At 32.3% G+C, this 144179-nt stretch overlaps 4 protein-coding genes and 1 pseudogene across 5 annotated transcripts; 2 read left to right on the forward strand and 3 right to left on the reverse strand.

The window, feature by feature from the left end:
- Positions 1-358: 358 nt before the first annotated feature.
- Positions 359-22083, reverse strand: LOC127719857 (xyloside xylosyltransferase 1-like). The gene is made up of 2 exons (XM_052226197.1): positions 21645-22083; positions 359-3701 (listed from the first exon to the last, which is right to left on the reverse strand). The coding sequence occupies exons 1-2, from the start codon at positions 22071-22073 to the stop codon at positions 3012-3014; spliced, it is 1119 nt and encodes a 372-aa protein (XP_052082157.1). The 5' UTR covers positions 22074-22083; the 3' UTR covers positions 359-3011.
- An 11370-nt stretch (positions 22084-33453) lies between these two features.
- LOC127719848 (uncharacterized) lies at positions 33454-51591 on the forward strand. 2 transcript variants are annotated; one of them, XM_052226171.1, is made up of 6 exons: positions 33454-33498; positions 43592-44249; positions 45137-45525; positions 46524-46893; positions 47660-48081; positions 50490-51591. In XM_052226171.1, exons 2-6 carry the CDS (start codon positions 43614-43616, stop codon positions 51406-51408), a joined length of 2736 nt encoding a protein of 911 aa, XP_052082131.1. In that variant the 5' UTR covers positions 33454-33498; positions 43592-43613; the 3' UTR covers positions 51409-51591. The 2 variants fall into 2 exon arrangements, with proteins under 2 accessions (XP_052082131.1, XP_052082130.1); XM_052226170.1 differs by lacking the exon at positions 33454-33498 and adding an exon at positions 37398-37543.
- Positions 51592-53373: 1782 nt separating this feature from the next.
- On the reverse strand, positions 53374-62459 carry LOC127720854 (cytochrome P450 2C3-like; annotated as a pseudogene).
- A 17183-nt stretch (positions 62460-79642) lies between these two features.
- LOC127719861 (steroid 17-alpha-hydroxylase/17,20 lyase-like) lies at positions 79643-83454 on the forward strand. Its single transcript, XM_052226201.1, has 4 exons — positions 79643-79767; positions 80858-81123; positions 81602-81729; positions 83042-83454. The coding sequence occupies exons 1-4, from the start codon at positions 79674-79676 to the stop codon at positions 83250-83252; spliced, it is 699 nt and encodes a 232-aa protein (XP_052082161.1). The 5' UTR covers positions 79643-79673; the 3' UTR covers positions 83253-83454.
- A 42553-nt stretch (positions 83455-126007) lies between these two features.
- On the reverse strand, positions 126008-140762 carry LOC127720855 (cytochrome P450 2D15-like). The gene is made up of 5 exons (XM_052227602.1): positions 140259-140762; positions 133913-133991; positions 129078-129343; positions 127504-127631; positions 126008-126354 (listed from the first exon to the last, which is right to left on the reverse strand). The coding sequence occupies exons 1-5, from the start codon at positions 140760-140762 to the stop codon at positions 126144-126146; spliced, it is 1188 nt and encodes a 395-aa protein (XP_052083562.1). The 3' UTR covers positions 126008-126143.
- Between the last annotated feature and the right edge of the window lie 3417 nt (positions 140763-144179).

Below are 144179 nucleotides of genomic sequence, written 5' to 3' on the forward strand. Positions count from 1 at the left end.
ATGATGAGGATGCTGACTGAACAACAAAACAGAATTGTAATAGAGTAAAAATAACAATAGATTTTTTTCAAAATTTTTATTTCATTATTTGGATTTCCAATAACAGAGCACTGTATACATCTTGCCTCCAGGATTTCAATACTGGGCATAAACTTACATAATACTGAGACCTTAAAGGAAATTCAAGAGTGGCAGTGCAACTAAGTAGGCTATCAAGTTTTATTACAATTTAACATGAAGGGAAATTTGCTTAGAAAAAGCAATTACTTCAAATTCAATGTAAACTAAATTTCTGCAATTCAGAATTCATATATAAATGGATACATTGAATCCCCTTTTTTTTTGGGGGGGGGGGGGGGGGGGGGAGGGGGATATGAATAGAGGGCAGCATATTGTACTTCTGACATTGTAATATCATATGGATAAGACCAATCACATAAAATAAGTAATTATAGGTTAAAAAGTAGGAGGATAATTATTTACTAAAAAAAATGAGAAACAAAAAAAAGAAGAAAAGGGTGGTCCATAACCAAAGCCAGTGAAAATTCCTTGTACATGTACTGTGATTAAAAATATTTCTATGAATATACCACACATTATTTTATAAAGATAACTGAGTAGCAAATAAACAAGGATGAACATGCTTAAGTGCCTTGCTTGCATTATTCAATTTGACCAAATAATTAGGTCGCTCTGCCTTTTTGAGAAAATGTTTTATGTTTTGATTATTATTAGATCTTTCTAAGCTACCAATGAAACTTGATTATTATTGTACTCAGTATTTGGTTTTTTTATACCATCATTTTTTTATTTGACATTTTACTAATGCTGAGAACTGATTGATTCGGATAAACATAAATGAGGTCAGACGGATGTTGGTCCCTAGTGAACTATAAACAGCCCCTAAACTATTGGTCCTTGCATTCCACATTCTAGGTAAATTGCCCCTTAAAAAGTAAAATAATATAAAACTATGTTATGCCATATAGACCATCAGAAGAGCATACCAATGTCTTGGTCTCTTAAAAACAAGACAGAAATATTACCCTTAAATGCAAAATGTAACATAAAAATCAAATATAACAATATTTACGTAACAAATCTGTAGAAACAAAGAACAGTGCATTTGTGAGGGTCTGGATGAAAGTGTCTTCATATCTGTATTCTTTTTTTTTCAGGGCATTTTTTATCTTTTTATGATTTTTTTGGCGCATAATTATCCTTATTCTCTATTTTTTATATTTCAGCATCACATTATTATGTATTCTTTAGACTTTAGTACCCCATTATTGTCTTTTCTATAATTTTTTGGCCCATTTGACACTTCATATTTTTTTTTGTCCCATTATTTTTTATTCTATTAAGACTAAAGTATTAACCCCATCCATACCCTCATTTATAACAAAAATGCATTTTATGAATACTACATGTACTATAAAGGTATAGGTTTTTCAATAAGTCTCTCCAAATTTTATAGTCTTGCAAGAAATAAAAAACAAAGGTTCTGAACAAGTATATCATAGATTTTCATCTTCTTAATACAGATATAGCATAATATACATGATATATAGGGTAATTAAATCCAATAAAGTAGCAAAATGAAATAATAAACATTTAATGCTAGCCCTGTGGATGAAAAAACAGTCAAAAAATGCTTTTTAGATAAAGCACAGATGTTTTTCTGGAAAAAATAATACAAATTAGTAAAAGACTTTTATTGGTGACTTAACAAATATAAATGTTACCAACCAGATTTAGTATACAACCTCAAATTGATCCACAACTTTTGCTAATAAAAAATAAATTAATAAAAAAAATTCTCAAAACATCTCCAAATGTCTTTTCCCCTTTAAGGTTAATATGCATAAACATGTATATATAAAGATATTAAATGTAATAAGTTATAAAGCACATAGAAAACTGACACGTCACATGACATGGGAATATACATGTATGGCTATTTACCAGAATCAGTCACGGTGGGACTGAAAGGTGTCTAAATTATCTAAGACATCTCATCTTCAAACTGGTGTGATTTGGTTTTTGTTCTTCTAAATATTTTTTTTTCCTTAAAATGTATTCATATTACAACTGCATCACATCTATAGATATTTAATTTAATCCCAATGACCACAATAGAAAAGAAAGGATATGGATATTTTATGTCTGCATAATCATGATAATGAAAGTGACCCTCATAGTCGAAAAAAAAAAAATTGAAAAAAAAAAATCATTAAATGCTTAATACATGATGTAAACAGCACATGGCACATGAGACAGTATATATTATTAGAAAAAATATTCTAAAATCCTAAACAAAAAATTAAATCATCATTATAAAAATTGTAAGTAACTTAATTCAAATTGAAAAAAATATATATATATTCATATATACATATTTATTTATTACAACCTCTGTATCACAATGTAAAAAATAACTTGAAAAGAAATTCAAAGTAAAAAATTATTAACAACAACCAAATTATATAAAAACTAGCAATGGTTATACCATCTTATATGTTAACAAATTACAACGAATACATAAACTTGAACATTGATCAATTCATTTTCTTTGCTAAAGTTAAAGCACTGCATGTAAGTCATGTATAAGCAATGTGTAACATTACCTCTACTGTTACAGAATTAAAATATCAGAAATTAAGTACTATTCAAATTATCTCCCTTATCAAATATTAAAGCTACTTATTTAATATTAAAGCTACTTATAATTAGTAAAAGTAATGTTATCATAACATTTTTTACATTTAAAAATATTATTTTATCCATTTCAATATGTTTTGTCATGCAATTTTATATCATTTGCTTTAACATGTATAAGCAATTAAATGAATTGAATATAATTGCGGCCTTCCAAAAGATTAGAATGTCTTATATATGCATGACTCTTATCTAATTTTTCTTATTTCATATTCATCTGATGTTATCTCCTTTAAATACATTGGTACATAAAAAATCATAAACTACTAAAACGAACAAAGCAAATATAAAATCTATTTTTCCCAATCTAATTTTGGAATATCTGTGTTACCATTTCCATGGTAAATATTAATATGACCTTCACATTTAAAATAAAGGTCAAAAACAGACTCGTAACCTTTATCCCTCCACCAAACACAAAGCTGACGGTTCCATGTACAAGGCAAAACATAGAATAAATTTTCATGTTCTAATGATAACAAAGTGAAAAAGTCTTGATCACCTAAATGACCTTGGAATGAATATTTTTTTGTTAAATCTTTTACAACCTGCGGATTAATTAAGGAATTATATAACTCAGATTTTCTCATTTTGTCTAAGTTTAGAAGTAGAACACCACTATTAAATCCTGTGATTCCATTTGGTGGTGGATCACCAACTCTTGTACCTGGATTAGCACTACGATATACAGACAACACATGTCTATACACAGGTTGATTCTCCCTGGCTATACCCATGACATTTGTGTCAGAAAAGTTATCAAATAATTCAAAAAGCTCCTTGACATCGTTATTGAATTTCAAATCAGCATCCATCATTATGACTCTGTGTAATGTTTCTGGCATCACCCTGTGTATTGCAATAGAGAGAAAGAATAAGGAATGACTGTAATAAGCTCCAGGTTTGTAACTAAAATGCTGCTGCATCTCCTTTATAACTTCATGTAGTTTCTTTGCTAAATCATCAGTATCTAGCTTCACCAACTAAAATTAAAAAAAAAGATTTATTTTTAGACTATATTTTTACTATATAATGCATTTGGGACATGGAAGACCCTGACTATCCATAACATAATTTTTATTTATACGTGTAATTCTTAGAAAAATGCAACCACCCATATTTAATTAATTTGAGTGCCTCCCATGTCCCCCATGGGATAAATTTTGGAACTGCCCTATATAGATAGTGTACCAAAGTATGATCAATATCTGCAGGCATAATGTTAGCAAGTACAAAATGTACTAACAAGTACAATTTTCTTGAAAATTTCAAAGGTTGTAAAGTTAGTAATTCAGGGTAAAGTTATTCAACCCCAATAAAACTCAAACTTGATCAACAAATCATCATTTTACATTAATTAGCCAAAATTACGATCAATATCTACAGGCATACTTAAAAAGTCCTGAACCCTGTTTGATTTCAGAAGGACTGAACACCATTATGGCAGTTATATTGGTGAATAAAAAGGTGATATGTACATTATACAAGTTTGAACCCAATATCTGCTCAATCTGCTAAGAAGGCAGAAAACAATAACTATAGTTACATGTACTGTGTATTCAGAGTGATTAAAATCACCACAAAAAGTATGATATAGCACTATTGCATATATTTGCATTTATGCCATTCTTCAGAAAGATAAGAAATGTTTTCATTAGATAAAATGAGCTAAATGTGTCTATGTCAGAAGTTCACTAAGTTTGCAGAACAATGTCTTTTCTTTAACTGACTTTTTCTAATTGCAACTTAAAATAAATCAACTTATATTTTGAAAATACCCTATGGTCACAATAATATCTTGCATGCATTTTTTTAATTTGAAGTTGAAGTTCATATCTTTAACTGTTATATTGGCTTTATAAATAAGACTAATACCCAAACCACATTCTTAACATCAACTTTTATGGATCCAGTTTTCATTAATAATCATTCTATATTGAGGAACTCTACAGTGCTGCCAAATTTCTGTAGTGACCACTGTCCAATGCTCATAGAAAGAAACTTTTCTACAGCATGTTATAAGGCTTATTCAAAGACAGTCTATGACTTTGACAGGGGAGACTATGCTTCAGCCATGAGACACCTACAAGATATTGATTGGAATAGTAACTTTCAAAACTATAATGACACAAATGAGCTTAATTATATATTGAACAGTGAAGTTTACCATGTCATGGATAAATATATTCCAAAGAAAGTTGTATTAGTTAGACCCAGGGACAAGCCCTGGATCTCAACTGATATAAAAAGAAAAATACGTAAACGTAACCGTGCTCATAAGAAAGCCAAATCCCTAAACTTAGAATCTAATAGACAGCAAAGGGTTGGCATAAATGGCTACTTTTTGAACTGGAAGACAATTAATGCTGGTGTTCCACAAGGATTAATTTTAGGTCCTTTTAAGCTCACCTGGCCTAAAAGGCCAAATGAACTTTTCTCATCACTTAACGTCTGTCATCCGTTGTTAACTTTTACAAAAATCTTTTCCTCTGAAACTACTGGCCAAAATTTAACCAAACTTGGCCACAATCATCATTGGGGTATCTAGTTTAAAAAATGTGTCTGATGACCCCACCTGCCAACCAAGATGGCTGACATGGCTAAAAATAGAACATGGGGTTGTAAAATGCAAGTTTTGTCTATTATTTTGGAAACGATTATAAATAGAGAAAATCTGACATGGGCACAAATGTTCAGAATGATGAGCTCTACAAATTGTCCACATACGTCAAAACTTTCAGACGACTTCTTATAGGAATTATTTCCCTTAAATGAAAAATTTTACCATTTTTTTTTCATTTTTGCCTATTATTTTGAAAACTATAATAAATAGAGAGAAACTTTAAACTGCAAAAATGATCAGCATGACAAGTTCTACAAATAAGTCTGCATGGTCAAAATCGTCAGTCGACTTCTCATTAGAGTTATAGCCCTTTGATGATGATATTTATCAATATTTTTGAGTTTTTGCCTTATATCTTAAAAATTATAATAGATAGATAGAAATTTAAGTAAGCAAAAATGATCAGCAAGACAAGATCTATGATTAGGACAATTTGGAGGAAATTGTTCAATGACTCTTTATTGGAATTATTGCCCTTTGATGACAATTTTTACCATTTTTTTTTTTGCGTTTTGCCTTATATGTTTAAAATTATAATAGATAAATAGACACTTAAATCGCAAAAATGATCAACAAAGCAAGTTCTTCTAACAAGTCAAATTTTGCCGATATAGTTAGTAGACTGTCACTCTTTGTAGGAGTGATTGCCCTTAAATTAGGATTTTTTTTTACTCTCTTTTGTGTTTTGAGCAAAAACTAAAGAAGAAAAAAGGACACTATAAACAGATTTTTGTCATGAATTCTGTTCTCGTCTACAATGTTGGAAAGTGTCCCTTGTTGAATATGCACATAGACCAAGGTGAGCGACACAGGCTCTTTAGAGCCTCTAGTTTATTTCTTTTGTTTGTCAATGACATAATTGATGTTGTGACAAACAAGATCAAACTTTTTGCTGATGACACTTGCCTGTACTGTATTGTTGATGATGAGCTTTCTACAACTGAGTTCCTAAATGATGAATTCTGGAATCTTTGCACAACTGGTCTTCAGACAAGACCAAATCTTTATATTTTACCAGAAAAAATAATTCTGATGTCACATCACTGCATATGAATAACATTTCCTTAGAAAATATGTCTAAACATGAACACTTGGGCCTTACTTTTTCATCTAATGCCAAGTGGACTTTAATAGACCCATTTTGGAGTATGGGAACATTATTTGGGATAACTGTAACCAGGAAGAATCTGAGCTTATTGAGTCAGTTCAACAAAGATGCTGCTCGAATAATTACTGGTCTCAGAAAAACCTCAAGAAAAATATTATATAAAGAACTTGGATGGGATTCCCTCCAGGGTAGACGACAAAAAAATAAATTACTATATTTTCATCTGGAGAGATCCCAGAATATATAGCTGCAGAGATCACATCATTTACAAACAATTGTACACAATACAATTTACGACATCGGAGAGAATTTACAATCCCCCTATGTCGCACTTCATGTTATATTCCAAATATCTTGGATAAATGGAATTCTCTTGACAATGATACTAAATGCATTGCTAGCTTTGCCAAATTTGAGAGTGTGTTGAACGAGGATATCATCCACTGTCCACCATATTTTGACATTGGTAAACGAAAATACTATATTATACATTGTTAGCTTAGGAATGAAGCAAGTGCCTTGAATTGGCATCTTGCTACTGACCACTTGTCTGATAGCTCAAGGTGTGCTTGTGGAGACCCTACCGAAGATATCTTTAATTTTTTTTATGTTTGTCCACTCTGTACTAGACACAGATATGAACTTTTTGAAATTATTTGAAAGTTCCCAAATATTTATCTTGATGTCCTGCTCTATGGCAACCCAGATCTCAATATAGATGAAAATACGTAAATATTTACAAGTGTACAACAATATATTGAAAATACAAGAAGATTTCAATAATGTTAAAATGACAAGTCTAATTTTGATATTGCACCCTATGTACGTACCACTAAGGTTCTTCATTGCTCCAAATTAAGTTGACTTTGAATTACTTTTCTTATTTTGAACTAATAGATGAATTATATTGCTATAATTAGTTCATCATTTAAACACGCTCAATAAAAAAAAAAAATATATATATATCTATCAAATACAATATATATCAAAGTAAATGGCATGAATGTAGGTGGTATACATCAAATAGCTGTACTGAAATATATTGATATTGTGTGAACATGTATATAAGTTATAAAGATAGATCATTTTTGTCACAGTGAGTCTAATAATATGATCATGAAAAAACACTATATATTCCTCTTTAATAGAGTGCTACCTTTTATTTTTAGAAACATACATAATTTGATAAAATCTCTCTGAGAACATTCTATTCACTATAGTGTACCGACCCCAGATTACAGGTTTATGATTAATTATTACTTACTAAGATCAAAATGCTGGGTTACATGTATGTATTTAAACTGTAAGAATAACATATTAAATTGAAAAGTATTATTAATATTAACATGATTAAGGCATTAACATACACCCAAATGTTTCAAAAGAAAAACCAGTCAACAACATTATCAAAGAGGTTAATTGTTGTTTAAGGTAAATGTAAAGAAAAGCAAAGTAGAAAACTTTGAGTACAAATGTACTGCCCTTATGACATGTTGATTGTTCCTGTTGTTTTTGGTGTGCTGGTACTGTTTGGTACATAGACTCTTTATAGAATTGGAATGACCATTGGACTTAGAACTAGTGGCTGAAGAATTTGTATCACTTAATTGTCAATTTTCACTATACTTGATACAATGCAAAAAGCAAAAATGCTCATTAAAAATGTTATATCATCCATCAAGGGCAATAACTCCTATAAGGAATGGACCGATAATTTCAGGCATGTTGCTTGATTTGAAGATCTACAGTCATGCTGTTAATTTTTGTTATTTACAGTTTCTCTCCATCTATGCAAAAAAAAAAAAAAAAAATGAATGGCAACACTATAAGAAGTCAACTGACAGTTTGGGTAATGTTGACTTATTAGTAGATCTAGTACTGCTGGTTATTTTAGCAATGTACAGATTCTGTCAATCATCTAAAGTTTTCATTAAAAAACACAAAAATGGGTACAAAGTGTCTTTCAAGGGCAATAACTCCCATAAGGAGTCATCTAACCACACCTGCTATGAAAACATATTTGTAAATATTGTCCTGCCCATCATTTCTGCAGTTAACAGTTTCTCTTAGATTTTGCTAAAAATCACATAAACAGGTTAATATTGTCTTTCAAAGGCAATTACTCCTATAAAAGTCAACTAAAAATTTATCCCATTTAGACTAATAGTAGATCTTGTCCTGCTGGTCTTTTCTTCTATAAAAGTTCTTGTCTATCTACTATAGTTTCCATAAAATAAACTGTTATCACAGAGATATGTCTCACCTTTTTGTAATTTTGATAATGCAAATGTTGAAATTAAAATAGCAATACTTTAACATGTAAGTTATGCAAATATTCAAAGTCAATGAACCATGACTGAAGGTACATGGCTAAACAATCTCCATGGAATGAGATGTGCCAATGCTAATACAACTGCATACCAAATACCATTGACTTATTATAAGTCGTTCCCTTTAAACAAACCTAAACACAAACATTAACTTGTAAACTATGTAAAAGTTTCAAAGTCAATGAACCATGATCAGGGGTGGGGCTATATAATCTTCATGGAAATGATACTTGCAAATGCCAATAAATTTGCATTCCAAATATCATTGACTTAAGATTAGCAGTTCATCTTGAACTGACCTAATCACAAACTAATACATGTAAACTAAGCAAAAGTTTTAAAGTAAATAGACCATGACTGAGGGGGCGGGGCCAAATATTCTCCATGGAAATGAGATGTGTTAATGCTTACACAACTGAACACCAATTAACATTGGCCTACCACTAATGGTTCCCCTTGAACTGACCTAATCACAAACTAATACATGTTAACTTGGCAAAGTTTTCAAAGTCTATAGACCATGACTAAGGGGGCGGAGCCTAATAATCTCCATGGAAATGAGATATGCCAATGCTTATACAACTGCATACCATATATCATTGACCTACCACTAGTGGTTCCCCATAAATTGACCTAATCACAAACTAATACATTTAAACTATGAAAAGTTTCAAAGTCAATAGACCTTGACTGAGGGGGCAGGGCCAAATAATCTCTATGGTAATGAGATGTGCAAATGCTAATACAACTGCATACCAAATATCATTCACCTACCACTAGTGGTTCACCATGAACTAGACCTAATCACAAACTAATACATTGTTGACACCGTCGCCGCTGCCGCCTGAAACAGCATACCTATGTCTCGCTTTTTGACTCCTTACAAAAAAAAGGAAAAAATTTTGTTCAAGGGCAATAACTTCTATAAGGAGGCAACAGTTGATTTTGGGGCATGTTGATTTCCCCCCAGATTTTATCCACCTGACCATTTTTACTGTTTTCAGTTTCTATCAATCTACTATAGTTTTCACAAAAAATTGTAAAAAGCCTCTTTCAAGGGCAATAACTCCTTTAAAAAAGTACACTGAAGATTTCAGCTGTGTTCATTTACAAAATGTATTTTTAGTTCTTGTTCTGCTGATCATATCTGCCATTACAGCTTCCCTCTAACTATTATAGTTTTAAATATAATACCAAAATTTGCAAAACATTGGTAAAAATCATCATTTTAAGGACAATAACTCCCTTAAGGTGTTGTTGGATAGTTTTGGTCAAAGAGAAGTTAGGCAGATCTTGATTGGTGAGCAGTCTTGCCATGTTAGAATTTGTGAATTTTTAACAGTTTTAATAAGTGTCAAAATTTCATCAAAATTTTAGTTGTCCAGATTTTTCATCGTTTCATCTGCAGATATAGATCTGACTTCTGGTTGACTGACTTTTCATGATAAGGCTGCAGCCATCTTGTTTTGATCAAAGTGAGAGATTTTACCTACTTGTCAAAAGACAGATTTTTCAATGAAAGATTTCCAATTTGAAAAAATATTGTGAGGCTCCCACCAATATTCAGAAAAATTCAATACAAGAACTATCAGGGGCATTTCCAAATCTTCAAGAAAGGGGGCATAATCATAAGGACTTGTCTACAGGTTAGATTTATGTTGACAAGTCACGATGGGTACATGTATCAGGTTGTTCCAGCCACAAATTAATCAAGTCCCAAGTTGATCCGGCCTGAAGTCAATTCAACCCTAAGTCAATCCATGCCAAGTCGATTCGACCCAAGTTAATACTTGATGTAATAAAATACAAAATAGTATAAAAGTTGGGGAACAAACATTTCTCAATTTTGGTAATTTTTATAACTTAAAAAACTAGAGGCTCTCAAGCGCCTGTGTCGCTCACCTGTATCTACTGTGGTTTTGGAAATCATGTAAAATAAGGTTAAAATCATATAGATATATGTTACCTAATAATGATTGAGGCCAAGTTTGGTTTAATTTGGCCCAGTAGTTAAATTAAAAGCAGAAGATTTTTGAAAAGATTTACAAAAATTACCAATAAATTGCAGAAAATAACTTTAAAGGACAATAACTCCAATAAGATGTCAATTGCCAATTGGTCATGTTAAATTATTTGTAGATCTTTCTTTGCTTGATATTTTTGCTGTTTACAGTATATCTCAATCTATAATGATATTCAAGATAATTAACAAAAAATAAAAAATTTCCTTTCCTCCGCTCCAAAATTTTTTTTCACCCAGGTCCTGTATAATGCCGAAAAATGCAGAAAAATGTTTTTATGGAACACCCTTCAAAAAAAATTTGGGTCTGGGGGTATTCACCCAATATAAGTATGGTGAAAGAAAAGATATAATCATGATGATAATGGTTTATAGAAAACGTAACACTGAATAATTCTGAAAATGGAACATATCAAGGAGAAATTGTTAGCACCCCTCCCCCCCCCCTCTGAAAAAATTGCACCCCCTGGAAAAAAAATCGTCATCCCATTGTAGTCTTCCAATAGTTACTGAAGACCCCTTATTATTATTTAAATTAGTTTTCAAGTTGTGACCATTTGAAATTGATTTTTTACATTTTTCCCATAGACTTCTATAGTAAACCCCTATAGATGTTCTATTTTTACCAATGGGGACCATGTTAGTTGTAGGACAGGGTAATCCGATATATTTTTCAATCAAGATACTCTAACATGTCATGATAATTGTGGCTTAGTTTAATTCCATTTGGCCAAGTAGATTAAGAGGAGAAGATTTTTGTAAAAAGTTTCAGAGATATAAGCCAAGAACTGCATTTTACCTCTATGTTCAATTTTTAGCCATGGCGGACATCTTGGTAGGAGGGCTCAGTCATCGGATACATTTTTTAAAATTGATACCCTAAGGATGATTTAGGCTAAGTATGGTTTAACTTGGCCCAGTAATTTCAGGAGAAGATTTTTGTAAAAGATAACAAAAATTTACAAAAAATTGTGAAAAATTGACTTTAAAGGGCAAAACTCCTTGAGGGGTCAATTGAAAATTTTTATCATATTGACTTATTTGTAGATCTTACTTTGCTGAACACTTTTGCTGTTTACAGTTTATCTCTATCTATTATAATATTCAAGATAATAACCAAAAACTGCAAAATTTCCTTAAAATTGCCAATTCAAGGGCAGCAACCCAACAACGGGTTGTCTGATTTGTCTGAAAATTTCAAGGCAGATAGATCTTGAACTCATGAACATTTTTACCCGAGTCAGATTTGCTCTAAATGCTTTAGTTTCAGAGATATAAGCCAAAAACAGCATTTTACCCCTATGTTCTATGTTTAGCCATGGCAGCCATCTTGATTGGTGGGCGGGGTCATCGGATATATTTTTTAAACTAGATACCATAAGGATGATGGAGGCCAAGTTTGGTTTAATTTGGCCCAGTGGTTTCAGAGGATAAGATTTTTGTAAAAGTTAACCACGGACAACAAGTGATGAGAAAAGCTGGGTACAAGTCAAATCGGCACCTGGTCAAATCGGCACCCATAGAAAAAGTCAAATCTGCACCTGGTGAAATCGGCATCTAGTAAAATCGGCACCTATTTAAAGTCAATTCGGCATCCAATAAAATATGATTGATTGATTGTTGATTGTTGGTTGCTTAACGTCCAGTGGCAAATATATCATGCATATTCAGGACGAGAACAAATTTACAATAAATACAATAGGTAGGTTCTGTAATAGGCTGTAATTTAGACTGCCACGGCAAATGAGGGTATATTGAATAGGGACAGAAATGGACGCCCCACTTTAGCAAGGGTTTTACTGCCGGTCGAAAGAAGACCAATGGTGATCATACTTCTATTCCCCAGTCACCCTTGGGGGGAATATTATTTGATATAATATATATATATATAAATAATTCTAAAAATGTATAAATGATCTTTCTATCTATAATTATTTTTGGGGTTGGATTTTATCATTCATTACATCTTTAAAAATAAATTTATAAATTTATTGTTTAAAGTTTTCTCAACATTCTATGACTGATGTTTTGATAAGTTTTCTTTTCAATTAATTAATTAATAACTTTTATCAATTACATAATTAACATGTTTGTTGTTTTAACTCTATACAGGTAGTTATTGCTGTTTTTTCTTCAAAAACTTAATAATAAACAATGAAAGCCATTACCCAAGCTGTTGTTTAATTATGAGAAAATTAGATGCAATAAAAGGGAAAACTATGAGTTCCTTTCATTACTATCACTAATCAAACTTGCATGCAAAATAATTAGCAATTAAGGTGGTTTTTCAGGAAACTTTAAACAGCATTAAACATGTTAAACCAACAATCATGCAAAATGCTCAACTGGTTAAAACATGCATAAAAAATATCCAATACCTTAAATACACATTAATTTGAACGAAAAAAATACATACAGAAATCCCCCAAATATGTAAATAAGTTAATACTTGGATAACCCCTTCTTTATTTTAATCTTTTTGCTTAAAATACTATAAAAACATATATTAAACATAACTAACATGGGTGCCGAAATGACTTCATCGGGTGCCGATTTAACCAGGTGCCAAATTGACTAGGTGCTGATTTGACTATACCGGGTACCGATTTGACCAGGTGCCGATTTGACTATATCGGGTACCGATTTGACCAGGTGCCGATTTGACTATACCATGTACCGATTTGACCAGGAGCCGATTAAACCAGGTGCCGATTTGACTAGAATTCAGAAAAGCTCACTTGACCCTTTGGGTCAGGTGAGCTAAAAATGAATGTTTGTGTGCAACAGCTTAAGATCAGCTTGTGTACTGGTATTATAATAATTGGTCATAAAATTAGATGGACTCTAAGCGTTTGATTTATATTATCTGACATTTCGGGTCTGCCAAATTTTACTGAGTTCAATATTTTATACTTTCGGAAGTGACGTATCTTGGAAAATCATGGAAACCATTTTGAAATCAAAGTAAATCTTTGCACATCTCAACTATTGTATCTTACTTTATCATTTCTTTTGGATATTTCTGGAAATAATTTGCAACAATAAATATAAAAAAGAAGATGTGGTATGATTGCCAATGAGACAACTCTTCACAAGAGACCAAATGACACAGAAATTAACAACTATTGGTCACCTCACGGCCTTCAACAATGAGCAAAGCCCATACAGCACAGTCAGCTATAAAAGGCCCCGAAATGACAAATGTAAAACAATTCAAACAAGAAAACAGCCTAATTAATGTACAATAAAATGCTCCTGCTGGGGGGCAGCTTGATACGACAGCAGAGGTCAAACCCTGAACAGTTGGGGCAAGTATGGACACTACATTCAAGCTTGATACAGCACTGAATTTGGATTGTAATTAAATATTTGACACAGCATAGGTTTCTGACACAGAATGAATGTGGTCTAAGAACTTAATAATTTTTAATTTACCTATTCAAACCATATCATTATTATTTGCTTTTATATATAATCAGAAATAACCAATTTAAAATGGAAAATTTTAAAGAAAAAAAAGGGAAAAAAAATCCCCCCCCCCAAATTTTTTGAACCCCCTTATGATTCATCACCCCCAAACTCAATCCCAGCCTTCCCTTTGTGGTATGGTACCTTGCAGTACAATGTCAGAGAGATCCATACACTTGAACACAAGTTATTGTCTGGAAACTAGAAAAATGCTTGTTTTTTGGCCCCTTTTTGACCCCAAATTCCTAAACGTTTAGGGCAATTACCCCCAAACTCAAACCCAGCTTTTCTTTGTGATATGGAACCTTGTAGTACAATTTCATAAAGATCAATACACTTACACACAAGTTATTGTCCTGAAACTAAAAAAATGCTTGTTTTTTAGCCCCTTTAGAGCCCCTAATTCCTAAAATTTTGAGGCAATTACCCCCAAAATCAATCCCAGCCTTCCCTTTGTGGTATGGTACCTTGCAGTACAATATCAGAGAGATCCATACACTTGAACACAAGTAATTGTCTGGAAACTAGAAAAATGCTTGTTTTTACGGCCCCTTTTTGTCCCCTTATTCCTTAACGTTTTGGGCAATTACCCCCAAACTCAATTTCAGCTTTCCATTTGTGATATGGAACCTTGTAGTACCATTTCATAAAGATCCATACACTTACACACAAGTTATTGTCATGAAACTAGAAAAATGCTTGTTTTTTCCCCCTTTGTGGCCCCTAATTCCTAAAATTTGGAGGCAATTACTCCCAAAATCAATCCCAGCATTCCCTTTGTAATATGGAACCTTGTGGTACAATGTCATAAAGATCAATACACTTACACACAAGTTATTGTCCTGAAACTAAAAAAATGCTTGTTTTTTAGCCCCTTTAGAGCCCCTAATTCCTAAAATTTTGAGGCAATTACCCCCAAAATCAATCCCAGCCTTCCCTTTGTGGTATGGTACCTTGCAGTACAATTTCAGAGAGATCCATACACTTGAACACAAGTAATTGTCTGGAAACTAGAAAAATGCTTGTTTTTAGGCCCCTTTTTGTCCCCTTATTCCTAAACGTTTTGGGCAATTACCCCCAAACTCAATTTCAGCTTTCCATTTGTGATATGGAACCTTGTAGTACCATTTCATAAAGATCCATACACTTACACACAAGAAATTGTCATGAAACTAGAAAAATGCTTGTTTTTTTCCCCCTTTTTGGCCCCTAATTCTTAAAATTTGGAGGCAATTACCCCCAAAATCAATCGCAGCATTCCCTTTGTGATATGAAACCTTGTGGAACAATGTCAGAGAGATCCATACACTAACACACATGTTATGTCATGAAACTAGAAAAATGCTTGTGTTTTGCCCCTTTTTGGCCCCTAATTCCTTAACTGTTGGTACCATAACCCCCATAATCTATCCCCACCTTCCTTTTGTGGTATTGAACCTTATGGTAAAATTTCATAGAGATCCATTCACTTAAACTTAAGTTAGAGTGCTATAACCAATGTGTCTTCGGACGATGACTACGACGCCGGACGACGACAACGACATACCAATATACGACCGCAAAATTTTTTTGCGGTCATATAAAAAAATGAACAAAAAACAAATATGTAACACAGCAACAAACAACAACCACTGAATTACAGGCTCCTAACCTGGGACAGTGGTGTAACAGTACAACATAAGAACAAATTATAACAAGAGTGCACACGCTGAAATGTCTCGCCTTCTTTACTAATCACTGATATTAGGCCAAGTAAATTTAATTAGTAGATTTTCATCCAAATTTTTGAAAAAAATGGGGCGGGTGGGAGGATTTTGTTTTTTATTTTTTATTAGATATGAAACGCTCTTCATATATGCAAGTGTAATAATAAGGTTCTATCATGTATATACATGTATAACGAATTAAACATATAAAGAAATGCAAAAACCTAAATTTGAAACAGGAAGTTATTAATGAAACGAAACTATCGACAGTTACCATGGTTACCGGTAACGAAAATGAATAAAATCCGGAAATCGTAAATTTTTCAAAATAAAAAAAATTGGGGCGGAACGATTTCAGAGGGGCGGGCGGGGATGAAAATCTATCAATTAATTTTAATTGGCCTTATGTTGATAGTCCTAAATATAAAGCTTTATTACAACTGTCACATAAACTTAACATTAACCAAGAAAACTAAACATTGACCAATGAACCATGAAAATGAGGTCAAGGATAGATGAACCATGCCAGGCAGGCATGTACAGCTAACAATTCTTCCATACAACAAATATAGAACTTTGACCTATTGCTTATAGTTTAAGAAAATCAGACCAAAACACAAAAACTTAACACTGAGCAATGAACTGTGAAAATGAGGTCAAGGTCAAATAAAACCTGCACGACTGACAAATAGATCATTTCCATACACCAAATATAGTTGACCTATTGCATATAGTATTAGAAAAAAAGACCAGAACTCAAAATCTTAACTTTGACCACTTAACCATGAAAATGAGGTCAAGGTCAAATGACACCTGCCAGCTAGACATGTACACCTTACAATCATTCCATACACCAAATATAGTAGACCTATTGCATACAGTATAAGAAAAACAGACCAAAACACAAAAACTTAACTATAACCACTAAACCATGAAAATGAGGTCAAGGTCAGATGAAACCTGCCAGTTGGACATGTACACCTTACAGTCCTTCCATACACCGAATATACTTGACCTATTGCTTATAGTATCTGAGATATGGACTTGACCACCAAAACTTAACCTTGTTCACTGATCCATGAAATGAGGTCCAGGTCAAGTGAAAACTGTCTGACGGGCATGAGGACCTTGCAAGGTACACACATACCAAATATAGTTATCCTACTACTTACAATAAGAGAGAATTTAGCATTACAAAAAGTGTTAACTTTTTTTTCAAGTAGTCACTGAACCATGAAAATGAGGTCAAGGACATTGGACATGTGACTGACGGAAACTTCGTAACATGAGGCATCCACATACAAAGTATGAAGCATCTAGGTCTTCCATCTTCTAAAATATAAAGCTTTTAAGAAGTAAGCTAACGCCGCCGTAGCCGCTGCCGGATCACTATCCCTATGTTGAGCTTTCTGCGACAAAAGTCGCAGGCTCGACAAAAATCAGTTGAAAAAGGCTTAACTCATCAGATGCGGTACCTCAAATCACCAAATAACACCGTTATTAGCCAAATAACACTTGTAATCACCGAATAACACTTGAAATTTTAATATTAGCACATATTGGTGACATTTAAACATTGATTATTAAACAATATTGTATTATAAGTGTATTTTTTAACTTAAAAATGATTTATAGAAAGCAGGTAAGTTCATAAAGATCATTATAAATATTAGTGTGTACATCCAACATGTTACATGGCGACCAAGGAAAACACAATGGGAAGAATAAAAGAATGATTGCATATGCATACAAAGGGAAAAGCGATGAAAATAAAATATTAAATAATGTACTGTATATACAGAGTATTGTCCAATAATTGTTTTTCAGTAAGGTTTCGAAAAGTTAACAAGTACATTAAAGCCATGCAATTACTCCAATCACCAATTAGTTTTCTTAACGATTTACTCAATATTGAATGAAACGTAATTAAGAATTTTCACATATTTAATTTAAATTTAATAAAAAAATTAATTATACTTGATTGTTTTATAATAAAAACAAAGCAGCTGAATGGATGATTCGTATGTGTGTATTTTCTCAAAAAGAAAATTAAAGATTTCCATTGGCAAATATTAATGTTTTTACAAGTAACTAAAATTTGGTATAAAAACATATGAAGACATATGTGCTGTCTTCCATTTTTAAAATGGCTTTATATCCTTGTGTTCAATGTGATGAAGAATGTGTTGATTGCACAATTTAGTGCAGTAGTTGTGATCGTTGGGTTCACAGTGCTTGTGTCCCAATGAATGATTCAATGTTATCGTCCTGGTCAGATGTGTCTCTAAAGTTCCTATGTAAGGACTGCTGCTTTACAGACAACAAGTACGACATGGCCAAGTCCCTAGAAAGGTAAGTAATTTTATAAAGTATATTTTCAACATAATATTTATTAGAATGTATATGAAATATATAAAGAACAAATGTGAAATTGTACATATTTAATTTTAATGAAGACATTAATTTCACTAATTCGATTATATTTAACTTGTTTCTTATTTCATTTTCTTTGGCAATATACATTTGTATATTCAATTTACTTAATTTACTAAAAATTCAGAAATAAAAGTAAAGGAAAAAAAATAATATTCTTAGTATTGACGTTTAATTATTTTTTTATTGCTATGTTCATCCATTTTAATACATAATTCAGGAATAAAAGTAAAGGAAAAAAAAAAATAATATTCATAGTATAGAAGTTTAATTTTTTTTTATTGCTATGTTCATCCATTTTAATACATTAAATTAAGTTTAATAATAAAATATTTTTTGCCAATTAGATAATTTAATTGTGATAATGCCAAGTTCCCAATAATCAAAATATTTTATTACCTTACAATTCTATCATATTGTTAATTAGATTGTTGTTTACTGACACGTGCCCATTACATAATTAATCATTAAATGATAATGAAATTATATTACGGTATGGACACTCTGCATTAAACAGGCTTGTGACTGTCTTGGTATACCAAGGCTGCATTACCAAAACCAATAATAATAATTAAGAAAAAAGAACACAAATAAATATTTACAACTACATACAATATATGTACTTCCTAACTATATCTTCTGTAAAAGTGTAATAAGCTTTATTGTTTCACAAAGAATTTTTGATTATTCAGAAAATAAAAATAAATAAAAAAATTATTTAAACTTATTTGATATGAGTTTTTTTCTGTTTAATAAAATACTTTTTTTTTGCAAAATTCAAAAGACATTCGATGTTAAAAAGTTTTTCTTCTTCTTGAACAAAATACATTTCACGTGGAGTCAATGAGAAAATATTTCAGTTCATCGTACGAGAAAAAGGGAAGGCACCGTGCCTGATGGTAGGATGAATGTCATAAAGCCGAGGGCATTGGGCAAGAAAATCGGAGAACGTAAAAGAAAGATAAACGAGAGAACAACAACCTTCAAAAAGAAGAAGGACTGAACTGATTGTGTATTTAATACTATACATGCATTACATTATTATTACAGCAGTGGGTAAATAATGACTTGTTTTAAAAAAGTTTATTGTGTTATTTAATTGTATATTATTTTTATTGCACTTACTTTGTTGCTTACTTCATGTACTTCTTCTGTTTTATTGGTAAGTATATTGTATTGTTGATACTGTTTATTTGAATTGTGTTGAACTTTTTAACCATTGTATGTTTATAACTTACTTTTAACTGCTTACTTCTTCTGTTTCATTGGTAAGTATATTGTATGATGATTATGTATTGTTCATGCTGTTTATTTGTATTGTGTATACTTTTTCAAATTGTTCATGCTTTTTGTTTGTATTGTGTATATTTTTCTATATTGTTCATGCTGGTTTTTTTTTATTGTGTATTTTTTTTTTTACTGGTAGGTACATGTATATGTTCCAACCAATGTATGTTTATAATCTATTTTTAATTGCTTTCTCCTAATGTTTAAGTAAGTATATTGTATTGTTTATGCAGTTAATTTGTATTGTGTTTAATGCATTTTTCTTTTACTGTTCCCCATTGCTGTTTTATAGACAGACTGGATAAATAATGCATGTATAGTATTGTTGCAAATGTTTTCAGGTCCAACTGGAAGAAAATATTTTTTAACAATAAGTTCTAAATTAATTGTTTTCGCGGACTATGTCAGATAAGCCTGTGCCTTGTGCAGGATATCTTAGTAGTTTTAATTTTTTACAATAAATTCTAAATAAATTGTTTTCGCGGACTATGACAGATAAGCCCGTGCCTTGTGCAGGATATCTTAGTAGTTTAAATTTTTTACAATAAATTCTAAATAAATTGTTTTCACAGACTATGACAGATAAGCCCGTGCCTTGTGCAGGATATCTTAGTAGTTTTAATTTTTTACAATAAAATTCTAAATAAATTCTAAATAAAATGTTGTTTTCGTGGACTACGACAGATAAGCCAGTGCCTTGTGCAGGATATCTTAGTAGTTTTAATTTTTCAAAATAAAATTCTAAATAAATTGTTTTCACGGACTATGACAGACAAGCCTGTGCCTTGTGCAGGATATCTTAGTAGTTTTAATTTTTTACAATAAATTCTAAATAAATTGTTATCGCGGACTATGACAGATAAGCCCGTGCCTTGTGCAGGATATCTAAGTAGTTTTAAAAGGGCTTGGTTACTCTCCATTTTTAAATAAAAAAAAAAAAAATAATACACAGATATTTTATTTAAAAGTAGAAATTTTTGATTATAATATTATTTTTTTAAAAGCTTTAAAAAAAAAAATTATTATTGTAAACGATTCCATATTTTCTTTAAAAGGGGAGGCGCCCACCCTCACATTGTTCATTGCCTTGACGTGAGGGCTCCACTTTGGTGGTCTAAAATGAACACGTTGAGGGATTGTATGCAATCATTCTTTTATTCTTCCCATTGTGTTTTCTTTGGTCGCCATGTTGGATGTACACACTAATATTTAATGCGATCTTTATGAACTTACCTGCTTTCTATAAATCATTTTTAAGTTATAAAATACACTTATAATACAATATTATATACCGTAATTATCAATGTTTACATGTCACCAATATGTGCTAATATTAAAATTTCAAGTGATATTCGGTGATTACAAGTGTTATTTGGCTAATAACGGTGTTATTTGGTGATTCGTGTTACCCCATCAGATGGATACAAATAGAAATACATCTAACAAAAACACAGAGTGGACCTTGTCGGGTATTTGTACATCCCAACAACAAAAAGACACTAAGTACAGATCTTAGAGTACACAAAAGGTAAGACTTTGTACATATATCTATGCAAAAATTTCTTGCCTTCATCGAAGATTTCAAACCAATCTCAAAGTTCCGCTGAAAATTCTCTCAAATCCAGACGGAAAAAAAAGGCTTCAGCTTTATGACGTCGTAGTAAGGTACATCAACCATTTTGTCAACCCCCCTTACTTACTATTGAACATACACCTTATCGCTTTTTGTCTGCCATTTCTGGACATCACAAAGGTTGCCGTAAAATGTTGACGCCATAATACAAAATGTCTGACACCACAAATGAAAAGTGAATGTTATATTACGTTAAAAGTTCAAAAGGCGCAGATTCTGAGATCAAGCTGTGCAGATTTCCAAATAGCGATAAGGTCTTTTATGTTGTTCGACTGTACGCATAATAAAAATAAATATGTTTATTGATTATAATATTACCTTGTATTGTTTATTGTATTTACTGACAGCTTGTTTCAAGATTGCATCTGCCAAGACCTGACTATCTCTGTCACCAATTATGTAAATGTTGACAGGCAAAGTTGTCCATTTAAACATTGATAAAACAGTTGTTTGGAACTTTTGTTGTAAATTAGTGTTGTCTTTGGCATTTGTAAATGTAATCACAACATTAATTTCATGTATCGGTTCATTTTTCTGGGCCGTAGCTGTGCCAAGTGCCTGCGGTTCGTTTTCCAAAAAAACTTTCACATTGCCCACTCCTTTACCTAAAGGCACAGGGTCTGGCTGTGGTATTTTTGAGTCAATGTGATTGAAAATGGATGTTGTCAAAAGAATTTGGTAGCAAATAATAATTAGAACACATGTAATAAGGAAAGCAAGTATCTTCAGCACACCGGATGATCTCATATTCGGTTTTCAGCTGCATCGTTTGTATAGTTATTGTCAAAAATATGTATACAATCCCGGGAAGGTCTTAAACGCGGAAACGTAAAATTGACATATATTTCAAGTCATTTCTCTGGAACGGCTGTACATAAAATAAAAATTAAAACGATTTTTAAAAGCTTATGAATTATTCTACAGTTTTAAATATAATTACTTTGATTTTGAAATGTACTTTTACCAGAAAGTTGTCCGAAGCCCTGATCAGCGAGAATACCTCAGTTCCGATTTTGCCACTTTTAACTAAAATTCACGAAAAGTTCACAATTCGGTCAAACACTTTAATACTATTTCTTAAGAAAATTTACTAAAGAAGATATGGCTTGAAATACATTAAGTGAAAATGGAAAAAGCGTAGTCCTTTAATTGAAATGATGAAGTTTAATTTCTACCCATAAATGAGTAAAAAAAATCGTTTATAGTATAATATTTTTTTTTGAATTTTTTATTGCAGTCAATGCTATTTACTTATTGATGGGTATGTCTTTCATATTTTTCTTTTAATATTTTAAACTTTCCAGATTAATTAAATTAGTTTTTCCTTCACAACCTATCATGCCCTCTGTTGTGTTAATTTGGATAATGTGGGTTTTAGTTTTTTAAAGTTTTTGGGGATTTTTTCCTGAAATTATTTTTAGGAAAATTTGTGAGAATTTTTTTTCTTCAAAACAAGACATTAAGTGTTCTCTCATATATTTTTGATCTTACTTGACATGAGTGCCTCCCTTAAACCCTGACTGGCAAATTTCAAGAGCATTTGCAACTGTATAAATAAACCAATGTGAATGTTGATTTTTTTTTTGTCGTTGGTTTAAATGTTGCAATAGTAAACAGTTAAGTGAAAAAATGTTAAAACTTACCATTATTTATAGTGGTTACAGTATTTGGAACAGGTTATTTATATTGAATTACAAGAGTTATATTAAATAAATGATAGGATAGTTAAGGTTTATGAAATTATATACTGGGACCTTTGTTTAAGTCAATACTCATTGTAAGACTATTTTGTATGTTTTATGTTTTAAGTCGTCTTCCAACTTTACAACTGCTTTCTGGATATATGGAAACACATTTGTGCACAAATAATGGTGTTTGCAACACCTACAAATTGCAAATTTTTCTTGGAAAAAAGATGCAATATTTGACAAAAACATGTAAAAAGTAAAACAACAAAAATACCGAACTCCAAGGAAAATTCAAAACGGAATGTATCGCGCAACAAGACATATTTGACAGAATCGTTTATGAACTACAAAACCATTAATTCTAGAAATGACAATTGAAATTGATATGCTACCGTCGTGTTACATTGACAAAATTTGCCAGAAAATACGTAAAAGGTGTTCTCCCTTACTAGGATATGTATGAATCAGCTCCACGGTCGCCAGTGAAGAAATTTTAAATTGTACATGTCGTATATTTGACACCATACTTGTAAAACTATTGAAAAAAGATCAAGTGTGTACGTATCAATATTGATTACCACGTTAAAGTAAAATGTTGTCTAGCTGACCGTGGAAATGTTCTGTGATTGTCACACTTCATTTTGCATAGGACAAATACAGTTTTCGAAGACGATTCCTTTGAAATATCACAATTGGTGTCACTTAAGTCAATAAAAGAAAAAACTGAAATATTTTCATTCCTTAAGTGGTCAGTTAACATGCCATAAAAGTTTGTCGCTTTGAAGTGAAGAATTTTCAATTATAACAATCAACATTGAATAAGAAAATTTAAAGTTTTGTTTCTTATAATTTTTGTCGAAATCGTCCCACAATGTCGTAACCAACAGTATGCTGATGTTTTTATACAATTGTACCAAAAACGTAATTGTTTATCTTAAGCATAATCATTTATACGAGTAGATGCATTATGATTTACACCAATAAAACTAAAAGGGAACTATAATAATTAAGGACAATGAAATCGATACGATAGCCCGAAGAGGACATAGTTAGATCTGTGAATTTTTAAGTTACGTTTTCATATGTTGATTACTTTTCTTTTTGGAAGAAAGTTATAGAAGTGGAATGTTCACAATTTGGAATCTGAACTCATCCCTTTTGTCGTAAAGGTTTGTTTTCAACCGACCCTCATTGTCAATTAATTTCTAGATGTAAGTCGAGATATGAGGCAGATTTAACTACTTAAAAAGTTTTCATATTTAATTAAATGGTCTTTTGAAAAATCTCATTACAAATGTATTTGCTGTAACTCGTTTAAAGCCTTTTTCTGTAACGAAAAAGGAAAGTATGCTAGACACACTTACTGGAAATGTGAAAATATGATTGAAGCTTTAAATTTTCTCCTAGACAACATATATGTACGTTTCGGCAATAAAGTGTATCGACAGGTCGTAGGTATTCCTATGGGCACTAACTGCGCTCCTTTAATAGCAGATTTATTCATGTATTGCTATGAATCTCAGTTTATGACCAAACTCAGTAAAGACACGTCATTGTTACATTTGGTTGATACATTCAACAATACCTTCCGTTATCTAGATGATATTTTTTCGTTAAATAATCCAGAGTTCTCTAAATATACTACCGAAATTTACCCAATAGAACTTACTTTAACCAAATCTAACACAAACAGCAGTAGTTGTCCTTTTCTGGATTTGGACATTTCAATCTCTAAAGGAAAACTACATACGAAAATTTACGACAAAAGACGATTTTTCATTCCCTATTGTTAATTTTCCTTTTTTAGACGGCGATGTTCCTTTGGCTCCATCATACGGTGTTTATATATCCCAACTCGTTCGTTATGCCCGTGTGTGTAGTGATGTCATAGATTTTAACGAACGTAATCAATGCATCACTGGTAAATTATTAAGTCAGGGATTTCGTTACCATAAATTACGTAAAATTTTTGCTAAGTTCTTTCATAGATGCAAAGATTTGATTAGTAAATAAGGCTGTACCTGTAGAAAACTGATTTAAAAACGGTATTTCACATCCTAAATTTTACGGTAATATTGTACTTAAAGCGCGGAAATCACTATGTGATCCGTGTAAACTCATCGAACCTTTAAACAAACTTATTAGTAAAGGTTATCTTACCAATGTTGTAATTAGATCTTTGAATATAGTTTACATTGGCACTAATATCGATTTTGTCATCAGCAAATTAAAACATAACTAAATTTGTATTCTTTTCAAACGGGATGTATAAAGACACACCCACGTTCATTTTGGTCTACAAAGAGGTTAAACTCCTAACTATCCTACTGTCTGTCGATACATTTATTTTTGGCATTGCACAAGTCATGTCTTCTTTGACTGTCCATGACGTTAAAATACTAAATCCCTGGGATGTGTTTTAGTTGATTTTAGTCTCTGATGCATGATTTTTTTATTATTAATTGTTTTGGCTTTTAACTAGCTGTCAGTAACTGCGAGTACTCTCAAATCGTACTTTCTTGTTTATTTGACCTGTTGATACTAATTGTAATGCTTTTTTGTTATTTAATGTTATTCAGGGTTATATCTGGTCTATATACCAGCTTTGATAAGTGTTTGGTATTACTATAAATTTTTACTTCGTACTATGAACATCAAAATTATTTATTTTGTAAAAATATTTCCTGTCTCTATTGGAACTGTACACGTATACCTAACAACACAATTATTTTCATTTACCTGTGTTTAAAGTTATTGCAAATGGCTGATATTTTTGTTCGAGCATATTGTTTTTCTTAAATTGTTTAACATTTCATACCGATATAACATGTTACTTTTATTATTCTTCCCTTAGTTTATTTATTTTGTATTTACATTGTAGCATAGTTCAAATTTATTTGTTCAGTGTTTGTTCACTGGTGTTAATATGTCCTTTGATTGAGTTAAGCTATTTCAGTTGATATTTTATAGTGTGTGTCTTTCTATGTTGTGATGTTACACTATTGTTTCAGAAAAAGGGTGAAGGTTTGGTACCATTAAAACGTTTAAACCCGCTGCATTTGTTTGCACCTGTCCTAAGTCAGGAATCTGATGTTCAGTAGTTGTCATTTGTTGATGTGGTTCATAAGTGTTTCTCGTTTCTCGTTTTTTATATAGATTAGACCGTTGGTTTTCCCGTTTGAATGGTTTTACACTAGTAATTTTTTGGGACCCTTTATAGCTTACTGTTCGGTGTGAGCCAAGGCTCTGTGTTGAAGACCGTACTTTGACCTATAATGGTTTACTTTTATAAATTTTGACTTGGATGGGGAGTTGTCTCATTGGCACTCATACCACATCTTCTTATATCTATTAACTGTCTATGTTAGATGCGTTCAACATAGTCACCAAATGTTGAATTATTTAGTGAGAGAACATCATCTATACAGCGGAAAATGAAGTATAAGGACACTGCTAACATCTTTTCTTTCTTTCTAAGTAGTCCCTGTATGGAGTCAGCCTCATATGAATAAAGGGACAAGTCGGCAAGAAGAGGACAGTTGGTTCCCATGAGAATGCAGATTGTTTGTTGAAAAACACGTCCTACAAACGTAACAAATATGTTGTAAATCAAGAAATCAAGCATCTTGATATCATTTTTATAGAAGTTTTTGTTTGAATCAGATAGTTATCAAAGATACCAGGCTTATAATTTAATACGTCAGACGCGCGTTTTGTCTACATAAGACTCATCAGTGACGCTCAGATCAAAATAGTTATAAAGCCAAAGAAGTACAAAGTTGAAGAGCAGAGTGATGTTTAACAATGTACGATTTATCCCTCCTTAAGTCAAGATACTTATATCTACATAAGCCATTCTTTTTTCCTAAACAAAACAGGATCAACTCTTTCAATTTGTCTTTGAGTTTGGAATGGGGAATACTATGTAAAGTGTAGAACAGTCAAAAGTTTTAATTCTATTGTAAGATGAAAGAGTCTTCGATTGTATGTACTCTAAAAGATCTTTGGAATTGTTTAGTATCAACATCTGATTCACGCCACCTCTAGAATATGTAGATTCACAAAAACTTTGAAGCCCGGCTTTGATTGCTGATCAAATTGATGATAATAACTTAGAAAGAGTGATGCTAATAATTTAGAAAAAGGTTTCGTGGAGCACTTGGAAGACCCAGCAATATAACGTTGTTTGTAAGGACACGTGTGTAGTTTAGGTTTCCAATACAGTGAAGGAAGATCCAGTTCTTCATCTTTGGTTGAAATTCCAAAGGAACATAGAACAGACCTATGATTATCCAGGATTTCCTCCTTTGTACGTGTCGTGGGTATATGTTGACTTCACAAGTGAATTGTCAATACCGAATTCATTTATCAAGCAGTTTATTTAATGTGATTTACACACAAAAACGATGTTGTTTGGGGCTTTATCTGCGAGGACAACAACATATTTGTCTTTGAGGTAGGACAGGTGTTTTGCAACATTTCGGTCCTTAAAGATTGATGTAGCATGGGTATTCATAGACCCATTCAGTTTCTTAATTCTGATTTGAATCAACGACCTCAACATCCATCCCATCCTCAGTGACACCAGTCGCGTTAATGATCACACTTAAAGTTCGATTCAATTTTCCAAGATTGGTATTATGGCTACAATCAATGGGATATCGTCATTTTGGTGGGTTTTGATTTTGGTGGCGGTAGTGATAGTACTGGGAGTTCGTTAGCAATTTTTTTATATTTTGTCTTTTAACAAAGTACATTTCGTGTCTTCCTTCCTACTGCTTGAAATACTGGTGTCTCTGACTCCAAAATAAATAAGTTGTTTTTTGCTGTCTTGCAATTATTCTGTCTTGCAATCTATCTCAAAGGTGATCCCCCCTACTTCAGTTGTAACCAATCTAACGACTTCCTCAAGGTTGATCCTGATTATATCGAAGTTGCTGTTCGAGTTATATTTTATTGAGTGGCGCATTTCTACTCGTTATCACGTGCCTGTGTGCCAATTTCGCGTTAAGTACATATGAGGATATGGTAGTGTTGGAATCGCCTTGATGTAAAGACTGTAGCTGTTGATACAAAATTGATTTTTTTCTTGCTACTGATCAGCAATAAATGTATTCTTGTATTACAGTGGTTGCTCTCTTTAAAGAACTTTAAATAGATTGCACGCTTTTCGAAAACCCAAAGGATCCATGCGAGGATCTAAACTAATTCAGAAAAGTGTGTTATTGAGTTCCCATACGGTAAAAGGGTCGATACTATTCTTGAGTTTGTATTACGTGACATACCTTTTTAATTTAATTACAATGAAAATAATCAATAATATAGTAAATTTACGGACAATGTAGTCTTCTTCGTCATGGTTTCAAAGCATTTTGTTTGATTCTAAAAAATGTTTACGCAATGAGATTTCAAAAAGTGTTTTATGGAGTTCTATCTTAAACTATCTTAAAAGGAGAATCAGTCGAATTTTCGTCCACTTTTACTTGATGTAAAAACGGAAGTATAAAGGGGATCGTCTTTCACTTTTGGATTCATCATCCTTTAATCCACCAATGCTATCGATACATTACTAAAGGTTATAATTTGAACGCTACAAATATGTCGTGACATAGACATATTAAGTCAAGTATTTAAAGGTCAAAATAAAAATTCAAACCAATTACTGCCTATCCTTAACAATCAAACGTACTGATTTTGATGATTAAAATTTGTAGTTGGAATATAGATTTAATTGAGCATTGAATAGCTGTCAAAATATTGATCATTTGATTTCGTTTAAATCAACTTTGGAACCAACATTAACATTTTGAGTTGTCATTAACCATTATCATTGATCACGAAGTAATACATATGAACACTGTCAGTGCAATTTATCATTGAACCTTAAACTTTTTATGATCAATTAATATATGACGTGTTGATTTTATGTTGGCACTTTCTATTGTATAATATTTTAATATATACAATATATAAAAGAGTTAAATTATATTATTGAGTTTATATTTCAAAACAAATTTCTTACATTGAATTCAACAAGGTTTCGCTGTTAATTTTTTATATATTGGGTTTATTACTTACAAACAGATGTAAATTTTTCAATGCCTGTTAGTTTTTTAATGAAATATATTTACTGAAAATTATAAATCAGAAGACAAGATGAAATACTTTTGAAATAATACAATAAATAAAACAGAAGATTAAATTCGTAACCTACTGTTGCCTTGTATTTACCATTCCTGAAATAATATGATAACTTATACGGTATAGATGATGTGTAAACAATAAAGACTCTAATAAAATATAATGATAAAAGTTCGTTCATGTTTAAGTAAAGCAGTCATCAAATAGGTATGTCTTATGCGAACAAATATGCCTCTAGTTGTTAAAATGTTTTGATTATTCAGTATTTCAAACTTAAAAATTTTCTGACATTGATCTTTTTTGTTCTAGTGTTTGGGTAATGTCGTGATATTTAAACTGGCACCACAAATGAATATGGTTGCACTTAATTTTCTATAACAGTTTTCGTCACTAGAGAACATAATCTACATCAACAAATCAACGAGCCAACTTGTGTGAATCTAATGTCAAGATTGTAATAAGGTTCTAGAATTAGAAATTCATGTTTGTCAGTCGTTCTGTGTTAAAGAAAAAAAATCGTTTTCCATAAAAAAAATAAGTCTTAAGAAGTAGTGGTGAATGCATTTTGTTACTATATGTAATAATATCTGGAAAAATATTTAAGTCTATACTGTTAATATGTAAAATGTAATTCAAACTCATAAGTCGAAAATGAACTGACAACGACATGGCAAAACAAAAGACCAAAAGACAAACAACAGCATACAAAACATGTTATGTCTGGTGATAAGGGAACACCTGCCTTTTCAGACGACACATAGAACATATGCCATGTTGTCAGGTTTTATTTTTGACTAATGACTTGACTGTCCCTTTGGTATCTTTCGTCTCGATTCTATGAATTATGTCTCGTGACTAGTCGTCTCCATGCTGAATTTTAATAAACCAAAGATCAGTAAGTACAACACAAGGTGATATTTTCAAAAGTATGTCCTGTTCTTAAGAGGTATCTCGTGATTTGGCCGTTTCCTCCTTTGGTATAAAATGACCGGTGATTACTTAGTCTGATGTTGAATTAAGTTTCTGTTTCGCCAACACATTGCAGCTTGCAAGTTCCATTATTTTTGTGATTTTACATTTTTGTATAGATATACTTATATATATCTAGTTCTTTGGATATATTTTGATGTCAAAATTTTATACACAAAACCGTTGATATGTCGAAAATGCCGGGAGACTGATAAAACATTTTTGCATTGATTCCATCTAATTTCGTACTTTTACCACATTCTGTTTTTAATAGCAGTTTCAATTTCTTATTTAGTCTGTTGTTATCAAATTCGACTGTGTGAAGATCTTCAGTTCTTATGTTGTCTACTAAAGTTTTGAATTCACCAATTTGAAATTTCATAAATGTCAATTACTTTGGCAGCGAATCTCGATCTACGTTAAGGTGTAACCCTTTCCATAAAAATTCTCTACGAATCCCTTTCGATAACCTTATCTCCTGTCCTAGAATACCTTATTTCGTGTTTTCGCTTTCCTTTAAACTTTGTTATATTTGTTTCTTGCTGTCACAGACAACCGCCTTTTCGAATCGTTGAGTATCTCTAGAAACGGTTCCGTACTTGATGAAATTTACTTCTATGGAGATTACATCCGTCATTAAACCAGTCATTAACAGCAGGTTTGTGTTCACTAACTTACGATGTTATTAGCTATAAATGGAAATCATCCAGAAAAGAGTTTGGACGAGCCAAATTCATCAAGTGTTTTTTTTTCGTTATCTATCTCTCGGTCGATACCTCTGTTGATGGAATTCTAGTCTCAGTAGGTATCATCAGCTCAGTAGTCTGTTTCGGTACTGTCATTATTTATAAAAGAGAGGCGAAAGATACCAAAGGGACATTCAAACTCATAAGTCGAACATAAACTGACAACGCGATGGCTAAAAAAAAGACAAACATACAAACAACAGTACACAAAACACAACACAGAAAACTAAAGACTGAACAACACGAACCCCACCAAAAAACCGGGGGTGATTTCAGGTGCCCCAAAAGGGTGAGCAGATACTTCTCCACATGTGGCACCCGTCGTGATGCTCATGTTAGAACAAACCCGGTAATAAGTGTGATTCGGTAGGTCACATTCGGGGAAAAGAGGACATACCTTTAGTAAACTATTTATAAATACATCAAAAAACAAAAAGAAACTAATGTTTTAATTCCCTCAGGTTAAATGACCTTTCTTGGATTCGACTTTTCTTTTTAGGTCATTTTATGGTCCTATTATTCCTCAAGTATTTGAACATGCATGGCTTTCAAAATTTTCGGTTTGAGCGTTAGTCTTGAAGGTAAATCCAGAAACTAGCTTTGGATGCAACAAATTTACTGTGTCATTTTCATTTTGTAGTACTTGGTCGATACCTCTGCTGACGGACTGCTGTGTTTATCATTCCATCACGTCATTTAAACTCTGATGAGTTGACTCATTGACAATCATAACACATCTCATTATTTTTATATTAAATTCCCTTTGACTTTACTTAACACCAGTGGTTTATTAAAAAAGTCTACAAATATTTACCAAAATTGAAAGTATCACAGTCAAATATGTTTACCTTAAGGTTCTAACAATAGTTTGGTCTATTTCTAAAAAAAAAGTTATCAAGTTATGAACCCCTGAAAAATGTCCTAAATTTTAATTCTAAGAGATTTTGACATTTTTAGTTGTTGTATTTTTCATAAAATGTTTAAGAAGAACATCGTTAACCAAAACCGAAACTGTGTAGGGAGTAAAACTACGTGTTGTCCTAATACAGATTAATTCATTTGATCTTTTTGATGAACGATGATCTCCGATGCAATATTTGACAAAAACATGTAAAGAGTAAAACAACAAAAATGCCGAACTCCAAGGAAAATTCAAAACGGAAAGTCCCTTAACAATTGTCAAAATCAAAAGCTCAAACACATCAAACGAATGGAACACAACTGTCATGTTCCTGACTTGGTACAGGCATTTCCTGACGTAGAAAATGGTGGATAAAACCTGGTTTTAAAGCTAGCTAAACCTTTCACTTGTATGACAGTCGCATCAAATTCCATTATATTGACAACAACGTGTGAACAAATCAAACAGACACAGTATGTAAAAATGTCAAAAATAGGGGTACAGCAGTCAACATTGTGTTATAATCTCAATCACTATAAAAACAAACAAATATGTCAACGAGGAAAAACAAAATGGCATATAGACAAAGCACATACAAAAATGAAACACAAAAATACAATAAACGACCAAAGCACAACAACTCAAGGGCGGGATGTACATGTACCGAGCCACGCCTAAAGGATATTACCAAAAATGGACCAAACAGTAAACGTTAATAATTTACAAAGACAAATAATGAACACTATATCAAGTAATTAAGATGATAAACAACGTCAGTACCTAGAATCTATACATCAAGACCATCATGTATCATTTGTGAAATTGATACTGAATATACTGATAATAAAATATACCATAAGGTATCAAAAGGCCATCAACACCAACACATAGCGCTCCTTTTTTGATTTCAAGGAAATATGTAATATTGTGAAACAGTATTTCAAGTCTTTAATTCAAATTGTCTTTTATTCAATTTCCAGTAGGATTTAACAAATTTCAGATATTGACTCTGTGAATGAAACTAATACAATGGAAATTGGCCAAAGAAACTAAGGTTCCAAGTTCAAATTAAGTAGATTTTGCTATATTTTTAGGTCCCGTTTGTTCATATATATCTAATTAAGTTTTCACGTATTTATGTACCCTTGTCTTTCAAATTATTTAGTTTAAAAACCCTTACGGATGTCACTACCGAAGTGCTACGACAAACATTTTTACGAAAAACTTATTCTATTCATCTGAGAAAATGGGCGTGATTTTGAAAACGCACACACGAACATCCGTACCGGTGTTAAGGACGTAAAGAAATGAAATTTTGACTTTATTGACAACGAAATATACACATTTTAGATGAAAAGTGTATTGCTATTGTCAGTTTCATTGTCTCGGTGAACAGTTGTCACATAAGGAATATTACCACAATACTAATTTCATACAAACTGTATATCATTTTTTTCAGTTTTCTTTTAAAGAAAAACTACACCTGAATATCTATCTCAATGACGTAATACTATATCCTTTATCTTCTTTTATTCACATTTATCTACCAAAATATATACCATACCTATATATATCTATGTTAGATTACAACAATCGGGTTACAAATTATGTATCACACCAATATCTTTTACATTTTTTGTAAATATCTGGAAAATTGCCAAGTGATCAATAAAGCTTAAAATAAAATATACTCTTAATGAAATTCGTTAAACAATTTTGTAAGGCAGGTAAGAATATTTACTTTCAGTATCAAATTAAAATAAAATATACAATTCTCTTATTGTATTAAGTATATTTTGTAAATTATATTTTAACGTTATTCTTTAGATAAAACTAAACTTTTTTAAACTAAATAATGCTATAATATTTGATTTATAAGTAAACCTATTACGAGACGATTTTGATTTTGAAATTATAAACCCCCCACCTAAGCAGCAATATACCAACTTCATTCATCTTCATATGGGATACACATTTCCCAACTCATTCTGTATTCAAGAGCTTGCAGATGCTTCTCAGAGTTTATAAAACGTCACCAGTGTCTGAGCAGATAGTTGATGAACCAGGGTTAGGTCAAAGAACGTCTTATCCTTTTTCTAAAAAAGGTTCATTGGAAAATACCAAGACCTTGTTGATAGATATTCCGTATCAACTTCACACATAATACATGATGGTCTTGAAGTATAGATTCTAAGTACTGACGTTGTTTATCATCTTAATAACGTGTTAAAGTGTTCTTTTATCTGTCTTTGTATAATTTTAACCTTTACTGTTTAGTCCATTTTTGGTAATATACTTTTGACGTGGCTCGGTATTTATACATCCCACCATTGTGGTAATGTGCTGTGGTCATTTTTGTATTCTTGTCTTTTATTTTTGCTTATGTACTTTGTCTATTTAGTGTCTATATGCCATTTTGTTTTCTTTGTTGATATACTTATTTGTTTTTATAGTGATTAAGATTATAACACAATGTTAACTGTACCCCAATTTTTGACATATTTACATATTATGTCTGTTTGTTTTGTTCACACATTGTTGTCAATATAATGGAAATCTATGCGACTGTCATAAAAGTGAGAAGTTTAGCTAGCTATAAAACCAGGTTTAATCCACCAATTATTTACATAATGAAATGCCTGTACCAAGTCAAGAATATAACAATTGTTTTCCATTCGTTTGATCCGTTTTAGCTTTTGATTTTGCCATTTGATAAAGGACTTTTCGTATTGAGTTTTCCTTTGAGTTCGGCATTTTTTGTTATTTTACTTTTTAAACAATTGCTATTGTAACAATAAGAGTAAATAAATTGTAAAGACACAACATTTTTTATTTCTTGTTTTTCTGTAATATTCTGTATCTTTCAGGACATGCACTTTACCTAGACTCATCATTTCGTGAGTTCCGTTTCAAGTCCAGAATATGACAGTTGTTTTTCATTCGTTTGATGTGTTTGAGCTATTGATTTTGCCATTGATAAGGGACTTTTCGTTTTGAGTCCGGTATTTTTGTTATTTTTCATTTTTCCATCAGTTTTATTTCATTTACCCATTGCATGACCCTAAAAATAACATTTGGAACTTGCTTTGATTTTGATATTAGGAAGGTAGAATATAAATGTTATTTGAAACTTTGACAGTATCTAATGTTCCTGTGTGCTTTCAGCAAAGTATAAAATAAATATAGATACTACAATATCAAAACTATTTCTTTGAATAAAACAAAAGAATACACGAAAAATGGTTAAATGATCTATTTAAGTTTGCCTTAATGTTAACAATCTTATAAATGCATTTTGGTCTGTTACTCTGTTACCAACGTAAAGATATGTTGCTGAATTCGGTTCTATTTTTCAACTATTGTCCGTCATGCTCCTTTCAAAGATGTCGCGACATGTCATTTTCAGATTCTGAACACAAAATCTGTCAGATGTAAACTTATTAAAAACACGCACCAACATTGATTTCATTTTTCCTTACGGAGTTATTTGCACAAACACTTTGCATTTTGTAATAGGATGGTCTCAGAAAACGTGAGCGATAGAGAAAATTATCGTTAGTTTTCTATGTTGTGTCTTGCGTACTGTTTGTTGTTTGTCCTTTTTTTTTAGCCATGGCGTTGTCAGTTTATTTTTGACTTGTGAGTTTGAATATCCCTTTGGTATCTTTCGCCTCTTCTTTATAATAAAGGTATATATTTTTGAGGTCAAAACACTGATTTATTAGCTTTCATTTGAAAGAAATTTGAGATTTAAGGTAGATAGGGTGTCTTCCTCCATCTTGGATATTGTAATACCTGAAAACAATCGGTCTAGATCTTTAATAGAATGTGCAAATTTTTAGAGGAGAAGGTAATTCATGTGTAAGAATTTTCATTTCAATATAGAAAATGACATGTTTTATCATATTTATGGTTGTATTTTACAAAAAACAGAAAACTTTTGTCTGATTCAATTTTTTCCAACTTTGCCACATAAGGGGAGGCAACTCAAATGTAAGGGCAGATAATTCAGATAAAGGTACTTTTACAATAGAATGTGTTAGGAATTTACCTATTTTATTATGTAGCAAGAAAACGGGTCCGGTGACCCCATTTTTTCTTTTTCATATCTGAAAGCATACTATTAAAGCTATCTTCTCATATTTTATCTCAAAATTCTATGGTGTAATTTTCGTTTTATGGCAGAAAATTGGGTTTTCTATGCATAATCTATACAAAATCTGTTAATTTTGAACAACCTGTAGCGTGAAAATAAGCCCCGTGACCCATTCTTTTTATCATTTTTTTTTAAAAAGCTTGATATAAACTACATTTTGGCAAATTATTAAAAAATTCTATGGATTATAATTTAGACACCCCATCTACCTTAATAGGGGTATATTTTTCTTTGTAATTCGACACTTTTCGCTATTGTTTTTCTATGAACAAATAAGCATTCGGCAATATACCTTATTGAAATAGTTTAAGGTCAATGGAAACAGACAAAGTTGACCTTAGAACTTGAATCTAATTATTGCTATATCTTGAACATAGTTATGGACAGAAGTAGACACTAATTGGTTACAGTAATGTCATGTGGCCTTAATAAATCGAGGAAACACCTTTCAAACCGAAGGTAATCTATTCTTCAGAAAAGTATCTTGCAACCATATACATTAGGATTAAGGAGGGAACATGCTATCAATTGGTACAATTTTCATTTTGAAACAGCCTGTATATCACTCTAAAAATCAATTTTTGAAGAAATTCTGAAGAACATGTAAGAAATCTGATTTTTTTTCTTTATTGAAGGTCTTTTCAAACAACTTTCTTCTTAAATACAATACATCATGTATTATTTTACACATTTGGCATTTCAATATTGTACATTTATAAAACTAGACACTTTCATTATACCTTCTCTTTGTCTGGTATCCGAATTTGGATTCATAGACTCCGTGAAATTGTACTTAAAAACAACCTTCCTTAAAAAAATACAAAGATACCGAAATATCCCTTCAAAAGACAAATCAGTGATAAGCACATTTTCAGTTTTGATTAATTCTGCTTTCGTTTTTAAAAAGTCGACATCAAAAAGGGAAGAACAAAACAAATCAAATCATTATTCGTACTGAAAATGACCTTTTCACTAGAATGTTCGATTTTTTGGACATATTATCAAACAATATATAATTTTATGTATAAATACTTTTATACGACATTTGCTAGCTAAATCCTCTGGTTCCATTAGCAAATAACCCTACATTCAGGAATCTAGGCGTAATAATTGTAGTGCAAAAGGTATTGTTAATTTGTACGATAAACTATTTGAAGTACAAAAAGCTTTTATGTTGTGCAACAAAACAGGACACTTCCGCAATATTCTGAATACAAAAGAACTGTGTAAGAAACTATTTTTGAGACCATAAAGAAGTATTTATCATGTTTATATAAATATATATGCTTTACAAAAAGCTATTCTCATCACGAAAAAAACTGATGTTAAGATTTTATCTACTTTTACAAGATTTACCTCATTGCTAAAAAAGAGTTGTTTATTATAAAGTGTACGGGGATCGAGTTGAAATAACGATAAACCAGTGTTGTTATGTTCCAGATTGTGTTAATATATACCCTACGTATGTATTCGGATTGAATTACAGTGCGGTTACTTATACTTTTAATAGTTTTTTTTTAATATTTGAAAAATTGCCAAATGTTGTTATCAACGGATTAATAGAGCTTGGAATAAGATATATTTTGTGAAATTCGTTAGACAATTTTGTAAAGCAGGTAAGAATATATACATTACGTATTAAATTAAGATAAAAGATTCAATTCTCTTAATATATTAAATTAATTTTGTAAATTATATTCTAACTTATTCTTTAAAAAAACTGAACCATTTTTTAACTAAATAGTGCTATAATATTCGAATTTATAAGTAACTTTACCCTTTTTAAACAATGGCGATCGTAACAATAACAGTTATCAAAATAAAAAAAGTTTGTTAAGAAACACCAATTTTTGATATCTTGCTTTTCTGTAATATTCTGTATCTTTCATCAGGACATGCACTTTATCTACTTTTATTAGATGTACCTGATTGCTAAAGAGCTGTTTATTATAAAGTGTCCGGGGACCGAGTTGAAATAACGATAAACCAGTGTTGTTATGTTCCAGATTGTGTTAGTTAAAATAATTCGTGGATTTTTGTTAAAATCAATTGAATTTCAAATCTATTTTGGTGACAGTTATGCATAATTTCTTTGTCTGATCAAAATATTTATTTTTTTTATTTTATCATTGTTCAACGGACATTATCCTCTATCATGTAACATTCCAATTATATGCCCAATGACTCCTTGGCCTTGCAATAATTTTATTAACTACAGGCTTTAAAAGGGAAATTCTTCGGCATTGTGGACTAAAAATAATTCATGACAAAAATCCCTTTTTAATCTCATATTACTGATATATTTTTTTTCTGTTTACAGTTTCTCTCAATATTTTTGATTTTTTCCCCAAAACACAAAAAGGGTAAACAATATACAGTTAAGGGCAATCACTCATATAAAGTGTCTACTAGCGTTTTTGGTAAATTTATTTGTAGGTCTTGTCTTGCTGATCCATTTTGTTTTTGAAGTGTCTATCTATCTTTTGCTGTGTTCAAGATAATAAGCAAAAACGGCAACAAATTGGTAAAAATTGACATTTAAGAGGAATAACTCAATAAGGAGTCGCTTGAAAATTTCGGCCATTTAAAAAAGTTGTAGATCTTGAGTTGCTGAATTAAAGTTTCTATCTATCTATCTATTATAGTTTTTAAGATATCAAGCAAAAACGCAAAATATTGGTAAAAATCGTTCTTTAAGGTCAATAACTCCAATAAGGAATCGACTGACGATTTCGGCAATGTTGATTTATTTGTAGGGCTTGTCTAGCTGATCATTTTTGCTACATTACGTTTCCCTCCATCTATTATAGTTTTGAAAATATTAGGCAAACATGAAAAATAATGGTAAAATTGGTAATTTAAGGACAATACTCCTATAAGTCGTCTGTGAGTTTTGATGTAAATAAACAGTAGGTAGATCTGAACATTTTGTGAACATTTTTTACCATATAAGATTTTTCTATATTTATAGCAGTTTTCAAGATAATAGACATTTTTTCATAGGTTATATGTCAATGTCGGACATGTTGTTTGGAAGAAAGGATCGGTCGGACATATTTGTTTAACTAGATACTCCAATGACGATGATTGTGGCCAAGTATCGTTAAATTTGGCCCAGTAGTTTCAGAGGAGAGGTTTTTGGAAAAATTCAGTTTAGTGTGGCATCAAAGAAATGAAGTGTCTATCTCTCTAATTTCTAAAAGATACACATGCGGATGACCCCAAATTTATCCATGTAGAGCCCCAAAATAATAAACATAAATGTGTCTAGTAAAAAATAATATTATTGATTTTATTGCCTACGTCAGAACTTCATAACTTTTTTTCGAAACGACTTCTCATGAAAAATGCAAGACTAGTTTAGTTCATGTTTAAACCTGATCAAAGAGAAGCATGAGTGGTCTGTAGAAATGTGCACATACATATCTGTATCACTTCCAAATAAAAGATTAAAATGAAAAGTTTATCAACATATAAATAAACATAAATACAATATCAAATTTATTACCGTTTATGCTTTTGATAAAATAACAGGAAAAAAAAATGAGTGAACAAAAAGACAACTGATAAGTCAAAACAATTATGTAAACTTCTTCGCCTAGCTTTAATTGGCATATCTGACAATATTTGACAGGTACGCAAATATCTAAAATCTCATCTGTTATCATCAATCAGGTCATGATAAACGGACACTTCTTTTTTTTTTGTCAATTGAAAGAGCTGTTAGTTAAAATTAACATTTGCCTATTTTCACACATATTTGTGATTGAGAAAAATTGAGCACATTCAAGTAAAACAAACATATTTACATTAAAGTTGTTGTTCATATAGACAAACATTGTAGAAAAGTTTTTTACCAAAAGGCGTAAAAAGACATTTCCGTGACGTCAGAGCAGTTTTTATTGTGGATCGAAAACCTCCTGTGTTTACTAAAACTTTAAAACGGATATGGATTATAATATTCAATCAAAAGTTGAGAGTTCACACCTTGAACTTTTTGGTGTATATTATATCCTGATTGTAATGTTCGAAAAGTGTTTCTCCATTATTTTGATACCAGTTTTCATCTTAAAATAATAAAAGGCCAGCAGAAATATAAATCTTAGTCATACATGTATTAATTACTACGTTGATAGAAAAATGTCACTTTTTGTTTTTGAAACCGGGAACATTCGAAGTTTCGACCTACTAAGTTGATAGTTAAAGAAGAACAACCTATACACAACCTTCTCAAAGGCAAACAGAAAACTACGTTGCCAAGTGCGTTATATTTACGTTAAAATATAATATGTCATGTCTTGTTATTCATTTATCCCAGTGAGTGTACTGGATATTTCTGATACTACCCAAATTAGAAAGTCTGCTTGATATCTACATCTTTTTCTTGAAATTCATATACATGGACGACAATCGTTTATACAATCGCTTTAGTTTATTAGTTTATTTATCCCAATTAATACGTGACGAGCGTGCATGTTCAAATTAAATGAACGTCATGAAAAGGGTTTTACAAATTACGAATTGATTGATTGATACAATGTGCCTGTGTTTCAACTCACGATAGATATTTTTCGCGGTGATATATCTTAAGCCAACAGAACAGTCGTCTGATTGTATTTATGAGTTTCGAACATAGGAAAACCATTGTTACTTCTTATCGTGCAAATGAACCATTAAAGTAATAAGATTTTCTTGATAATGCATATTTTTGTTTAAGTGATAAATATATATTCTCTGTAAACAGTAGATACATACACTTTTAAATCCAAAGCTGACAGTGATCGTTGTCCTTTATAATAAGACACTAGAATTTCTCACAGAAATCTTATACCAAATTTTATCAAAAACGGCAAGAGGTTTTCTTTCGGTTATGATTTTTTGCAATGACAGATCACATTTGAATGAACGTAGTTCTTTTAATACTAATACATTGATAATAGGGTTAAAGATGTCATTAATATAACATTGATTAGCTATATCAAAACTTTAAAGATTGATTACGGCAGTATGATTTTACCTGTAAAATTTAATTTAAAATGGTATATAACGTCAATTTAGTTAGTGTAATATTATCATAAAGATAAAGTAATAAAGGACAAGGGCATCCCCGGATTTGTACTCGCATGAGCAAACCGACAAGTGTCACATGAGGAGCAGGAACTGCTAACCCTTTTGGTAGCTCATGAGTTCACCACTATATTGGTTGGGAACGTATTGCTTGAGTTTCCTATTTAGTGTTTTATCGTTTTTCGTTTTTTGCCATAGTGTTTTCAGTGTTTAGAGTAATTGTCATTCAAATCTTTTATTTTGCTTTCACAAACTAATTGATACAGGCTTTTCTCAAAATGTTGCTTGCGTTGAGTGTTTTTGACAAATATTTACATGCATGTTTTTAATCTAAAACAAGACCACTATTTAAAATTTTTTATTTTGTTCTTATTCATTTATTTGTGTATTTTCATTTTCATTTTAATGAATTTTCTAAGGGCATTGCAAAAAAAATTAGACAGAAGATACAAATCTCATAGTTCAAAGACAAAAAGGCAAACAAAAAAAGAAAAACGACAAAAACACGAACAGCAGTCTGAAACACACAACATAGAAAACTAAAGAATGAGCAACACGAACCCCACAGAACAACGGGGTGATGTCTGGTGCTCCGGAAGTGAAAGCAATCTTGTTTGAAATGTGAAACCCGTCGAATTACTCATGTATGTACGAATTCGGTTGTGTCACGTTCAAGGAAAAGAGGTCGGAATTGTGGTTACGGATACTGTATGTGTATTCATTTTCGTGAGTACCAGTTATCGTGGATTGAAGAAACATTGTCTTGGTTATTTGATTTCGTGGTTTTGCAAAAGTTTGTATAAAAGCCATAGAAAATCTATTCTTCCTTGAACATTTAACGTCAAGGTTCCATATATCCACTATGTCAACAAAATTGGCACCCCATGAATAATAATGAATCTACAGTATTCCATAGAGGTCAACCAGCTCGAGATAGCGTCCGTAAAATTTGTGAAAGGATGACTTCAACTTTACTATTTTATTTATCATTTGGAACCGTTGATGTATTAGCTATTTTTGCAAGTAGCAACATTCTATCAAGGAATTCAAGCTCTTGAATATCGTATTAACTAGATAAACTAGGAGATATATACTTCATATGGAGGCACTGCTGGAATGTGGTAACATAAATATGGAAAGTTTACAATTCGGAAGCTGAAATCAATTCTTTTGTCGTAAATGTATTTCTTTTTATCTCAACCTAAACTTTATTGTAAATTTCTATATGATAGTCAATATATGAAGCATACTTTACGGTATCAGTGTTATCCATCCCTTGTTTCAAGTTTGATGGGATAGATGCGGTCAATGTAGTAACCAACCTTTGAATTATTTAGTAAGAGGATATCATCTATAAAGCGAAACGTAAAGTTAAATGACAATGCTGGTTTCTTTTTATTCTTTCTAAGAGGCTCCTATATGAAGTCTGCCTCATGTGCATATAGGAAAAAGGTCGACAAAACGAGGAGCACAGTTGTTCCCATAGGAATGCCGACTGTTTTTTGAAAACTAAGTGGTGCAAACGTAACAAATATGTTATCAATAAAGAAATCAAGCATCTTGACACTGACAATATCAGTTTCAAAGAATGTTTTGTTTGAACTAAAGATTTTTTTTTACAAAGTGTAATTTATCCCTTTAAAAAAACAGATAGTATATCTACGTAAACCACTTTTTGAAAGAAAAAGATTTAGACCGATTCTGTCAATCTGTCTCTTAGTTTTGCATGGGAATACTTGTGTTTAGGGTTCATAGGGCAAATATTTTAGATGTCTTTGCAAGATTGGAGGGACTTAGATTGTATGTACTCTAACAGATCTTTGGAATTTTAGTAATCACATCTGATTCATACCACCCCTAAAATAGGCAGTTTTACAACTCTAGGGCTATTGATTGCTAATACAAATAGTTTGGTAGGAGGTTTCGTAGAGCACTTGGCAGAAACAAAAATATGACATTGTTTGTATGGAATCTTGTGTAATTTTGGTATCATGATCGGATCTTTCAGCGCTGTTTTTGATTTTTGTGTAAATTGTATTCCGGTGTATACCAGCCGATATTAGATGCTAGGACGGTATTTATTCATGTCAACTCGTACTGTTTTTAATCTTGCTTTCAGAAATGGCGAACATTCTTTGATATTGTATTACTAATTATTTCTTTATGTGTTTCCGTGTGTTTGTTGTTTATTTTATTGGTATTATAGAGTTGAGTGCGTTTTTGAAATAAATGTTGTTATTGTACGTCCTTCTATTGTTCAATTGACTAGTTTTACCCCCCAAAAAAATGTATAACCTGTTTAGCGACAGAAAGCCATGTCAGTGGTTGTATTTTTTCAGATCGTAATGTTTTAGCCCTCTATGGGATTTAGGTTGGATTGCCGATTTCTTATATATTCTCTGTTAAATTTATTTACAGCTTTTAGTACTGGACTTCTTTACGAATTGAGTATCTACTCTATTATTTAAACCCTTATAAAGACCTCAAAATATTTTCACATTTTTGGCTAAGAGAATAGAATAAAAAAGAGTGTAAATTAAAATTTACACATGAAATACCATTTTGATAATAAATGCTGTTACTGAAATATTTTACAGAAACTGAGGATAGAATGTTAAAATGGAAATGGATAGTCGTACAAAATCATATACCAAATACTATGCTGAAGAACAAATGAAAAACCGTATGATGTCGCCTCTAGCGGAACCAAACCACTACCCGCCATTAACAGATAACACATCAGAAAGAATTTATATCGTGGCATTAAATTGGCTGTCAAATGTCGCTGATATATACTTCATGAAAAACGACAATTTGGTGAAAGTTGATCTTGTAACTATATTTGCTACGAAGCTACTGGTATACTTAAAAGACTTGTTTGGTTTAATTGATCAGCAATCGTGTCACTTTGTTCGAAATGTAAAGATAATAGACGCCAAAGAGGTTAGACCAGGCGATATTATTTTTACACCGGATCACAATTATGTTATTGTCAAAGCTGTAAAAAGCAGCCATAACAACAATAGGTCATCGGATTGCAAACGAATAAGTATAGAAGTAGTCCATGCAGTAAAAACCAATTTGCTCGCTTCAAAGACGATTTCAAAGACTACATTCTCGTCTACATCAGAACAGGCAATTGTTGCTGTTAGTACTAACAAAGAGGTTCAAACACGGATCAGATTTGTTGATGCAGCTCTGCGTTCAGTTGGAAATATTTTACTGCACCGCTCAAAAAGTCTTGAATTCTTAGAGGTTAGTATAAACGTGATTCCAAATATCCCCAAAGGGTGACTGTGTAAAAAAAGAAATTTGGTTATTTTGGTCCACTTTCGACCGGCAATTAAACTATTGCAAAATTTGGACGTCAGTTTAGTAGTGTACGCAGCCACGTCCGGTCTGAATGGGGACGTTAAATCCGATGCCTCGTGTAGAGGGAGTGGCACTTCCTACAGATAAACAAACTTATAGTGCATAAAGTCAAATGTACCGTCTATAACAAATCTCTTATAATTAAGGAGTGTTTATACTAATTCCTATCGTGTGCATGAAGTTTAAGGCTCATCTCACTAATTTAAAGAAATATTTCTACTAAAGTTATGGCCAAACAGACAATTGACTGGATTAATCAATAAATTTCTTCACGGTTCATTAATGATTTTTGTAATTTGTAATAATCGTCTGAAACAAAGATTAAATAGAAAAAAATATCCAAAAAAGTGGTAAAATATGAGATCAAATTGCCACCTAAATCAAGTATACTTCCAAATTTCTCCAATTTGCAGTCGAATGATTAGTCCACGAAGTGGTGTATTCCTTTTAACATGTCATGCAGCTTTGAAACAGTAGAAACAGTTAATTTTTTTTATATAACATTGACTGTTTGAGGCATGCGTACTAAGAAATAATATACAGTAATCCTTATCCAAAACAAATTCACGCAAGATGCAAATGATTATTTGCACATTTCCAAAACGAATATGCTTGGCAAAACGTATGCACTATGTTATTTTGTAAAATTTTGTAATATTGTCAAAGTAAAAAAAAAACAATTCTCTTATTTGACGCTACTTAAGATTTAAAATGGTGAAAATAAATTGTACAAAAAAGTGAACACACAATGTATATTCTTACCTTTGCAGGAATCCTATGACATTTGCTCATTACAAATTCGACATAGAAGAATTTTAAGCTATAAAGAATTAAAACCAGGAGACATTATTCTGTTCACAAATAAAAATCTGATTCGAAGAGGTATTGTTGTAAACATGAAAAATGCACCAAACAATGTTCTTCATGCCAGTCTATATCATATCACCGATAGCGGATTTGTAGCTGAAACAGAAAGTGCATACAATTTAGATCAAGTATCACTAGTACAATATGTGTACAACGATTTGGATTCAGTCATACGTAATCGGGTTCTATATACGGCAGACCAAACTAAAGGAAAACGAGCATTCCAGCCATCTCCATTGATGTCAATGAAGTTCGTTTTGGGATGCATGTCTGGTGACTTTGTTCTGTCAAAGTAAGTGATCATTATTGAAACAATTTAAAGTACAGATTATAAACATAACGGCAAACGTTATCCAGTTCTTCTCAAAATAGCATGCGAACATTTAAATTTAAACCATTTCAACAAAAGTAAAATTATCGAAATATGATTCCTTTTTAGTGACCATTTTGTTCGAATAAAACAGATTTACAGTTGTGCACAAGTTGAATTACTAAACAATATTAATTGTTGTCCTGATAAAAGATTGAAGCTTTTTAGAGGTTTCTGAGTAAACAGAATTTAGTTTATAAGGTTGCACTGTATCATTCACAGGGTTAGAGAATTGTATGAACCTTTAGGCAACTTTTTTCCAACATGCATTTTAAAGATACACGTTATTCCAGTTACCGAAAAAGGAAATAATGGGGTACTATAACCAAAACCAGTCGTCGTGTCGTGAGGAATAGAAAGACTCAACAAAAGCAACACAAAAAACCTTTGATCGCTGAAAAAATATACAAATTCAAATCAATGTTTACGTAACAGAAACCAATGTACATAAAATTCAATATCATAATAATATAAAAACAATGAATTAACAACAGTATAAAACAAATACATGTCTTAAAATACATCGTCAAACTAAAACAAACTGAGACTGTTTTAAACATATAATGTATATGCAGTATAGATAATAAAGAGCATAAACATGTGAGTTTCTTCTCTCTTATAAAGGTGACTGCTTTTCTAATAAAATAAATTACAAACCATTATGATTTTCATTTTGGGTTTGTCTATGGTTTCATTCGATTAAACACTGGTATCAAATGAATTTTCATATTTGAGTTTCTAAGATTCAAAACCCTCACAGATGACATGTTTATTCTGTCAGCTTAATTTTGTTTCTTAATTTTTTCCATAACATTCCATTGTAGTAATCTTAAAATATTGTCATGTGGAGGTATTCTCTTTTATAAAAAACAACAATTGATTTTAGTTTATATCTTACAATATGATTGCAATTGTTTCAGACACTTACGAGTCTTCATAGGTCTACAAGAAATAAAGTTGAAAACATGCGCGTTCAAAAGAGTGGAAAACATTGCAAAATGGATCGAAAAAAACACTAGTTGTGACATTCGTGATGAAATAAGAAGCAGAATTTCAGATATAGACTTCAATCCAATAATATGTGTCCTTTCCAACACAGATGGAGAAACAAAGCCGTTCAAATTATTTGATAATTCCGACATCCTCGAAATGAAAAATGCGACGTTCACATCTTTGCATAGAGCCAAAGAAAAATTCATGTACAAATGCAGACTCAAAAATAAAAAGGGGAAACCTATCATTGCTATTTTGATGCTTACGACTAATGAAACACATCATTTATCTGAACAGGTGAGTAATAATTTTACTTCATAAGTTTATAAATTCAAATAAGCATTGATTTCGAAAGTATAAAAATGAGGTTATAAATCTGAAGGTCCATAAAGAAATAGATAATAAATAAACAGTGTATTTATGAATTTATTTGACGTGTTACAAAGTAAAACAAATTGAAACTATTGAACATAAAACAGTTCAGTAGTCATGTTGCATAAATTAGTTTGTATTAAGCTTTGGACGCACAAAATACATAAGGTGTTATTTTTATTAACTATTCCCCGATGGTTTTATCCGATCAGTAGCAAGCGCTTCGTTTCTGACTAGATTTATTACATGTTCTAAAATTCCACGTTGATAAATTAAGAAAATATGAAAAAATAAGGTTGAAACTCCCTAAGGCTAATTAAGCTGACGTTAGAAGAATTTGGCTATTCTTTTAAGGTCCTTTTGGTCAATAAGCATATGCTTATGTTTGAGCGTTCTGGATGAAGGTAAATCACGAAAAACGCTTCGGAAATTTATAAGATGTTATTCTTATTTGCATGTTAAAATCTAGTTTCATTTTCAACTCGGCATAAGTATTTCACATCCCATGATGTTCAAATAAGAGATTTAAGGAATAAACGTCAACACCTCAACAGCAATTGAAACAAAAACATTAAATAAACTAAGCAAAAACCAAAAAACTAAAACAAAAAAGAAAGAAAAATATCATTTATAACAAAATGAAATACAAAACATTTGATCAATAATTAAAATGAGTTTTCTATGTTGAAAGGATAAAAGTATGGTAGATCTGCTGAAGGAAGCGCAAGATTTAATTGACAGTGATGTAATCTTTACGATTCAGAGGACACAAGTGCAGCATGATTTTGATGTTCGAAAAGAAGTCAGTGAGGCTATTCAAAAGCGTCTGATGCCTTCTTCAGTACAAAACACAATATATCCAAATGTTTTCTTTGAAGACGATTCTGACATACAGAAGCGCATTGCATTATTAGTCGAACAGATAATAAACAGACAAATACAGCAACAAACAAAGTTTCTTGAAACTTTACAAAATGAAAAGGCAGACAATGGAAGAGAAAAAAGAAACAACATAGCGGAATATGCAAAACAAATGAAGAGGCTATGTTCTTTTGTTCCATCAGAGAAAATGGATGCTTATTCCCGACACAAAATTGAAGTCGTATTACAAAGGTAATAATCATGAATAAAAGGAGATAGGTAAACATTAATAAAACAGAAACCCTAAATCAAATTTAAAAACACTTACAGGTTGATACTAGTTCCTTTTTTGTTAGCATAAATAATTAGCTGTTTAGATTACGAAACAGGACGATATATAGATTGAAACCTTTTCTCGTAAACTATGATTCTGATAAAGTTTTGGATAATAAAGGGTAACAAAGCAAATAATCAACAACATTAATAAGTAAGACTAAAACGGGGGACAATCAAATGTTAGAAGTCAAAGACGGGTACCTTAACCAAATTCAAAAATATAAATAACATTTTTAATATATAAAAAGTGTCATACGTAGGTTAATTTGCGTGAAAACCATTGAGCAATATGATATACAGCAGGAAAAGACGTGAAAAGTAGACGCTTAGTTCCTGCTTGCAGTTCTAATAATGACGGTTGTAGCTAGGTATGTTAGATATAAAACGTCTTTTTTTGTTTATTCTTTATGGATGATCGCATTGCATTTTAAATAGAAAAGTACATAAACTAGTTAATGCTAATTACCTTTCTCATTATCTACTAAAGTGTTTGTCAAAATCGCAGAAAGTGGGTATAATGCATTTTAGGCCAGTAATTACTATCAGAAATAAACTGACAATTCCGACTATCTTGATCGGTTTGTAGATTTATGATCATGATAGTTGTTTTCATTTTGTCCTTATCTTCTATTTTTTGCCCCGAGCGGAAATAATGGTAAATATCATTAAAAGAGATGACTGACAGTTTCGGCTTTTTTGACTTAATTGTAAATTTTTTTGGTAATTTTTTCTGTTTATAGTTTTTCCTTATCTGCTATCAATTTCACTAAAAATGCAAAAATGGATAAAAGCATCATTAAGGGGCTTTTCTGGAGTCGACTGACAATTTCGGCAATTTGACTTATATGTAGATCTTGTCTTGCTGATCATTTTTCATATTGAAAGTTTAATTTCAAGGCAAAATACAAATATCCATGTCGGCCATATTGGTTTTGAAGGTGGTATAATCGCACACATTTTTGTCGAGCCTGCGAATTCTGTCGCAGAAAGCGAGACATAGGGACAGTAATTCGGCGGCGGCGACGGCAGCTTTAATAAACTACTTAAAAGCTTAATAGTTCAGAAGAAAGAAGACCTGAAAGTTTAGAAGAAAGAAGACCTGAATGCCTCAAAATTTGTATATAGATGCCTTATGTTATGAAGTTTCCGTCTGCAAAATATGTCCAGTGTTCTTGACCTTATTTTCATGGTTCATTGACTAATTGGAGTAAAAGTTTAGATTTTTTTTTGTAATATTAATGTCTCTCTTATAATAAGTAATATGATAACTATATTTGATGTTTTTGTACCTTGCAAGGTCATCATGCCTATCAGACAGTTTTTACTTGACCTCGACCTCATTTCATAGATCAATAAACCAGGTTAAGTTTTCGTTGTCAAGTCCATATCTCAGATACTATTAGCGATAGGTCTACTATATTTGGTGTATGGATTGATTGTAAGGTGTACATGTCCATCTGGCAGGTGTCATCTGACCTTGACCTCATTTCATGGTTCAGTGGTTAAAGTAAAGTTTTTGTGTTTTGGTCTGTTTGTTTAATACTGTTTGCAATATGTCAATCATAATTGGTGTATGGAAATATTTTACGATGTATATCAGTCTAGCAGGTTTTAGTTGACCTTGACCTAATGTTTACGGTTCATTGATCAACGTTATTTTTTTGTGTTTTGATCTGTTTTTCTTTAACTATAAGCACTAGATCAACTATATTTTATGTAATTGTTCATTGGTCAATGTTGAGTTTTCCGAGTTAAGTTTGTTTCTTAGATGTAATATGCAGTAGGTCAATTTTATTTAAAGCATTGACTGACTGTAAGGTGTATATGTCTGTCTGGCAGGGTTCATCTGACCTTTACCTCATTTTCATGGTTTATTGGTCAATATACATTTTCATGGTTTGGTCTGTTTTTTGCAATTTTTGTATACTATAAGAAATAGGTCAACATATTTGTGTATGGTGGTTATGGAATGATTGTAAGGTGTACATGTATTTCTGGCTTGGTTTATCTGATCTAGACCTCATTTTCTTTGACCATGTTAAGTTTATGTGATACTTGTAGTAAAACTTTATATTTAGGACTATCAACATAAAATCAATGTTCAGTAAAGCAGGCGAGACATTTCAGCGTGTGCACTCTTGTGTTAAACAAGATACTCCAATGATGATTGCGGTGAGTTTGGTTCAATTTGACCGAGTAGTTTCAGAAGAAAAGACTTTTGTAAAAGTTATCGTACGCCAAGTGATAGCAACACTCACACTGATAATTTGGGGCAGATGAGTTTATAAAAAGAAGTTATAATGTCTAATCTTTTATCATTATAGAAACCCTGATGTCTCTGCATTTTCATATAAAATGGGAAAGATGCAAATTTTTGCGAAAGATGATTCAGCTCTCCGTGATTATGTTGCTCAATTTATATCAGAAAATAATCTTGAATTGGAAGTAAAACCATGGCCAGGTGATCCAAGAGTGGATAATTATCATTTGAAACAAGGGAGCAAAATAAGTAGAACAACTGACCATAGTCATGAATACGGAACGCTTGGATTGTTTGTTCGTGATGCTGTAGGGAATACATACTTTACAACATGCGGACATGTTATTCCTAAAAGCAAAGAGGCATTTACGGAAACAGGAGGATACGCCGTTGGAAAAAGTTTATTTGCACCAGAACAAACTCGCTTTTCGCTGGTCAACACCCTTGACTTATCTCTTGTTCGTGTGTACAAAGAAAAAGAAGAAATCTGTAAGTTTGGATTGCGAAATCCCGATGACAAATTAATAACTGGATCCGTGTCGGCAGCAGATGCCTGTGAAATGGAAGATATGAAGGTATATAAATGGGGGGCTAGCACACAACTAACAAGAGGAACTTATAAAGGATCAATTTGCGTCAAAAAGGGTGAAAAGTTTGATAGTTGTATTCATTATATTGAAGGAGCCATAGACAAGAGTAAATTTGCAAAGGAAGGAGACAGTGGATCTTTAATATGTTTTGAAGCAACAGGTTCGCCGCAATTTCCCGGTGATACTGCAGCTTTTATTTTTGTAGGTAAATGTAATGGTGAGGAGTACGTATCTGTTGAAAACGAATCTTTTCCAGGATATTGTTACCAAGTGTCCGATGTTTTTAATTGTTCGATTGAAGAAATTGGAAATCTCGAACCTATTTTTCAACCAAACAATAGTAATGGCACAGGAAGTATTCAGCAAGGATCAGAACTGTGTTCCGGTGACTAAGTATGAAATAAAAACAAAAACGACAGGAGATACCAAAAGGATCACATACTTATAAACTCATTAATAGATATAAGCCAACCTTTTATTTGTTTCAAAATCTTGTTAAATGATACATTTGTTTTATAAAAAAATTAGTATTGTACTTGTTTTATTTTCAAATAAAATGATACCAAAAAAAAAGAATGTTTCATCATAAAAGTAAAGAGTCGTAGTAAGATTGCCAAAAACATATTTTTGCAGGCAGGTACCGACGACAACCATGAGATTTTAACTTTGGACTACAGGGTTCATCAGGCACATACAAAATGTGACTAGGTAAAACATGTTTGTGAGTGCGTTACCCTTCCTAGCTTTTGGACAATGGTGTAACAGTATACACCTATTGACCGGGTATGAGGGTAATAGCAAGTTTGTTGTCCCTGAGATACCAAATATTGCTCGAGGCGAAGCCGAGGGCAATAGTTAGTTTCAAAGGGACAACAAACTTGATATTACCCTAATAACCAGTCATTAAGTGTTTTATTATACCGAACAGAACAACTTTCTAAAAAGACTACATACACCACTTGAAAAAAAAATGATCACATAGACATGTACAAGATGAACTATCAGGTTTTTTTTCCCTGTGTGGTATTTGTCAATAATCTATTTACTGTAATCAAGACCAGGAATCCTTGTGTAAAAATTGCCGTGCATATGATCAACATTAGCTAAAATATTTTACCGTACACCAAAGCAATCCCAGATTATGAAGACGACGACAGACCAATACCATACATTACATGTTTTAGTTCTTAAAATATGTCGCGTAGATTTTCTTTTTCAATTGCTTCTGGTAAGTAATATATTAATTTGAAATCACGACAAATACATACAGATTATAACGTTTACGATATTTCAGAGTTTTACGTTGCCAAGCGCACAAATCCAAGCAGAATAGTCGATGACGTCAATGTTGTCCAATGAAAAATTAGTATGAAAAAGTACGGGAAATATGTTTATAAAACTATTGACCGGGGTTATAGTCTTTGAAACTATTGACTGGCAAATAGTCTGTGGAATGAAATAGCAGAAATATTTCATTCTTTTTTATATAGAAAAAACATACTGAGGTATAATAATACATCATATTAAGTACAGACAGTAAAATCCGTTTGAAAAGGGCTTAGTTTATTATATCGATCCTTATCGGTACTAAAAATACGACTGACAAAATGATAAAAGACACAAAATACCGACGTAAGAGTACTCGGAGTAAATTAAACGTGATACAAAGTTCAATATCAACTAATAGATAGACAAAGATTTATAACTCAATCAGTACACCTCCAGGACATCATAAGCAGTTTAGAAATAAAATGGTAACCTTGGCCAATATCAAATAGAATAGAGAATGGAAACGGGGATTGTGTCTAAGAGAAAACAACCCGACCAAAGAGGAGATAACACCCCCAAGGACAGACTAATGGGTCTTCAACGCACCCCATTGTTCGTATTGACAGGATGAAGGACAATAAGTGTTAACTATTGAATAGTAATACATGATAAGTTAAACATTAAAGAGCACGAGAAGATACCAAGTGGACAATAAAAAATCATCAGTAGTAAAAAAGTGAACAACACCATTGCCAAACATTAAGAAGACGAAAAGACAAAAAACAGTTCACAAAACAGAAAATGTTCAGTGAACTATGAAATCTGGGTCAAAACATAAATTCAGCATATGTTTTTTTTTTCAAATCCATAACATAATGAACACGTATACTAAGTTTCAAATTGATTTGACCATGACTTCACAGTAAATTACCTCAAACTAAAAAAAATCCCGAACATATCGCAAAATATATGGTAAGCAGAGTATACAGCTACATATTATTCTTAACATGCCAAATATTGGCCGATAATAGTGCATCCTTATAATGATTGCATTCATTTCAATTTAGCTATAGTAATATTCTTTTGAAATCACTGTCGCATTACAAATTTTATCTTATATGGTTTTGGTTGCATCACCAGGCCAGGATTCAGGTCATCTAAACCAAACTCAGCAAGATTTTCACTATCTAGTTTTTCGATTGTAGCTGTTTGCATCAAAGTTGTAAAAATGAGGAACATTCTTGATATGTCAAAAACCTCACCAATACAAGATCTTTTGCCAACACCAAACGGCATTAAACTACAAAACATTATAATGGAAGTCAGAAACAATATATAAAAGCAGCAACCACTGTTTGAAAAAGATGTCTTGAGATTAATTGATTGTTGACTACATCAAAGACTTTAAGCGAATTTGTTACTTTTAATGATATTATTTGGTACACAATGCTTTATATCTGAACAAAGATAAATTTTTGATATTTGCAATAGTTTCCCGAAGAATTTTTCAAAACTTAAAACACTTTTTTTTAAACTTCTCGTAACATTCTGAGATTAAAAACCTGCTACTATAATACTATCATAATTAATTACATACAGTATATGATATAGCGTGAACATTTTATCACTATACAGTAGATTCAATATCGTTGTCATATTGAACTGTTTTGCTGATCAAATGAACAAACGCACCACAGTATGTATGATTTTTTTTTAGACTACTGAAAGGAGAAGTATACTTAATGGAACGATATTTTGTATTAAAAGCAAATTTGTAATTGATATAGAAGTCCCCTTACATTTGAATTTCATGAAAACAAAAAATGTTTAAATGTTTTTCACCATTAACGTTTAATTTTTAAACAAAATTCTGTGAAAGGAATTCCGAGAAATCGTAATTTAAAGTGAATAATTCATATATTTCGCCGCTTTTTACCTACATTTTATACATACATTTTTTAAACCTATTTCACAAAAGTTTAAATACATGAAAGGCAAAACTTGGTTTTAAAAATTTTCCGATGTAAGATGCAAAGTAAAACAGTCGTAAATATCATATTGTATTCTAGTAACAGACGATATTTAGAAGAGTATATTTTGTACGCTTCAGTTTTCAAAGGTTCAAAACTAAGTCAAATTGACCGTTATAAAATATCTGTTTCACAGATGACGACGGGTATGTTCCAATCGTCGTAACCACAATCCTGTCCTCCTTTTCCTCAAATGTGAAACTACCGAATTAGAATCATCACCGGTTTTTTACTTACACGAGCAACACGACGGGTGCCACTAGTGGAGCAGGATCTGCTTACATTTCCGGAGCACCCGAAATCACCCCCCGATTTTTGTTGGGGTTCGCGTTGCTCAGTTTTTAGTTTTATGTTGTGTTTTGTATACTGTTGTTTGTCTTTTGGTCTTTTTCTTTTTTTACATGGCGTTGTCAGTTTATTTTCGACTCATGAGTTTAATATCCCTTTGGTATCTTTCACTTTACTTCTCTCTTGGACAAAAAATACTTGTTCTTCGGTATATATGAATAAAGGGAAATGTTGGGTATTATTGATTTTCCTTTTTATTTCGCAAACACGTCTTTCAACTTAATTTGCATTAAACAAAATCTTGAAACAACGTGTACGTTTGATTACAAACTATACCTTTCCCGGAGTGGGTTTGTTTATCCAGAAATCGATCAGGAATAAACGTATATGGATGTTCAAAATCTTTATTATTTCGATTGGCAGTCCAAAGGTTTGGAATTATCTGAAATTATATATAATTTATTGTGTACAATGAAATTTATGGATTAAACGCTTTAGCTGCATAAAAATCCTTAATTCAATTTATATTTATCAAGATGGTGTATATAAATTGTTCAGGTTTTTTTTCAATAAAAATAACACTTAAAAAAATTGATGCATCCAAATTTTTTTTTTTTATTTACACGAATAAGGACACATTCCACAAAAAAACAAAATTCCAAAAGAAGTTTATAAGTCATAGTCTTCAACTTTTAAAATTGGTCCATTTTAGGTCATGCGATTGCAAATTACACCGCAAAAACATATTAAATATGCAATATTCAATCAAAGAGGGACGAAAGATACCAAAGGGACAGTCAAACTCATAGATCGAAAACAAACTGACAACGCCATGGCCAAAAATAAAAAGACAAACAGACAAATAATAGTACAGATGACACAACACAGAAAACCAAAGACCAAGCAACACAAACCCCACCAAAAACTGGGGGTGACCCCAGGTGCTCTGGAAGGGCAAGCAGACCCTGCTCCACATGGCTCAATCAAAATAGCCATTAGATAGCGCTACTTAACATTTTGATTGAAACCTCTTTTTGAATTATGCTAACCGTCGTTCCTTTTTGTATAGTGTAACCATTTATTTGACAATCATCTGCAGTAAAATGAAATACTGATAATGGGATGTGCGATATGTATCGCAAAATTTCCAACAGAACAGATCCGATTAACGGACAATTTCTCTGTCGCGAAGAGTTGGGTTTCTGTTAGATCCGATGACATTGTCAACTTCTAACTGTAGTAACTTTCGAAGTTCAGGTCGTGTTGCCAGGATATGAACGCGTGAAAGAAGTGTACCTCTTGTTATATTGTACCCTACAAAATAAATGCATATCAATCAAGTGTTTTCTATAACAAAACTAGTTCTTTGTGATAGATAAGAAAAGAAAACCTTTGTTATTCGTTTGAATCCATTCCCATTGTGAAAAATGGGCAGAGGATCTACAAAATTATTCGTTCAGTTTTAAGAACAGAATGTAGCGCCCAATCAAGTCCGATGAGGGAAACAAATAGGTAATTTTAAAATGAAACTTTATTAACATTATTGACGCCAAATTTTATTTACATAAGTCATGTTTCGTCAGCGAAAAGGATGATAATTTGATTTCAAGTGGAGTTCAGTTTGAACCTATGTGACATCACAGTCGGAATTGACGTCATCTAATCAGAACAAATTTTTGGAAAGAATCACCGAATCATCATTCTACGAAAATCAAAAAGATTTCTCTAAAAGTGTGAGAGAAAATTTGATTTGGCCAGACACAATCAAAAAATTGCTCTAGGTATGGTTTTCGTTCAGTAAGAGAAAAGAGGGAAATAAAATCAAATAGAAAAACAGGAATTCATGTCAATTTTGTTCAGATCGGACATGCTTTGTCAGAGATGAGGACGAAAATGGGATTTCCAGAAAGGTTCACTTAGATGTATCCGGCATCATTTGCTACCCAATTAACACCATGAAAATCTCATATAGGTGGTCATCGAACCACCACCATTGTTTACAATTTTCAAAATATTTTCATTTGTAGTTTCAGAAAAGAAATTTGTAAATTTGTAAATAGACAAATCATAATCAACAAGTGCTTCTTGTGGCCATGTTTATCGTTCGATTGGACAAAACGTTATCTGTGGTATTTTTAGTTGAGTTTCAGTAGAAGACGTTGGACGAAAGACAAAACTGATTGTTTGTGCTTGTCCTTTGGGGAAATGTAATTAGATACGCTTATGACAAAAAAGGCAATACTAAAAAAATTATCTGATAATCATAGAATAAGACTTAACAACAACAAAAACAACTATCTGAATATGCCTGATATATACAAATTGTCAGTTTTCATAGATTGTATGAAAAACACCAGGCATGCGTTTATCCAAATCTACAGAATAGCCTAGTTTTAGTAGAAAAAAATAACTACCTGCTGAAACTAAATTTAAAAGAGCTGCTTTGACATTCACAATACTTAGTAGTGGCCTTCCGTCTTTATCTGTCTCCGTTACTTCCGCCATCATGTTTTGATACACACCCTTACTTTTTGGATTTTCCTCCTAAAGGTGAAAAGTTGAAATATTTTAGTAAGCAGAAATGTTATTTCATTATTTTATACTAAATTCTTTTCTTGTTCAAATTTAATTTTGAAAAAAAATGCATAAATAAATTTATCCTAAAAGGTTAACAATTCATTACTGTAATTGGATCTTTGATTATTGTTATCATTGGTATTAATATTGATTTTGTTATCAGTAAATTCAAACAATACAGCATATTATTGTTATACACATATGCATAAAAAGTTAAATCACAAAAATACTGAACTCCGAGGAAAATTCAAAACGGAAAGTCCCTAATCAAATGGCAAAATCAAAAGCATAAACACATCAAACGAATGGACAACAATGTCAAATTCCTGACTTGGTACAGGCATTTGCTTATGTACAAAATGGTGGATTACGGTTCTACAATCTCACGATACCTATATTTTGGCATTGCTAAAGGTAATGTTTTCTGACAGTTAGTGACGGACGTCTTTACACTAAATCCATTGGATGTGTACTTATTATTAAGTCTTAGATACATTTTATTATTAGTTGTTATTGGCTTTGAACTAGCTGTCAGTAACTGCGAGTACTCTCAGATCTGTACTTTGTGTATTTTTTAATTGTTGGGGATGTATAAATACCCTGTGTTTTTTTTGTTTTTTGTTTCTGCTTTGGATCGATCTGTTGAGGTAAGCCCTTTTCAACATTTTTTTATAGTTTGTTCTTATGTTGAACTGTTACACCAATGTCCCAGGCTAGGAGGAGGGTTTGTTGCCAGCAAACATGTTTAACCCTGCCTCATTTTTGTATCTGCCTGTCCCAAGTTAGGAGTCTGTAATTCAGCGGTTGTCGTTTGTTGCTGTATTTCATATTTTTTTTCGTTCATTGTTTTGTACATAAATAAGGCTGTTATTTTTCTCTGTTTATATTTGTCATTACGGCGCCATTTATAGCTTACTATGCAGTATGAGTGTTGCTCATTGTTGAAGATCGTACAGTGACCTATAGTTGTTAACTTCTATGTGATTTAATCTCTGGTGGAGATTTGTCAATCATACCACATCTTCTTTTTACCGAAACTGGTGGTTAATCCTATAATTTGTGCCAAGTAAGGCTATTTTGAACATGTGTTGTTCGTCTTTGTTTTCATGTTTTGTATATCAATTTTCACAAAGGAGTCAGGACAAAAATAGAAATTAAAGTTATATCTGAACTTCAACTGTCAGGCGGTTAAAACACTTTCCTTAAGTGTGGTGTCCGTTCAACACTTTTGGAGGTAAGAATACGCAACCACGTCAGGTAGGGATGGGAACGTTAAATCGAATGTCTCGTGTGGAGAGAGTGCCTCTCTGTACGTTAATTAACACTTCAAACAACTCTCTGAGGGTTCCTTAGGTGGTCTGCTGCAAGGCAAAATTGCTGCCCTTTACAATATACATTTTTCGGCTATATAGATATAGGAAGATGTGGTATGAGTGCCAATAACACAACTCTCCATACCTGCATACATACATACCTTTCAAGACCTACCTATTCTACAAATCATTAATGTGAATGGAATAGTTGCTCCTGAATTAAATAAGCAACAATCAATCAATCAACAGAAGAAGCCGATTGTTAATAAGAGAGTAAGGTTAACATTTAAACACCGATAACTCATTGTTTTAGTTGTTACACAAATATAATAACTTCCAATCAAGTGAATGGTCCAAATATGTATTTTTACATAACTGACATGGAAAACGTTTGAGTTTTGTTGTTGGTGCTGATTTGTACGTGTCTTGTGAGCACTGAGGTCAGTGGTAAACAGTGTTCTAACCACACTGTCGCTGTTAGTGAGCTATTAATCCAAGAGGGTACCAGTCCGCTCAGGAAATTGTTCTGACATAATTTAAATGATGATTTGTTTGTAGATTTTCAACTCATAAATAATGTAAATTCTCTTTATTTAAATTAGATCTTAATGTTGTTTTCTTATGCTGTGCATGTACCGATTTTGAGTCATGGATGGATACCCCATGTCCTTTCTTTTCTATTAAACGACTTCTGTTGTTCTGGTTTTTTTTTTATTCAATACATAATGCAAAAAGACAGAACACTATGTTTTTTATTTTTCAAATCACTACACGTACCTGACTGAAACAACATTTATAGTTAGATACTTGCTGCAATGCAATAGTGTTAAGATTAATGAAATTTGTAATTTGAAAGCTTAAATATCCAAAGAAATAAGAGGAGGCGGAAGATACCAAAAAGACAGGGAGAACCAATATTATAAGTCGACAAAACAATGGTAAAATACGAAAAACTACGACCAGACACACAACAGAACACTAAAGAATAATCAACTCGTATCCCAACATACATTGGGCGTTGATATTTGAATAAACATGAAATATTTTTACCGCTATCGTCGCAAGTAAATCCATCATCTCCTTCTTCTGATCTTAGATTTCTCTAAGCATACTTGAATGCTTCAACGGTAAAAACCGTAGGAATGGAGAACATCCATGCCTAAGTTACTGAGCATGTTTAAATTGTAATCAACCAAGGAGTTTCTTCAGTTTACATCCTCTTCCAAAACTACGACCTACAATCTACAAATATATCTGATATAGTAATCAATAAAACAGTTCATATTCATAACTCTGAAGTTGTACCTCGTAACCTATAAATTTGATCTTTGCTTTCTCTTTATTCTATTGATTTCTGTTTATTATCTATCTTCTTATTCTTTGTTACCTGCGTCGCCAACGGCGGAAGCAGGTTTAGTAACTGCTCGACCCCATCCGTCATTTCACCCGTCCGTCTCTCGACGAAATCTTTAAAAAAAGTCTGGACAACGTTTTCTTGGCTTCTATGAAAGAAAATGATTTTATATTTGGTCTGCAGCTTGATAATGTTGAGCGTGGAAGTCCGTTTTAGATTTGATGTGCAGCTACTTTCTGTTTGCAGGTAGTTTAAAATTTCAAATCACTTATACATAGCAAAGCATGTCTACCCCTGTTATTGATCTTGTTCCAATGCCTTATGGCTTTTGTACTTGTTTCAAAGCTTTATGGCTTTTTTTACTTGTTCCAATGCTTTATGGCTTTTGTACTTGTTCCAATGCTTTATGGCTTTTGTCCTTGTTCCAAAGCTTTATGGCTTTTGTACCTGTTCCAATGCTTTATGGCTTTTGTACCTGTTCCAATGCTTTATGACTTTTGTACCTGTTCCAATGCTTTATGGCTTTTGTACTTGTTGTAATGCTTTATGGCTTTTGTACTTGTTCCAATGCTTTATGGCTTTTGTACCTGTTCCAATGCTTTATGGCTTTTGTACCTGCTCCAATGCTTTATGGCTTTTGTACTTGTTCTAATGCTTTATGGCTGTTGTACTTGTTTCAATTCCTTATGGCTTTTGTACCTGTTCCAATGCTTTATGGCTTTTGTTCCTGTTTCAATGCTTTATGGCTTTTGTACTTGTTCTAATGCTTTATGGCTTTTGTACTTGTTCCAATGCTTTATGACTTTTGTACTTGTTCCAATGCTGTCGAAGCATGGTTATTTATTTCGATTGGTGATTCATTGTATTATACCTGTCATAACCAATCTCCGTCGACACCTGTGGAATTTTTTTTGAGTGTTGTGACAGGTGCTCGGATTTATCACATTGTTATATGACCGGTGAAAATGTTATAAGTCCTGTTGTCATATGTGGCTATACCCAGCTTCATGTGAATGATAGAATAAACAGTTACATTGCTTACATTAAAAAAAATATTAGTATTTCAATTTTAACAAGCTTGGCTCATTTCCAAAGCAAATAATTATTTGTCCAGTGTTGTTGTCTTTTGAAGCTGTCTTTTGAATTGCACGTTGGTCAATAAGATTGTAATGAATGATGTATATTTTCTGATGTTGTATAAATGTATTATTTAATTTGTCAGTTTTTCTTTTGTACTTGTTAAAAGTAAAATATTTCAAGGACAAAACTTATATTTACTCACAACTAATTATAAGACTATAGTACATTGTCATTTCAAGACAACTTAGAACAATTGTCACCATCGAGTGATTTGTTGATCAACTGTGTCGAAATGCCTAGCATTTATAATAAGAGGAAAGTTCCTGACTTTCAATACCTCTTTCTACAGACTCTTTTGATTCAAGTCATATGCCATGGAGTTTAAAATTGATTGATAAATTATCTTACAACGACATCAGTTACACAATAAGGGTCAATTAGACAACTCAGCCATATCCCCAGGCTTGCATTCAAATAGATAGACGGAAGAGACCAAAGGAATATTCAAAGACAAGAAAAGTCGGACAACGCCATGACAAAAACGACGAAACAAACAACAAACAACAGTCTACAAAACAAAACAAGGAAAACTAAAGACTGAGCAACACGAACCCCTTCAAAACAGCAGGGGATCTTACGAAGGGTAATCGTCGTATTCATTTACTTCGGTATCACAGGTTGATTATGCTCCTAAATGAAAACATTCAATGTCCATATCATCATCGAACAAGACGGAAGAATCTCTTTATTTTAGTTGATAGCCGAGTATATTTGGTATCAGATGAGCATCTTGCTTCCCGGTGATTGGTCCTAACAGAGATTACTAGAATACGTAAGAAGAATTCAATTGTCAATTATGTTGTCGCTAATAGGGTGAGTGCTCTGCTTGCAACAACTCGCAAAGTGACAAAAACTTCTGCCCCTATCTAACATAACCCTTTTCAGAGTCTTAATCCCTTCTCTTTAACTCCATTGAACAAAATAGCCGAGCGAGGATATCTATTTCATAATTTGTTATGATTTCGTACTGAAATTACATAAAATATTTGCCACTGGATGTTAAGTAACCAAAATATTATCAACCAATCTTTTTTCGTTAATCTATCTGCTAGTTAAGGACTTACCAACTGTTCTACAGTGCTCATTATGAATTCTCCAATACTAATTGCCGGGTCCACAGAGTGTCCATCTACTTGAGTTAGTTCCAATTTCATACCTTCTAAGCAATTTTTGATCTGATTTTCCATATAAACTATGCCCTCAACATATGTATGCATCAATTTGTCAAGTAGTTTTCTACGGTTTGTCCAGTTTTTGCTTGGAGAAGCGAATGATATGTCAGCAAAATTATCCAAGGCATAGTTTCCGCAAAAAAGTCGGAGGTCTTGCAGAAGTTGCGGTAGCAGCAGGTTCATGCAAAAATGCATTTCGAATTGCCTCGGAAGAATTAAGACTTACTAATTTTTGTCCAAGGATATTTATCTCAAAGACATCTCCATAAGCCTTGCTCCATCGGTCTATTGTACGATGCATATGTTCGTAATTCATTTGGAAAAGATAACCGACTAATATATGACCTTTAACAAATGGTGGATTCCTTTTCGTTCTTCTTTGATTTTGATATCATTAAAATAATCAGAAGCAAGGCAAAAACTGTAAATATTATTTCCCAAATCATTTTTATAAGAGAGTTGTAATTTTTACAAATTTCATTCTAACCGCAAGTCAACTATACCTATGATTAAACAATTTGAAAGTGATATTAATAATATACAATTTACGCATGACGTAAATGGAGCTTTAAAACGAGGCCTTTCTTGGGGTGAATCAGACAATATGATTTTTTAAAATAGTTTACGGATAATTAGACGCTACAATATATTTCGGCCATACTACCATGACTACGGCCAAACTTGTTATGCTCTGTTAGATGTAAATATATTCATTTAGTTGACGACGTCTTTAATTAATTCTCGTCTTGAATATGCTTGAAAAAATTTGTCACTGTATATTCAATCATTCATTCCTTAAATACAACTTTTACTAAAACATATACCATTTTTAATTTTGTTCTCTTCCAAAATTGTCTTCAACAGCAATGTCTAGCAATCATTGAAATTTTGAGGCCATGCACATATAGGTAAATTGTTACTTATTTTTAAGTAAAATAGCACTACGTTTTAACAGTTTTCGTGATTTGCCCCCCGTGACTGACTGAAACAATAAATAGAATTCCTTATAATGTCTGAAGAATCGTTATTCTAAAATTCCATTTTAAAATGGATTTTTTGGCCACAAATTATGTTGATTTTTTGGGTAGTATGTCGGCGGATGGGAGAGGCGAAGCAAATCTTTCTGTGCAATGAATTAAGCACTGTTCAACTAATGAATTGAAAAAGATGAGTGATCATTGCTAACTTTTGTAAATTGTTATTGAGAGAATTTATTGATATGGCATATTTCTAAATTTATTCAGTTTTGTCTTTTTCTATGGAAAGCGTTTTTTTTTATTGGGGGAAAAGGGGGGGGGACTCGTCCTGTATTTTCTGTAAAATGTAAAATTGAAGGTATCGCACGATAAGATGAAGGTTTGCAACAGCCGTTAAAAATTATAACGATTTATAAACACATTAATCCATGACACAAAGTATTGATGTAAGAGTACTCGCTATTACTGAAAGCTAGTTCAAAGCGGTTTAAAATGATTAATGATATGTAGTATGATTCCCAATGAGACAATAATCTACGATGCATGTCAAATAAATTGTTGTCCTAGACATGTGTACATAGATAATCTATTTTCGTATTTTCACAGTTATTTCACATTTGGTATCAAATTATCTAGCTACTTTTGCAGCTTATGTGTAATAACATTAAATGATGCCATTTTTATTGCAGCAGATAGACAGTTAATGTATAAGGTCATTATATTTGAAAACTGAAAACCTATTAGAAAGGTTGTAGAGATTTTATTATCGAAAAGGACCAAAACGTATTGCAAAACCAATACAAGAACTGAGCTACTGGTGATACTTGGGTGATTCTGTAAGACAGAATGTAAAATAGAACTCTGCTCAATGAAAGGCTTTTCATTAGGAGAAAATATAATGAAATACATACTCTTCAAGAATAGAGAGGTGTGTGAACATTTTCTGTGATGCAGGTCGGTTGTTCGGTGTAGAGTCAATTTATAAAGCATTTAATGCCTTCATTATTTCATTCTATGAAAACAAGACGTTATTAATTTCATGCGTCCGAAGCGTTTTTCTGGATTTACCTTGATCAGGAACGCTCACAGTCGAATATTTGAAAGCCAAGGATGTATAAGAACCGAAACAGTTGAAGAGCTATATAACCAAAAAGAACCAAAAAAAAAAATAGCCAAATCCATCTAAGGTCAACTTTGCCTGAGGGAGTTGAAATCGTAGTTTCTTTATAATTGCAATTTATAAACCGACAATTTAAGAAAAGCTTGTTTTAAATCGTTTCAGTACCGAAGTTCTGACTACTGAGCTGATGATACCCTCGGCGACTGATAGTCCACCCGCAAATGTATTGACCCAGTGATGAAAAAATGAATACAACACGTTTTTAATTTCATGCGTCTGAAGCGCTTTTCTGGATTTACCTTCATTTTTAACGCTCACAGCCGAATATTTGAAAGCCAAGGATGTATAAGAACCGAAACAGTTGAAGAGCTATATAACCAAAAAGGACCTAAACAATCAATCTAAGATCAACTTTGCCTGATGGAGTTGAAACCTAAGTTTCTTTATAATTGCAAAATTACATAAACACTAAGGTTGTTATTGGCTCCTTCTTTGTGTTTTTAGTGACCGAATAGCTGTCAAAGGGGGTCCTTGTAAAAGTTGTATGTTAGAACAAAATCAGCACCTTGGTCAAACATAAATTTCATGCATTCTGTTATACAGTTGATGCTTATTTTCCGACCAGCTAGAGTTTGTGCACTTAGTTGCATAGTTAATTTCTGAGGTTTGGTCTTTGTATGACAGAAAGCTTCCATTCGTTCGAATAATCCAAAAAGGGTGATTTCAAAAATTGTTATCGTTCTGTGAAGGGTTCAAACCAGGATTCCCTTTGTTTCGCCCCTCAGAGAGCTTTTGCACATTTTTGGTAATTTAACTCTTCAACTGTTTCGGTTCTTATACATCCTTGGCTTTCAAAGATTCGGCTGTGAGCGTTCCTGATGAAGATATATCCAGAAAAGCGCTTCGGACGCATGGAATGAACAACGCGTTGTTTTCATTTTTACAGCACTGGGTGGATACCTCTGTTGGTGGACTATCAGTCCCCGAGGGTATCATCAGTTTAGTAGTCAGTACTTCGGAATTGACATGATTTATAACAAACCTTTCTAAAATTGTACGTTTATAATTTTGCAATTATAAAGAAACTCAGGTTTCAACTCCCTCAGGCAAAGTTGATTTTAGATGGATTGTTTAGGTCCTTTTTGGTTATATAGCTCTTCAACTGTTTCGGTTCATATACATCATTGGCTTTCAAATATTCGGCTGTGAGCGTTCAAGATGAAGGTAAATCCAGAAAAGCGCTTCAGACGCATGAAATTAAAAACGTGTTGTATTCATTTTTTTATCACTGGGTCAATACATTTGCGGGTGGACTATCAGTCACCGAGGGTATCATCAGCTCAGTAGTCAGAACTTCGGTACTGAAACGATTTAAAACAAGCTTTTCTTAAATTGTCGGTTTATAAATTGCAATTATAAAGAAACTACGGTTTCAACTCCATCAGGCAAAGTTGACCTTAGATGGATTTGGCTATTTTTTTATGTTCTTTTTGGTTATATAGCTCTTCAACTGTTTCGGTTCTTATACATCCTTGGCTTTCAAATATTCGACTGTGAGCGTTCCTGATAAAGGTAAACCCAGAAAAACGCTTCGGACGCATGAAATTAATAACGTCTTGTTTTCATAGAATGAAATAATGAAGGCATTAAATGCTTTATAAATTGACTCTACACCGAACAACCGACCTGCATCACATAAAATGTTCACACACCTCTCTATTCGTGAAGAGTATGTATTTCATTATATTTGCTCCTAATGAAAAGTCTTTCATTGAGCAAAGTTCTATTTTACATTCTGTCTTACAGAATCACCCAAGTATCACCTACCCAGTAGCTCATCTGGTCAGTACTGGCATGAAAACATGGATTATTATTTTGTTTTTGCTGTTCATAACTTTCAGGAATGGATATCCCGCGTTCTTAACTCTGATTTCTTGTACGGGTTTTGCAATACTTTTTGGTCCTTTTCGATAATATAATCTCTACAACGTTTCTAATAGGTTTTTAGTTTTCAAATATAATGACTTATACATTAACTGTCTATCTGCTGCAATAAAATTGGCAGCATTTAATGTTATTACACATAAGCTGCACAAGTAGCTATATAATTTGATACCAAATGTGAAATTACTGTGACAAAATACGAAAATAGATTATCTATGTACACATGTCTAGGACAACAATTTATTTGACATGCATCGTAGATTATTGTCTCATTGGCAATCATACTACATGTCATTATTCATTTTAAACCGCTTTGAACTAGCTTTCAGTAATAGCGAGTAATCTTACATCAATACTTTGTGTCATGGATTAATGTGTTTATAAATCGTTATAATTTTTAACGGCTGTTGCAAACCTTCATCTTACCGTGCGATACCTTGAATTTTACATTTTACGGAAATTATAGGACGAGTCTCCCCCTAAAAAACCGCTCTCCATAGAAAAAGACAAAGCTGAATAAATTTAGAAATATGCCATATCAATAAATTCTCTCAATAACAATTTACAAAAGTTAGCAATGATCACTCATCTTTTTTCAATTCATTAGTTGAACAGTTTTCAATTCATTGCACAAAAAGATTTGCTTCGCCTCTCCCATCCGCCGACATACTACCCAAATAATCAACATAATTTGTGGCCAAAAAATCCATTTGAAAATGGAATTTTAGCATAACGATTCTTCAGACATTATAAGGAATTCTATTTATTGTTTCAGTCAGTCAAGGGGGGGAATCACGAAAACTGTTTAGCCGTAGTGCCATTTTACTTAAAAATAGATAACAATTTACATATATGTTCATGGCATCAAAATTTTAATGATTGCTAAACATTGGAAATATATCAAGAACCGATTCTGTTAACATTTTGGATATAGTTTCTAAAACTGTTTGTAAAAACCGTTCTCATGGGCGTAGAAAAAATCGCAATCAAAGAAAATTTCGGACCAACCATACAAATATTTCGGACCTAATTTCTATTTAAAAAAAACAACGGCAGACATTATCTATTAACCAAGCTCTGCTCTTTACCTATAAATAAATTAAATAGATTTTAGAGGATTGCAACACAATTTCATATTGCAGTCCTAGGTATGAAATCGTTCAAATTATAATGGCATATTGTTATTCTAAACTGTTTCCCAAAATTGATCGCTCTGAAGATCATAAAAAACATTTTATTAAAATAAAGTATGTCAATAAAGGTTTTGATTTTGTAAATATTGCCGGTATTTTTAACGACCATTCTGTTAAACAACAAATTCCTGGATATTTTTATAATACTGAACTCCCTCTTATTTGTTATATTTACAAGAAATCTACCCTGAAATTTGTGTTTAATTATAGCCAAGTCTGTAACGATGTAAATTTCAGTGAAAATACACCTACGTCTTGTAATTGTAGTAATTCAGAATACACTTATGGCCCCATTTCCCATGTTATAAGAGGAGACCTTAACATCGTTCGCGACCGAGAGTTAAAATCATTCCTCAGTAAAGGACCTAAATATCGTCCCCCGTCAATTATTAATTGGAATGAGTGTCGTAATATCATCAACCACTCACTTCGTGCTTATTGTTTGAAATGGATTAAACGGGAAAAAGCTGACAAAAAATCTTTGTACTCTTTTTTTAATTCAGTAATGAAGATAGTTGATATACGTATACAACATTTTAAAGAACATTTTACTCTTAATAACAACCATACAAATCCTATTTCTCGTATCAAACATAAAATAAAAGAACTAGTCAAGGAATTTGTTTTTGTCCCGGCTGATAAAGCTGCTAATAATATTATTATAGTTTGACGTAAATTTTACATTGAGGTTCTGCAAAAGGAAATCACCAATTCACCAACATTCCAACTGACTCTATTTTCAGAAAACGATATCTGTAACAAACATAAACTATTAGCTACTTCTTTACAAGCAGAACCAAATACAATGAGAGTCCGAACTATGTACTGGCTTCTGAAGCTACACAAATCACCTAACAAATATATATTTATTTCGTCTTCAAGTCATTATTCCACTACTAAATTGTCTATTCTACTTACTAGTACACTTGGTACAATCAAAAACCTGATAATAAATTGTTCAAATAAGGCCTTTAAAAATAATGGAATTAATTACTTTTGGAGTGTCCAAAACTCGTTGGAAGTACTTGATAAATTGCATGCATATATTGGTGATTTTGAATCGGTTCAAAGTTTTGATTTTTCTACCCTATATACCACTTTGCCTCATATTCTTTTTAAGAAAAAATTCACACACCTAATTAAATGAGCATTTTAAAAGTCGGTATACGAATACATATGTTCAAACTCTTTTAGGTCATTTTTTAGTAGCAACAAACAAAAGAACTATGTCAATTGGACATGCTTTGATACAATATCTGACTTGAATTTTTACTTGATAACATTTTTGTTCGCTTTGGAGATTCCGTATATCGTCAAGTTATCGAAATTCCAATGGGGACTAACTGTGCACCACTTATTGCGGACCTGTTTTTGTATTGTTATGAGTTACAATTTGTGACTAAAATCAGCAAAGACCCATCGAAACAACATCTGATACAAAAATTTAACAATACCTTTAGATATTTGGATGATATATTGGCTCTCAATAATGACGACTTCAGTATGTATACTAAAGAAATTTATCCTGTTGAACTTACTTTAAATAAAGCTAATACTAACAATGACCACTGTCCTTTCCTCGATCTCGATATCTATATCATTAACGGGAAGCTTAATACAAACATGTATGATAAAAGAGATGATTTTTCATTTCCTATCGTTAATTATCCATTTTTAGATGGTGATGTTCCCTTGTCACCATCATATGGTGTTGATATATCTCAACCTGTACGATTTGCTCGTGTATGTAACAACGTATTAGATTTTAACGAGAGAAATTTATGTATTACTGAAAAATTATTACACCAGGGTTTTCGATTTCATAAACTAGTCAAAACATTTACTAAATTTTATCATCGGTATAAGGACATCATTCGTAAATATAACTCAACATGCAGATATCTTATACGTTCGGCTATTTCACATCCAATCTTTTATGGTAATATTCTTTACAAAGCACAAAAATGTCAGTATTCACCTCAAAAGCTAACAAAACCTTTAAACAGACTTATTAAGAAGGGATATAGTTACGATACTGTTGTCAGGTCATTAAAGATTTCATATTTTGGCTTTAATACTAATTCTCTTATAGGGTCTTTCCATCGGAATTAAACACATTTATTTTAAAACCAGTTGTTGGCATGACACGGGTTATGTTCTTCTCATATATTTTATGACGGTATAATACTAAACCCCTAACAGGAGGGATTGTGCCTGATATTCATATGATAAAGACATAATCTTTCAATCAGTTTAATTGATGTCTGGAGCTGGCATGTCAGTAACTGCTAGTAGTCTGTTGTTATTTATGTATTATTGTCATTTTGTTTATTTTCTTTTGTTTTCTATTCTGACATCGGAATCGGACTTCTCTTATACTGAGTTTTACTGTACGTACTGTTGTGCGTTTGTTTTTCTACTTTAGCTAGAGGTATAGGGGGAGGGTTGAGATCTCAAAAAACATGTTTAACCCCGCCGCATTTTTGCGCCTGTCCCAAGTCAGGAGCCTCTGGTCTTTGTTAGTCTTGTATCATTTTTAATTTTAGTTTCCTGTGTATAATTTGGAGTTTAGTATGACGTCCATTATCACTATACTAGTATACATATTTGTTTAGGGGCCAGCTGAAGGACGCCTTCGGGTGCGGGAGTTTCTCGCTGCATTGACAACCCATTGGTAGCCTTCGGCTGTTGTCTGCTCTATGGTCGGGTTGTTGTCTCTTTGACACATTCCCCATTTCCATGCTCAGTTTTATTGCTGTTGAAGACAATTTTGAAAGAGAACAAAATTAAAAATGGTATATGTTTTAGTAAAAGTTGTATTTAAGGAATGAATGATTGAATATACAGTGACAAATATTTCAAGCATATTCAAGACGAGAATTAATTAAAGACGTCGTCAACTAAATAAATATTTTTACATCTAACAGAGCATAACAAGTTTGGCCGTAGTCATGGTAGTATGGCCGAAATATATTGTAGCGTCTAATTATCCGTTAACTATTAAAAAAATCATGTTGTCTGATTCACCTCAAGAAAGGCCTCGTTTTAAAGCTCCATTCACGTCATGCGTGAATTGTATATTAATAGTATCACTTTCAAATTATTTAATCACAGGTACAGTTGACTTGCGGTTGGAATGATTTTTGGAAAAATTACAACTCTCTTTTAAAAATGATTTGGGAAATAATATTTACAGTTTTTGCCTTGATTATGATTATTATAATGATATCAAAATCAAAGAAAAGAACGAAAAGGAATCCACCACTTGTTAAAGGTCATATATTAGTCGGTAATCTTTTCCAAATGAATTACGAACATATGCATCGTGCAATAGACAGATGGAGCAAGACTTATGGAGATGTCTTTGAGATAAATATCCTTGGACAAAAATTAGTAAGTCTTAATTCTTCCGAGGCAATTCGAAATGCATTTTTGCATGAACCTGCTGCTACCGCAACTTCTGCAAGACCTCCGACTTTTTTCGGAAAGTATGCCTTGGATAATTTTGCTGACATATCATTCGCTTCTCCAAGCAAAAACTGGACAAATCGTAGAAAACTAGTTGACAAATTGATGCATACATATGTTGAGGGCATATTGTATATGGAAAATCAGTTCAAAAATAGCTTAGAAGATATGAAATTGGAACTAACTCAAGTAGATGGACACTCCGTGGACCCGGCAATTATTATTGGAGAATTCATAATGAGTACGGTAGAACAGTTGGTAAGTCCTTAACTAGCAGATAGATTAACGAAAAAAGATTGGTTGATAATATTTTGTTTACCTAACATCTAGTGGTAAATATTTTATGTACCTTCAGTACGAAAACATAACAAGTAATGAAATAGATATCCTCGCTCGGCTATTTTGTTCAATGGAGTTAAAGAGAAGGGATTAAGACTCTGAAAAAGGGTTTTGTTAGATAGGGGCAGAAGTTTTTGTCACTTTACGAGTTGTTGCAAGCAGAGCACTCACCCTATTAGCGACAAAATAATTGACAATTGAATTCTTCTTAGGTAATCTAGTAATCTCTGTTAGGACCAATCACCGGGAAGGAAGATGCTTATCTTACAAGAAATATACTCGGCTATCAACTAAAGTAAAGAGATTCATCCGTCGTGTTTGATGATGATATGGACATTGAATGTTTCCATTTAGGAGCATAATCAACCTGTGATATCGAAGTTAATGAATACGACGATTACCCTTCCTAAGATCACCTGCTGTTTTGAAGGGGTTCGTGTTGCTCAGTCTTTAGTTTTCCGTGTTGTATTTTGTAGACTGTTGTTTGTTCTTTGGTTCCTAGTTTTTGTCATGGCGTTGTCCGACTTTTCTTGTCTTTGAATATTCCTTTGGTCTCTTCCGTCTATCTGTTTGAATGCAAACCTTGGGATATGGCTGTGTTGTCTAATTGACCCTTATTGTGTAACTGATGTCGTTGTAAGAAAATTTATCAATTAATTTTAAACTCCATGGCATATGACTTGAATCAAAAGAGTCTGTAGCAAGAGGTATTGAAAGTCAGTAACTTTCCTCTTATTGTAAATGCTATGCATCTCGACACAGTAGATCAACAAATCACTCGATGATGACAATTGTTCTAAGTTGTCTTGAAATGACAATGTACTAAAGTCTTAGTTGTGAATAAATATAAGTTTTGTCCTTGAAATGTTTTACTTTTAGCAAGTACAAAAGAAAAACTGACAAATTAAATAATACAAAACAATTCATTTATACAACATGAGAAAATATACATCATTTATTACAATCTAATTGACCAACGTGAAGTTCAAAAGACAGCTTCAAAAGGCAACAACACTGTACAAATAATTATTAGCTTTGGAAATGAGCCAAGCTTGTTAAAATTGAAATACTAATATATTTTTTAATGTAAGCACTGTAACTGTTTATTCTAACATTCGCATAAAGCTGGGTATAGCCACATATGACAATAAGACTTATAACTTTTTCCCCGGTCATATAACAATGTGATAAATCCGAGCACCTGTCACAACCCCCTCCCCCCCCCCCCTCCCAAAAAAAAAAAATTCCACAGGTGTCGACGGATTTTGGTTATGACAGGTATATTACAATGAATCACCAATCGAAATAAATGACCATGCAAAGACAGCATTAGAACAAGTACAAAAGCCATAAAGCATTTGAACAAGACCAATAACAGGTCTGGACATGCGTCGCTATGTATAAGTGATTTGAAATTTCAAACTACCTGAAAACAGAAAGTATCTGCACATTAAATCTAAAAAGGACTTCCACGCTCAATATTATCAAGCTGCAGACCAAATATAAAATAATTTCCTTTAATAGAAGCCAAGAAAACTTTATAACTGTTTTTAAAGATCTTTAGAGAGACGGGCGGGTGAAATTACGAATGGGGTCGAGCAGTCACTAATCCTGCTTCCGCCGTTGGCGACGCAGGTAACAAAGAATAAGAAGATAAATAATAAACAGAAATCAATAGAATTAAGAGAAAGCAAAGATCAAATTTATAGGTTACGAGGTACAACTTGAGAGTTATGAATATGAACTGTTTTATTGATTACTACATTAGATATCTTTGTAGATTGTAGGTCGTAGTTTTGGAAGAGGCAGTAAACTGAAGAAACTCCTACGACAGGTGGATTACAATATCAACATGCTCTGTAATGTAGGCATGGATGTTCTTTTCGGAGTGTTTCCATTCCTACGGTTTTTTTCCGTTGAAGCATTCAAATATGCTAAGAGAATTCGAAGATCAGAAGAAGGAGATGATGGATTTACTTGCGACGATTGCGGTAAAAATATTTCATATTTATTTAAATATCAACCCCCAATTTATTGTGGGATTCGAGTTGATTATTCTTTAGTGTTCTATTGAGTGTCTGGTCGTAGTTTGTCGTCTTTTACCATTGTTTTGTCGACTTATAATATTGATTTTCCCTGTCTTTTTGCTATCTTCCGCCTTCTCTTATTTCTTTAGACATTTAAGCTTTCAAATTACAAATTTAACTAATCTTAACACTATTGCATTGCAACAAGTACTTAACTATAAAATATTGGTGTAGTCAGGTACGTGTAGTGATTTGAAAAAAAAAAAAAAAAAAAATAGTGTTCTGTCTTTTTTCATTATGATTTGAATAAAAAAAACACAACAGCAAAAGTCCTTTAATAGAAAAGAAAGGACATGGGGTATCCATCCATGACTCAAAATCAGTACATGCACAGCATAAGAAAACAACATTAAGGTATAATTTGAATGAGGAGAATTTACATAATTTATGAGTTGGAAATCTACAAACAAATTATCATTTAAGGTCAAGTTACAGTAAATGAACGGCGTCTAGCGGATTCTGCGAAATGTTGCGACGTTTTGTACGAGTTACGTCTCTTTGACCAGCTTTTCCTTCGGCTGTTGTCTGCTCTATGGTCGGGTTGTTGCCTCTTTGACACATTCCCCATTTCCATTCTCAATTTTATTTGCAATGTTGCAACCGGCGATTTTCCGACGGGCAACGGTAAATTAAATGGGAAGAATGTATCTTCTAGGAAAAATAAAGGCTTTGCTCAAACTGAAGATGAAATATATGTCAGAGGATTTTGAAAATGAGTATGAAAATAATCATGAAGACGATCTTCAAAATGAAAATCGTGAACCTGACTGGCGTCAGTTACGTAGGGTGGTAGAACTTGGATCTAGCCGACCAGTTAAAGCAGTGTAAAAACTGTATCTCTCCACTATTTCTTCATAATTGTGAGAGAAAAAAACGGTAAGGTCTAGGGAGTATACTTTATGTAGTATGCAAAAACTGTCCGTACAGAAACCCAATATTCACCGGCTGGGAAAAGACATCGACCTACAGAAAATAAGAAGAAAGGGATGCAGGTTTGGGACATAAACACTAAACTTAATCTTGTTAAGATATCCCCTATTTCAACAAATAATACATCAGTCGAAACAAGTAAAAATAGTCTCAGATTCAAGAAAAGAAAATGAATCACATAAAATTATCAGCTGCGTCAAACAGAAGACACATGTAAAACGATTTTTTTTATATTTTCATTTACATTCTTTATGGATGCAACAATCATTTAATATGTATACACCATAATTCTTAAGACTATTACACATAAATAATAGATAAAAATGATGTTTCACAATCATTGGGCGCTACATTTTGTATTTTGACGTTTTTTTTTTGTTAAATTGTTTTCTTTCACGTCCTCAATTTTGTGGAAAGTTTTGAAGCTTAAAATAGAGCACAAATCCTTAAATAGATACATGTATAAGTAGTTCATATATATGATTTGAAGAAGTTATGCATGACATGTTTTCCTACAGCGGATCATAAAAGGTTTTTTTAGTACTGATTTGTATGTTTATCTCCTCAAAAGAAATTGTTATATATATGATTAAAAAATAAACTGAAAAAAAATCATGAACCCAAAGTTGCATCTCAAATATAGAGTAGATCTGTTCTCAATTCTATTAACTTCCAAAACTTTAAAGATCAAGAACGAGATTCTATTGATATCATACTATGCTACTATAAAAATATAAAAAAAAAATTGATATGCACACACACGTTCAGTACCCAAAGTAAAATGAAAGTCAAGTGGTGATTCAGTGCTTCAATAGGACACCAACCAAACAACACCAGGCCACAAAAAAGGAAAGACATCTAGTGATATAGATTTGTGCATACGGACTTTAACAACAGAACATTTCTCGCTAGCCACTAAGAAAATTACACCATACTCATTTTCAGTGGAATATGTTACACAGTCTGTCAGACAGTTAAATTCGATGAATAAGAGAATGGCTTTGTTCATTTCACCGGCATCAGTTTTACCAAAAGGAATTGTACGAAAAATAGCTAAATCTGGACTGGAACAGCGGCACCTACCATTGGCATATGAATTAACGTGAGGGGTCTAAATTTTTTTTTTTGAAAACCCAGAGTCACAAAAGACAGAAAAATTATAGCTTCAGTTAAATCATTTTATAAATCAGGACATAAGATTGATTTCTTTTTGATTTTATTACTTTTTTATGTTCATTTACTTACAAAGTCTTTCCGTCTAAAATATGTAATTAATTTATACATGTATATCTATATTGAACTTATCGGTTTATTTATAATTTCATTTAAAATACAAGTCCATGAAAGAGGGTCTAGTTGGGGTTTATGGAATACAGAATAATTGGCAAAAGGTGCAGAATATTACTATAGGCAAATGAAATAGAAAATAGAAAAAAATAGAGAATAATGGGATACTAAAATGTAACGAATAGAGAATACTGGTAATGAAAAATAAAGAATGAAGGACCCCCTACAGAGTTGGATCCAGCAGGGGTTGGTCACCCGGTGCACCTGACCCTCCTGGTGTTGACAAAAATGGTGCACCATGTATATTTTATTACAATATTTTTGAATAATTTATCAGTTTGTCTATCACTGGTAATAACGTACCTTAAGGCAAACAATTTACATTTATCTTGACATCTTAATCTTTGATTACATGTTCCTTGTAACTTAATCGTTGATTACATGTTCCTTGTATCTTAATCGTTGATTACATGTTCCTTGTATCTTAATCGTTGATTACATGTTCCTTGTATCTTAATCGTTTATTACATGTTCCTGAGTATCTTAATCGTTGATTACATGTTTCTTGTATCTTAATCGTTTACTACATGTTCCTTGTATCTTAATCGTTGATTACATGTTCCTTGTATCTGAATCGTTGATTACATTTTCCTGAGTATCTTAATCGTTGTTTACATGTTCCTTGTATCTTAATCGTTGATTACACGTTCCTTGTATAACCATACATGTTTAACGATCGTATATTACTTATTCGATTCCTTTGATATGTAGGTGTGAAACTGAAGTGATAGTTCTCAGTCTTAGATGTTTTCAGTAGGTAGCTAATATTTTTTTTATATAACGTTTATCTGAATTTTAAAAGTTAAAATTTGTATGGCAACTTTTCTGACTATTCATGGTTTTCTACCATTGTCTACTGTGATGCTAAAATTCAAAATATTCAAAATATTACTTTTTCGTTTTTGAGTCCTATACCACCCTTCTATCAATTGTTTAAATATTCGGGCATTTTACTTTTTTTTTTTTTACCCTCTGTCCTTCAGGAAACGTCACAAATCAGCCCCTTCTGAAGTAACAACGACTCGTTATAGATCTAGATTTGATACGAGCAATAATGGTGATTGTTATCATGAAACAACCCCCAACATACACAAAGGTATAAAACGACATTGGCCTTGGGAAGCAATCAACACGTCAAATAACTTAATTTGACAAGGAATCATTTTCAACCAGGAACAAACTGTAACTTTCCCGTAAAGAAATACGCAGGAAAAACAGACTGTTTCAGAGAAATTAGCTGATTGATATGATGGCGTTCATTATCACTGAACTAGTATATATATATTTGTTTAGGGGCCAGCTGAAGGACGCCTCCGGGTGCGGGAATTTCTCGCTGCATTGAAGACCTGTTAGTGACCTTCTGCTGTTGTCTGTTCTATGGTCGGGTTGTTGTCTCTTTGACACATTCCCCATTTCCATTCTCAATTTTATTGTGTACTCCCCTTCAAAAGAAGAGCTTATTGTACATATTGTGCACTATTTGTGGTTGACAATTTGTGACCCTAGCAGAAACCCATGAACTGATATGGCACATGATTGTACTAGACGAACATCTCGACCGGGAGGACACAGCTTGTAAAAAGAGCCGAGCTGAGGCAAGAGCCAATGACATACAATATTTAAAAAAGTAGGTCAATATACCAACTTTTGTTGATACATTGATGTACGTGCATTATAATTTACATTTAGAACTTGATGGGATCGTTGACACATTTACACGCAGGAATCCACGATAAATGAAATTGAAATCAATTTCATTAGTCCTTTTTAACCATTTGCTTTAATTTTTACTATTTTTTATGACATTTATATCTATAAAACAAAATTTGATTTTTATAAGAGTTCGTAAGGTGACCTCCCCTGAAAAAATTCTGTATCCGCCCCTGCCCTATCCAGACCTTATGATAAAAAGAACCTATTGACAACGATATTTGCTTGAAATGTAAACTCATCATGCATAATCAACATCGAGAACGTTGGAAATTTATACCATGATAACTTTCCGTTATGTAATAAATATTACGACGTCACGATTTGTGTTGTTTTTTTTGGGCAAAATTTTTAAATTGCGTCGCTTTACAGGGAAAACGAAGTCGGTGACCATATTTTTGTTTACATTATTTATTTTGGTAGACAAAGAGGATGAAATTATTAATTTACAATAAAATTCTATGTACTCTGTCACATGATTTATGCAGAAAACTAAAAAGTGTCGACGGATTTTCCCTATACATTCAATGTAATTGAGTACCCTCTAAACCTATTTTAAACTTGGCTTTTTCTCGAAAACAAAGTCGGTGACATATACTTCTTTTTACATTTTTCGATGTCCATTTTTAATATCTAATCGAGTACTGAATTTTAAAAAATTCTATGTACTGGTCATTTACTGATCCTTGACCTTAAATCATGTCAGAACCATTTCCTGAGCGGACTGGTACCCTCTAGGATTGATAGCTCACTAACAGCGACAGTGTGGTTAGAACACTGTTTACCACTGACTTCAGTGCTCACAACACATGTACAAATCAGCACCAACAACAAAACTCAAACGTTTGTCCATGTCAGTTATGTTAACATACATATTTGGGCCATTCACTTGCTTGGAATTTATTATATTTGTGTTACAACTAAAATATTAAGCTAAGGGTGTTGAAATGTTAACCTTACTCTTATATTAACAATCAGCTTCTTCTGTTGATTGATTTTTGTTGCTTATTTAATGCAGGAGTAACTATCCCATTCATATTCAGGTCGAGAACACATTAATAATTTATAGAATAGGTAGGTCTTGAAAACAATGTATGTATTCAGGTATATAGGCAAAAAATGAAGACTGCCATTTGAAACTGACGATATGTTGTATAGGGGCAGCAACTTTGCCTTGCACAGACCACCTAAGGAACCCTCAGAGAGTTGTTTGAAGTGTTCTTTAACGTACAGAGAGTATTACAGTCTCTCCACACGAGACATTCGATTTAACGTTCCCATCCCCACCTGACGTGGATGTGTATTTTTACCTCCAAAAGTGTTGAACGGACGCCACACTTAAGGAAAGGGTTTTAACTACCTGACTGTTGAAGTTCGGATATAATTTTTATTTCTATGTTTGTCCTGACTCCTTCGTGAAAATTGACATACAAAAATAAAATTAAAGACGAACAACACATGTTCAAGATAGCCTTACTTGGCACAAATTATAGGATTCACCACCAGTTTTGGCAAAAAGAAGATGTGGTTTTGTTGCCAAATCTCCACCAGAGACTAAATGACATAGAAGTTAACAACAATAGGTCACTGTTCGGCCTTCAACAATGATCAACACTCATACTGCATAGTAAGCTATAAATGGCGCCGTAATAACTAATATAAAACAATTAAAACGAGAAAAATAACATTCTGATTTATGTACAAAACAATGAAAGAAAAACAAATATGATATACAGCAACAAACGACAACCGATGAATTACAGACTCCTGACTTGGGACAGGCAGATACAAAATGTGGCAGGGTTAAAAATGTTTGCTGGCGCCAAACACTACTCCTAACCTGGGACCATGGTGTAACAGTTCAACATAAGAACACACTATAAAAAATGTGGAAAAGGGTTTAACTCAACAGATCGATTCAAAGCAGAAAAAAAATAAAAAAAACACAGGGTATTTATACATCCCCAACAATTAAAACAGACATTAAGTACAGATCTGAGAGTACTCGCAGTTACTGACAGCTAGTTCAAAGCCAATAACAAATAATAATAAAATGTATCTAAGACTTAATAATAAGTACACATCCAATGGATTTAGTGTAAAGACATCCGTCACTAACAGTGAGAAAACATGATCTTTAGCAATGCCAAAATATAGGTATCGTGAGATTGTAGAACCGTGAATATGCATTTGTTTATAACAATGATATGTTGTATTGTAATTACAGTATTGAATTGTTAACCTTTTAGAATTATTTTATTTGTGCATTTTCAAAAAAAATAAATTTGAACAAGAAAAGAATTTAGTATAAAATAATGAAATAACATTTCTGCTTGCGAAAATATTTCAACCTTTCACCTTTAGGAGGAAAATCCAAAAAGTAAGGGTGTGTATCAAAACATGATGGCGGAAGTAACGGAGACAGATAAAGACGGAAGGCCACTACTGAGTATTGTGAATGTCAAAGCAGCTCTATTAGATTTAGTTTCAGCAGGTAGCTATTTTTTCTACTAAAACTAGGCTATTCTGTAGATTTGGATAAACGTATGCCTAGTTTTTCACACAATCTATGAAAACTGACAATTTGAATATATCAGACATATTCAGATAGTTTTTTTTATTGTTGTTATGTCTTATTCTATAATTATTCGATAATTTTTTGAGTATTGCCTTTTGGGTCTTAAGCGTATCTAATAATATTTCCCCAAAGATCCAGCACAAACAATCAGTTTGTCTGTCGTCCAACGTCTTCTACTGAAACTCAACTGAAAATACCACAGATAATGTTTGGTCCAATCAAACTATAGACATGGCCACAAGAAGCTTTTTTTGATTCTGATTTGTCTATTTACAAATTTACAAATTTCGTCTCTGAAACTACAAATGAAAATATGTTGAAAATTGTAAGCAATGGTGGTGGTTCGGTGACCACCTATACCAGATTTTCATGGTGTTAATTGGGTAGCAAATTGGTAGCGAATACATCGAAGTGAACCTTTTTGAAAATCCCATTTTGCCATCAACTCTAACAAAGCATTCCAATCTAAACAAAATTGACATGCATTCCTGTTTTTCTATTTGATTTGATTTCCTTCTTTTCTCTTACTGAACGAAAACCATACCTAGAGAAATTTTTTGATTGTGACTGGCCAAATCAAATTTTTTCTCTCACACTTTTAGGGAAATCTTTTTCATTTTCGTAGAATGGTTATTGGGTGATATTTTTCAAAATTAGTTTTGATTGGATGACGTCAATCCCGACTGTGATGTCACAAAGGTTCAAACTGAACTCCACTTATTTTTATCCCTTTCGCTGACAAAACATGACTTACGTAAATAAAATTTGGCGTCAATAATGTAAATAAAAGTTCATCTTAAAATTACCTATTTGTTTCCCTCATCTGACTTAATTGGGCGCCAGATTCCGTCCTTGAATCTGACCGAACAATTTTGTAGATCCTCTGTCCATTTTTGACGGTGGGAATGGATTCAAACGAATTACAAAGGTTTCCTTTTTTTATCTATCACAAAGAACTAGTTTTGTTATAGAACACACTTGATTGATATGCATTTATTCTTTGTAGGGTACAATACAACAAGAGGTACACTTCTTTCACTGGTTCATATCCTGGCAACACGACCTGACCTTCGAAAGTTACTACAGACAGAAGTTGACAATGTCATCGGATCTAACAGAAAACCAACTCTGCGCGACAGAGAAAATTGTCCGTTAATAGAATCAGTTCTGTTGGAAACTTTGCGATACATATCGCACATCCCATTATCAGTATTTCATTTTACTGCAGATGATTGTCAAATAAATGGTTACACTATACAAAAAGGAACAACGGTTAGCATAATTGATAAAAGGTTTAAATCAAAATGTTAATCAGCGCTATATAGTTGCTATTTTTATTCAATATTGCATATTTAATATGTTTTTGTGGTATAATTTGCAATCGCATGACCTAAATTGAATCAATTTAAAATTTTAAGACTATGACTTTTAAACTTCTTTTGGAATTTTGGTTTTTTTGTGAAATATGTCCTTATTCATGTAATTCCAAAAAAAGAGATTTGGATGCATCAATTTTTTTAAGAGTTATTTTTATTGAAAAAAACCTGAACAATTTATGTAAACCATATTAATTGATAAATATATACTTAATTGTGGACTTATGCCAATAAACGATCCTCTAGTTCAAAAGTCACTGTCCAAAGGGATGCTTAATGCCGTGATGATAATAGCTAATATTTTTTTATGCAGCTAAAGCGTTAATCCATAAATTTCATTGTAGACAATAAATTATACATGTATCTATTTCCAGATAATTCCAAACCTTTGGACTGCCCATCGTAATGATAAAGATTTTGAACATCCATATACGTTTATTCCTGATCGATTTCTGGATAAATCTGGTAACTTGGTTCCAGCAACAGACCCACTCCGGGAAAGGTATAGTTTGTAATCAAACGTACACATTATTTCAAGATTTTGTTTAATGCAAATTAAGTTGAAAGACGTGTTTGCGAAATAAAAATTGAGATCAAGAATACCCAACATTTCCCTTTATCCATATACATGTATACCGAAGAACAAGTATTTTTTTGTCCGAGAGAGAAGTGAAAGATACAAAAGGGACATTTAAACTAATAAAACTGACAACGCCATGTAAAAAAAAAAGAAAAACACAAAAAGACAAACAACGGTATACAAAACACAACATAAAACTAAAGACTGAGCAACGCGAACCCCACCAAAAATCGGGGGTTATTTCAGGTGCTCCGGAAATGTAATCAGATCCTGCTCCACTAGTAGCACCCGTCGTGTTCCTCCTGTAAGTACAAAACCGATGATAAGTCTAATTCGGTAGGTCACATTCGAGGAAAAGGAGGACGGGATTGTGTTTACGCCGATTGGAACATACCTGTCGTCTCTGTGAAACAGATATTCAATAACGGTCAAACAACTCGTGATGGCGTCAACTTGACTCTGTATTGAACCTTTGAAAACTGAAGCGTACAAAATATGCTCTTCTAAATATCGTCTGTTACTAGAATACAATATGATATTCACGACTGTTTTACTATGCATCTAACATCGGCAATTTTAAAGCCAAATTTAGCCTTTCATGTATTTAAACATTTGTGAAATAGGTAAAAAAAAAAAATGTATGTATAGAATGTAGGTAAATAGCGGCGAAATATATGCATTATTCACTTTAAATTACGTTTTCTCGGAAATCCATTCACAGAATATTACTTCACGATATCAAAATGTAATGGGATTTCTATCAATTACGATTATTAAAGTAACCTTCTCTTTTTGGTAGTCTAGAAAAAAAAATCATACATACTGTGGTGCGTTTGTTCATTTGATCAGCAAAACAGTTCAATATGACAACGATATTGAATCTACTGTATAGTGATAAAATGTTCACGCTAAATCATATATTGTACGTATATCATAGTAGCAGGTTTTTAATCTCAGAACTTTACGAGAAGTTTAAAAAAAGTGTTTTATGTTTTGAAAAATTCTTTGGGAAACTATTGCAAATATCAAAAATTATTCTCTGTTCAGATATAAAGCATGGTTTACCAAATGATATCATTAAAAGTAACAAATTCGTCCTTAATGTCGATATTCAATGCCATATTCGCTTAAAGTCTTTAAGGTAGTCAACAATGAATTAATCTCAAGACATCTTTTTTAAACAGTGGTTGCTGCTTTATATATTGTTTCTGACTTCTATTATAATGTTTTGTAGTTTAATGCCGTTTGGTGTTGGCAAAAGATCTTGTATTGGTGAGGTTTTTGACATATCAAGAATGTTCCTCTTTCTTACAACTTTGATGCAAACAGCTACAATCGAAAAACCAGATAGTGAAAATCTTGCTGAGTTTGGTTTAGATGGCCTGAATCCTGGCCTAGTAATGCAACCAAAACCCTATAAGATAAAATTTGTAATGCGACAGTGATTTCAAAAGGATAACACTACAGCTAAATTGAAATGAATGAAATCATTATAAGGATGTACTATTATCGGCCAATATTTGGCATGTTAACAATAAATATGTATCTGTATACCCTGTTTACCATATATTTTGCAATATATTCGGGATTTTTTTTTGTTCAGGGTAGTTTACCATGAAGTCATGGTCAAATAAACTTGAAACTTAGTATACGTGTTCATTATGATTTGCATTTGAAAAAATTATATACTGAATTCGGGTTTTGGCCCAGATTTCATAGTTCACTGAACATTTTCTGTTTTGTGAACTATTTTTGTCTTTTCGTCTTCTTAATGTTTGGCGATGGTGTTGTTTCCTTTTTTTTCTACTGATGATTTTTTATTGTCCACTTGGTATCTTCTCGTGCTCTTTAATGTTTAACTTATCATGTATTACTATTCAGTAATTTACCCTTATTGTCCTGCATCCTGCCATTACTAATAATGTATATTTTTGGTGCGTTGAAGACCCGTTGGTATGGCTTTGGGCTGTTTCCTGCTCTTTGGTCGGATTGTTTTCTCTTAGTCACATTCCCCGTTTCAATCCTCTATTCTATTTGATATTGCTCAAGGTTACCATTTTATTTCTAAACTGCTTATGATATGTTGGAGGTGTTTTGATTGAGTTATAAATCTTTGTCTATCTATTATTTGATATTGAACTTTGTATCATGTTTAATTTATTACGAGTGCTCTTATGTCGGTATTTTGTGTCTTTTATCGTTTTGTCAATCGTATTTTTAGTACCGATAATGACCGATATAATAAACTAAGCCCTTTTCAACGGATTTTACTGTTTGTTCTTTATATGGTGTACTGTTACATCATTGTCAAAAGCTAGGAATCGCACTCACAAACATGTTTTATCTAGCCACATTGTGTATAAGCCCTATAAAGCCTGTAGTCCAAAGATAAAAACTCAAGATTGTCGTCGGTACCTGCCTGCAAAAAATATTTTTTGTTTTATGTGAAGTTAAAATAAGGCCGTTGTTTTTTTTCTTTTTAATTGTTTAACATTTTGTTAACGAGTGTTTTTTAACTTATTACAGTTTTCGGTTTGCGCATAGTTGAATGCTGTACCTGTAATTATAGCAATTAGTCTCCGGTTGATATTTCATTGGTAATCATATCACGACTCCTTTATTTTATCCTTAAGGTGGTACCAAACACCTTGACTCAAATTAATTTGGCTCTTTTAATTTTATCAAATTTTGACAAAATATTTACTTTGACCCTTTGACAAAAGTAAAAAAATTCAAAAAACTTGAATCACACGCTTTGTTGGAAAAATGTCATTAGATAAATAGCAGTTGACAAACACTAAATTTGATCATTGAGAAGCTTAATATTTCCTTAAGGTATAAAACCACTCATTCTTAGCCTCATTCCTCTCTATGTTAAATTCTGAAATTTCAAGCATTGATGGCTACTTTGTCTTTAGGTCAAATAAAGTGGCAGTTATTTCATGTCAAAACTATACCTTATCCTGACTTGTGCTGAAAAAATCAACATACCTTTAATTGCATTTTAGAGTGTACTGATTCCCGGAAGTTTGATAGTACAAAAAACAGGTACTCCTGATCTGAACAACAGGGCAAATGTGCCCTCCTATTAAAATTGCATATACTTCTTAATATGTTTTTTTCCGACCGGGCCTGAATTAGTGGTTCTATACCCATAACAGCACCAAACTTGTTATATCGACTTCTGCTTGACTGAATTCCCTTTTATAATCTAATTCTAGCATAGAAAAACACATAAAGCTTTTGTCAAAACACTATATCACTGAATTCAAGCTCAAAGTGGACTGGTAGTAGCATATGCTTTATACAAAGAAAAAATATTATATCCCTATAGAATCACTGAAAGAGCTCCAGTAGGGTACCCCCATATATCCTAAGGTTCCATTCAATATATGTGTTTGATCACCAAGTCACTTCTTGTCAAATGTGAAAGGTCATAGCTAACATTTTAGTAGGTTTTCGATCCATTTAAATGAAAAGTAACATCCAATGGTTGCAAACATAGCCTTAAAATGCAACAGAACTGAAAGTATACTTACATTTCTCTTTTGTTTTTGTACGAGCTTGAATCCTGGCAGATCTGTACTTCTTTTTAGTTGCTACTATTGGTGTTTGATTATCTGCATCTTTCTGGGAATTACTAATGTTGACCTAAAAAAAATGTAATTATTTAGAGTATGAACAAACCAGGAAAAGACAATTGTGATTTATTTTTATCAATAGTACCGCTATATTCGACACTAGGATCCGTCTTAACCTAGTTGTAGGGTATGAATGATTTGTTCATTGTGGAAGACCCTCTATCAACTGTCAAGATGATTAACAGGAATAAAGCCCTGTTTATTGATAACATTATAACTTAACAAAAACACTGCATAAGTTGGTATCATAAATGATATACAAACTATTTCAACTTCTGTTTGTGTAGTTCTGATACCATCACTGTTATCATTGTTGACATTTATTGGAAATGGATCAACATTCATTGGTACATGTATGTTTGACTCTGGTCAATCATCACAAGGGTCTTGAGATGGGCACGTGCCAGTATGGATAAGCACAGCAACCTGATCAACTATCTCGTTAGGGTCTTTACTCTCTGCAGTTGGTGTATTATATAACACTTCCTGAAGAATCTGAAAACAAGGAAATAGAATTAAAATCAAGTTCATATGTTGCATTTACTTAACATTTTAACTAGGTGATTGAATAGTTGACGCTCATCAAAGCCATGCACCTATGACAAATAACTTTATCGTGAAGAAACAGAAGCAAAAATGATTTGTAAATAAGAACAATATATTTGATTGTACATATGTAGCACTAGTCTTTATAATTATTAATTACTTAAATAATAAGATTATGATTAGTTGTTATGTAAATTAGCTCGTGACTTGTGTCAATCGGTTCACTGTTTTCCTGCAATATCAAAGAAAAACTGGCAGGTGCCTAAACATTGTTCATTTTTATAAAATTTGCAATTTATGTATTAAAAATTAATTTCTACCAAATATGTAAACAAAAAAGTTCGTTTAACAGCACCCTTTCTAGTCCATAGTTGCACATTAGAGTCCTTAGCTGTGTTTAGACGTACCGTCTCTTAAGGGTCATTACTATATTCAGTTGGTGTATTATATAATAGTTCCTGAAGTACCTGAAAAAAAGGATAGATAATGAAAATCTAGTTCATATGTCACATTTATTACTTATGACTAGAATTACTTACTTACTTACTTAATCCACTTCATGTTCCTGAACACATAAGGCATCAACAAATTAGGCTTAAATAAATAAGTTTATTGTTTATGTAGTGATAAGCCATTAGATTTTTGGGAAACTATACTTTTGCTATGTCTTTAAAAAGGGGATGTTGAAATTTTAGAATTATCAGTGCTTACTAATTTGAAATAATAATTTAATTCTAGAAATGGGGAATTCTGGTAATAACTATAATAGTATAGCCATTAAATTGCAATAAATGCCCCCATATACATATATATAAAAAGAATGAAAATGTAATTATAGATATTTTGAAAGGTGTGTATAACATAAAAACAAATGGAAGACCATCTTATAGGAATGAAAAGCAAACACTATTTTTTTAACAAGCAAATATAAGACACAATATTAATTGATAGTTTTAAAACAGATGTATTACAAATAGTGATATAAGTTACTGAATAGTAATATAGATTTTGATGTAGAATTGTAATGTGTTTTTTTTTATTGAATTGACAGATTCATAAAATTTCAGAATTTTCTTATAAAAATATAATAAATTTCTTAGTTTAATCAGAGACATATATATATAGAGAGGGATAAGTAATTTCTTACAATCATTGTTGTAATAAAAAAATATGTAGAGAATTATTGGAGAAACTGCACTGTACACCTAAAACTTTAATAAAAGATTTTGATGGATTTTAATAAAATAAAAATTGTTCAATTATAAAATAATTCCCACATTTGTAGAGTTATAATTTGGTTAATATTGGTTATGGGACTTTATGCTCTTTGTGTAATTTGAATTATAATATCAGTGAAAACTGGTTTTCATAACACCTTTCTAATGACTTTGTTATATTGAATTACTCCACAGGTGGTAGGTGCATGGCCAAGTTGTTATTTACCTGATTGGAGGGATTAAAACTTCTGTTTGATCTTTATTACTAGATAGCAGGATGTTAATTAATAGGTGTTAAAACTTTAACCGTTTTAATTACCAGGATGAAAGGTGATAAATATCCATCCACATGTTTACTAATTTGTTTTATATCATGAACTAGTTTTAATGTTCACAGGTGTTTAATACTTTTTAGGGGGAAAATAAAATTTCTTGCACGATTTGAAGTGTCATATATATATATATATTTTATTAATAATGAATAAATAAATACATATTCTTTTAATAAATAATTAGACATTCAAACTTTGCTTTTGCTCTACATTGCCTAATGAAATAGAATGTCTTTAAAAAAAAAGCTACATTTTTACCCAAATTATTTTCTGCATTATCATGGAAGTACATGTATTGTTCTATATTGTATTATTTTACCATAGTCAGGTTTTGAAATTATTATGGCTACAAATGTATAGAAAATAAAAGGATATGGAGTAAATGTACATGAGACAAAATCGCACACAATACATAGAAAACATAGAAAATTATTACTTTTATGATCATAGAAAGAGAAAAAAATTCAGAGGGACATGGGACCAGAATAAGTTTTTATTGAGCTACACATTTGGTTATTATAGGCCTCTTACTGTACCACAACTTATGTTAGCTTGTTGGCTACATCTTTTCAAAGTCAAGGCTCTGCATTTGATATAAATGGCCTTACATGTAACTTCTACTTACTCCATTAATAATATTTTTAAATAGCCCTATGTTCATGGTAATTGTGGTGGTTTGAAAAGAAGGGGTGTAAATCAAACACAATAACTCTAAAAATACCCTTAAAAATACCCTATGTATGATGTAAAGGTACAATATAGTTATACCTAAAAAATTTGGATCCAACAGGAGAGGCTGCATAGGCTTAATATTGGCTTATTCTCACAATGACATTATAATAATGCATACATTTTCAAACATGTGCATATATACACATAAATTTGATGTATATATAAAGCCATATACATGGTATACAATTTATGACTAAAATCAGCAAAGACCCATCGAAACAACATCTGATACAAAAATTTAACAATACTTTTAGATATTTGGATGATATATTGGCTCTCAATAATGACGACTTCAGTATGTATACTAAAGAAATTTATCCTGTTGAACTTACTTTAGATAAAGCTAATACTAACAATGACCACTATCCTTTCCTCGATCTTGATATCTATATCATTAACGGGAAGCTTAATACAAAAATTTATGATAAAAGAGAAGATTTTTCATTTCCTATCGTTAATTATCCATTTTTAGATGGTGACGTTCCCTTGTCACCATCTTATGGTGTTTATATATCTCAACTTGTACGATTCGCTCGTGTATGTAACAACGTATTATGTTTTAGCGAGAGAAATTTATATATTACTGAATAATTATTACACCAGGGTTTTCGATATCATAAACTAGTCAAAACATTTACTAAATTTTATCATCGGTATTAGGACATCATTCGTAAATATAACTCAACATGCAGACATCTTTTACGTTCGGGTATTTCACATCCAATCTTTTATGGTAATATTCTTAACAAAGCACAAAAATGTCAGTATTTACCTCAAAAGCTAACAAAACCTTTAAACAGACTTATTAAGAAGGGATATAGTTACGATATTGTTGTGAGGTTATTAAAGATTGCATATTTTGGCTTTAATATTGATTCACTTATAGGGTCTTTGCATCGGAATTAAACATATTTATTCTAAAACCAGTTGTTGGCATGACACGGGTTATGTTCTGCTCATATATTTTATGACGGTGTAATACTAAACCCCTAACAGGAGGGATTGTGCCTCATATTCATATGATGAAGACATAATCTTTCAATCAGTTTAATTGAGGTATGGAGCTGCCATGTCAGTAACTGCTAGTAGTCTGTTGTTATTTATGTATAATGGTCATTTTCTTTATTTTCTTTTGTTTCCTATTCTGACATCGGACTCGGACTTCTCTTAAACTGAGTTTTACTGTGCGTACTGTTGTACGTTTGTTTTTTCTACATTGGCTAGAGGTATAGGGGAGGATTGAGATCTCAAAAAACATGTTTAACCCCGCCGCATTTTTGCGCCTGTCCCAAGTCAGGAGCCTCTGGCCTTTGTTAGTCTTGTATCATTTTTAATTTTAGTTTCTTGTGTATAATTTGGAGTTAAAAATGACGTCCATTATCACTGAACTAGTATACATATTTGTTTCGGGGCCAGCTGAAGGACGCCTCCGGGTGTGGGAGTTTCTCGCTGCATTGAAGACCCATTGGTGGCCTTCGGCTGTTGTCTGCTCTATGGTCGGGTTGTTGTCTCTTTGACACATTCCCCATTTCCATTCTCAATTTTATTTTTACAAAGTTTGTCTTTAGTGCCGTGTGGAGACAGTAGAGTGCCTCCCCGTGCTTCAGGTTAATGCTCTTAAAATATACTAGATTTTGGAGTGTGTGTCCGAGCGAGAACTTCTCTATGTTCATTACTTTAGGAATATTTATCAAAAAGTAGTATTTCACATTCAGCTCCATTCTTCTATTTAGGCAGACGTCAGTCGCTACCCTGATATACCCTATCTTTTGTTTTATTTTTCGGGTAATTTATGACGGATAGCGTTTGACGTCTTTAGCCGAACCGTTTTATCATATTCACATAATTCAATTTAGTGTGTGCTGGTTCATATTCTGGACGCCAGTCTTTGCTCCTTACTAATAAAATCCACATAACAAAAAACAAATATGAAGCATAGAAATGGAAAAAAAATTAAATACTAAACTCGTTCAAAGGGTATCTACACGTCTCAATCTTCAAAATCGCTTATCTAAAAATACTACCATCGCTAACATTTTTAACAATAAAAATCGTGGTTACCCTTCTATCGATAAGTGTCATGCCAAAAAATTGTCTATTCTACTTACTAATACACTTGGTACAATCAAAAACCTGATAATAAATTGTTCAAATAAGGCATTTGAAAATAGTGGAATTAACTACTTTTAGGGTGTCAAAAACTCGTTGGAAGTACTTGATAAATTGCATGCATATATTGGTGATTTTGAATCTGTTCAAAGTTTTGATTTTTCTACCCTATATACCACTTTGCCTCATATTCTTATTAAGAAAAAATTCACACACCTAATTAAATGGACATTTAAAAAGTCGGAATGCGAATACATATGTTCAAACTCTTTTAGGTCATTTTTTAGTAGCAACAAACAAAAGAGCTATGTCAATTGGACATGCTTTGATACTATATCTGTCCTTGAATTTTTACTTGATAACATTTTTGTTCGCTTTGGAGATTCCGTATATCGTCAAGATATCGGAATTCCAATGGGGACTAACTGTGCACCACTTATTGCGGACCTGTTTTTGTATTGTTATGAGTTACAATTTATGACTAAAATCAGCAAAGACCCATCGAAACAACATCTGATACAAAAATTTAACAATACTTTTAGATATTTGGATGATATATTGGCTCTCAATAATGACAACTTCAGTATGTATACTAAAGAAATTTATCCTGTTGAACTTACTTTAAATAAAGCTAATACTAACAATGACCACTGTCCTTTCCTCGATCTTGATATCTATATCATTAACGGGAAGCTTAATACAAAAATTTATGATAAAAGAGATGATTTTTCATTTCCTATCGTTAATTATCCATTTTTAGATGGTGACGTTCCCTTGTCACCATCTTATGGTGTTTATATATCTCAACTTGTACGATTCGCTCGTGTATGTAACAACGTATTAGATTTTAGCGAGAGAAATTTATATATTACTGAAAAATTATTACACCAGGGTTTTCGATATCATAAACTAGTCAAAACATTTACTAAATTTTATCATCGGTATTAGGACATCATTCGTAAATATAACTCAACATGCAGACATCTTATACGTTCGGGTATTTCACATCCAATCTTTTATGGTAATATTCTTTACAAAGCACAAAAATGTCAGTATTCACCTCAAAAGCTAACAAAACCTTTAAACAGACTTATTAAAATGGGATATAGTAACGATACTGTTGTCAGGTCATTAAAGATTGCATATTTTGGTTTTAATATTGATTCACTCATAGGGTCTTTGCATCGGAATTAAACATATTTATTCTAAAACCAGTTGTTGGCATGACACGGGTTATGTTCTGCTCATATATTTTATGACGGTGTAATACTAAACCCCTAACAGGAGGGATTGTGCCTCATATTCATATGATGAAGACATAATCTTTCAATCATTTTAATTGAGGTCTGGAGCTGCCATGTCAGTAACTGCTAGTAGTCTGTTGTTATTTATGTATAATGGTCATTTTGTTTATTTTCTTTTGTTTCCTATTCTGACATCGGACTCGGACTTCTCTTAAACTGAGTTTTACTGTGCGTACTGTTGTACGTTTGTTTTTTCTACATTGGCTAGAGGTATAGGGGGAGGGTTGAGATCTCAAAAAACATGTTTAACCCCGCCGCATTTTTGCGCCTGTCCCAAGTCAGGAGCCTCTGGCCTTTGTTAGTCTTGTATCATTTTTAATTTTAGTTTCTTGTGTATAATTTGGAGTTAAAAATGACGTCCATTATCACTGAACTAGTATACATATTTGTTTCGGGGCCAGCTGAAGGATGCCTCCGGGTGTGGGAGTTTCTCGCTGCATTGAAGACCCATTGGTGGCCTTCGGCTGTTGTCTGCTCTATGGTCGGGTTGTTGTCTCTTTTACACATTCCCCATTTCCATTCTCAATTTTATTTTTACAAAGTTTGTCTTTAGTGCCGTGTGGAGACAGTAGAGTGCCTCCCCGTGCTTCAGGTTTATGCTCTTAAAATATACTAGATTTTGGAGTGTGTGTCCGAGCGAGAACTTCTCTATGTTCATTACTTTAGGAATATTTATCAAAAAGTAGTATTTCACATTCAGCTCCATTCTTCTATTTAGGCAGACGTCAGTCGCTACCCTGATATACCCTATCTTTTGTTTTATTTTTCGGGTAATTTATGACGGATAGCGTTTGACGTCTTTAGCCGAACCGTTTTATCATATTCACATAATTCAATTTAGTGTGTGCTGGTTCATATTCTGGACGCCAGTCTTTGCTCCTTACTAATAAAATCCACATAACAAAAAAACAAATATGAAGCTTAGAAATGGAAAAAAAATTAAATACTAAACTCGTTCAAAGGGTATCTACACGTCTCAATCTTCAAAATCGCTTATCTAAAAATACTACCATCGCTAACATTTTTAACAATAAAAATCGTGGTTACCCTTCTATCGATAAGTGTCATGCCAAAAAATTGTCTATTCTACTTACTAATACACTTGGTACAATCAAAAACCTGATAATAAATTGTTCAAATAAGGCATTTGAAAATAGTGGAATTAACTACTTTTAGGGTGTCAAAAACTCGTTGGAAGTACTTGATAAATTGCATGCATATATTGGTGATTTTGAATCTGTTCAAAGTTTTGATTTTTCTACCCTATATACCACTTTGCCTCATATTCTTATTAAGAAAAAATTCACACACCTAATTAAATGGACATTTAAAAAGTCGGAATGCGAATACATATGTTCAAACTCTTTTAGGTCATTTTTTAGTAGCAACAAACAAAAGAGCTATGTCAATTGGACATGCTTTGATACTATATCTGTCCTTGAATTTTTACTTGATAACATTTTTGTTCGCTTTGGAGATTCCGTATATCGTCAAGATATCGGAATTCCAATGGGGACTAACTGTGCACCACTTATTGCGGACCTGTTTTTGTATTGTTATGAGTTACAATTTATGACTAAAATCAGCAAAGACCCATCGAAACAACATCTGATACAAAAATTTAACAATACTTTTAGATATTTGGATGATATATTGGCTCTCAATAATGACAACTTCAGTATGTATACTAAAGAAATTTATCCTGTTGAACTTACTTTAAATAAAGCTAATACTAACAATGACCACTGTCCTTTCCTCGATCTTGATATCTATATCATTAACGGGAAGCTTAATACAAAAATTTATGATAAAAGAGATGATTTTTCATTTCCTATCGTTAATTATCCATTTTTAGATGGTGACGTTCCCTTGTCACCATCTTATGGTGTTTATATATCTCAACTTGTACGATTCGCTCGTGTATGTAACAACGTATTAGATTTTAGCGAGAGAAATTTATATATTACTGAAAAATTATTACACCAGGGTTTTCGATATCATAAACTAGTCAAAACATTTACTAAATTTTATCATCGGTATTAGGACATCATTCGTAAATATAACTCAACATGCAGACATCTTATACGTTCGGGTATTTCACATCCAATCTTTTATGGTAATATTCTTTACAAAGCACAAAAATGTCAGTATTCACCTCAAAAGTTAACAAAACCTTTAAACAGACTTATTAAAATGGGATATAGTAACGATACTGTTGTCAGGTCATTAAAGATTGCATATTTTGGCTTTAATATTGATTCACTTATAGGGTCTTTGCATCGGAATTAAACATATTTATTCTAAAACCAGTTGTTGGCATGACACGGGTTATGTTCTTCTCGTATATTTTATGACGGTATAATACTAAACCCCTAACAGGAGGGATTGTGCCTGATATTCATATGATGAAGACATAATCTTTCAATCAGTTTAATTGAGGTCTGGAGCTTGCATGTCAGTAACTGCTAGTAGTCAGTTGTTATTTATGTATTATTGTCATTTTGTTTATTTTCTTTTGTTTCCTATTCTGACATCGGACTCGGACTTCTCTTAAACTGAGTTTTACTGTGCGTACTATTGTACGTTTGTTTTTTCTACATTGGCTAGAGGTATAGGGGGAGGGTTGAGATCTCAAAAAACATGTTTAACCCCGCCGCATTTTTGCGCCTGTCCCAAGTCAGGAGCCTCTGGCCTTTGTTAGTCTTGTATCATTTTTAATTTTAGTTTCTTGTGTAGAATTTGGAGTTAAAAATGACGTTCATTATCACTGAACTAGTTTACATATTTGTTTCGGGGCCAGCTGAAGGACGCCTCCGGGTGTGGGAGTTTCTCGTTGCATTGAAGACCCATTGGTGGCCTTCGGCTGTTGCCTGCTCTATGGTCGGATTGTTGTCTCTTTGACACATTCCCAATTTCCATTCTCAATTTTATATAAAAACAAATAAGATTAGACATGTTAGAATTATCTTTTCAGTAGTTTGATGCATACCGTCACTATTTCATGTATACTGGTCATGCTAGTTGCCCATTTTTCACACAAGTAGAAATATATAAAATTATATATATTAAAATCGCAAGTTAAAGTCCTTTTATATATGTAGGAACAATTTTAGGCAAAATATAAATCACAACCCTCCATCCAAGACACAATGTAATAAAAGTGAGCAAACAAAGGTTAAGTCTTTATTCAATGAAACTTTTATAATTCTATTATGGCACCAAATGCACATCAGCTGTTTAACGAAAAGAATTATGACGCGTTATATTACTTCTGAAGTCTCTAGGTATTCAAACTCATGATAGTAATGCCAAGTCAAACTTATTCATATACATTGCTAAGTCTCTGGTGGATTTGCATACAATGTGTAATAACACAGCTATTTTTTTATAAATTAAATATACTTTATATGTTAAATAAGTCATAGTAAAAAACAGATGCAATGGACATGCGTTTAAGTAATGTGCTTATAATATACTAGATTATGGAGTGTGTGTCCGAGCGAGAACTTCTCTAGTTCATTACTTTAGGAATATTTATCAAAAAGTAGTATTTCAATATTCAGCCCCATTCTATTATTTAGTCAGACGTCAGTCGCTACCCTGGTATACCCTTTCTTTTTCGGGTAATTAATACGGATAGCGTTTGACATCTTTAGCCGAACAGATTTATCATTTTTACATAATTTAATTCATTGTATGCTGGTTCATTTTCTGGACGCCAGTCTTTGCTCCTTTCTAATATAATTTGGAGTTTAGTATGGCGTTCATTATCACTGAACTAGTATATATATTTGTTTAGGGGCCAGCTGAAGGACACCTCCGGGTGCGGGAATTTCTCGCTGCATTGAAGACCTGTTGGTGACCTTCTGCTGTTGTCTGTTCTATGGTCGGGTTGTTGTCTCTTTGACACATTCCCCATTTCCATTCTCAATTTTATTATTTATTGAAAAGGGGTGGATAAAAAAATAAATGTTACTATAATGCTGATATGTTCTTAACTTAAATATGCGGCGCTTTTCTGCTTCTTTACTATTACTTTTAATAATCTTAACCTAGTCTTCTCTCTTTTCTGTAATGCTTTAGAAGTTTTGAGCTTCTTCTTAGGTTCAGTAAGAAATCACTCATTAAGAACATCTGTTAACCTTTTGGGATAAATGCTTGGCACTGAACCTGGCAATAGTCTCTTGCTGTTATGAGCAGATAAACCAAATAACTCCTTGAATCTCAACCTGTCAACCTCATAGCATTCTTCTGAGAAGTGTTCTGAACATATGGCTGAGTGTTTAGTTGGCACAGTAAAATCCACACGGGTTAGTTTTACAAAACGAACCCACAAGTTACGTTGTTGGTCATCTTTTGGAAAAGCGTGTTGAGTATGTCCCGTTTTTGCAGAGTTGCTGCATCCCGCAACTGCACAATTCCTTTCCATTGCTGAATTGTAGATTTGAATTAAGTAAAATGTTCCATCAAACAAGTGTCGGTGAATATATAAGAAGCACTGTGAATCGATAATTGTCACTAATAACGTATCAACATTCAACTGAATCTGCTTTCACTTTGCAAATGACCTGTACCTATTTATGTACATGATCTGAACCGCGCAGTACGTCACTTCCGGCAAGTAGTAATATTAGAATAAGTGGCAAGTTTTTTTAACAAATCGTTCAGGTGTGCAAATGACGATCGGCCAGTATTTTGCTAATATCTCGAAAATTAATTTACCAAATTTCATCGGTTTTTTTGCGTTTTTTTAGTACTATGTTTTGTTTGATTGCTTTTACATCTTTGTTTAGCACATGTCTGCCTGTTTATGCCATAATGTATAGATGTTTTTTGTATGTAATAAAAGTTATTAATACATTGATAAAGAAAATAAAAGTGCTAATAAATTATAAATAACTTACTCTTCAGTTGTTACTTGTATTTCTCCATACTGCTGTCTGTATTGGAAGTATGCAGTTTCCAGAACATACTGGTTACGCACACCGGTTCAATTCCAGAATGCTCTGTTATGCATGATACTGGTGTGGGTAGCTCCTCCATTTTTTTTGGTAACTCTGCTTAGTTCTTGGCAGTAAATGCATTCCTCTGCTTTTGGCATAGACTCACAGTTTCCACAGTCACACCTGAAAGTTCAATTTTCAAATTTGAGAAACAGATTTATGCAGTATGAAAACAGTTAACCGAAGGAATTAAATACTGATACGATAAATTAAAAAATCAAAAAAGCGTATGCACAACCAGCAATGACCAGTTTCTATACTTTTTGAACGGTAAAAAATGCTTCAATTTAGGGGGATAAATATACCAAAAACCTAGATGACAAATGGTTTTACAGAGTAAAGACTTATACACAGACGAATGTGTTTTTCAGTAATGCTGATTTGCCCAACGAAGAAAATAAATTATTTAAGTTTTAGCCAGTCAAAATATTGAAGGCCATCTCATGTACATAGCTTTTAAGTAAAAGCTGTTTGCTCAATATATAAATAACATGTTATTTGCCAATCTAATTAAAGCACACAAAAAAGAAATGAAAATAAAGCAACAAAAAAAAGGCGAAAAAACACATATACAGTATTTTTTAAGTTAAAATATGACTGAACTTGGACTAAGGTGAAAAATTTATTATATACCCTTTTTTTATTCATTTTCACTCATATCTTGCTATAATCTCGGGTATTTTTGTAGCAAGTCTTAGCCAATAATCTTTTACATATCATATTGTACAAATATGCACTTACCAGTTTGTATTTCCTAATCTATGTTCCATATTGTCGTCCCCATCCAGTGATGCAAATTATCTACCATCGTCGCTGTTACCATCAGAAAGTTCTGGCTCAAATTGATATGGTTGAATATCTTCTTCTACAACAATTGGCCGGTTAACATCTTTAATGCTTTCAAATTATGAGCTTTGAAATGACAGCGATAAATCACTAGCATTGCTGTTTTCATCCATAATATATTCCTTCTGGTCAATGTAAACAAGTTCAAGAGTAGCCCATACTGTACGTCATTTCCGATCAATCGGGGTCACTCAGCGAGGAAACCCTGTTTCCGGAAATAGCGCTGACTGGATTTCCCGTTATTAATTGACCAAGTTTCATCGGGTTTTTTGCGTTTTTATACTTTTTTTTAGTACTATAAAATGAAAATAACTTTCTATAAGCGTTTTTTTTAATCTTAAAGCCCTCGCACGGTCGACTGTAACGTACTGTTGGAGCTCAAGCGATGAATCCAAGCCCGTGCAAATATTACCAATATTGACAATATTGAAAATGTTATTGACAACACCAATCTACCACAATACAGGTAGGAATAAAGAATATAAGAAATCCAAGAGACAAGTAAACAATACAATGTAGTGATCATTGAAATAGGAAAAAGATAACATTTTTACTGCTTATATACACTTTAATTGCAAGTGTATATTTAAGAATTGTAAAAATGCAGTATTTTTTTTATCAGTGATATCAACATAAATCATAATCATATACATGCACATTGTCAGTTAAAGATAATGACAACAAACTTCAAAACTACATATGAATATGAAAACAGAATAAATGAGAATGCTCATGGCTTTTAACCAAACCGATGTTCTTAACATTTCACATATAACCGCATATGATAGAGAATTAATGTTTTACTTTGAAAACTTGTCTCAGTCTTAACGATTTCTTCGTTGTGACTTTGTCTTTTATCATTTTTTTCCTACAACTTTGGCAGTAGAAAAACTACAGATGGTCAAAAACAACTGAATGATGTCCTCGAAGATGGAAACATTATTTAGTCAATACCCACACATACCTTATGACAGTCACCAAGATGTGTCCTAACCACTGTCTCAATTCTCAGTTCCAACAAATAGAAGTTGTCGGACGATATTATCGAACAAACTCTGTTTTTCCTCTCTGTCAATTTGTTATATTTGCTTACATGTTACACAAAGGAACAAATGATCAGTATGCTGACGTTTCTTATTGACTACATATTTGTTCAATTTAGAGGTAGAATTTTTCAACAAATTGTCGGCATTCCTATGGGAACCAACTGTGCGCCTCTCCTTGTCGACTTCTTCATATTTTCAAATGAGTCGGAGTTCCTTCAGACACTTGTCAAAAACAAGAAGATCAAAGAAGCCAGTTCATTTCATTTCACATTCAGATATTTTGATGATGTTCTTTCCATTAACAATCCAATCTTTTCTGACTGAGTTCCATAAATATATCCTCCAGAACTAGAAATTCAAGAAAGCAACATACACGGCTTCCTCCGCCTCATTTTTAGACTTATATCTTGGTATATAAGCGGTCATCTCAGAATAATACCAGAATCTATGACAAACGAGGCGATTTTAATTTTGAAATTATCAATTTCCACCCACCCTAGCAGCAATATACCAACTTCACTTGCATAAAGGATATACATTTCCCAACTCATTCGTTATCCAAGAGCTTGCAGCTGCTACTCAGACTTTATAAAGCGTCACCAGTGTCTTAGCAGAAAGCTGATGAACCATGGTTATGTCAAAGAACTTCTTCCTTTTTATATAAAAAAATGTTCAGCGGAACGACCTTGTTGATAAATATTCCGTATCAACTTCACAACAAATACATGATGTCTGACATATTTGTTTTCGTAAATTGTTTTGTTATAAATTAGTTTTCTCAATTAAATATTTCATATTTTTCATGTAATTGCTTACATCAACTTTATTTGAACTTTGGTGGATAGTTGTCTCATTGGAAATCATACCTAATCTCCTTATTTTTATATTGAAGTATATATTCTAAATACAGACAATGCTTATCATCTTAATTACGTGTTATAGTCTTCTTTTTGTTTGTATTTGTATATTTTAACCTTTACTGTTTGGTCCATTTTTGGTAATATCATTTTGACGTGGCTCTGTGTTTTTACATCCCGACATTGTGTTGTTGTGCTTTGGTAATGTTTTGGTATTCTTGTCTTTCATTTTTGCGTATGTGCTTTGTCTAAAGAGTGCCTATATATCATTTTGTTTTTCTTTGTTGACAACGTATTTTTATAGTGATTAAGATTTTAACACCATGTTGAATGCTATACCCCACTTTTTGACATTTTTACCTATTATATCTGTTTGTTTTGCTCACACATTGTTGTCGACATATGGAGATCTCTTCGACTGTCACACAAGTGAAAGGTTTAGCTACCATAAACCAGGTTTAATCCACCATTATCTGCAAGTCAGGAATATGACAGTTGTTTTCCATTCGTTTGATGTGTTTGAGCTGAGGTCTGATTGGTTTTTATCGGAAATTTGTATTTTTCCCCTTATATTTTTAAGATCAATTTATCAATGAAATGCACACGACTTCATTCATACAACCGAACACTTATCCAAACGTTATGTACGCGTAAAAGTAGTTTTACTTACTATTTCGTTTACTTCATATTCTCAACAAAATAAACATGCAGTTAAGACAAATTACCGATAAAAAGAATAATGACATTTTATTTTTTGATACTGACTTCATCAGATCGAATATCAGCTCGCCCTAACGGGCTCGCTTTGATATTCTTGCTAATAAAGTCAGTATAAAAAACAAAAATGCCATTATTCTAAATATACTGGCACTTTCTGTTCTTGTATTGTTTGTTCAGTAAGCAGTTGATTTGATAACTCCTACATAACAATTTGAATGATTTTTTGTCGTCTTGTGGTGTTAACTCATTTTCACTGAAGTGCTTTGTGTACCGTTTGTCAATTTAATCACAGTGTCATAAAGCATGAAACATCGTGAAGAATAAGTTTCTGTCATGATTTAAACTTAAGTTTGGATTTGAGTTGTAGACCTCACCTAACAGGTAATAGAAAAATGTTTTTACTTTACCACATCTAGAAACAGCTTTAGCAATTTTGATTGTTGCGGACTCATCAACAATATTGCACATAGGATCCTCTTGAATACATTTGGTAGTATTGGTGTACGGAGATTGAAACATTGAGTCCAGTGTGAAAATTGTCTTTGTAGAATGATTACCAGTATAGATAGTAGTGAGATCACCCCCAGTTTTTGGTGGGGTTCGTGTTGCTTAGTCTTTAGTTTTCTATGTTGTGTCATCTGTACTATTATTTGTCTGTTTGTCTTTTTATTTTTGGCCATGGCGTTGTCAGTTTGTTTTCGATCTATGAGTTTGACTGTCCCTCTGGTATCTTTCGTCCCTCTTTTAGTGACTTGATCTGACAGGACCTTACCATGTTCGATTTTGTGTTGAAAAGCTGTAAAATAAATAAAAATATATAAGACCCTGATGTGAAAAATTTAATTCAAATAATTAAATACAAATGAACTTTTGCACATGATATATATGTATTAAGTCAGGACAAGAATACAGTTCATTTACAGTTGCTGGTGGATTCTGTTTAGCATAATGACCTGTTGTATAAATTGATAAATGATGTGATATTTTATAGCACATTACAAAATATATGCATAGCTTATGTCAGTCTGCTCTGAAAGATTGAAAATGATCATTTTTGATATTTTTTATTTACAAGAGGTGTAAGACAAGGAGGCAGCCCGAGTCCATCGTTGTTTATTGCTGCATCAATGAAAGATTGGAAATGATCTACATACAGTTTTTGTTAATAATTTTATCCTTCCAGTTCTCGATACCTCAAGTATTCATAGTCTTAAGTTATGCAAATGATTTACGTTTCCCGTATTCACCAGGGGCTCCAAAAGGTTCAGATAAGCTGAGGTAATATTGTATACAATGATAGTTAATTGTTAAGACAAACCAGATTTTAGTTCTAGGGTTTAAAAATATGTTCAAACAACTCCTCCCCTTTAAAAATGATAAGATTCTGACTGAAGTTGAGGACTTCAAATTTGCTAGGAAATATTGTTAACTTTATAGGTAATTTTACAAAACCCACTAGGGCTATCTAAGAATAGAATTAAAGTATAATTTTTATTTAGACAATATATACATTAGATATATATCTAATTTGTTTATTATGTACCCAATAGTATGTCATGTAGATTATCAACACTCTTATAAGGCCTATTTGGACATACAACTCTGAAATTTGGTTTATGGATAACTTTCACTGATATTGTAGCCTTTATTAAACAGTTCTGAATATATGTCTCTGCAATATGTCATTGTATTCTTAAAATTACTTACGTATTTGTATATTTGTTACAATGTGTAACACATTCAAACACCCTTTGCACGGTACTCAGCTTCTTTAACGTTGATTTCTTTTTCTTGAAGTCTCCTTTATTAGCTTCCTTAACTGACAAAGCCTATCAAATTTATACAACTTTAATGATTATGTTGAAAGGTATATTTTGTTTCTAAAGGTAAAATTGTTTGTGAAACGTTTTAGATATTGACCTATTTGTGAATCGATTTCACACCTGGGTGGCTCTAGGCGAAATAAAAATCCGTCTATATCATCTACCTGTATACATCATGTATTTTAAAAGCAATACATTTAATATATCATTTTATATTCTAAAAGTCGAAAATTTTTGTTTGTTTATTTGTAATTCTACATTGGAAATATTTGACAAATTAACTCATCATAGATACCAGGCTTAAAAATTGTGTACACCAGACGCGCGTTTCGTCTACAAAATCCCATCAAGGATGCACGAATAAAAAAGTTAAAAAGGCCAAAGATACAGAAAATATAAACTGTTGACACAGAGATGTGTCTCGACTGTCGGCATAAAATTCAGAAAAAGACAATCTGATGGATATCAAAATTGCTAATTAATCGTTAGACCATGAACTAGTGGGCAGAGCACCGAAATGATCGACACACTGAGATGTACAGACAGTAATGTAAATTTATAGAATCGTTGTCTATTGCAAGTAGTTACTATCAAACTAACTTAAGCAGAAAACATAACGTTGAAAATTGGTAATTAACTAAAAATCACTGGACCATGACCTTCGAGGGAAGGGTCTTGAAATAGTCGTCAAACTGATATGTATTGATAGTTATTCAACTTTATAGAAAATATCATTGATCTATCACAATTAGTTCATATCGAACTGACTTAATCAGACAACTTAACATTGAAAATTGCTAATTAATTCAAAGTCACTGGACCATGACCTAGGTGGCAGGATCTCAAAATAGTCGTCAGAGTGATATGTACTGATAGTATTACACCTTTATGGAAAATAGCATTGGTCTATCACAAATGTACCTATCAAACTAACTGAAGCAGGAAATTGAACATTAAAAATTGCTTATTAATTGAAAGTCGCTGGACCATGACATAGGGGACAGGGCCTTAAAGTGTACGTTAAACTTATATGAACTGATAATAATGCAACTTTATAGAAAATATAATTGATCTATCACAAGTAGTTCCCATGAAATTAACTTAATTAGAAAAATAAACATTGAAAATTGCTCATTAATTCCAAGTCGCTAGACCATGACCTACGGGAGCAAGGTCTCGAAATAGTCGTCAAAGTGATATGTATCAATAGTAATGTAACTTCCTACGAAATATTATTGATCTATCGCAAGTAGTTCCTATCAAACTGGCAGAAAACTTATCAATTTTTTACGCCGACGTCCCCGGAAAAGCATCACATTTGTCTCGCCTTTCGCGACGACAGTCTCTTCACTGATAATTGCTTAATTGATTATAGAAATGCCTTTTACCGTCAGGCGTTAAATGGTAGTTTTCGACTATCGTTAGTGACAACTTGACTTAAATTTAATCGTGATTCGTTAAATTTTCATTATACTTGTTCGTAAGAGGTCACATTGTGTTACCATTATCGTTATAATTGGAAACATATACCGTTATTCGTCAAAATGAGTTCATTTATATCCTTCATGTAGAAATGAAATCTGGATTTCTTTACAAGTCCATACAGATACCTACAAAATACTACAAATGTATATCAACTTTTTCAATATAGCTCAAATTATGTTAGTAGGTACGTCAATTTACATATAACAACGAAACAAAGAAATTGCTGTAATCATGAATACATTTTAGGCAATGACATTTATATGAATCAGATGAACATATGATTAACACAAAGGTTGTCATCAGTGGAGCAAGAACTGCTTACAAGTACGAAGCACCTAAGTTTATACACTGTTTAGGCGGTGTTCGTTGTGCTCAATCTTTACTTTTCCTTGTGGTGTTTTATTTGTAAAATTTTGCTTGTATTTTCGACGTTTTTCTTTCGGTCATGGTGGAATCTTTTTTTCTTGACTAATGAATGTTTTCGTTGCCCCCATTGCAACATTTCCTCTCTTCTTTTCTTAAAGAAAAGTACCTTAAGTTTTAAGTTTTAAATTTTATAAATTAATTCGAACGTTTTAAAAGTATAGAAAAGTACAAGGATGTCTGTGAATCAAATTTTAGATTTAATGCACGTTAAACAATTTTTTTTTTAATATGAAACATTTTGGGGCCTATTTGGACCTTACGGGTGACATGGTACTATCTTTCAGTTTATATTTTCGAAATTGTGACATCCAAACTATTTCCCAAAGTTGTTTTATATCGTTACACCCCAAAATGTATCGTTAACGTCAAAAATTACAATGGCGACCCTCTTATGCCAGTAAATATGCATCTTAATTAGCATCTCCTTAAGTATATAACCAAGGAATGTAATGTGTAACACATTCAAACACCCTTTGCACGGTACTCAGCTTCTTTAACGTTGATTTCTTTTTCTTGAAGTCTCCTTTATTAGCTTCCTTAACTGACAAAGCCTATCAAATTTATACAACTTTAATGTTTATGTTGAAAGGTATATTTTGTTTCTAAAGGTAAAATTGTTTGTGAAACGTTTTAGATATTGACCTATTTGTGAATCGATTTCACACCTGGGTGGCTCTAGGCGAAATAAAAATCCGTCTATATCATCTACCTGTATACATCATGTCTTTTAAAAGCAATACATTTAATATATCATTTTATATTCTAAAAGTCGAAAATTTTCGTTTGTTTATTTGTAATTCTACATTGGAAATATTTGACAAATTAACTCATCATAGATACCAGGCTTAAAAATTGTGTACACCAGACGCGCGTTTCGTCTACAAAATCCCATCAAGGACGCACGAATAAAAAAGTTAAAAAGGCCAAAGATACAGAAAATATAAACTGTTGACACAGAGATGTGTCTCGACTGTCGGCATAAAATTCAGAAAAAGATAATCTGATGGATATCAAAATTGCTAATTAATCGTTGGACCATGAACTAGTGGGCAGAGCACCGAAATGATCGACACACTGAGATGTACAGACAGTAATGTAAATTTATAGAATCGTTGTCTATTGCAAGTAGTTGCTATCAAACTAACTTAAGCAGAAAACATAACGTTGAAAATTGGTAATTAACTAAAAATCACTGGACCATGACCTTCGAGGGAAGGGTCTTGAAATAGTCGTCAAACTGATATGTATTGATAGTTATTAAACTTTATAGAAAATATCATTGATCTATCACAATTAGTTCATATCGAACTGACTTAATCAGACAACTTAACATTGAAAATTGCTAATTAATTCAAAGTCACTGGACCATGACCTAGGTGGCAGGGTCTCAAAATAGTCGTCAGAGTGATATGTACTGATAGTAATACACCTTTATGGAAAATAGCATTGGTCTATCACAAGTAGTACCTATCAAACTAACTGAAGCAGGAAATTGAACATTAAAAATTGCTTATTAATTGAAAGTCGCTGGACCATGACATAAGGGACAGGGCCTTAAAGTGTACGTTAAACTTATATGAACTGATAATAATGCAACTTTATACAAAATATAATTGATCTATCACAAGTAGTTCCCATGAAACTAACTTAATTAGAAAATAAACATTGAAAATTGCTCATTAATTCCAAGTCGCTAGACCATGACCTACGGGGGCAAGGTAAAATAAAATAAATTAAAAAAAAGAAATAGCTTTCAAGTTGCTTTTGACCAATATATATACAGCTCTAGGAATTTCAGCTGTTTTAGAAAAGAAGCTTGTTGAGATGCCAAACATAAATTGATGCATATCTAGCGATCGAATAGATTCATTGTTTCTGTTGATAATTCAAAACAAACAGCTGGGTTGTATTTTGTGACTTTTGAAATTTATCGGTTTTGGTAAAAGAAGTAAGTATACCAATGCAGATGTTGTTCTATTATGGATTTACTGTTTTTTTCTTATTTAAGATATCGAGGAGAAACCCGACGGTAGCATTATTTTTTTAGGTGTTTTAATTAAATATTTCAAGCTTGTATTGACCATTTCAACCGTGTACTCTTGTCTGAATGAGAGACTATAGACTTCGTTTACCTTCGATGATGTGGTAATCCACGTTCAATCTGGATTAATCTTTTGATGGTCTCGTTTATAATAGATGAATGAACGATCAGAACAAGTGAGTTCATTGTTTCCCATTTGAAATGCCTCGTCATATTCATGTTTTAATGGCGTTTTCCACGTCTTTGTTAAGCCGTTTTTCGTTTGAGGTTGATGTTAAATCGATGATCTTTAAAGTAGCTGTGTTTTCAGCTTCTTGTTTTCTTTCAAGAGAGGATCGTTATCTCTTGGTATTATAAAAAACGTATACAAAAATACCGAACTCCTAGGTTGTGGTTTCTTGTCGCTATCGACGACTCATTTAGATTTCAACATTACATTATATCGTGTGATTGTTCATATTTGCTATTGATTTTAAAAGTTATGTCCAGGCATTCCTGGTACATTGTATTTATTAATAGAGTGTGCGATGTTTGTGAGCATGTAGGCATTCAGAGAGGCGAGAGATACCAAAGGGACATTCAAACTCGAAAAGTCGAAAACAAATATCATGGCAAAAAAAAAACAACACACTTTAAGATATTTAGTGAGAGAACATCATCCAAATAGCGGAAAGTGAAGTAAAAGCATAATGCTAACTTCTTTTCATTCCTCCTTAAAAGCTCTTATGTGACGTCAGCCTCATATGAATAAAGGAACAATTGGGGTAGAAGAAGAGCATAGTTGTATCTAATTTGACCATTCTGTTTTTTATACAAAGCAGTACCAATTCTTTCAATGTGTCTTTTAGTATGGAATGGGGAATATTTGTATAAAGGGTTGAAAAGTCATATGTTTTAATTCTATTGCAAGATGAAAGAGTTGTGTGTACTCTAACATATATTTAGATTTTTTTAGTATCCTCATCTGATTCACGCCGCCCCTAGAATAGATAGTTTCACAATAAATTGAAGCCAAGCTTTGATTGTTGATAAAACTGATGTTAATAATTTAGAAAGAGGTTTTGTGGAGCACTTTGAAGACCCAGCAATTTAATGTTGTTTGTAAGGACACTTATGTTTGTATAGGGGTTGTCTTAACTCCAATTCTCTCATTCCCGTCGTCCATTTTAGTCATTAAAATTATGGCTCCGTTCAAAAACCATGTACACTATCAAGAATTTACTCACACTTTTATTATACTTTTCTACCTTCTTGTAAATCAGTCCTGAACGGCTACATGATAAAATTGTAATGTTGTATTTTTGGTAAATTCAGTACTGCTGAATTTTATACTTATATTTGTACTGTTACTATTTTTTTTTTATTTTCAGTTCGGATTTTTGCAATACTGAGACAGTACTGATTTTTTCAGTACTGTAACAGAACTGATTTTTAGCAGTACTGTAGCAGTACTGATTTTTGCAGTATTGTAACAGTACTGTTTTTTTTTATCAGTGTGTTTCATGGACTGATGTATTTCCCTACCGATCGCCATAATAATGAATATTTAGTTTTAAAAATATGCTTTGGTTAATTTTATTACTATTTTCATAGATTGGGTGCGGCTTGTATTTTTATATTAATGCATCAAATATATATATTCCTTAATACCACAAGATAAGCGTGACTGATTCTGATTGACTGTTCTGCATAAGTGTCTATATTCCTGATCATAATATACTTTTCAAATATTACTGAGAAAAACTTGTTTGTTTTAATATGTCAGACCTACTAGTTCCAAAAGATGCTCTTACTTTTAATATGACTTAATCTACACAATCTATTTTTGATGAATATATCTTCGTTTTAAATTCTGGGTTGTCTATACTTGTAAACAGGATCCTGGATCTGGTACAATACTAGATGTACATTGATTTAATTAATATTTATGTAATTTGTGCTTTATCACGATACATTTATCATAATATTTAACGAGCGATCTTTATCATGTTTATGGTGCATTAACATTCTGAAATTAAAGAAATTATGCTGACGCTTGCATAATGCATGTAACATAACTTTGAGACATGTTTCAAATGATTAAGTCAATTAATCCCAACTTTAATGTGAAGAAGTGATTCTCCTGATTATTTACGTTGGAATTAAGCAAGCCTTACACTATTACAGCATAATCTGATATTCTACAATTATAGCCTTTTTATGAGGTCGAAACGAGGATATATCGACCTGAAAAAAGTATATTGACTGAGGACAAAGTCCGAGGTCGATATCCTTCATTAGGTAGATATATCCTCGTATTGACCTCATACAAATGCTATAATTGTCATATTATTATTGCCAATAAGCCAGAAGTAGTGCGCCAATTCATTTCAGTTTCGATTGTGTCAGATATTCTGAAATTAACCGTGCAATATCACTTTTCTATCTGCTGTTTTTTTTTATCCAATAAAGTTTTGTGTAAATGGATGTAAATATGGTATTGCAGAGATTTCAAGTGTATGGTCAGATTAGGTGTATGCTTATGTAAACTTATTATATTATTAAAACATGATGACTCTAATCACATGTTTCTTGTATCGTTAAACCACGTACTTAGTCAACTGTATTTCACCATGTGCTGTGGACAATTGCAATGATTTAAAAAAAACTTTAATTTTATTTTAATTTTAATATTTAAAAAAAAAAATTAATATATGCACAGGAACCACATCGTATTAATCCCACACAATTCAGTCTTTACATTTTTAGTTCGCAGTTGATATTTCTTGTTAGATTGGTATTTCCAAATGACACTTTAAATTAGTTCTATAATGAGCTCATTATAAGTATCCATCTTTTATGTTTTGGTACTTGTACGAAATTCGGGATTGCTTGATTCATGAATGTTATATTCTCTGATGAGTGTCATATTAAGACATCATTCTGTACAGGTCCTTAACTTTCACATTGAAAGTTTCCATGTTTCCTTATTTCTGTGTTTTTTTTAATAAAAAAGAATGCAGAACTAAGGGAACTAAAATTTACTTTTTACTTTATATACATGTATAATCGATCAAAGTTGAAATTTTGGTATTGGTTTTGCCAGTGGCAAATATTTCATTTCGCACCTCCCCCCCGCAACAAAACAACAACAACGAAAAAGTAAAATAACAAAAATACTGAACTCCGAGGAAAATTCAAAAAGGAAAGTCCCTAATCAAATGGCAAAATCAAAAGCTTAAACACATCAAACGAATGGATAACAACTGTCCTATTTCTGACTTGGTACAGGCATTTTCTTTTGTAGAAAATGGTGGATTAAACCCGGTTTTAAAGCTAGCTAAACCCCTCACTTGTATGACAGTCGCATCAAATTCCATTATATTGACAACGATGTGTGAACAAAACAAACAAACACAATAGGTAAAAATGTCACAAATGTTACAAAACGAAGGGACATTTAAATATACTAATTACTACAATGTATATATATATATACAAAAGTACATGTATAATTGATCACAGTTGAAATTCGATTTAATTGATAATTGAAAATATATATATGATCAATCATCCCGGAATGATTGGTGTTTGGTGTCAGTCCATCTATGTGATCTTTATTGTCAGGTTCCGTTCGTGAACATGCTCCAATAAGCCCACCCCAAAAAAATAAATTGGATAATTACTTCTTTTAGATCAAAAGCAAAGATCACATTGTTACGTCGACCATTTTTCAAATTCCTATGTATAAAGTATGAATCATTTGCTGATATATGTATGGTTCATTGGTCAATGCTTACTTTTCATGGTTTGGACTCTCTCTTGAATACTAAAAGCAATGGGTCATCTTATTTCCTATAATTGGTGTATGGTCATTGGAATTATTATAAGGTGTACATGTCGGTTTGGCATGGTTTATCAGACCCTGATTTCATTCATGATTGTCATGGATCATTGATCATGTTAAGTATATGTGGTACTTGTAGTAAAACCCTTGAATTCACCTTTATCTTTAAGACTTTTAAAATAAAATAATTCATGGTCAGTAAAGCAGGCGAGACATTTTAGCGTGTGCACTCTTGTTATAGAAATGACTTGTGCAAATTCCAATTGACCAGTATTTAATGCTGGCCTGTTTTTCACAACAGAACATCAATGATATGCCTTCAACACCAAATTGTCAAAATAAGAATAAAAATTTTATAAAAAACATCAAGATTTGACATTTAAACCATAAATGCAAAGGTTCCTGTATTGGGACAGTCACATGAATTCCTATTCATGTATTTGGCAGGATTAAACCACTTTAACTACCATCATTTTTTAAAGGGGCGGTATATAATGATGGGGCAGTCTGTCCCACTTATGTATCAGCAATTGCTCCTGAACCACTTGACAGAATTTGGTTAAACTTCCATACAATCTTCTCACATGATTTACTTTTTCAAAGGACAAGTGTTAGTTCCATAAATAATACCATAAAAAAACTGGTTGCAAAAACAACCTTTTACAAATTCATGAAAGATATTTGATGCAGTAACTATTGTTATAGGTATCCAAAAGAATCCAATAGTTTATCCCACCAGAACACAAAGAATAAGTCGTTGAGGAAAATAAAGTCTTATATCAATGACTAAACCCTGTAATGAACAGATAATATATCTGTTTGAGATCCAGGTAGCACTGGTATGAAAGGTAACAGTGGAATATTTGGAAAACAAATTCAAAGGTAGGTATAGTTTTACACCCAATTATAATTTTTTTAGGTAAGTATTTTCAGTTTGTCTTTGAGTTATTTCATTTGAATTGGTAAACAACCCAACAACAATAATATTCAAAATAATATACGGCAAAATACAATTCGTCAACAATTGACAGATGCCAATATGTCAAAACTATTAAAATCAACACAGCTAACATAGAACCCTATGGGAAGTGCATACATTTACAAACAACTTCTCGGTTAACTGTTTGACAGATTGAATTGATATTGTGCCTGAATAATCAGATTATGGTAATATGGTAATATGTGTCTTTTTTGCCGATCCAAATCAAAGATGCCACGACAGGACATAGTTTAACATAGGACCTAAAGGAAATACAAACAAAGAGCTCCTTCTCTGAAACTGAATTACAGATTTAAATGATAATTGACAGATGATAAGATCATGGTCCTTAACAATTTTGTTTTTGTTTTTTGTGCTGATGAAAAATTGAAGATGGCGGCCACTATGTTACACAGTTTAACATAGGACCCTATCTTTTTACATTTTGTTCTTCTCCTCTGAAACCATATTTGTCATGGATAATCACTGGATAGTCCATTTTCACAAGTGTATCCTATAACCCTGTACTCCATCCAAAATGGCAACTGTTAAAGACAAATAGATTTTTTAGACGGTAATGAAAACACTTTATTTTTCAGCTAAAGAGGGTTCAAGTTAGAACTGTAGATCATAAGAAAGAATTATTTACCAATAATTTTAATTTTTTCAGAAAAATTTGTTCTTTTGGCAATACTACTGATTAAGTGAAAAATGATTATTTTGACTGAACAAATATCAAAATTATGTCTTTCGACCGTAGCTGCCACGCAATATGGCCACCTTTACTTAAAATAGAAACATTTGTCAAATACTCTTCTCCTCTGAAACTGCTTGGTCAAATGGACAAACTTTTGGTGGAAACTGTCCTTAAGTGGTCATTGTTCTTAAGCACATTCGATTTCCAACAGCCAACCCAGATGGCCACAATTGCTAAAAGTAGAAAATATGGCAAAGATTAATTTATCAATCGTCTCCAAAAAAAGTGAACATATCCTTGAATGTTCCCCTATTAGAATTATGTCGGATGTCGATCTCCCAAGTTAGCCATCTTCAACTAAGCACTGTTGGGGCGTATTACCATTTGGTTATTTAAGCATTCCAATAATGATATTTTTCTAAAGTACGCCTCTCTAACTAATAATTGAAAATTCAGCAAAAATTTTTTTTTAAAGTTTTGAACCTGCTGTATAAGAATAAGGAGATGTGGTAAGATTGTCAATAAGACAACTATCCACCAAAGCTCAAAAGAAGTGGATGTAAGAAATTATAGGCACTGTACGGCCTTCAACAATGAGAAAAACCCATACCGTATAGTTGGCTATAAAAGTCCCCGACATGAAAAATATGAAACTATTCAATTGAGAAAACTAAGGGCCTTATTTATAACAAAACAATGTACGAAAAACAAGTATGACAGACATGAACAACAACCATTGAACTACAGGCTCCTGACTTGGGACAGCCACATAAAAAATATGGCGGGATTAAACATTATTGTGAGCGCCTAACCCTCCCCTAACCTGGGACAGTGGTGTAACAGCACAACATAAGAACAAACTATAAAAGCAGTTGAAAATGGCTTAACTCACCAGATCGATAAAAAGCAGTAAGAACATCTAACAAAAACACAGACCAGTCGTTGCAGGGTATGTATACATCCCTAACAAAAAAGACACAAAGTACAGATCTGAGAGTACTCGCAGTTACTGACAGCTAGTTTAAAGCCAATAACAACTAATAGAAGAAATCATGTATCTAAGACTAATATATCAATCAGTACACATCTAGTATGCAACATATTTAGTGTAAAGACGTCATTAATAACCAGAGCAAAACATTACCTTGTGCAATGCCAAAAATATAGGTATCCACAGATTTTAGTACCGTGAAAGTGTATATGTGTATAAAATATTATTTAGTATGGTTTTAATTGACTGATACTAAAATCAATATTTATACCAATAAAAACAATATTCAAAGATCTAATTACAGTGTTGAATTGGTAACCTTTTAAAATAAGTTTATTTAAAGGATTGATAGTATACATTCATGTTTAAAGGTCATATGAAGCCCGTCTCCATGTGCATTATTTTCTCGCTACGTTGAAGACCCATTAGTGGCCTTAGGCTGTTTGGTCTTTGGTCATGTTGTTGTATCTTTAACACATTCCCCTTGGCCATTCTCTATTCTATTACAAATCCTAGACAAACCTCATTCTGACAATTTTCAAAAAAGATAGACGTTGGTGGTACCAAAGTCTCGCCAGAACTCCATTGTGATGTGTAATTTCAATAACCCTACATATGTTATGTTATTTTGCAACATCAAAGAGTATTTACTCAAATACTTTAAATCACACCCAATTTATAAACATGGGTACATAAGAAACTGAATTAACAAAAGAGTCCTGAATAGCAACATTTTAATGGTGTGTCTAGTGAATAGTTGTCCTTGTTAATATTTAACTAACAAACAAACAAACAAAACTTTACAGAAAGACTTCAACAAGATGAAATATCAATTAGGTACAACAATCAAAAGTAAGTATTGAATCACTACTGAAATAAATCAATCTAGAAACAGTACAGAAATAATACTGAAAAATCAGTACTGAAACATTATTGAAAAAAGTACAGTTACAGTAATGCAAAAAATAGTACTGTTATAGTACTGCAAAAATCAGAACTGTTACAGTACTGCAAAAATCAGAACTGTTACAGTACTGCAAAAATCAATATTGTTACAGTACTGAATATAAAAACATAAGTAACTGTGCAAATATATGTATAAAATTCAGCAGTACTGAATTTACCAAAAGTACAATATTACCATTTAATCATGTAGTTGATCAGTACGAATTTGCTAGAGGGTAGAAAAGTACAATAAAAGTGTGAGTAAATTCTCGGTAGTGTATATGTTAACATTTAGTCCATAAGTTGTGAAAGGTTGGCTGAGTTTCCTTTTACACATTCAATGTTGCAGGTTATTCTATTAAATATCTGCCGTGAGTGTTGAATATTTCTGTTTCCATTCCTATTCTGAGAAGGTGGAATGGTTTGCTCCTGAGACTCGGAACTTCTAAAAACGACGTTCCTTGTTCAAGTATTCACTCAATATCTTCGCCTTGATCAATTTTGTCTTTTCTTTTTCCTAAATTTCTTGTAATTGTGGTGTTGGAGTAGACATCTCAATAAACAGTTAATTGTTTCCATCAAAACATGTTTTTTGTCTCTTAAGTGTGCTTTAAATTTGTCGTGGAGTATGTAAGATGAGTATGTTATTGTCGTTTTGTCTTTTGAGCTTTTGGTACTGATATGTCGAGTCAGTTCTGTTTCGAAGTTGTTTCTCACATGTTGTATTAGATCTGGTCTTTGCTGTTTAGCTTGTTGGTAGGATGGCGGGGACGGTGTTTGTGCATATGCATCCGTATTGAAACAATGACATGGAACTTGAGTTGATCTTAAATAAGTTTTGCTTGGATGAGCATGAGTATTCTTGTGTAAATATTAAATCTTAAAGGTCGGACTCACATTTACGGTAACGGTATGCAAAGTTCTCAGCTTAGAGAAATTGAAAATGGTTGGTTAAGTCTGTTTGCATACCTGGTTGAAAACAAAGGTAATATACTGCATTTTTCATAATAGTGACCTTTTGTATACGAAGCTAGTTTTGGTACCATATTGATGGTCACTAGTTTCTTGATAATAATGTCTATTGAAGTTGCATGGCTATTGGCGTTGTCAAAGCAGGAGTGATTTGGTTGTTGGTCTTTTTTCCTTAACAATATGACTTAGTTTGGGTTCTGGCGCTGTTAAAGTTTGTGAAACGTTGGTGGTCTGAATCGTATTTGGTCTTTTTTTATTACGTGATGTTTCGACCTGTAGTACTGCAGTGACTGATGTATTTAAAGAGATGGTATTTTTATCAACTTTAGCACTATACAAGATGTTTTCTATGCATAAACGACAGACACAATGTTTATCTCTTATCATACCAATGTGACTGACCTTTCGTCTAGCACAGTAGAAATGTATTTATTCATCTCATTGTTCGCACACAGTATTTTTCGTAACATATGGGACAAAAATAGATTGTGACATTTTGCATGGCCTTATTTTGAGAGGTTTGAATATACTCGATGCCGTTTGTTGCTATTCAAGTTGCATCGACATTAGTACCAACTCTATGAGGCGAGATATTACTTCAATATGCTTAAAGATCTTTCAATGTCATTTATGATAGTCAAGCTCTGATTTATTTCTGGCAATTAATTTCAGTAACATTAGCACGGTGTTTTCTCCCAAGTCTGGTTTGGCACCATTAATCAGGATTTAAGATGTGGTGTTTTTACAATTAACTGTTAAAGGGTGCTATTCCCGATTCAGTCAGTTCTCGTTTTGATGTACAACTTATATCTTGTCTCAACCATTGCTGAGGATTTGTCCACACCATTTTCAACGACAATTGCGTACTCATCTTGAATTTGTAGTTTTTCAAAATATTCATATAGGAAGTATTTTGCCAACTCATATGCATCAGAAATAAAGTTAATGTAGAGATTTTTTTTCTCGGTTACATTTCGTATTGTACGAGAAGTGAATTACAATCACTCCATTTTGGCAATGGCCTTCTGTTTATTTAGTTCTTAGTATTTAGGTATCTGAGCTAGATATTTATTTGACTCTGACCTGTTGCTCCCATGTACTGCTGCTGAAGAGATCGAGAATATGGACTGGAAAAATTAAATGTCCTCCCGTTTCCATCTTATTTAACTTTTAAATTATATTCCTGATTAAGAATGGTGTAGTGTGAAAAGCTCACGGCTAAACACAAATATGCTGATTTTTTGTTAAGTTCCTGAATTTGAGTGGAGATTGGGATTTGGCGTCAAAAGTCCTGTACATAGTACATGGTTAGGCGTGTATATTTTTCATTTGAATTTATAATTGAAGCAGTGACAATTAATTATGAACGTTATTCACCGACATTAAATATTCTGAAACCTTTGGCTAATTCTATGGATAACAGTTAATAAGTTTTAAATAATTCTATATTCATTCTAAGTTAGTTTAGATATTTCATTTCATTTAGTTTAGAAAAAGGAAGGGATTGTAATATCTAGAGTATAAATAAGTAAGAGTTATCTATCCTTACATTGAATGATGCTGTGTGCTTATCTGTAATGAATATGTGTAAGACCGGATGTGTTTGATTAAAAATTGTACTTTCAATGGTGTCATTTATTTGCACATACATTTGGTTTAATCAAGTATAATCGTCTGATAGAGACATTACACACTGGTCCACTGAAACCCAATTTCACACACAGCTAAAGTTATTTACATGTGTACTAATGCTTACCTTTTCTTTGATGCAAAATATCCTAAAGAAAAGAATTGATAAAATGTCAAGCTGAGATGTGATAACCAAATTTTTGGAGAAAACAAGGAGAACTCCATGCGCTAAATTTCAAGCTTGTATAAATCGAACGTTCCGGAAATTTTCTCAGGTGTCCCACACAAAGCAAAGGTATAAAGTTAAGATTTTGCAACAAACACATCAGTTCAGCGATACAGGCCTAATTTATATGTATGATTATGTGTTTTGTGTCAACCCCTATAACAAATTAAGATTTCAAATAAAACACTTCCGCCCGTCATGAGCTAGTATGTATTCTTTTTGTAATAAATGAAGTTAATTATTCAATTGAATAGTGTTGAAATTTCAAATTGGTAAACCTAACTTATGGGAAACCCAATAGAAAGAGGGTCACTTCCAAATGGTTAATGGTAATTTTCGACGTTGACCTTATAGCAATTGCATCTCTCTATTTGGTTGTTAAACCATTGTGGTGACGTCAGCCTATTCATTTACCGTGGATTCTTTTTCTAGAATCAACGCTTCCTAAATCTGCCGCTGAAATTGACTCACCAAATTATATTCAATTGTTTCCTTTGTGTGTCTAATTTCATTAAGTTTAAATTGGCTAATTTACTGATTTCTGTTCACTAATGGAATTAATTTGAAAACTTACCTTTATTTTTTGTAATTTTTATATGCCTTCACTGGGAATCGAACCCTTCCTTGAAATCTGTTATTATGTGTGACTGACATCAACACATCGACGAAACCTCTCGGCTACCAATGGGTTACACTATAGATGTCTATTTTATATATTTAAATGAACATCTGATATACATCAGTTCATCGGACACACAGGGCTTGTACCTTTATATAGACACAATAGGCAGTCGTATAGTATGAGTTGGTAGCCGCGAGGTTAGCATGGTTAAAATCAATGAGTTAAAGATAGGGATTTGTCGGTTTAGGTTCGAATCCCTGTATTCTCTCTGCTGTTCCAATTCTTAAGTGATCCTGGTTTTTTTCTAATTTTGCATGTTATAGTGGATATTTTTGTAATAATAGCGAGTTTTACCGGTTTTTTTTAATTATTATTGGCTATTTCACATGTTTGAAACAAAATTGATTACATTCTATTTGTCAATTTTTGTTTTATAAATATAGTATGATTTCATCTGTTTTACTACATAATTTTACAAAGGTTTGTTCGCAAATTCCTATGCGAGAAAATCGTGATGTGCCTAGAGTGCTAGAAAAATTTCGATAACATACTTATTATATATACTTTATATATGCTTTTTGGTCGGGCTGTTGTCTCTTTGACACGTTCCCAATTTCCATTTTAAATTTTATTAGAAATAATTTCGAATATGTCTTATTTTGTATAAACAGATAATATTCATATGCCTGGTAATATAACGATCTTTAAAGGTGGAAGTGTTATATTTGTATTTTGTTAACCAATTAATTGTGATCTGAGATTTATCAATGCATCGTTGGACACGATAACATGGTTATTTAAACTCACTTACAATACTTTCTAATTAAGAAAAGGCTTTAATTTTGAAAAGAAATTAACACAATAGTTTAAGTTATAGATACAATGGATAAGCGTAGATTCATGAAAAACAAACATTTCGCCCTCCGGGCTCATGGTTTCTTTTTCAAGAATCCACGCTTATCCATTGTATCTATATAACTTAAGTCACAGGTGCCAAGTCAGTTGTATATCCAAATATTACAGAAATGACTAATTGCCTCATTGTTTGAGATATCGAAGACCATATACTGTACTTAATCACAAATCACCCCTCCATTGAATTCTCGATCCGTGGTACGACTTCTTTGATTTTATAAATGGTACCTTTGCTATCTGCATTATATTGGAGTATCTTGTTTAATACCATTTAGAGTTCGTTGAGTGATTGGTAATAATTCTCTAAATAATACTGCTTTTAAAAGAATGGCATTAATTTAGATGTTTTGGACAATGAACTTCTTAAACAAAGTATGTATCCAGCATTAACTGAATTAATTTGAAATTTACTTAAAACAATTTGGTAAAACTTTTGGTCTTGGGCATAACTGTTAAGTAATTTCTTTACAACGAAAAGTGTCATATTACTGATTTATTGATCGCTGCTTAACACCCAGTGGTTATTATTGTATGCATATTCAGGACAATAATATTTCACTTATGAACATATTATCCTTTGCACCGGACCACATACTGATCATGATTTAAAATGTGAGAGGCTTGCATTCTATATGTGCCTGTCCAAAGCCAGGAGCCTGTAATTGAGTGGTTGTCGTTTGTTGTTGTTTATCATTTTGTTTTTCGTTTAATTTATTGTTTTGTATAGTGTGTCTTGTGTGTCCCAGGGTTTCGCACTATCTAACATGTGTAACCTCGCCACATTCTATATGTGCTTGTCCCAAGTCAGTAGCTTGTAGTTCAGTGGTTGTAGTTGGTTCATGTCTGTAATATTTTATTTTGTAAACTGTTTTGTTATGAATTAGACTGTTAGTTTTCTCAATTGAATTGTTTCATATTTTTCATGTCAGACCGTTTTTAGCCGACTATACGGTATAGATTTTTCTCATAGTTGAATGCCGTACGGTATTATTTTATAATAAAAGTGACATTCTGAACAAGAACCTGTCCTAAATTTACAGACTATTCTGACACTGGGCCAATCTGTCTTTGATCCTGCTCTTTAATGCCAAGTGCTTTATATTCAAGCAGCAAAAGTCAATTAAAGTCTTTAACTGGGTCCAAAATTAAAACCAGAAAATCCTACACAAATGTAGATGAAACGTGTTGTCTGTACTGAAAACTGTTTAATAGGATGTTTGTCTCAGAATTATCATCGATTGTACAAATCAGACATGTAGAAAGTATAGAAACTTCAAACTGTAAGGAATTTTACCAAGATCTGTTTGATTGCATAATAAATATTGAATAAGACAAACAGATAGCAAGCTTCATTTATTTTGTTGTTTAAGTTTAAATGGCTGCTTTCATATGTAAATAAAAACAAATGTATCATTTAACATGGTGGTCAAATTCTACTTAATCATACAGTGGACAAGGTTTTTCTGTGATAAAACAATTAATTCAAAATTTAAATTCATGTAAACTACAAATATTTCAAATTCTGTATTTACCCGCCTTATTAGTCCTTTCTTGTGTGCTTCACCACAAAATAAAAACAAAGAAAATCGCTGCATCTTACAGACATATTTTGTTTCTAATTCGTTTTGTTTTCTTTTTACATAAAATATTTAAAAAAATATATATATTGAACCTTAAAAGGAAAACAGTCAACTAATCATCTGATTAGACAAATGTGTCCGTTTTATTACATTTTAATACTTGACAATGGTCATAGACAATAATCATTTAACAGTTAAACAGTTCATCGAAAGATATCAAGACCTTGTTGATAAATATTTCGAATCAACTTTACAAATAATACATGATGGTCTTAAAGTATAGATTCTAGGTACTGACGTTGTTAATCATCTTAATTACGTGTTATAGTGTTTTTTTATTTATCTTTGTATATTTTTTACCTTCACCCTTTAGTTCATTTTTTGTAATATACATTTGGCGTGGTCCGGTATTTATACATCCCACCATTGTGTTATTGTACTATGGTAATTTTTGTATCCTTGTCTTTCATTTTTGCTTATATACTTTGTCTATAGAGTGTCTATATGCCATTGTGTTTTTCTTTGTTGAAATAATTATTTGTTTTACAATTATTAAGTAAATAACACAATGTTGTCTGCTGTACCTCATTTTTTGACATTTTTACCTATTATGTCTGTTTGTTTTGCTCACACATTGTTGTCAATATAATGGAATTCTATGCGACTGTCATACGAGTGAGAGGTTTAGCTAGCTATAAAACCGGGTTTAATCCACCATTTTCTACATAAGGAAATGCTTGTACCAAGACAGTAATATGACAGTTGTTTTCCATTCGTTTGATGTGTTTTAGCTTTTGATTTTGCCATTTGATTAGGGACTTTCCGTTTTGAATTTTCCTTCGAGTTCGATTTTTTTGTTATTTTACTTTTTACCAAATATTGGTTTGATCATAGTTTTACTTCATTACATGTGGTTTTTCATAAAAAAAATTTACAAACTTAAATTAATAAAATATATCCTCTATGTTTACTAATAGTTTTTATTTTTGCATTATTTCTATTTATATTACATCAACTTCATTGAACTTCGGTGGATAGTTATCATTGGCAATCATACCACATCTCCTTACTTTTATATTTATAGCTATTGAACAGTTTTGCTTTGACCATTCTAATAAACTTTTTAAATATGTCCTCTTAGTTTCAAAAGAGAATTATGAAAACTGGCCAATCAGATTAAAATTTGCCCCTGATGACAGCACTTTTCATCTGATTAGGATCGTATGACGGGACCTGTATACGTCATTCCTGCCAATTTTAGTTCCAATTACTAGTACTGTAAATTCAGAAACTTTTGCAAGGTTTTTATTATTGCGAATAATGCGAACGAGGAATAAATTCACGCAATAATTTCTGAATTTACAGTAACCAAGACGTTTTAGAGAAGATAAAATGGAAACATTGTGCAATTAATGCTGCCATGTGTGCCATCCGTTCAACATTGAATTGTTTGTAGACGGTCATCCAATCATCACTACTCTAAATGCTTACTTTTGCTTTGTAGTTTTGTGAACCGGTCAGTCTAGCCAACAATTACCTTTTACAGCCATGATTCTCATCCGATCAAAACCAATGGATGTAAAATAGTTTATATGAATATATCTAAGAGAAAGAGATATAAGCTTCTAGTAGCTTGGATTGGATTTAATGGACCAAACAATAAAAACACATGTCTGCCATGTTGGTTTACAGGCGGAATCATCGGACAATAGTTTATATAGGACAATAAATACTTATCCTTGGATCTGTTACAAAAATCTATCAATTCATATCAATCAAATCATCATATTTGTCGAATATAAGACTCCTGCTTCACCGTCACAAACTATATTGAATAACGTAACCTAACTTTTTTTTGTAATGAAAAGTCATTTTTAAAGTAGAAACCATCAAATTTATAGTACAACATGTCAGAATTGATTGAGGGTTATTTTTGGTTAGTTATATAGACTTCTAAGAATATCAACAAAAGTACCAACATTATAATGTCTAAATTGTCATTATAGAAATCCCGATGTTTCTGGATTTTCATTTAAAATGGGAAAGATGCAAATTTTTGATTCAGCCCTCCGTGATTACATTGCCTAATTCATATCAGAAAATTACATTGAATTGATAGTAAAACCATGGCCAAGGAGATCCAAAAGTGGATCATTATCATTTGAAACAAGGAAGCAAAATAAGTAGAACAACTGGCCATACTCGGGATTATGGAACGCTTGGATTTTTTGTGATGCTGACGGGAATACATTCTTTATAACATACGGATATGGTACTCTTAACAACAAAGTGGCATTTACAGAAAAAGGGAATCTGCCGTTGTGAAAAGTTTATATGCACTAGAACAACCTTGCTTTTGGCTGGTCAACACTCTTGATTTAACGCTTGTTCGTATGTACAAAGACAAAGAAGATATCTGTATGCTTGGATGGCGAAATCCCGATGACAAGTTGATAACAGGATCTGTTTCGACAGAAGATGCTTGAGGGGAGGGGGGAGGGGGGGTAACGAACAAGAGGGACTTATAAAGGGTCAATTTGCGTCAAAATGGGAGAAAAGTTTGATAGTTGTATTCATTATATAGAAGGAGCCGTAGAGAAGAGTAAACTTGCAGAAGAAGACAGTTGATCTTTAATCATTTTGAAGCAACATGTTCGCCGCAATTTCCCGCTGATACTGCAGCTAATTGTAATGGTGAGGAGTACGGAACTGTTGAAAACGATTTTTTTCCAGGATATTGTTACTAAGTGTCCGATGTTTTTAATTGTTCGATGACAGAATGCGGTAATCTCGATCCTATTTTTCAACCAAGCAGCTATGCATTCCGGTACGGAAGTGTGAAATAAAAATTAGAGGCAGAATATACCTAAAGAGTACTAGTATTATAAACCAACCTTTAATTTCTTTCAAATTTTATGATACATTAGTTTAAGGTTGTTCTTTTTGGTTTTGTTTGAATAAATGATACCAATAGAATGTTCTCAGTATACAAGTAAGCAGATGTGGTATGATTGTTAAAAAAAACGATCGGTCGTTAACAATGTGCAAATCTATACCTGGTATAAGCTATATAAAGCCTAAGATAACAAAATTTGAAAAAAAAAATCAAAAGAGGGGAAAAATGGCCTTAACTAAATTTCACATTAAACGAAAAATAATGTCGGCAGACAGTTACTAACGACAACAACTGAACTACAACAGTCATAGCGCATAATAACAAATCAACTGTTTAAAAAGCTTTGAAATGTTCGACATTTTGAATGTCAGAAAGTACCTAACAGCCACGTAGCCTATTCTCTAGAACCCAAACTCTATGATGTTACGTGGCTCAAATGACAGGTGGGTGCTTCTTCAGGGGTCCTCACCCAGTCTGTCAGTTTTCTAAGGTTCTCGCTAGTCAGTAATTATTCTAAGTTGCTCTCGTTGTCTACTATACGCATTCATTTGTGGTTTTGGAAATAGTCCCCGACATTTCGCATTGCGAAGTAGTTTATTATAATGTTCACGCAAAGCTCTGTTCATATTTCGCAATGAAAAGTAATATTTGGTCACAAATACTAATTGTATCTGATTGTCAGGTTCTTGTTTAAAGCGGAGTAACTCTGATAGTTCGATAATGAGAGCAGATTCACAGTTACGATAAATCTCACGTTCCTAATACCCTTCCGGAGCACCTGAGATCACCCCCAGTTTTTGGTGGGGTTCGTGTTGCTTAGTCTTTAGTTTTCTATGTTGTGTCATCTGTACTATTATTTGTCTGTTTGTCTTTTTATATTCATGAACCTCTGCCCTTTATATATATATATATATATGTCTGTATCTAGAAAAATATTTCTTTTGTTTGATATTTCATAAGTTAACTTTAATAAAAGGTGATGAGCTATTATAAACGCATTATCCCTATACCTTCCGAAAAATAAAATCTTATATTTATACTTATATTTTTCAAAGATTTCATTGATAACTTCGAATGCTCTAATATCACATATTTTCTTGGCGGCATTTACTTCCCATACTGGCGCCTATCATTTGTACAAAGTATCGGTAATTAAATTCAAAATAATTGTTCTTCAACACCGTGACTACTAAAGATTTAATTGTTTCACTGCTAGGTATTTTTTTCGGATAATCACCTTTTATTGCACTGTTATTAACCCGTCCAACAGATTGAATGAGTTCATTGAACTTCATGTTGGTATACATACTGGTGCAGTCAAAGGAGACTAAAAGGAAATCCCGCTCAGACATTAAATTTTTTATCGAAAGAAACCAAAAGGACATTCAAACTCACAAGTCGAAAATAAACTGACAACACAATGGCAAAAAAAGAAAAAGACCATCAGACAAACAGACAAACAGACAAACAGACAAACACCAGTACATAAAATAAAACATAGAAAATTAAAGACTGAGCAACACGAACCCCACTAAAAATCGGGGGGATTTCAGGTACTGTTGTCTTTATGGTCATTTTTGGTTGATTACATTTTGTCTTTCTATTCTATACTTTTACCAAGAACGCAAAAAGGTTAAACATCATTAATAGGATGAGTGACAATTTCGGCTGAGCTGACTTAATTGTACTTGTTATTTTTTGCCGTTTATAGTTTTTCCTTATCTTTTATAAATTTCACCGAATTTGCAAAAATGAATAAAACATCATTGATGGACAATAACTCCTATGATGCTAATCATACATGATTGTTACAATTTCTCTCTATCTGCTGTAGTTTAACACAAAATTACGATAAAAAATTATATTTTTTTTTACTTTGAATGGCAAAAACTCTTATAAGGAGTCGATTGAAAAGTTTGGCCAATTGACATATTTTAGATCTAGTCATGGCAGTCTCTTTTTATATTTTAAGTTTAGTTTTCATGGAAAAGAGAAAAAAAACTAAAACAAATGGTTAAAATCGTCATTTAGGGGCGATAACTGTTATAAGAATGTGTGTGTGTGTGTGTTATTTACAAAAAGCGTCATTTTATACATATATTCAAGAATTTGTAAAAAAAACAAATGTATATACCAGACAGTCTTTAAATCAGTCAAATCTAGCGAGATCATAAATCCTTGTTATTGGTCAATCATATCTTGTAATTATGTCATTAGTTCAATCCCAATCGACAACCTGACATGTTTTAATCTAGTACTGATTTTAACAAAATTTCAAACACAAACTCAAAATATCCATCATGCCTGACGCCGAATGAGTGTATGTTTTTGTGTATTTGTGCGCTTGCGTGATTAATTAATACAAAACATTTTAAAATTGCAATGCAGTACATGGTTATAATATATCAAATAAATATGATATAAGTAATAATCTCCAATAATAGATCATGGCCGCATTGCTTTTGCGCTAATTTTTGGAAAACGCACTATTTTATTTGCGCCACAGGGCTGTATTTCATTTGCCCCAATTAACAGTAAAAACATAATGGAAACTTTTTAATGTAAGTTATATCATGAATACGAGGCTGCTATAAGAAATGTTGTACAGTAATCCCCAACTTGGGTAAGTAAGTGAGTTTTTATTCATTTTTCATACAAAACTGAGAGTCATTTAGAAATATAAAATTGTATAGTGTTCATATGTTCGAGGTGACAAAATGGACGTAATTCATTCGGAGACAATTAGAGGAGGAAGAAAGACGTCACATTTAGAATATCTTATGAATTGAAAAACAGAGACAAGACGTATAGATGTACCCAAAAGTGTTTGCAAAGCCAGAATCACAACAGTTGTGAACAGCAAAACCATCATAAAAACATTGAATGATACAATCAACAACGGTCCAGACCAGCAAAAAGTAAAATTTCAGCTTAAAAAAAAATCAGTGTTTTATGTATTCATTTTGTTTTATTGAGGAATGTGATTATAAAGAATATGTTATATTGTGCTGTCAAAACCATGTTGTAAAATTAGTATTCAAAGTCTTTTTCCAATATATATCTATTATTCAAACTATTTGCCTATATTTTTGGCGCAAAGGAAATGTATTAGTTTGTTCGCAAATACAAGATTTTTTTCCTCCGTATCATATACAAACTTGCAATACAACAGTGCCACTTGTAGATCACGATTTTCGATTTTTTTTAATTTTTTTTTATTGGAGGTGGAGGGGGTAATGGGTAGTTTTGCAATATTTTGGAGACAGAATTTATTTTTGTTATCTATTTAGGGTATGTTTCCTGTCCTTCTTTGTCTAACGTTGAGTTATTTCCACCTTGACATAAGTGTTTACATAAAACTAGATTATAACGAACACCACGAATCTCAAGTCCAAATTTTTAAATCATAATGAAATCAGTAAAATGTTAATTCTTTAGCTTACCATGTTATTCTTTTATTTTATGTGTAAACCAAGGACAATTTTTTCCATTTCATATTTGGACAGTCGAGAAAAATATATACTAGATTTATATATACAATATATTTATTATTACATTATATATTACACTTTAATAGATAAAAAGAGTATACAATAATATGATTCATTATAAGGACACAATATCCATTCACATAAAACTTTGTCATATTTTATACTATGAAATCTGGGTCAAACCAAAATTCATTATATATTTTTTTTTTCAAATGCAAATCATAATGAACACGTATACTAAGTTTCAAGTTATGTTGACCATGACTTCACAGTAAATTATCTTAAACTAAACAAAACCCCGAATATATCGCAAAATATATCGTAAGCAGAGTATACAGAAACATAGTTATGTTCTTGTTTCATTTTTAACATGCCAAATATTGGCCGATAATAGTTCATCCCTATGATTATTACTATCTGTAGTGTTATCCTTTTGAAATCACTGTCGCATTACAAATTTTATCTTATAAGGTTTCGGTTGCATTACCAGACCGGGATTCAGGTCATCTAACCCAAACTCAGCAACAATTTCATCATCTGGTTTTTCGATTGAAGCCGTTTGCAACAAAGTTGCAAGAAAGAGGAACATTCTTGATCTGGCAAATACCTCACCAATACAGGATCTTTTGCCAACACCAAACGGCATTAAACTACAAAACATCAACAACTGTTTGAAAAATATTTCTTGATATTAACTGATAGTTGACTACTAAAAATTCTTGAAGCGATATAGAATACAACAGTAAGAACGAATTCGCTACTTTTAATATTCAAAGTATAGTTTGGTAAACAATGTTTCATGTCTGTCAGTGATGTTTAAAATTTCTGAAATTTGCAATAGTTATTCGAAGAATTGTTTAAAACATGCAAAACTTTTTTTTCAAACTTCTCGTAAAATATCTGCAGCGATTTAATCTTACCATTAGAATAAATTATAATATATATAATAGATTGCACTTTTTTTCTCTAAAACTAATTCAATATCGTCGTTATATTTAAATGTTTTGCAGATCAGATGAACAACACCACAGTATGTATGAGTTTTACTTAAAGCAAAGTATACGGTTGTATTTTGCACTTTTACCACGTTTAAAAACCAGGTTTAATCCACCATTTTCTACAAAAGGAAATGCCTGTACCAATTCAGGAATATGACAGTTGTTTTTCAATCGTTTGATGTGTTTAAACATTTGATTTTGCCATTTGATGAGGGACTTTCCATTTTGAGTTTTCCTTGGAGTTTGGTATTTTTGTTATTTTACTAGTTTTGTATGCATAGAACGGTGATATTTTCATATCTTTAAAATAGAGTTGTTAACAGCAATAAAAAAAATATTTCAAACAAAACTAAATTTTTCAGAAAAATCGTTATTAAATGTTGAAAATGTATATTTTCGCCGCTTTTGACGAATATCCGTTACAGTTACAGACCTTTTTCATATATTTGTTATTGATGTCTGTCTGGAAGTATAAATGGTTCACATCTATCATATTTTCGGTATTCGGATACAGTGCTACGAGTGTCAAATGTATACAAACTTAATTCAAATATAACCCAATTACGTATACTTTGCCTTAAGTTGTAATTTAAATATACATCTTTTTGTTGCTATCTTATAAGATGATTATTATTATTCTATACATGATAAGCAAGATTTAGGTTTGAAAAATGCCGATGATGGATTTATAGTCAACCAGTTGTGAATATCAGTAACAGACAATATTTAGATGAGTATTAGGACACATTTTACGCTTCAGTCTTCATAATGTCTTCATAATAGCTTGATAACAAACTATACCTTTTCCGGAGTGGGTCTGTTGCTGGAACCAAGTTACCAGATTTATTTAGAAATCTATCAGGAATAAATGTGTATGGATGCTCAAAATCTTTATCATTACGATGGGCAGTCCAAAGGTTTGGAATTATCTGAAAATAGATATAATACAACGAAATTTATGGATGTACAAGCTTAAGCTGCAAAATGAAAAAATAATCTATTATCGCTATTTTACGAAATTTTCCTTTGATCTTACTGACTGATAATTTTTTTTTCTCAGCACAGTAGTGTGATATGAAAATGTGATATGCAAATGAAATTAACAACGTCGTCATAGGTAAAATAGCGATAAACAGATTATTATTGGTCATCTCAACTCGATTGCTTTTCTCACTTTCGCCGTGCCGGCTCAAGCGAGAAAATCCATCTCGTTGAGATGACCAACGATAATCTATAATTATATAGTTTTTAAGTTTGTATTCATACAATATATTCTTCTTTTTTATCATTGTTGTCATACTTTTACAATGACTTGTTGTTCATCCTATATATTTTCAGATCATAACGGCGTTCAGCTTCTGTTTGGATTTTGACTTCTGAAGTTAGGAATCGATTATTAGCAGAGTACACAATTAAATATATATGTATCTATATGGTGTACATAAATGCAAAATTATTTTTCAATGCAAATAACATTTTATAAAATTGGTGCTTCCGAAGCTCTTTTCTGGATTTAACTTCATCCGGAAAGTTCACACAAACAAACATTTTAAAAACTGAGAATGTATTTAAACATGAACAGCCTGAAGACGAAAAGAGACATCAAAAGAATAGTAAAATCTCCTATGATAAATTTTGCCTGATGAAGTTGTAACCTTCGTTTTGTTTTTAATTTCAAAATTTATCAACGCAAAGTTTAAGAAACGCATTTGATGAATAATTTCAGAACCGAAGCATTGACTACTGAGCTGATGATATCCTCTTGGGGTAATAGACCATAAGAAGTGGCATCGACCAAGTTCTAGATAGTGATACATTATATTCTGAAAACTTTGTCAGACTAATCAGGATGTAGGAGACATAAGACAATCTTCTTGGTCAGACATAAATAGGTAGAACCAAATTTCCTTGATTTGATTTTGGATTATGATTTTTTTCAAAAAATTCTTTATCTCTACTATAATCTTAGTATCACCGCTTCACAATATGTGTCATTTAAGGTAAAAACAACATTTTTTCATATTTCTGAATATCAAGCCAAATGTTTACTATCCAAAATATGAATAATGACACTCTTCACCAAAACCAAAATGTCATTACACTGGGGGTAAGTTATGTATGATCTTTAAACTATCGATTAATTCATGTTAAGTTTTGATGTCCTGTGGTTGTAAATTCTACAACAACATGTTCAGTGTGCAAAACTCTATCAAAAAGGAGTAATGGGTAGCGTTGAATAACATCTTGATTTTATGGTTTTTTATTAATCTTTTAAATATATAATAGAGATTCAAATTCTAGCATGTTTTACTTAATTTTGTGACACCGTAAGTGTATCGAATTCAAGGGAAATACCTCTTTACAATTATGCTTACAGTCGTTCCTTTCTGTATACTGTAACCATTTATTTGACAATCATCTGCAGTGAAATGAAATACTGATAATGGGATGTGTGATATATATCGCAAGGTTTCCAACAGAACAGATTCGATTAACGGACAATTTTCTCTGTCTCGAAGAGTTGGTTTTCTATCAGATCCAATGACATTGTCAATTTCTGTCTGTAGTAACTTTTGAAGTTCCGGTCGTGTTACGAGGATATGAACCAGTGAAAGAAGTGTACCTCTTGTTGTATTATACCCTACAAAGAATAAATGCATATCAATCTAGTATGTTTTACAATAAAACGAGTTATTTGTAATAGATGATTAAAAAAGAAACAGTTGCTATTCGCTTGAATCATTTCCCGGTGTCAAATATGGCCCCAGGATCTAAAAAATGTTTTCGTTCTGATCAAGAACGGCATCTGGCACCCCTCTAAGTCCGACGAATAAAACAAATGGATAACTTTTATTCACACTATTGATGTCAAATTTTATTTGATAAGTAATGTATTGTCAGAGAAAAGGATCATAATTTTGATTTCAAGTGGAGTTCATTTTGAACATATGTATGATATAATTGTCGTTTTGACACCATCCAATCAAAACAAATATTGAAAAGGATCATCAAATCATCATACTACAAAAATCAAATAGATTTCCTCATAAGTGTTAGGGAAAAGTTACTTTGGCCAGTCACAATCAATAAACTTCTCTAGTGGGTATGGGTTTTGTTCTGTAAGAAAAAAAATTATAATTTTTGAAAAAAGAGAGAAATTAAATCAAACAGAAGAACAAGAATTCATGTCCATTTTTGTTCAGATCAAACATGCTTTATCAGATATGATGCTGAAAATAGTATTTTCAAAAATGTTCACTTAAATGTCTTTGGCATCATTTGCCATCTGATTAACACTTTGCAAATCCTACATAGACATTTATCAAATAACCATTACTTTAAAAAGTTTCAACGTATTTGCTTTTGCAGTTTCAGAGAAGAAAACATGAAAACAAAGCGTTATAAATTTCATGCGTCCGACGAAATTTGTTAATAGACAAATCAGAATCAACACGTGCTTCTTGTGGTCATGTGCATGTCTATCGTTCGATTAGATCAGACATTATCTCTTGTATTTTCATTTGAGTTGACGATAAGAAGTGTAGATTGACGTTGTACGGCAGGCATAAATATGACTAAAAAGGCAATGAGAGTTAAATTATCAAATAATTATCCTAAAACTTAACAACAATAATCACATTACATGTATGTTTCATTAGAGTTCGTAATTTTGATTTGCTGACAACAATCGCAATGCAATTCAATGTCATATTTTATTTCCGCATAAATAGTACATCCTATAGGCACTAATTGTGCCCCTTTAAAAGCAGATGTATTCCTGTTTTGGTATGAATCTAAGTGTATGACCAAACTCAGTAAAGACACGTCATTGTTACATTTAGTTGACACATTCAACAGTACCTACCGTTATCTTGATGATATTTTTTTGTTAAATAATCCAGAGTTCTCTAAATATACTACCAAAATTTACCCAAAGGAACTTATTTTAAATAAATCTAACATAAACAGCAGTAGTTGTCCTTTTCTAGATTTAGACATTTCAATTTCTAAAGAGAAACTCCATACTAAAATTTACGACAAAAGAGACAATTTTTCATTCCCTATTGTAAATTTTCCTTTTTTAGACGGCGATGTTCCTTTGTCTCCATCATACGGTGTTTATATATCCCAACTCGTTTGTTATGCCCGTGTTTGTAGTGATGTCATAGATTTTAACGAACGTAATCAATGCATCATTGGTAAATTATTAAGTCAGGGATTTCGTTACCATAAATTACTTAAAACTTTTACTAAATTCTTTCATAGATACAAAGATTTGATTAGTAAATGTGGCTGTACGCGGAAATCAACATGCGATCCGTGTAAACTCATCGAACCTTTAAACAAACTTATTAGTAAAGGTTATCTTATTAATAGTGTAATAAGATCTTTGGAAATTGTTTACATTGGCATTTTCGACTGTTTTTTTGGGGGGGGGGATGTATAAATACACATCACCGTTCATTTTCTATATAGAGATTGCTTTATATATATATATAACATTGTACATATTTATTACAAGGTTAAAACCTAACTATCCTACTGCCTGTCGATACTTTTATTTTGGCATTGCACAAGTCATGTCTTCTTTGACTGTCCATGGCGTTAAAACACTAAATCCCTGGGATGTGTTTTAGTTGATTTTAATCTCTGATGCATGATTTTTTTATTATTAATTTGTTTTTTGCTTTTAACTAGCTTTCAGTAACTGCGAGTACTCTCAAATCGTACTTTCGTGTTATTTGACCTGTTGAAACAATTTGTAATGCATTTTTGTTATTCAATGTTTACTTATTTTGTGTTTTTTCTCGTCTCACTATTTTTGATATGTACCACCTTTATTTAAGTATTTAGTATGGCGATACATTTTCAATTCTGTTCTCGTACTGTGAACAACAAATTTATTTATTTTGTAAAAAATATTTCCGTACTCCTAACAACAAAATTATTATATTTTACTTTACCTGTGTCCGTTATTTTATTAAACGCCATTTTGTCCAAGGTTATAGTGGTCTTTTTGACATTGTTTTACATCTCCCCTTTTTTTATTTGATATTGTATTTTTAGTGTGTCATAAATCAAATTTATTTGTTCGGTGTATGTTTACTTGTTTTTGTTAATATGTCTTTTTGATTGAATTAAGTCATTTCAATTGATATTTGATAGTGTGTCTTTTTATGTTGTAATGTTACACTACTATTTCAGGTTAGGGTGAAGGTTGCGCCTGATAAAACGTTTAAACCCGCTGCATTTGTTTGCACCTGTCCTAAATCAGGAACCTGTTGTTCAGTGGTTGTCGTTTGTTGATGTGGTTCATAAGTGTTTCTCGTTTTTCGTTTTTTATATAGATTAGACCGTTGGTTTTCTTGTTTGAATTGTTTTACACTAGTCATTTTGGGACCCTTTATAGCTTGCTGTTCGGTGTGAGCCAAGGCTCCGTGTTGAAGGCTGTACTTTGACCTATAATTGTTTACTTTTTGCACATTGTAACTTGGATGGAGAGTTGTCTCATTGGCACACATACCACATCTTCTTATTTTTAGCTATGATTGCACGTGCTATCTGTGACCATGTTAAAATAATGCACTGAAAAACAAACGAAATTGGTGATATAACTTTTACTTTTATGGTTGTAGGATAGAAATTTATTTATAAGAATTGAATGCTCTTTTTTTAGTTTTATAGGGTTGATAAATCGTTGATCGGCGCACATTTTCAATATGAAGCGCGGAATACAAAGGTGTTTCTGTCAATGCTTTAATATCCCAATAAAATCATAAAAAGAAGCATTCAATTCTTAAATAAATACGACTATCTGAATAAACGATGAAGTTGTTTATTTGCCTGATAGAGACAAATCGTCAGTTTCTTAGATTGTTTGTAAAAACCAGGCCTGTGTTTCCCTAATCTACAGAACAGCATTGTTTTGGAAGAAAAAATATATTCCAAATAAATACCTGCTGAAACTACATTCAATAGAGTTGCTTTGACATTTACTACATTCAATCGAGGCCTTTCTTCTTTATCTGTCTTTGTTACCTCCGCCATCATGTTTTGATACACACCCTTATGTTCTGGATTTTCTTTCTAAAGGTAAAAAGATGTTAGCAGAAATATAACTTCATTGTTAATATAAGAATAAGGTAAACATTTAAACACGACGGGTGCCACATGTGGAGCATGATCTGCTTACCCTTTCGGAGCACCTGAGATCACCCCAAGTTTTTGGTGGGGTTCGTGTTGCTTAGTCTTTGGTTTTCTATGTTGTGTCATCTGTGCTATTATTTGTCTGTTTGTCTTTTTATTTTTTGCCATAGCGTTGTCAGTTTGTTTTCGATCTATGAGTTTGACTGTCCCTCTGGTATCTTTCGTCCCTCTTTTAAACACCCTCTACTAATTTTTTTTTCGGTAGTGACACAAATATAATATGAATAACTTCCAAGCAAGTGCATTTTCCAAATTTGTATTTTTACAAAACTGACATGGAATAGTGTTTGAGTTTTGTTGTTGGTGCTTATATATATGTGTTCATGTGCTGTGGGCACTGAAGTCAGTGTTATACAGTGTTCTACCCACCACAGGGTCTGTGTCGCTGTTAGTGAGCTATCAATTCAATTCAGCATCTCAGTAGCAAGAAATTTGGTAGCGAAGATTTTAATGATAAATGGTTTGAAGATTTCAAAATTCCATAAATCGTGTTATTTTCCTCATTCAAATGTGAACTTAAAAGAGTTTTACTGTTATGTTTTTTTTTATTCCATTCATATTGGAAAAGAAAGGATATTTGTGTATTAATTTGATCAAAGACTTAACATGCAAAGACCAAACCAATATTGTATAGCTGGTACCTGTTGCAATGCAATGATGTATAGATTAAGGAAAAGCTTAAATAACTATAAAGAAAAGTGTAGAATGATACCAAAGGTAGAAAAAAAAATATAAGTCGAAGAGAGACCGACAAAATCATGCCAAAATACGAAAAACGACGACAAGACACAACACAGCACTAAATAATAAGCAATTCGAACCCCCACCAAAATCTAGGGGTTGATATTTGAATAAATATGGAATATTTTTACCGCTATCTTCGCAAGTAAATCCATCATCTCGTTCTTCTGATCTTCAAATTCTCTTAACATATTTGAATGCTTCAACGGAAAAAAACGAAGGAATGGAAACACTCCAAACAGAACATCCATGCCTAAATTACTGAGCATGTTGAAATTGTAATCCACCTGTCGTAGGAGTTTCTTCAGTTTACTGTCTCTTCCAAAACTACGACCTACGATCTACAAAGATATACATATACATGTAATAGCTTGACATTGATGGTATTTATAAACAAAATAGTTCATATTCATAACTCCCGAAGTTGTACCTCGGTACACAAAAGTGGATAAGGGGGGGGGGGGAGGAGGGGGAGTGGCCCTAAAGGAGCTACATATATGGTTAAAGCAGCATACACTTTTTACAAGTCATACTCCTTACGTTGTCTTGCGTCCCCCTCCCTAATCCTGGATCCGCATCTGGTATCCTATGCATATTCTGTTGTTTTCTGATTTTTGATTTTTGTACTTCTATGTTTTTCACATTCATTTATTTCGATTTGTGATACATTGTAATCTGTTATAACCGAACGCCGTCGACAATTGAGGTATTTTTTAGATTTTGACAGGTGTTTACGATTTGTGAGTTTGTATATATGACCGGGAAAAAAGTGATAAGTCTGATAACTGGCTATTCCCAGCTTCACGTAGATAATAGAATAAACAGTTACAGTGCTAAAAAACGAAAGTAATCTAGCCCTTGTTAGAGGTTTCCCGGTTTGCTACGTAACAGGTACAGTTGGTACGTAACTCAACGGTGAGTGCTGTTTTCTCGCCTGGTAAACCATCAAAACGCAACCAAATAGTTAAGCGAGAAAAAGTTTACTGGCACTTCCTGTTGAGCTTTTCTGGTACAAAATATCTCAAAAATATAGATAGGGTAGGTCGACTTTTCATCAATGTATTGCCAGTCTGTAAATATTTTGTTAAATAGGAGAATGTCATGCCATAAATAACTAAATAAGAGCTAATCGTTCATTCCTCGGACCTATGTAATTTAACATAACATTGGAATGACTTTTCTCCCGCAGGTAAGTGCGGTCAGCTCAGTGTGTTTTTGACAAAATGACGGTGAGTTCATCTATACGTAACGTATTATGAGTATATAAGTGTTCTTCTTCATCACTATAAGCAAATAATTACAGTTGGTTTTTTTTTCTATTTTTTACGAATATAGTTTTATCAAGCTGATTTTGTTATAAAGTATGTCAGGTTGAGATTGTCTGGAATCGGTTGTGATATTCTGGAACAATGTTGAGAACTTCTGTCAAATAAAACTTCCAACTAGCTAATTGTCAATAGGATACGACCTTCAAAATTCGTGAACCCTCTGTATAGTGGTTGTCAGTATAACTTGTTTATTGTTTTGATATTAGCTTTGAATGATCGAGTCCTGCTGGTCCACTAATACAGATACTTAAGAGTAGTGTTTTTTAAAGCCTAGAAAACGAGATGTAAAGTCTAGCGCTGAAGAGCTGATTATGTTATAAAGTATGTCAGGTTTAGATTGTCTGGTATCGATTGTGATATTCTGGAACAATGTTGAGAACTTCTGTCAAATAAAACTTCCAACTAGCTAATTGTCAATCGGATACGACCGTCAAAATTCGTGAACCCTCTGTATAGTGGTTGTCAGTTAAACTTGTTTCTTGTTTTGATATTAGTTTTGTATGATCGAGTCCTGCTGATCCTCTAATACAGATACTAAAGAGTAGTGTTTTTCAAAGCCTAGAAAACGAGATGTAAAGTCTAGCGCGGAAGAGCTGAAGATGTTAAGCAAACACTGGAGAATTAAAAGTCTAGCACTCAAGATGTAAGGTCTAGCGCTGAAGATGTAAAATCGAGCGCTGTAGGTATTTGGTAGCAATACACATTTCGCAATTCGGCAAAATAAGAAAATATGTCAAATAAGAAAGAAGGTGTGCAATGAAATTTATTCTTAAGTAGCTGAAGAACATATATGAACATTGATTTTAAATGCACATGGTTTTCAGTATTTGACATCTAGATAGATAAATGTCAATGTTTCAGAAAAAATGTCTCTCAAATGGATTGAAATTCTACTTTGGACCATAGTTTTGGGACATATGTGACATTTCATCCCCTTTTTGTAATATTTTGTTTCAAATAAATGCAAATTGTTTCCTAGATAACACCTGAAAGAGATTATATTTTACCGTTTTACCTATTGTAAATAAAATCTATGGAAGATGCTGTTTCCATACATATGCAAATACATGACACAACAGCAAGCTTTATTTGTTAGGACGCCAGGCAGGACTATCCATCTACAGCTCTGAAAATTAAGATCTACTGCGCTGGAAATTGCATCTACTACACCGAACGTTAAACTGCAGCGCTTGACTTTAAATCTTCAGCGCTAGACTTTCTATCTCGTTAGCTAGACTTTAAAAACACATCTCTTTGGTATCTGTTTTATACCAACAGGACTCCATATAAAACTAATGTCAAAACAAGAAACAAGTTAAAGTGACAACCACTATACAGAAAGTTCATGAATTTTGACGGTTGCATTCGATTGATACGTATCTAGTTGAAAGTTTTATTCAACAGTAGATCTCAACTTTGTTCCAGAATATCACAACCGATACCAGACAATCTCAACTTGACATACTTTATAACATTTTCAGCTTAATAAAATTAAATCCGTAAGAAATAGAAAAAAAACCTGGATTAAGAAAAACACTTATATACTGATATATTCCTTACGTATTGATGATCTTACTGTCATTTTGTCAAAAACGCACTGAACTGGCAGCACTTTAAAACCTGCGGGAGAAAAGTCATTCCGATGTCCTTTTAAATTAGATTGGTCCGAGTAATGAACGAGATAAGCTCTCATTTAGTTATCTATGGCATGACATTCTCCTATTTAACAAAATATTTACAGATTGACAATACATGGATGAAAAGTCGACCTACCCTATCTATATTTTTGATATTTTGCATCCAGTAAACTGTTTTCTCGCTTAACCATTTGGTTGAGATTTGATGGTTTACCATGCGTGGTTTTGGAGGTATCATTTAATGCATGAGATTATTTTATTCATCATGATAAAATTTTAAAAATTGAAATGCATATCAGAACAAAATAAGCATAACATTTTATTTGAAAACGATTTCAACGTTTCTTAAACACTTTGTTTATGATTCTTTATGAGATTATGTAGTTGTACACAAGTGCATGAATCAAACAGACCTTAACAAACTGAGTTAACACGGCCTTTATATTCTAAATATAGATTTGCGTTTCTGTTTTAGTTATAGATATTGTTTTTGTTTTGTTTATTTATAGAAAAAAAATTTCTTATGTATAAACAAACTTGGAATAATTAAAATAATGTCTATGAACTACTTTCTAAAGCACGTGTTACACGTTGGTTATATTCGTTAAAATGTCAAAATTGTGTTGATTTCATGATAAGTTCTTGCAAGATTTTGATATCTGTTATTATTATTGAAGTAATCTAAGTAAAAGGGCACTCTTCTCATTTTTTTTTATATCAACAACTGAAGATTTTTTTTTCTAGAAATGCATTCTAAAATAGAACACTAAAAAATATTGAAAAATAAATATTCACTTTTCTGATGCCGATGAAATAAAAACACCAATGTCTTGAATCATTGAATTTAAAAAAGACTCGAGCAATTGTCATCTAATTAAAGTAAATTGTACTGGCACTCGGGTTCTTTGAATATTTTATTAGCGTATCTTTTATTTGACTCTTTTTTTTTTTTTTTATTTCCATCAGTTGCTTGTTACATTGTCTTCAACAAGTCCAAGCTCCTTGTGAAGAATAAGTATAATTTTCAATTCTATTATATTAATAAATAAGACATCAATCTAATAAATGTTTTTTTTTACATTAACTTAGAATTAAACTTCTTCTAACTTCTTTGTATAATACATTCATTTTGTAAATTCTCTAATGAATAGACAAAATACATCAAGTCTTTTCATTTTCTGTTCAGATACATAGTAGGATTTATAAATTGAAAATCCAATAGTAGTAATAAGATAGTTAAAGCCAAAGTAATATTTATCTGATATTTTATAGCCAAAAACAATATCTTTTAATGTGATAGCTTTTTCTGTATTCATAATTCATTTGACCCTGTCTTCGTACTTTAACTTTAGTTAAATTTCTCATACGTGTGTATGACGATTTTTGCGAAAATGCAGAAAAATATAAGAATGGTAGAGATAATGAACTTGAACTACTCAAATTAGTGACAATATTAAATTCTATTAAAGAATAAGGAGAATTGATACGGATTATTTGATAATAAAGTTGAACACCGATATGACGTAAGTTTATGTGTATACCTTGAGATTTGCTCAGTCGAGTTTTGTATTTTCATATACTTTAAGTTGACTTGCACAGGAGGTTTTTATATGTAGGTGAAAACAAAAGCGCAAATGCGCAATCGATTTTGTATTTATGTTCATCATTAATACATTTTAATAAGGTAAACTTTTTATGTTTAAATAGCTCTTAGTCTATCATGTTTTCTAAAAGCCTACCCAAAAATATGCCAACCTATTCATTCTATACTGTTATATCAATATAACAGGCGAACATTAGAAAAAATATGACTGTGCTTTCTGTTTAGCTTCTTTTTGCCTGTGCAATTTCATGGTAAATAAATCTTATTTATAAACCGTTCGTGCAACGGTTACTTGTAATGGTTGGTTGAAAGCAAAATCGAGTGCAAACAATATCGTATGCTATAAATAGGAAAAATATCCTCATGAAATAATAATAAGTTGTTGCAAAAAAATCCTCCAAATATTTTTGATAATGATTCATAAAACATACATTTAGGGCATATATGAATTATTTTCAAAAGTTCAATGACGGCTCCCAGTTCGTACTCAGACGGAAACCCAGTTAAAATTAAACAAAAGAAATGGAACTCTTTATTAGAGAAGGTAAAACAGGCCAAGTTGGTAGATTTGAATTGTTTACATCTGTTTCTATGGGTTTTAAAAGTTAAATGAATGTGCATAATTTAGAATTTTATTGCATCTTATATATGTGTTTTTACTTAAATTATGGAATGAAGTTTCGAAATATTTTTACTTTTAAATTATAGACCAATTTTCACAAAACAGTCGATTGTAGTAGGTGCAAATACATGTGGAACTTTTTTGTGCATAAGCATAAATTCTGCGGAAAAAAAAATCCAAAGAAAGATAATAGATTGATCTTTTTATAGCATTAGTTTGCATTTCTGCCCCTGGCGACAGTTTTTTTGGGAAAAAATCCCCAAAATGGGCAATAATTTCATCTAAAAGAGAAAATCAAGTACACCTTTTTATGTTAAGGCGTGTTTGGGTTGACTATGCTGTCTTGATAACGTATAAAAGAAAAATACTTGATACATCATCTCGCTTCAGATTCTATTATTTTTATATATCTAGGCTATATGTTGATATAATGACATTAAAAAACTTACAGTTCTTTTAATGAGTCATATCTACAGAGTAGTTGTGTTCGAATAACAAAAGTTTACTAAAAGTACTTGACGACAGACTTTACAAGTGGATCTTAAAAATGCATCACTTCAAAAAACTTAATTTTTTGTTTGTGTGTGTTATCTAGGGTAATTAGTATCAACCTCTGAAAATTCTTAGTCTGCCCTTCCACGAAATATTTAATAAGAATTTATCAAAATATTTTTGAAAATTCCCCTGACAACAGATCAGACAATTTGTTTTAAGTTGACCAAATCCATAGATATACATTAAATGATGCTCAATAGCTAGTAGATACATTTGTCTTTTAAAATATAAATGGCATATCAGAATCGAAATGATGATATGTGGATAAATTAATCGGTTTTCAAGAGCTAAATTGACAGCGCGTCATCACTACAATGGCTTCTATTTTTACGATTATAAAAATTACGTGGCGTAATGGAGAGATAATTTTGACGAAGTAGAATCCTGATTGTAATACGGTTGGTACGGTAGCAAATCGGGAAACCTCTGATAGGTGATTGGTCCTAGCAGAGATTACTGGATTTTGTAAAAGGGATTTTTAATGGTCAATATTTTTGTCGCCTTTAACGAGTTAATTATCCAGTGAAACCCGGCTGGCTTCTGGTTGGCTGTGCGGCTTCTGTTTTGTTGCGCGGGATGTATAAATACGCAGTCACGTCCAATCAGAATGTTGTTTAATCCAATTTATTTTATAGGGAGATTGCTATGCTTGCAACAACTCTTAAGGTGAAAACGTTCTGTCCCTATCCAACATAACCCTTTTTTCTGGAGCAGTCTATAACCTCCTCCCTTCCTATTTCATTGTTGGTAAATTTGTGGTTGAAGGTGAAGGTGCATAAAATATTTGCCAACAGGAGGTTCAACAAACCAAAAATAATCAATCAATCTTTTTTCGTTATTCTATCAGCTAGTACATGACTTACCAACTGTTCCACCGTGCTCATTATGAATTCTCCAATAATAATAGCCGGGTCAACGGAGTTCCCATCTACTTGAGTTAGTTCCAATTTCATATCAACTAAACTTTTTTTTATTTGATTTTCCATATTAACAATGCCCTCACCATATGTATGCATCAACTTGTAAACTAGTTTTCTACGATTTGTCCAGTGTTTACTTGGGGAAGCGAATGCTGTGTCAGAAAAATTATCCAAGGCATATTTTCCGAAAAAAGTCGGAGGTCTTGCAGAAGTTGCAGTAGCAGCAGGTTCATGCAAAAATGCATTTCGAATTGCTTCGGAGGTATTGAGGCTTACTAACTTTTGTCCAAGGATATTTATCTCCAAGACATCTCCATAAATCTTGCTCCATCTGTCTATTGTACGATGCATATTTTCGTAATCCATTTGGAAAAGATTGCCTACTAATACATGACCTTTAACAAGTGGTGGATTCTTTTTCGTCCTTTTCTTTGATTTCAATATCATTACAAGAATCAGAAAAAAAGCAGAAATAGTGAATATTATTTCCCAGAACATCTTTAAAAAAAAGTATTTTCTTCCAAATTTCAGTCCAACCGCAAGTGAACTGTTCCTGTGATTAAACAATTTGTAAGTGATAGGTTTATAATACAATTTACGCATGTCATAAATTGAGCTTAAAACGAGGCTATTCTCGGGGTGAATCAGACAACATGATTTAGTCTACGGTCATCTAGGCGATGCATTTTATTTCGGCCATACTTCCATGACTTCGACAAAACCTTGTATGATCTGGTGTATGTAAATATATTCATTTAGTTGACGACGTCTTTGACTAATTCTCGTATTTTTTTATCTCAAAATTTCAGTCCACTCGTAAGTGAACTGTACCTGTGATAAAACCATTAGTAAGCGATATGATTATTATGCAATTTACTATGTCTTAAATTGAGCTTAAAACAAGGCCTTTCTTGGGGGGAATCAGACAACATGATTATTTTTTTCAGTCTTCGGATATTAAGGATATACAATGTGTTTTCGGCCATACTACAATGACTGAGGCCAAACTTGTTGTGCTCTGTTAGATGTGAATATATTTATTTAGTTGAGGACGTCTTTAATTAATTCTCGTCTTGAATATGGTTTAAATATGTCTCACTGGATATTCAATCATTCAATCCTCAAATACAAATTTTACTAAAACATATACCATTTTCGATTTTGTTCTCTCTCAAAATGGTCTTCAACAGCAATGTTTAGCAATCATTGAAATGTTGATGGCATGAACATATGGGAAAATTGTTGTTTATTTCTTTAAGTAAAATCCCCCTACGTTTCAACAATTTTCGTGATTTGCCCCCGTGACTGAGCGTTTTTTTTAGGGGAAGACTTATCCTGAAATTTCCGTAAAATTGAAGGTATTGCACGATAAGACGTCACTAAGATTAAATTTCTCTAACTTTATCATACCTACGTCTTTTTTTTTCAATTCATTGGTTGAGCAGTTCTCAAGTTATCAGATTCGCAACTCCCCTTAAAAACTATGAAGATTTATAAACCAATGAAATCATGATACAAAATATCTATTCAAGAGTACTCGTAAATATTTGAAGTTAGTTCAAAAAGGTTTCATAATTACAAATGGTATGTAGTATGATTGCCAATGACACAATTATCCACGTTGCATGTCAAATAAATGCTTGTCCTTGTCATGTGTTCATTAAAAATCTATTTTCGTTTTTCGTCACAGTTATTCACATTTGGTATCAAGTTTATCACCTAGTTATTGTGCTACCCATTTTTCTATACCATTGATTAACATGTTTGTTTACCTGTTTGCTATATATTACATATGTGACAAATCAAATTAAACAGTCGCTATTTTATATACTTTGCCAACAATCTCATGTTTGTCAAATGTTAATGTATGAAAGATGCATTTAGTTTTTTCAAAACCGAGATTGAAGTATAAAGTCATATAATGTTACATCATAAATTAATAAAAAAAACTCAATTATTCTATAGTCACATATAGATTCACTTAACCGTTTCCTGTTCAATAACCAAAATTTAATTCACATCGGACTTGAAATTTCAATATTTAGTGGCCTTCGATTCCTTTTTTGGACAATATATGAGGTGCTGCTTAAAAGTGAATGACAAAGTTACAAAGCTACTATGAAATATCTGTAATTGAAAAGGAAATTCATTACCTGCTGTTGACTTAGATGGACATTCAAAACCCATATCATCGAATGCTGTGAATACAGTTATCATTATCATGGTTTGTAGTATTATAAGCAATTCGCAGCTTATGTGTAATTACATTAAACGCTGCTAATTTAAGTACAGCAGAGCAGATGCGCAATTCGAAGTTAATGCATAAAGCATCATATTTGAAAACTTTGTAGAGATTATATTATCGAAAAGGACCAAAAGTATTGCAAAACCCGTACAAGAAATAAGAGCTAAGCACTAGGTATATTAAATCCTGAAAACGTTTTTCCAAGTTATAAAACAGCAAACGAAAAAACTAATCCGTGTTTTCATGTCAGTAGTAAGCAACTGGGCTACTGGGTAGGTGATGCTTAGATAATTTTGTAAAACAAAATGTGAAACAGAACTTTGATCAATAAAAGAATAATTCGTTAAGAGAAAATATAATGAAATACATACTCTTCAAGAATAGGGTGGTGTGGGAACATTTTCTGTAATGCAGGTCGGTTGTACGGTGCAAAGTCAATTGTTTAAGGCATTTGATGGCTTCGTCATTTCATTCTATGCGGAATTACATTATTTTTTCAACTATGTATGAAGACAACCATAAAAACTTTGATGATATTGAACTTGAAATAAAGATACAGGAGGATTAAGTGTACAGCAAGCACACTGGAGAGTTGATCGGCTATTGCGATTTAAACTACTTTAGTAATAAGATAATGAACTTGGAAAACCTTGTTGGTAACTCTCCACTCGCAAAGTTCATGCTAGTGATAATGGTTTGAGTTGCTACTAGTAGATTAAAATTTCCACTATATGGGTTTGCTACAAACAATATAACAGCTGATTTTTTTCATATCCTGTCATTTGGAAGGCCGTTTCGTTGTTAGAATGTGTGGTAACGTTGAGACTTGTGTTTTGTAAATGCGACGTAGCATTAGTCAACAGTCCTTTCCCCTATTACACAGGATTGATAATTCTGAACCAGTTTATTTCATTATTAACCCATATGACAACAGATGAAAGGAACGAAGCGCCGATATTGGTCCTGTGAGATGACAAAAAATAAAAAAAATAAATAAGGTGGATCCTTTATAGCTAAAACATATCTACGTATATCTTTATTTGTTATTATCGTGTAAAATCATATTTCTATAACGTCATTACTGTGACGTATTACCAGGAATCAAACCAGACCGCTCAAAATATCAAAATTCTTGAAGAATTTCACACTTCCTGGTTAAATGTCGCATTGGCCACAGGCCTCGACCACAGTAATTAATCTTATTTTAATTGTTTGACACTTTGACTTAGTTTGCCAAAAATATTTAGCGTGGTCGAGGCCTGTGGCCACATCGAAAAAAAAACTTTTGCAGACAAGCGAATCCTGATTCGACGCTGTCATTTCCGAGGTACGATAGAGATTCTGTGACGAAATAACTGTTTCGACTTATATAACTGCTATAAAAAAATAAAAATTCTGTAATTATTTTTTTTTTATTTCTAATAATTTTTTACTATATCTACCATCATATTATCTGTTGATATTGGAATTGCCTTGCACAAGTTTGTTGCACGTCCCAAACAATAATATGGATTTCGAAGCAGTTTTGCCACGTCACTTCGCATATTGTATTTTTTATTTTTCCTGACATATAAGACTGCAGACCATTATATGAATCTCTTCTTGCAACTGAAGTATGA

The sequence above is a fragment of the Mytilus californianus genome, unplaced genomic scaffold, assembly GCF_021869535.1.
Source record: "Mytilus californianus isolate M0D057914Y unplaced genomic scaffold, xbMytCali1.0.p SCAF_11, whole genome shotgun sequence".
Taxonomy (NCBI): domain Eukaryota; kingdom Metazoa; phylum Mollusca; class Bivalvia; order Mytilida; family Mytilidae; genus Mytilus; species Mytilus californianus.

Coding starts and splice junctions, on each gene's coding strand:
- LOC127719848 (XM_052226171.1), top strand. CDS start 43,614: ATGGAAATGGATAGTCGTACAAAATCATATACCAAATACTATGCTGAA. Junction 46,894..47,659: donor CACATCATTTATCTGAACAG/GTGAGTAATAAT, acceptor CTATGTTGAAAG/GATAAAAGTATGGTAGATCT. Junction 48,082..50,489: donor ATTGAAGTCGTATTACAAAG/GTAATAATCATG, acceptor TTATCATTATAG/AAACCCTGATGTCTCTGCAT.
- LOC127719857 (XM_052226197.1), bottom strand. CDS start 22,073: ATGAGATCATCCGGTGTGCTGAAGATACTTGCTTTCCTTATTACATGT. Junction 3,702..21,644: donor AATACAATAAACAATACAAG/GTAATATTATAA, acceptor TTTTAATTTTAG/TTGGTGAAGCTAGATACTGA.
- LOC127720855 (XM_052227602.1), bottom strand. CDS start 140,762: ATGATATTGAAATCAAAGAAAAGGACGAAAAAGAATCCACCACTTGTT. Junction 129,344..133,912: donor TTACAATTTCAACATGCTCA/GTAATTTAGGCA, acceptor TATTCTTTGTAG/GGTATAATACAACAAGAGGT. Junction 126,355..127,503: donor ACAGACCCACTCCGGAAAAG/GTATAGTTTGTT, acceptor GATGTTTTGTAG/TTTAATGCCGTTTGGTGTTG.
- LOC127719861 (XM_052226201.1), top strand. CDS start 79,674: ATGATGGCGGAAGTAACGGAGACAGATAAAGACGGAAGGCCACTACTG. Junction 79,768..80,857: donor ATTAGATTTAGTTTCAGCAG/GTAGCTATTTTT, acceptor TATTCTTTGTAG/GGTACAATACAACAAGAGGT. Junction 81,124..81,601: donor CTATACAAAAAGGAACAACG/GTTAGCATAATT, acceptor ATCTATTTCCAG/ATAATTCCAAACCTTTGGAC.